This window comes from Gymnoscopelus microlampas (genome assembly GCF_963454915.1).
Source record: "Gymnoscopelus microlampas genome assembly, chromosome: 11".
Lineage (NCBI taxonomy): Eukaryota > Metazoa > Chordata > Actinopteri > Myctophiformes > Myctophidae > Gymnoscopelus > Gymnoscopelus microlampas.
In genome coordinates this window covers 50893520-51037698 of record NC_139948.1, presented here as the reverse complement: position 1 = coordinate 51037698, position 144179 = coordinate 50893520, and the positions used below count along the sequence as shown (strand labels likewise).

At 41.1% G+C, this 144179-nt stretch overlaps 5 protein-coding genes and 1 long non-coding RNA gene across 6 annotated transcripts; all 6 read right to left on the bottom strand.

Moving 5' to 3' along the window:
• Positions 1-31923: 31923 nt before the first annotated feature.
• On the bottom strand, positions 31924-45376 carry LOC311055089 (interferon-induced protein 44-like). The gene is made up of 16 exons (XM_084071185.1): positions 45354-45376; positions 44982-45016; positions 43802-43993; positions 43506-43702; positions 43155-43194; positions 42543-42585; positions 41530-41570; positions 40236-40275; positions 36621-36658; positions 36205-36232; positions 35875-36067; positions 35509-35643; positions 35241-35366; positions 34895-35054; positions 33057-33157; positions 31924-32970 (listed from the first exon to the last, which is right to left on the bottom strand). The coding sequence occupies exons 3-16, from the start codon at positions 43815-43817 to the stop codon at positions 32815-32817; spliced, it is 1314 nt and encodes a 437-aa protein (XP_083927311.1). The 5' UTR covers positions 43818-43993; positions 44982-45016; positions 45354-45376; the 3' UTR covers positions 31924-32814.
• Positions 45377-49069: 3693 nt separating this feature from the next.
• On the bottom strand, positions 49070-64868 carry LOC311054847 (uncharacterized protein; the record flags this gene model as incomplete). The annotated part of the gene is made up of 19 exons (XM_084070847.1): positions 64756-64868; positions 62823-62860; positions 62281-62311; positions 60744-60772; positions 60200-60230; positions 59823-59857; positions 58854-59033; positions 58558-58754; positions 58207-58246; positions 57592-57634; positions 55222-55259; positions 53991-54018; positions 53619-53653; positions 52474-52665; positions 52178-52374; positions 51827-51866; positions 51225-51267; positions 50292-50332; positions 49070-49101 (listed from the first exon to the last, which is right to left on the bottom strand). The coding sequence occupies exons 1-19, from the start codon at positions 64785-64787 to the stop codon at positions 49070-49072; spliced, it is 1302 nt and encodes a 433-aa protein (XP_083926973.1). The 5' UTR covers positions 64788-64868.
• Positions 64869-77913: 13045 nt separating this feature from the next.
• Positions 77914-81994, bottom strand: LOC311054845 (uncharacterized protein; the record flags this gene model as incomplete). The annotated part of the gene is made up of 3 exons (XM_084070845.1): positions 81668-81994; positions 79038-79185; positions 77914-78080 (listed from the first exon to the last, which is right to left on the bottom strand). Exons 2-3 carry the CDS (start codon positions 79183-79185, stop codon positions 77914-77916), a joined length of 315 nt encoding a protein of 104 aa, XP_083926971.1. The 5' UTR covers positions 81668-81994.
• A 29124-nt stretch (positions 81995-111118) lies between these two features.
• Positions 111119-114716, bottom strand: LOC311055162. The gene is made up of 3 exons (XR_014601764.1): positions 114589-114716; positions 112194-112243; positions 111119-111207 (listed from the first exon to the last, which is right to left on the bottom strand). It is a non-coding gene; the product is annotated as an uncharacterized lncRNA (long non-coding RNA).
• A 22007-nt stretch (positions 114717-136723) lies between these two features.
• On the bottom strand, positions 136724-139136 carry LOC311054844 (exonuclease 3'-5' domain-containing protein 2-like; the record flags this gene model as incomplete). The annotated part of the gene is made up of 2 exons (XM_084070844.1): positions 136724-136780; positions 137124-139136. 2 exons carry the CDS (start codon positions 139134-139136, stop codon positions 136724-136726), a joined length of 2070 nt encoding a protein of 689 aa, XP_083926970.1.
• Positions 139137-143526: 4390 nt separating this feature from the next.
• LOC311055138 (histone H2B-like) lies at positions 143527-143901 on the bottom strand (the record flags this gene model as incomplete). Its single annotated transcript, XM_084071240.1, has 1 exon — positions 143527-143901. One exon carries the CDS (start codon positions 143899-143901, stop codon positions 143527-143529), a length of 375 nt encoding a protein of 124 aa, XP_083927366.1.
• Between the last annotated feature and the right edge of the window lie 278 nt (positions 143902-144179).

The following is a 144179-nucleotide window of genomic DNA, read 5'->3' as shown; positions in this document are numbered from 1 at the left end:
CTGATACCCCATCTGTGAATGTTATGACTGAACACTTTAACCATATACTAGAGTCAGCTCTCAATAAAGTGGCCCCCATGAAAACCAAAAAGAGACAAAATACCAAAATAACTCCCTGGATCAATGACCATATGCGCTCTCTAAAGAAAGAGTGTCGCAGAGCTGAGCGAGCTTGGAGAAAAAACAAACTTACCATCCACCTCGAGATTTTTAAGAAATCAACAGTTACCTACAACAAAGCCCTGCGCCTGGCAAGGCAGGCTTATTTTTCTGGCATTATTAATGAAAATAAAAACAATGCCAGAGTATTATTTTCCACCATTGAACGTCTCCTGAACCCCCCCCCCAGTCTTATAAGCAATCGCTCCCCGCTTCCAAAACCAAATGCAACGAGCTTGCATCATTCTTTGATAATAAAATCCTCAACATTCGAGCCGGTATCATGAACAGCGCTGCCAGCACAAATTCTCCAACCACGAATGCGGCTAATGCTCCCAGATGCACTAGTGAAAATCTTAGCAGGGGTAGCCTGAACTCATTCAGTGAAATCGGGGCTGTGGAACTCCGCAAAACCATATCCCAGATGACCTCATCCTCATGTTCTCTGGATGTAATCCCCACCCCCTTTCTCAAAGAAGTTTTAGACAGTGTAATTGGGGACATCTTAAAAATCGTTAACAGCTCTTTACGTTCGGGTATCTTTCCAGACTCACTCAAAACAGCTATAGTTAGGCCGTTGCTGAAGAAGCACAACCTCGACCCCTCGGTGCTGGGTAACTACAGACCCATATCAAATCTGCCCTTCTTGGGCAAGGTCCTAGAAAAAACAATATTCCATCAGCTAGAAGTATATCTACAGAATAACAGAAAACATAACACATTTCAATCTGGTTTCAGGAAAGGGCATAGCACGGAAACTGCACTTGTGAAAGTAGTCAACGATCTCAGGGTGTCCGCCGACAATAAAAATGTATCCGTCCTCCTGCTCCTCGCCCTGACGGCTGCGTTTGATACGATCGATCATGCCATCCTGGTTCAACGTTTGGAGTACTGGATAGGTTTGTCAGGCACAGCCTTGTCATGGTTCATTTCCTACCTACAGTATCAGGCAGAAGCTATTTTGTCAACCTAGATGAATTTGATTCAGACAAACATGACATCTGTTCTGGCATCCCACAGGGTTCTATTCTTGGTCCGCTATTATTCTCACTTTACATACTGCCGCTGGGCGAACTCATCACCAGACACGGAGTGAATTTTCACTTCTATGCCGACGATACCCAGCTCTACCTTTCTGTAGCTCCAGATGACCCCTGTGCTCTTGACCCGTTGGTGAACTGTCTGGCCAGCATCAAATGCTGGATGAGTGAAAACGTTCTCAAGTTAAATGAGGATAAGACAGAAGTTCTTATAATCGGCTCTAGTGATTATGAGCAGAAAGAATCTATAACAAGCAGGCTCGGTAACTTAACGGTAGGAAGTGACTCCACAGTCAAAAACCTGGGGTTTTTTATTGACTCCGAACTGAATTTTAACACACATATTCGTCATGTTACCAAGATTGCCTTTTTCCATATGAGAAATATTGCGCGAATCAGAGCCTTTCTGTCATTGTGTGGCCGGGTGGGGGTAATGTGGGCGTGGCTCTGGCATCAGCGTGTATTTCAGCCTGGCCGGATGGCGGCTGGAGAAAACACTTCCTAGTAGGGAGCGGGCGACGGCAGCAGCAAACATTTCCCCACGCATGGTTCCCTGTTACACGACGAGAGAGAGTGGGGCGTTTATGTGTTCGTGTAATAAAGTGTCCTGGTGAGTAACTTAAATGTAGTATAAAACAAAGCTTGCAAGTATTATCGTGTCGCTAGGTTTATGTGCACTGTTTAGTTGTTTATACCGTGTATGGTCTTCCATAGGGAACGACAGGCAGTGAAGAGGCGAAGCGTTGTGCTTACGTCTGAAGCGTTGTGTTTACGTCTGGCGATACAAAGGTATTGCTCGCTTCTTTTGTTAAGGTTTTCTTTTGTTGTTGTTTCTTTTGTTTTATGTATAAGTAGTAATACAGACGACCTGTCCTGATTTCCCTCAGGTTGGGGAAATAGCCGTACCATTGCGGTCCGGGTGTGTGCTGTGTGTGTGGCGTTTGCTACGCCGGGTGATTCATTCATTCAGTTAATCTGTAAGTCTAGCTCTCTCTCGTTCGTTTTGATTACCGTGCATTTCTGTATATTATATCATTATGTGACTGTGTGTTTTAGGATAGATATGGCGAAGCTAAATGCTAACTATAAATGTTTGTCTTATAGTGTGCAACAGTCAGTATTGTGTGTGTGGACTCACGTCTGTCCAGAGACTAGGGGCAAACAGTCTGGTGTCTGCGGTGAGTCTTTAGGCTCATATATATAGGCTATGCACGTTGGTAATATAATAAGGTTCATGAACTGCTGTTGTTATGCTTTGATATTCATTGTTTCATTTCCATGTCATAACAGGTGGTGATCAACAGGTGGTCACTGCTTTAGCCTACTTTTATGATAGGGGTTCAGTTGGTTAGGGTGAGCATCTATATGAACTTCAGTCTGTCTCTCTTTTTATTATATCAAATTGTGATCAGTGTATTTGTAATAAAGACAATCTATTTTTATACTTCGATCATATATTGTGATCGATGTATTTGTAATAAAGACAATCTATTTTTATACTGAAATAGTAAATAAAGATTATATATTTTAAATATAATTATTTTTGTCCGTCTATTATGTACCTCAAGCCTCATGGTTACAGTTTGGCGCTGTGAACAGGGTATTAAGTTAATTTTTTGTGACCGAGGCTTCGGGTATTTATAGCGGTACATAGAGAGACAGGTTGGATTTACATACAGGGTGAGAAGTTAGGGACAGAGAGGCTAAAAGCAGTGACCACACAGCGTCCAAGAAGAAAGGCCGGGGAGTCAGGCAACAGGAGTCTGCCATCACAACAGTTTCCTGACAGGCCGGGTGGACAAGAGGACCGTTGGTGAAGCGACGGGACACGGCTGTTTAAGGTGGATTTGTGAAACACAAAAATGAGTGTGGAGGACTTACAAAGTGAACTGGCGGCTCTGAAAGCCAGAGTACAGTCTGATAAAGAGGCCATGAGCCAGTTAAAAAATGAAAATGAGTCTTTAGTACAGAGGTTGGACGTGAAGCAAGCTCCCTTGTCTAATCAGCCCTCTGGTAATCAGGGGCCGGGGGGGGGGTGGGCATTTGGGGGGTGAGAGTCTTAGTGTTGGTCCCAGGGAACGTATTGTATACCTGCCAAAAGAGAAAAAATGTACAGTGTTCACTGGGGGGTCAAGCGCAAATTTTTATGAATGGTTGGATGAAATTAATGCCACTTTGGTCTACCGCTCCTACACTGGAGCTGAAAAAGCAGCTTACATTTATGAGCATCTTGGGGGGGAAGCAAGACAAGAGATAAAGTATCGCACACAGGCTGAACGATCAAATCCAGTACAGGTGTTAGACATTCTCCAAGAAATATATGGACAACCCGAGTCACTAACTAAGTTACAAAAACAGTTCTTTGATAGAAGACAGCGGGATGGGGAATCAGTGAGAGAATATTCACATGCATTAATGGCTATCATGGAGGAGATTAATCACTGTAAAGTGAAGGAGGCATGGTGCGGTGATTTTGCCTTGCGGGACCAATTTGCGGAAAATGTATTGGATATCAGTCTCCGCCGAGAGTTAAAAAAAACTACTCGGCAGCAACCAACCATGTCATTTTTTGCGCTCCATAAAGAAGCTCTTCAGTGGGGGGAGGAAGCAGAGTGTGGGGTAGAGCGTCGAAGGCGGGTGGTGGGTTCATGTGAGAAAATGGAGGCCAGGCCAGTGGAGACAAGTGTAGTTACTGCTGCTATGGAGGTGAAGCCTGAACCCATGCTGACTAAAGTTTTAGACATGTTACAAAAACAACAAGTGTTAATTGACAATTTATCACAAAAATTGTCCACTAATTTGCAGACCACAGGGTCCAGGAGAACAGATACTCGTAAATGGCAGCCGCGATACGATGCCGCAGGGCAGCCTATTTGTTTTAAGTGCCAGAAAGCTGGCCATATTGCACGTTTCTGTGTGGCCCCACGGCCTAGTCATAGTCCAGACCAGTTGTCTTCTGCGTTGCCTGATTTGCCTGGGAGTGATGGGGCAGCGCAGATTTCGGAGCAGCAGGGAAACTGTCCCCCCCTGTGGTGAAGAGCCAAACCACAGGTGGAGTACAGCCAGGCTCAGTAACAGCACCCTATATTGATCCACATGTGTATGAGTGTTTGGTAGGGGAGTGTGACACTGTGGAAGTTTCTATGGGGGGGGTTAAGTTCCAGTGTTTGATCGATTCCGGGTCAAATGTTTCAACAGTTACTGAAGGTTTTTTCTTTGAACATCTACTGCCAAGATGGGGTGGGAATTTGGCTGATTGTGGGTGGCTGACACTGAGTGGGGCCCACGGTTTGAATATTCCATACCTGGGCTACTTCACAGTTGATGTGGAGGCGGTGGCGTTGGATAGGACTATACCGCAGAGGGGTATATTAGTGGTGAGAGATCCAATTGGACAAGCGGCAAAAGAGCGTAAACAAGCAGTGCCGGGTTTGCTCGGGATGAATGTCATACATTTTTGTTACCAGCTGTTATGTCCTGCACAGGGTCCTAGTCCACCGCCGCCCCTCCTGGATACCCCAGGTTGGCAGACTGCTTTTGCAGCTTGTCAAAATGAACAAACTGTGATATTGGAAAGGAACATGTTTGCTGCTGCCGTCTCCCCGTTCACGGTCCCTGCAGGATCCGTGTGTTTTGTTCCAGCGGCCGGACCCGACAGTCTATGCCTGTCTAGGGCATCGGTACTCGTAGAGCCGTTGGGGTTGGAAGAGGGAAATTTGCCTGGGGGGTTGGTGGTCTCTAGTACATATGTAGAGACTAACAATGGCCATTTGACTATTCCGGTGATTAATGTGGGTTCCTCAGATGTTAGTTTAAAACCCCAGACACGCCTCGCATCGCTACATCTGGCTGAGGTAGTGGCCGGGGAGGGCGTTTCGGTTCATTTTAAGCGGGTGGGTCCACAGGAAGAGCAGGTTATGATTAGGGAGCAGCATGGGTCACAAGGAGATAGAGAGCTGTCCCCCGAGATCGCTGCACTGCGCTTCCCGGGGTTCTCGGAGGAGCAGGCAAGACAAGCCAGACAACTGTTGTACAAATTTTCTCATGTATTTGCATCCTCAGATAGTGATTTAGGTTGCACAAATCTAATTTACCATGAAATCCCAGTTGTTGATGATGCCCCGGTGAGTCAGAGGTACCGAAGGATCCCGCCCAGTCAGTATGAGGAAGTGAAAACCCACATCAAGAAGTTGTTGGAACAGAAAGTGATTAGGGAGAGCAGTAGCCCGTACTCTTCCCCCTTGGTGATCGTGAGAAAGAAAGACTGTTCGATTAGGCTGTGCGTGGATTATAGGCGGTTGAATGCCAAAACACGTAAAGATGCGTTTCCATTGCCTCGCATTGAAGAATCGTTGGACTCTCTTAGTGGTGCAAAATGGTTCTCGACACTGGACTTAGCGAGCGGTTATAATCAGGTAGAGATGCTTGAGAGAGATCGACCGAAGACGGCCTTTTGCACACCATTTGGGCTGTATGAGTTCAACCGGATGCCGTTTGGGTTGTGCAATGCACCAGGGACATTTCAAAGGCTTATGGAGCGCATCCTGGGTGACCAGCGATTCCAAGCATTGTTGCTCTATCTTGACGATGTCGTGGTCTTCTCTTCCACCTTTGAAGAACACCTACGTCGGTTGGAGGTGGTCTTGTTACGGTTCGAACAGTGTAACTTGAAAGTGAAGTTCAGTAAGTGCTCGTTCTTCAGATCGGAGGTGTCATATCTTGGTCACGTTATCTCTGCACAAGGGGTGTCGACCGATCCAGCGAAGATACGTGCGGTAGCGGAGTGGAGAAGCCCCCGGAATGGGGCAGAGTTGTTATCCTTTCTAGGTTTCGCCTCCTTCTATCGTAGGTTTGTGAAGAACTTTGCCAGTCTGGCAGCACCTCTTCATGCTCTCTCGGCACTTGGTGGCTCAAAGAAGGAGAGGCGTCCTCTTTCGTCGCACCAGTTCCATCAACATTGGAGTCCGGCATGTGAGGAGGCGTTTCAGGGCCTGAAGCAGAGGTTGGTTTCGGCCCCGGTGTTGGCATACGCGGACTTCACCAAGACCTTCACGGTGGAGATTGATGCCAGTCACCAGGGTCTGGGAGCTGTGCTGTCTCAGGAGGTTGAGGGGCGGAGAAGACCGGTGGCGTATGCCAGCAGGGGATTGAGGTCCTCGGAGCGGAATATGGAGAACTATAGTTGCTGGGCCTTAAATGGGCAGTGACAGATACATTTCGGGAATATTTAATCGCTAACAAGTTCACTGTACTGACGGACAACAACCCGTTGAGCCATTTACAAACCGCAAGATTAGGGGCTGTGGAACAGCGGTGGGTGTCGGAGTTAGCCCGGTTTGATTACGAGATTGTTTATCGACCAGGTCGGCAGAATGCAGCTGCAGATGCTTTATCAAGGCAGTACTCTATCTTGGACTTGAAACCAGCACCTGCAATAACCCGCCCGGGTTTACATCCAACGGACGACACCGCCAGGCCGGGGGGTTGGCAGGAGGTGTGGAGTGAAGAGCAGGCAGGGGTGGCCTCTCCAGCCAAGGTCTCTACTACTACCTTTCCGTCTTACAGTTCGGAGTCTTTGTCCCTATTACAACAGGCCGATCCAGAGGTTGCATCTTTCCTTAAGTATTGGCGGCGAGGGGAGAGGCCAAGCCGAGAGGAGAGACGAGCAGAGTCCACTAAGGCATTAGAGCTGTTGCGGCAGTGGGAAAGGGTGGTAGAACGGGAGGGGGTGCTGTATCGAAAGCGAGAGAGCCCAAGGGAGGGTCAGCAGGAGCAGGTAATCATGCCTAGGGCATTGCAAAAAGAAGTCTTGGTTCAGATGCATGGAGGGCATGGTCATCAAGGTATTGAGCGGACCTTTAAGCTGGTGAGTGGTCGAGGGTATTGGCCCGGGATGTATCGTGATGTGGAGGATTTTTGTAAGTCCTGTGAGCGGTGCATTGTGTCAAAAGCTCCACAGCCAAGAGTAGTGACTGCTATGGGGAGTGTGTTGGCATCTAGACCACTGGAAGTAGTGGCCATGGATTTTACAGTATTGGAGTCTTCATCAGACGGGAGAGAGAATGTTTTAGTTTTAACCGATGTGTTTACGAAGTTTACCGTTGCAGTCCCGACTCGGAACCAACAGGCTACCACGGTTGCCAGGTGCTTGGTTAAGCACTGGATCCAGCCTTATGGCGTGCCAGCTCGGCTGCATTCAGATCAAGGCAGGTGCTTTGAGGGCGAAGTGGTGCGGTCGCTCTGTAAGTTGTATGGGATGAAGAAAAGTAGGACGAGCCCGTACCATCCGCAAGGTAACGGGCAGTGCGAACGGTTTAATCGAACACTCCATGACTTGCTCCGTGCTCTTCCTCCAGCGAAGAAGAGGAGGTGGGCCGAGTATTTGCCAGAGGTGGTATACGCCTATAATACGACAGAACATCAGAGCACGGGCTATTCCCCATATTTTCTCCTGTTTGGCCGAGCCCCTTGCACACCTCTAGACCTCATGCTGGGTGGAGGCGACGAAGAGGTTGGAGGTGTGGGAGAGTGGGTACAGAGACATCAAGAGCGGCTACAGGTGGCCTACGAGCAGGCTAGTGGTCAAATGCAGAAAGCAGTGGAGTCTCGGCGTCGGTATTGGGGCCCGGCATCCAAGGATGCAGACTTGCAGCCAGGGGAACTGGTTTATGTGCGGAATCGGAAGGTAATTGGTAGGAATAAGATTCAGGATTTATGGCTTTCCATTCCTCATCGGGTCGTCAAGCGGTTGGGTCCTGAAAAGCCTGTGTATACCGTGGTGCCGGTAGATGCGGCGGGACCGCTCAGGAATGTTCACCGCTCTGAGGTCCGGCGTTGTGGTACCGGGGTGCTGGGGGAAAGAGAAGAGATTAGGGGGGTGCAAGGACAGGAGAGTAGAAGCGAGGAAAGCGAAGATGATAGTATGATTGGGATTGGGGTTTGTAGTGAAGGCTGGGGGGCGGATCCCAAGGAGATGGGGCCGGAACAAAGCGAGCATGGTAGGTCGGATGACTCTGAGGAGGAACAGTCCCAGCATCGAGATCAGGGAGCACGATCTGAACCGGTGAAACCGTGTCCACCCAGAGAACGGAGGGCACCGGAGGAGAAAGTCAGGCTCCCGGTGCAGGTGCGTCGGTCACAACGTAGCAATGCTGGTGTGAATTCTAATCCCTTTAATCTGCCGCAATCGGCCATCCGTCATCTAGGTGGGAAGAGTACGGTGCTAGGGGTTAGGGCGTCGCAACTCGAACATTGGCATACGGGGGCGGGGTCCTTCGGTGCCAAAGACAAACTTGGAGATCAGTGGGACACTGATTAGTTTTCTAGGGGGGTGAGTGTGGCCGGGTGGGGGTAATGTGGGCGTGGCTCTGGCATCAGCGTGTATTTCAGCCTGGCCGGATGGCGGCTGGAGAAAACACTTCCTAGTAGGGAGCGGGCGACGGCAGCAGCAAACATTTCCCCACGCATGGTTCCCTGTTACACGACGAGAGAGAGTGGGGCGTTTATGTGTTCGTGTAATAAAGTGTCCTGGTGAGTAACTTAAATGTAGTATAAAACAAAGCTTGCAAGTATTATCGTGTCGCTAGGTTTATGTGCACTGTTTAGTTGTTTATACCGTGTATGGTCTTCCATAGGGAACGACAGGCAGTGAAGAGGCGAAGCGTTGTGCTTACGTCTGAAGCGTTGTGTTTACGTCTGGCGATACAAAGGTATTGCTCGCTTCTTTTGTTAAGGTTTTCTTTTGTTGTTGTTTCTTTTGTTTTATGTATAAGTAGTAATACAGACGACCTGTCCTGATTTCCCTCAGGTTGGGGAAATAGCCGTACCATTGCGGTCCGGGTGTGTGCTGTGTGTGTGGCGTTTGCTACGCCGGGTGATTCATTCATTCAGTTAATCTGTAAATCTAGCTCTCTCTCGTTCGTTTTGATTACCGTGCATTTCTGTATATTATATCATTATGTGACTGTGTGTTTTAGGATAGATATGGCGAAGCTAAATGCTAACTATAAATGTTTGTCTTATAGTGTGCAACAGTCGGCATTGTGTGTGTGGACTCACGTCTGTCCAGAGACTAGGGGCAAACAGTCTGGTGTCTGCGGTGAGTCTTTAGGCTCATATATATAGGCTATGCACGTTGGTAATATAATAAGGTTCATGAACTGCTGTTGTTATGCTTTGATATTCATTGTTTCATTTCCATGTCATAACAGGTGGTGATCAACAGGTGGTCACTGCTTTAGCCTACTTTTATGATAGGGGTTCAGTTGGTTAGGGTGAGCATCTATATGAACTTCAGTCTGTCTCTCTTTTTATTATATCAAATTGTGATCAGTGTATTTGTAATAAAGACAATCTATTTTTATACTTCGATCATATATTGTGATCGATGTATTTGTAATAAAGACAATCTATTTTTATACTGAAATAGTAAATAAAGATTATATATTTTATATATAATTATTTTTGTCCGTCTATTATGTACCTCAAGCCTCATGGTTACAATTGGACGATGCAAAAACATTGATCCACGCGTTTGTTTTCTCTCGCTTAGATTATTGCAATGCACTTTTTTCTGGCCTGCCAAAGAAAACAACCGACAGACTACAGCTTGTTCAAAATGCGGCAGCCAGAATTTTAACTAAAACTAAGATGAGAGAACATATTACCCCTGTTTTAGCATCACTTCATTGGCTCCCGGTCGTTTTTAGGATCGATTTTAAAATTATTTTACTTGTTTATAAGGCTCTTAATGGTCTGGCACCCTCCTACCTGTATGACCTCCTCCCTAAATATGTTCCAATCCGCCCCCTCAGCGAACAGCTAAAAGCCCAAAAACGCATTAATCACGTTTCCATTGTAAAAAAAAAAAAACTATTACAAACTGTACACATAGGACAACCGACTTAACACACTAAGCACACAGGAGTGAGCCATATTATGTAGGAGCAGTCTAGTCAGGGGATTATTTATTTATCTAAATTCAATATTTAAGTGAAGCAATCAAGCTAAGTATTAGAACATTTATCCGACAATTTCAAATTATATTAATTACATTGAGTATGGTCTTATTGTGGTAGTAGGCTATAATCCGGATTTCACAGTCGAACCGAATACAATTTAGCGCCATTTTTTGTTTTCTATTTCTGTAATAATTTCTGTAATATTTTTTTAATGTAGGCCCATGTGTGTTGTGCCTAAAAAAAATCTGAATAAATTAATAGTTGGTCCTGGTGTGTGCACAGCATTGGTCTCAGAATATATAACACTAGCCATAATATTAACCAGAAATGGTTTTGCGCTCATCACTAGAATTAGTTTACTAATTTAAAATAGTGTTTAAAGGAAAGCTCTTTGACCAAATTTGTGGTTGGCTCTTAAAAATACATTTGTGAGGTAAACAGGCTGAGATCATGGACCGAGGAGGATCATTTATTGGGGAAACTTTAAGTTCATTAGTAATACTAGACCATACCCGGCCGACGCATCCGTGGGGGGATATGCGCACATGATCTGGCAACCCGGGAGGCGACATTCTTTCACACATAAACGCTAATAAGAAGCTGAGATTTGATGAAATTGAAAAACGGGCTTCACAGTTAAGTTCAGATGGTAATGGTCAATGGCTGTGTGCAAAATCAGAGCAATTGCTCCAGCCACTGAGGAGAACGCCACTGAGGAGAACCGGCTTCACCACTACAGACAGTCACCACTACAGACAGTCACCACTACAGACAGAGGTTACTAGAATTATAGTAGGATGATGCATATAATATTTACAGTGCTAATAATAAAATGTGTGCAGCAGAATACTGAACACTTGTGTTTTCTCTAAAACTAAACGTCAAATAAAATACAGACGGAGAAATGGATTTAAGTCAAAATAACACATGGAGCGTATAGCGGACTAGTTTCACTTCATTATCAAATCATGTGATGCGCTCAGGGGTCCTGCGTTTCGTTTGTAGACATTTAAAACCTCACATATTCACCGTTATGTGGAGAGTTGCTCGCAAACTTTCCTCTGTGATTTGTCTCTTAAAACTAATTTAAAGTACATTACTCTGACCAATAGGTTCCGCACAGTAAGCTGAGATGTCTGGCGGTGGAATAAAAGTAAAACAAGTCATCTTTTGTCAGGCTTTTTGTTTTAAAACCACAACTTTGCAGCGTCTGCAAACACACTGGTTTCAAAGCAGTGGTTTCTGTCAGCCTGTGACATAGTGACTTAGGAGAGGACGCTGTGGTCATTTATTTGGTACTGCTACGCTCTTGTTTTGGGATTAATTATAAGTAACTAGACATGTTTCACTTCATTTCACATCTCACATCAATTTCACAACATCTGAGACCAAGCTCTCCATACAGGATACATAAAGTATATAATATGGCACAAGAGTGTTTCTTTTCTTGTTCCTCACAGGGATAAACAAAAAAAGAAGCCTGTTGTATTATTAGCCCCCTAAAAGCAAAGGACTAATAGTTATTTGCTCATTGTCTATCATGTTGATGTGTATTTAATTCTATAATGGACACTCACCCAAGAAGCTCTTTTCCAGAGCCACTTACAATAAACACGGCAAATGATACATAGATAAATCTGTCTAAATAACACACATCTAAATTACATTCTTAACATGTGTTGTAAAATAATAATAATAATCTTAATGGTAAGTAACACATTGTTCATAAAATATTGTTGACAGGTAAACGCAGCCAAAGTTAATAATGTTACTTGTGGGTTTGCTTCATTTAGACCTTTCTGTGTGACAGCATGAAGTTAACAGTAGTAGTCAGTGTCCATTTTGGCACTTAAATGAAATATGACCACAATGCCATTACCTTCAGCATATACCTAAGTTTGACAGCTAGATGTTTGGAATGAAAACAGATTAAGCAAAATAATACTGTACTGCAGCTATAATCTTTATCTCCCTTTTCACTGTGCATTCTAATTGTTTGTTTTGGTCTGCTTAAAATGTGACTTACGGTGCTAAAAAAATGTTCAAAACTTGTCGATCAACAGGCTTACAATGTATCACATTGTGACTTTTAGATTGGCCTTTTTTTTGTTCAAATTTTTCTTAATGACATACAGTATCCAAAAGCAGGGATGCCAGGACTAATGTGATTTACACGGTGACTGCAAAACAGCTGTAAACATTCTTCAACTAACAGGTTGTGTCTTTCTAAAGGTCTGTGAGCTACTGAGTGTGTCTGGTGAGAGAGAGGAGGGAGGCTCTGCCTCTATGATCAACCCAAAGCTGGCCTGGGTGCCTGTGGTGCAATTGCCTAGAGCATGACCGGTCCTGGAAGTCTGGGCATCGTTATTGTAATTAATTTTAGAGACAGGGCACCAGAGCATGTGAGCGGAGCGGTGAGCGGAGCGACGCGATTTTGACGTGAGCGCGGAGCTGGTTATAAAAAGGTTGGAGCGCTACTCAGAGCGAGGACCGCCTCCCGCTCCAGGCCGCCCTCGCGGGGGCCGCGCACCGAATGTTTGAGCATGCCCGGTCTTACGGACTCAGAGACACACAGACATCCGCAATGCACAGTGCACCGAGATGTCATTAGAATTTCTACTTTCTTTTTCTTTTCTTTTTTTTTTTACTGTTGAGCGACCCGGTTTGAGCGGAGCGTGGAGCGAGATTTGCGCAAATCAACGTGAGCGAGGAGCGACGGGGAGCGGAGCGCGGGGGGGTTTAACATGAGCGAATAGCGAGCGGCATTTCAGCCCCCTGGAGCGCGGAGCGGCATTTTCACCCGCTCCGCTCCGCTCACATGCTCTGCAGGGCACCTTCTCCGATTAATAAGTTGTAACACTCACAAAGCCAAGAACCTTGGTGTATTTGCACTCAATTATAAAGTCAGCCGACTCTCATCGTGAGTATATATCACAGATTAAAGAACCTGTCTATTTAGAAAAAAAACAAAGAAATGTCCATGCATTCATATTCAGTAGACTTGCGTGATAAATACAGGATCCGAAAAAGGTTAAATTAATGCAAATTAATTGCAGAAAATAAACGCACACACAATGTGTGTTGGTGCATCGCCTGCTTTTGTCGTGTATTTGAGGCATTAAACTGCGTGTTAGTAGGCTGGTTTGAGATATTAAAGTGGAGGAGAAGAGACGACGTCAGGACCAGGTTTCCATGTTCATTTGTTTATTCAGCATAGAACCACAGTATCAGAGCTTCCAGGGGCAGAGCCCCTGTCCACCCAGGCAGCCTCACGGCGTGTGAGACTGTACTAGTACTGAGCTACATTTTTGTCCACCTTTTAAACTGTAGGTTCACATTTGAATAAAGGCAAGTGGGGTGGGGGGTCAATGAGAGCCCCCACACCTATTGATCAAGGAATATCTGTTGATTTGATTTGCAAGTGCCTGAAGGAAGGGAGTGGAGACAATGGCCCAGACCCTGTGTCTTTCAGGTTGTCAAAAGAATGTAAATTTCAGACTTCACAGCTATCTGAGTCCCTTGATTACCTATGCAAACACCTAGTTCACAACACTTTCATGATTCTTACTTTAGCAAGATTATATTTCTTTAGTATCGTTTCTATATGTTTTTTACTTGCATACTGTTTATAACTATAAGCCATAAGGGCTATATACCACACTTTCTGTTCCCAAAATCAGAACCAACCATGGAGACGCAACGTTATATTTCTGCACCAACAGGTCAGGCCAGCACCTCATATCTAGAACAAGCTCCCAGAAAACACCATGTCTGCTATCAACCAAATAAACCAGTGGTTCTCATTTTCATGTCAAGGACCCAAATGTATTTTGCACCGGACAATCATTCAAAGATAAAATAACGCACATCCTCTGTTTCTTGGTGCTGATCCAAACTGTAAAAACGGAATCATCCCACAATACAATCAGAGAGCTGCGCGCCTTTGGAACCTCAACCTCTTAGGAACAACTCACGGCCAAAGCACTGCTCCACTTCTCTCCCAACTTGCTACAAAAATCGCTCATGCAAAAGTATATAAGTACTTCTATTTTATTTTCAACCTTCACATGTGTCTCCTTTTCTAATAATCATAAAGTGTTACAGATGTGCCATTTCAAAACTTCAAATGTCCTGCCATCGCCAAGACAGTACATTTTCAGGGGATTCCCAGGGCAATAAGAGGGACAAAGAAGGGCATTTAAAATGCTGAAATATTTTGATGATCACTGCTTTTATGATGCTAATTAATTTGAGCAACTGGTCAAGGACCTCTTCAAATCACCTTTCGCCTCACAATGAGTCTGACACCTTCTGCAACACACATTCTTTTGTTCTCATGTATATAGATGTCTGTTGAAGGGAAAAACGGGGGTGTGTAGTGACAACTTCTTTTCAGGGGCAAAACAGTGCCTTTTTAAGGGCAGAACAGGGAGGAAAAAATGCATTTTCAGTGCCCTTTCAGGGAAAGAACAGTAACGTGTGAAGTTTTGAAGTGGCACATCTGTATATATTTCTGCTCGCAATTTACTTCCGGATGGTCCGTGTCAACAGCCAATCATCTGCGACACAGTGAGCACCCTTTGATGTTGCCCTGACACCTTCTTTGACGTTGCCTCATCCGTGAAACGGGCAACAAACAAGCGCTGCCGTGGTCTATGCAAACAAGCCCAAAAGCGCGCTCAAATAAGGCCAAAATCGCTTACACAAAAGGCAGACCTGGCAACGCAGGCTACGCCAATCATGTGAGAGAGATCTACAAGCTATGGGGCAGAGGCGCTATTGTGCCATACACCGTATCTTAGCAACAACAAAAGCACTCACTGTCATTGGTCGTGTCATTCTGAGAGCAGTTTCCAGACAGTGGCAGAGAGCTTGCTGTCGCCATCACAGTCAGATGCAGCAACGACAGGGCGCTGTGATAGTTGTGCGAGCTGAGCTGGATAGCACAATCACCGTCATTTCTCTAATAAATCAGACTTTCACTGTTAGCATGTAGCTAACGCTAACGTGGTTGTCATGCCTGCAGCGGCTGTGCAATCACTTTGTCAACAATGCACGTCTGTGTGGTGAATGTTATTATTGCTGCTCAGTTAGTCCATTGTAGATGATGTATGTTGTGGGCTTGTGTGTCTTGTGGAGAACTGTGTAGCTCCACAGCAACTCCAGTAACTAACACAATGGCAGGACCGCCCCGTGCAACACACGTTTAGGCTGCATTATGGTAATGTAGTAATTTCAGATAATTTCGGTCCGATTAGGGCAGTGGTTCTCAACCTTTTCAGGCCGCACCCCCCCAAAATAATCATATTTGAACTGGGGACCCCCCCATTTTGTTTGACTCCGTTCCACAAGTCAATATTGTGAAAATAGCAGATCTACAAGCTCACAACGCCTCACGTTGCGAGGCGTTGTAAACTTGTAGATCGGCTATTTTCAACATGTTTGCCTCTTTCTTATATAATTTGACAATTTGGCCAATGTTTTATAGTATAGTTTGTTGACTACTTTTGTTGCAGTAATGGCACCTTCTTTGACGTTGCCTCATCCGTGAAACGGGCAACAAACAAGCGCTGGTGTGGTCTATGCAAACAAGCCCAAAAGCGCGCCCAAATAAGGCCAAAATCGATTACACAAAAGGCAGACCTGGCAACGCAGGCTACGCCAATCATGTGAGAGAGATCTACAAGCTATGGGGCAGAGGCGCCATGTGCCATACACCGTATCTTAGCAACAACGAAAGCGCTCACTCTCATTGGTCGTGTCATTCTGAGAGCAGTTTCCAGACAGTGGCAGAGAGCTTGCTGTCGCCACACAGTCAGATGCAGCAACGACAGGGCGCTGTGATAGTTGTGCGAGCTGAGCTGGATAGCACAATCACCGTCATTTCTCTAATAAATCGCCCTGTCATTCATATTGTCAAGACTTTTAGGTCACTGCAGCCTGCTACTAATGTAACCAATGTTTATGTCCACTGTGATAGCGTTCGTTGTATTTGAATGATTAGTGCCCCAGGGGTGCTTAACATGAGCCCTTAGCATGCGGCTAACGCTAACAGACTTTCACTGGCGACTCCCGCGAACAGTCTTTTTACCCCCGGTCTCGTTAGCCCCGCCCTGCTTCTTTCGCTCTACATTAGAAGAGCTGGGAACGTTGGGGGTTGTCACATTCTAATTCAGCCCAAATACCCAGTCTCAGCACCGGCCTCAGTGGCGCACCTCGCTAGTCATTAAACTCCCAGTCCATTAGCATTGGGAGTCTGGGTTCGACTCCAGCTTGAGATAATACTTTTTCAAACAACCGTGGACTACTTTTTTTCCGCCGATAAAGTATAGTTTTGGACCATGACGGAGGCGCGCCGACTCAGCAGACCTTGAGGCTGAGGAGTCGCGCCCTAGCGAGTGCCCGCGACGACCAGCCGATGGTCTGCTAGTCGAATCAGCGCCGTCCGAGTTATGTACCAATAGGGACAGAATCGTAAATATTTTTGGTGGGGACTGCGTTTGCCCCAAATCGTTTCACTCAACTCGCCTGTCTCTCCCCCCGGTACTGAGACCACTGTTAGCATGTAGCTAACGCTAACGTGGTTGTCATGCCTGCAGCGGCTGTGCAATCACTTTGTCAACAATGCACGTTTGTGTGGTGAATGTTATTATTGCTACTCAGTTAGTCCATTGTAGATGATGTATGTTGTGGGCTTGTGTGTCTTGTGGAGAACTGTGTAGCTCCACAGCAACTCCAGTAACTAACACAATGGCAGGACCGCCCCGTGCAACACACGTTTAGGCTGCATTATGGTAATGTAGTAATTTCAGATAATTTCGGTCCGATTAGGGCAGTGGTTCTCAACCTTTTCAGGCCGCACCCCCCCAAAATAATCATATTTGAACTGGGGACCCCCCCATTTTGTTTGACTCCGTTCCACAAGTCAATATTGTGAAAATAGCAGATCTACAAGCTCACAACGCCTCACGTTGCGAAGCGTTGTAAGCTTGTAGATCGGCTATTTTCAACATGTTTGCCTCTTTCTTATATTATTTGACAATTTGGCCAATGTTTTATAGTATAGTTTGTTGACTACTTTTGTTGCAGTAATGGTCTTTTCCTTTACTTGCGTTTTTTATATTGTCTCCGCCAGGCCGAAAGGCATGGCCCGAGAGTAGCCTATGTTTTACCCCCTGTCCGTCCGTCCGTCTGTGGATAGCTAATCTCTCGCATCGTTGGCTTGATCGCAGCGAAACTGTGCACACACACTGCCAATGCCAAATGCCAATTCAGAACCTCTGCCCCATTTTTTTCACATGGCCCTGTTATAGCGCCACCAGGAGGCCACTTTTTGCTAAACACATTTTTTCACAGTACTCCTATATATTTTTTCCAAACATCACGCAAATCGGTACACAGTATCTCTATAGTCATTAAACAAAACTGGTCTTTCAGATTTATCATATTCCATCCTGATTGGCTAAAAATGGCTTCCAAAGTTTGCAGGACTGCTCCGTTTTGACCAAAATGCCTCAAATTATGAACACAGCATGCACTTTCCGTGAAACTTTGCACGCACATTCCCACTATGCCGAGGAAGAAATTCCACTTGAGATTTTTCTAATCAGCCTCATGGTGGTGCTATAACAGCCAGATTTGTGTTTTTACCTATAACTGCACCAATCTGTGTAAAACTTTGTATGTGCACTCTCTAGAGGTCAAGGAAAAACCTTTGCCCTGCATTTTTCACATCTACCTTTTATAGCGCCACCAGGAGGCCGACTTATGTAAAACATATTTCTTCTATACTCCTTCCGATTTTATCTAAATTTCACGCAAATCGGTACACATGATCTCTATAGTCATGTGCTCAAGACGGATCTGTTTAATTTTTCATATTCCATCCCGATTGGCTAAGATTCACATCTAAAGTTTGCAGGAGTGGCCCGTTTACATTAAAATGCCGCAAATCCTGAATGTAGCGTCCAATTGCGGTCAACTTTGCACGCACATTCACACTATGTTGAGGAACAAGTGCTACAATTTTAACATTGGCCTGTGGGGGGTCCCCACCGACAGGTTGAGAACCACTGTATTGGGGAGAGTCAGTGAGAGCTGGATAAACGAGGTAAAATGTGTCAAATGGAGTCTGTACGGCTGTCGATAAATGAACACATGACGTCGGTGGGAGAGGAGATATTGTGTCTTTTGGACAAACAGCGGCGTGGTGCTGATGTTTGTTGTGTGAAGCAGCTTAATGTCAGAGTGTTTGTGTTGGAGCGCCTCAGTGCGGCTGCAGAGTTCATGTGCAACCTCTTCCAGAGAGAGATAGAGACACTAGAAACTCTGCTGGAGAAACAAAATACACTGCTGCTGGACATTGACTTTCATATGGACATTGATCTACACACTGCAGGTATGTCTGTTACACACAACATCAAACTATACACTACAGGTATGATGCAGCGTTTGCATTCCAGCCAGCACGCCAGCGTAGTTCCCATATGGTTTCAAGGTGGGCTAAACCATATGGACCCCATGTCGGCAATATCAGCGGGATCCACTTCAGTCCCAACTGGGATGCCCTTGTGGGACATACGTGTGTTCTACCTGGGCCTTAGGTGGGCCCCACCTAGGCAATTCTATGTGGGGCCGAGGTGGGTCTTAACTGCGATGCCCATGCGGGCTATAAGTAGCTTCTACCTGGCCCTTAGGCGGGCCCCAACTAGCCACGTTTATGTGGGACCGAGGCGGCTCCTAACTGGGTTTGCCCATGCAGGCTTTAAGTGGGTTCTACCTGGGCCTAGGTGTACCCTAACCAACCAGAGTGCAGTGCCCATCGCTCCAAATGTTGTGACGTCAGGGCTCTCAATATTGCACATTGGTGGAGGAGGAGGGGCCGCAGGGCGCCCGCACACATCGCTGAACCAATGGTAGCCCACGCCCCTCTATGCCACATATCAGCCGCGCTACAGGGTCTTCACTGACCGAGCCACGGCCCCACTGGCCCACTGGCCAAGTGGCCGCGGGCACTATGTGGGCGTGGAAACGAGCTTGGGCCCAGCTTCTAGTGAAGAACAAAGCGGGTGCTTGCAACTCACTTTTCCCCCTTTTTAATTTTTTTTGTTTTGGCTCTTTCTGCCTTTATTGATAGTATACAGTTTTCTGACAGGAAATGGGGAAAGAGAGATGGGGAGTGACACACAGCAAAGGTTGTTGGGATCGGGATACAAACCTGTGACACGCTGTCAGGATGCATTAGCAGCCTAGGTGCCCTGACCACTACACCAGCCGCCCGGGCCGCAACTCACTTTTGAATGCTCCAAAAACTTGTATTTGCAACAAACAGCAGATATGAAGTTTAGACCCTTTCAGTCTTTTTCAAGTATAAACAAGAAACATGAAATGACACCTTTATACAAAAATGTGTGGATAAATAAAAATCTGCCCCACCTGGTGATCAGCGGTGGTACCAAGACTTATACATGATTTCTTTACAAACATTTATACATGATTTCATAAGAAAAAAATGAATCTATATTTGTTTGCATTTAAAAAATCACACCCTGTGTGAAGGTAGCGGCGCCTTTGATACATTATGTCATCGATATGTGTTTATAATGTGTTTATAGCCATGTGTCACGTGAAGCTTGACCAATCACTTTGTTGACGGGTCTGACCAATCTGAACGTTGACTGGTCTGACCGATCAGAACGTTGACGGGTCTGACCAATCAGAACGTTGACGGGTCTGACCAATCAGAAAGTTGACGGGTCTGACCGATCAGAACGTTGACGGGTCTGACCAATCAGAACGTTGACGGGTCTGACCAATCAGAACGTTGACGGGTCTGACCAATCAGAACGTTGACGGTGAACACGGACAAAGTCAGGTATAGAGCAGGATCCGCTCTATAAGCGCTGCTAAAAATATAGATGAATGGACCCTTCGCTAAGCCCCACCCACTCCACTCTGTAACTGGTGGTGCGAAGTTAGTCACACCCAGGCCTGGCAGCGCCTGGCAATCTCTGCTTCTCACCCATTGACTTGCATGTTAAATGATGGCTTTTCCCCTTAAAAATAATCGATCATTTCAGGAGCAAGAGCTTCAAAATCTCTTCTAAATCTAGTCAACAAGGCCTGCAGTAGGCTATGCACTGGACAAATATGCATGACATTATTTCAATAAACTAAAAACATAGGAAATGTTAGAGGGAGTAATAGCCATGGATACACGACGGTCAACTGTCACGACCGTCATGGATGAACTTCAACCTGGTGTTTGCACTTTCTCCATTTATGCCCGTACATCTACATAAACGTTCATATTTCAAATATAAAGTGCTTATCCTATGGCCATGGATGTTAAATTTATGTACGGGCTCTCAGAAGTACCCGTATCATCCGTATTGTTCAATAAAAAGCATTTTAATCTGATTGGTGGCCATTTTCTCCACGCTTTCAACTGAGCGACCCTATCGGTTGGTAGGTGTATTGCACTCTAATACATTATGAAAAAATGGCCACTGATCGGATTAAAATGCTTTTTATTGAACAATACAGAATATACAGGTACTTTTGAGAGTCCCGTGCATAATTGTAACATCCGTTGCCATGGGGTAAGCACTTTATATTTGAAATCTGAACCTTTATATAGATGTACGGACCGTAAATGGAGAAAGTGAAAACACCAGGTTGAAGTTGATCCATGACTGTAAGAGGAGTTTTCATGTACCGCATGGTAAGACTTCAGTAGCGGTTAATAAATAGACGAACAAATGAATTAATATACTTTAACGTGCGGAATCCGAAACAGGCAGCGCTGTGATTCTGAATTTTGTTACGATTACCGTGATTAGTAGCCTATTATTGACACCACCTGGGCGTGTGAGTCGTGTAACTTTCCTGACGTTAAGCTGCATATGTGTTCAACAACACAGCCATTCAGCCTTGCAGTTTAAGTGCAGATTTCATCTTGGGAAAAGCGCAGCCTCCAACGGGTTTGGGACGGGTGCGTGGTTCATAGTCACACCATTGCGTTATCGTGGTATTCCTATTCTTGCCAATGCCATTATGTTGCAAATGATTGTGTGTGTGTGCGGGCGAAATAACATTGACAGCTATGGCAGGTGACGAAAGCTTGCCCGACCTATGCCAGGCTAACAACGGTTGCTAAGCTGGCATTGGACAATCGCTTTTGGGGTGGGGTTTAGCGAAGGGTCCATTGTTGTCTCCGCCAGGCCAAAAGGCATGGCGAGAGAGTATGTTTTACCCCCTGTCCGTCCGTCCGTCCGTCCGTCCGTCCGTGTCCGTGTGTCCTGTCCGTCCGTTACCAGCTAATCTCCAGCACCGTTGGCCCGGTTGCTCCGAAACTGTGCACACACTCCCTGGATGCCAATTCAGAACCTCTGCCCCAAATGTTCACATTGGCCTGTTATAGCACCACCAGGAGGCGGATTTGTGCACTTTTCTTTTATTATATCACTCAGATTTTATCCAAACGTCATGTAAATCGGTACACAGTATCTCTATAGTCATGTGATCAACACAGATCTGTCCGATTTCCCATATTCCATACTCATTGGCTAAGGTTGGCTTCCAAAGTTTGCAGGATTGGTCCATTTTGAGCAAAATGCCTCAAATTATGCACACAGCTTGCAATTTCCGTGAAATCTCACACGCACATTCCCACTAGGCCAAGGAAGAAATGCCACCCTTTTCACAATGGCTTGTTATAGCGCCACCAGCAGGTTTAATTTAGCAAAACACATTTTTGGAACAAAATGCCTCAAATCATGAATGCAGTGTCCGATTGCCGTGAAAGGCCTAGGAATAAATGGCACCCTTTTCACATTGGCCTATTATAGCGCCACCAGGAGGCCACAATAACGTACCTGACCTGACAGACACCTGTGCTCCGAGGAGCACTTTTTCTAGTTCTGTATTTGTGGACATAGTAGAAACTCACAATGACAATGACTTTCTCTGGCCACCAGGCAGAAGCATTGTGCAGCAGTAGGCTAAGCAGACAGGAGACCGAAATTATCTTTACACATGACAATTTCCCAGCCTAATATCACCAAAATGCAAATGAAATATGGTTTTTTTACTCATATTCATAACAAAAAGAAATACTAGGCCTACTTTTTTCAACCTTACCTGAGGTTGAGAAACAATGTTGTAAAACAGGGACCTTCAACTTTTTTCAACAACAACCAAGTGGTTCAAGTGGTTAATGTAAAAAAAAAAAAAAAAAATAATAATAATAATAATCACACAACGATTTGGTCACAATCAAGGTCAAAGTCCGAATTAGCCTGGACAATTTGTCAAAATTCTGAATTTTGATTTAGGCTTCCCACTCTTCTTGACACCGCTGAAGTACATTCAGTTTGGCATCAGAAATAACAATAAGATAAGTTCAAGCTGGTGGAAAAAATCTATTATGCTTGTTTGTAAATTATCTGGCAAAGATCTTGTTGAGGTTGTATTGTGTGATGCATCGGGGGGTTGCCCTTGAGTAAGCAAACTGGCTAACCCACTAATCTAGACCCCATGTAGCTTTGTCTATGATTAGGGGAGCTCAGGTGGTGCAGTGGTTATTGGTGAAGTGCCTGCCCACCAGGCTGAGGGTTCAAATCCACCGCGTTGCATCAGGCTTTGTCGAGCGTCAATACGAACACAAACAAGACCATTACTGCATCAAAAGTAATCAACAAACTATACTATAAATCTAGCCAAACATTGGCTAAATTGTCAAATAATACGTATAAGAAAGAGGCAACATTTTTGTAAATAGACGATGTACAAGCTTGTATATGCTGCATTAGTATATGCTGTTTTGTTATAGCTGTTATAATTTGTGTTTAATTTACGGAGGCAAATGACAACTGTTGTTATGTGGAAAGAGAAGGAAACTGGCACAGATAAATAAGTCACAGTCTGAGGGGAACAAGATGTGAAGGTATGAGGAAGACCAATGATGGTGGAGGTTGTTGCGTGACAAGGAAACATACATTTACATACACACAAGGAAATACATTTGCAGAAAAAGAAATCCCCTCTCTTGTTCCATCTCTGAAGTTAAATATCTAGTCTGGGCGTTCACGCTCTCATTGTTGGTTGATGAAGTCATGCTGTTGTAGAAAACCTGCATGTCTGGCTGGGTTGGATAGACATACAACACTCAGGTGCATGCGTGCCGGCACTGGCTCAGGTGGTAGAGCGGCTCGGAATGTTCCCTTGTTGGAAGTGTCCTTGAGCAAGACACTGAACCCCTAACTGCCCCCAATGAGCAAGTTGGTGTCTTGCATGGTTTCCTCCACCGCCGGAGTGTGAATGAGTGAATATATTGTGAAGCAATGCCCCACCAAACCAGCTTTCTAAAATTCCCAAATCTTAAAAAAAACTCCAAACTGCTACATGTTTTATTCCAAAATTAAGATAAATATGTCTGTTTGTCTATCAGTCCCACACTTGTGAGGCCTTATCTGTTTGGAGGCAGTCCAAAACGTTGCTTCTTATTATTGCGACATGTTGTGAGCGGGTAGATTATTGTCTCCGCCAGGTCGAAAGGCATGGCCGAGACTATGTTTTGCATCCTGTCTGTCCGTCCGTGTGAGTGTGTGTCCGTCGCGCCCTCCGTCTGTGATCAGCTAATCTCCGGCACTGTTGGCTTGATCGCAATGAAACTGTGCACACACACACCCTGGATGCCAATTCAGAACCTCTGCCCACATTTTTTATATGGGCCTGTTATAGCGCCACCAGGAGGCCGCTTTTTGCTAAAAGCTTTTTTTGACAGTACTCCTACAGATTGTATCCAAACATCACGCAAATCAGTACACAGTATATCTATAGTCATTACACAAAACTGGTCTTTCAGATTTTGCATATTCCATCCTGATTGACTAAGAATTCCAAAATGTGCAGCAATGCACCGTTTTGAATAAAGTGCCTCAAATCATGAACACAGCATGCAATTGACGTGAAATTGTGCACGCACATTCTCACTAGGCAGAGGAAGAAATGTCACTTGAACATTTTCAAATCAGCCTCATGGTGGCGCTATAACAGGCTGATTCATGTTTTACCTATAACTGCACCACATGACAATTTCCCAGCCTAATATCACCAAAATGCAAATGAAATATCTTTTTTTACACATATTCATACCAAAAATAAATACTAGGCCTACTTTTTTCAACCTTACCTGATTTGAAGTGTGCGCTAGAAACCTGTTCATTTTTGGTGATCGACTTGCCTTGGCTCTTCAATTGCAATATTGTAATGATTACATAAGGTTTAAACCTGAGGCAGAGACATGGCTTTATTATCCAACTGATTGTTCTGAAACATATTGATAACAACTGAGTCTGATTCTGCGCCTTAGAGAGCACGGCAACATCAGCAAGCAGTGTCTGCCTGCTTCGCTTCACTCTGCTGACTGCTGTTGTTGCAGCAGACTGGGGCCGGACGGCCGGGGAGTTACTTTTTCGGGGACAGAAGCAGCAGCAAATATGTCTTTTATTGTAAAACATGTGGCATCTTCAACTATTAAAACAAAAAAATCTCCCTCTGCTTTTTAGCACCCCCCTTACGTTTTTTTGGTGGCATTGTGTCTTGACTCTTGCCTCTCTGCATTCATGACCGTCTGACTGAGATTTGAGTTTGAATGAAACGGAGCAAGCCAAGCCACTGAAATCAGCGCCCTGCGTGCAGTGAAAACACACAGGTAGGGGAGGGGTGGGGGCCGTTCCTCCTGTGTTGAGCAAGTGATGTGATTGGAATATCACGCAACCTCTCCCCGGCCCTCCCCACCCTCTTCCCACCCTGGGCAAGACCTGGGATGTTGGTTGTCTAGGAAGTTGACAACCGGAAATGGTTGAATTTGGCGGAAGTACCGCCCAAGGAAATGACGTTGATGCTTTACAAATCTGTTAACATTCTCCGTGAATGAAACGAGTGTTGTGATTGGTCAAAAAATATCGTTTCCGGGGGAAACGGAAATCTGTCCACTCAGGACTTCCTAGACACTCGCTGCTTTAGGTTGTGACCAGGCTCTTCTCTTCGCAGATGAGTGAGGCTGGGACCGAGGTTACCCTCTTCCCCCTCTTTTCAATTCCCCCCTCTGCTTCTGGAGTGTCAGTGGCCGCATGGTCCTAGTGCGGAATGCAAGAGCGCTTATTTTCGTAAAATAAATAATATAAAAAATAAAAATGGCTCGAGGCCCTCCAAGTGCGAGGCCCTGTGCGACTGCACTGTTCCCACTAGTACTACCCTAGCTGTGGCTCTGCCTCTGCCTCCGTCAAATAAAACAAAATGATGTCTGTTGTTACATAACTGGTGGAAAAGAGCAGGAAACTGGCAACGATAATTAAGTCACAGCTCTGATGGGAACAAACAGTGAAGGTATGAGGAAGAAAACCAAACTGTGATGGAGTAGGACGCGTGACAAGGAAACAAATACATTTGCATAAAGTTTTCCCTCTCTCTCTCTCTCTCTCTCTATCTCTGTATCTTGTTCCATCTGTGAACATCAAGTTGAATATCTAGTTTTGGATAGACCTAAGTATAACACTCACGTGTTATACGTGCAGATGCACAGCACACACACAACACATGCACTCATAAGCATCATAACAACACTGATTTACAGCGTTACACTGGTCAGTGTTCTTTGAGTCTTCAATAGTGATTCTCAACAGGTTTTGAATGGACCCACATTTTTGGTGTTGACCAAGAAGTCAAGACCCAATATATTAGGGTCCTGTGCTACTTTTGGGTGCCGACCCACTGGTTGAGAAACAGTGACGCAGAGCAGGGGCATTCAATCTTTTTTTTTGTTTGTTTTTTGTGACGTTTTTCATCCCACTGGCGAACAGTTTGCTGTGCTGACCACAGAGGAGCGCAGAGGGGGGGAATAGTACATTTTTTGTTGTTTGAATTTTATTCAATTATGCATTTTATGTATTGTTGAATGATAATAAAGCTATCTATCTGATCTACAGTATAACCCATGTGGGGCAGTGTCATAGCAGAGAGGATGGCCGTCAGCTCCTGAGACCACGCCCCCACCCGGAGTCTCACCCTACCTTCCAAACAGCTTAAACAATCAAAACTTTCATCTTTACTCGCAGATTTACACGCACGCACTCACACACACACACACACACACACACACACACACACACACACACACACACACACACACACACACACACACACACACACACACACACACACACACACACACAAAGACACATACACACACACATTTAATAATGTATGTATGTCCACATAAGAAATACAATGCAATGACACAAATATTACAAGGTGCTGTAAAAAATGTACAGTTACCAAATCATGGACATATACCCCCCCACCTTTCAGGGGTACAAATAACAGCGTCTTCGCCATATTTGGCGTCTACCAATAGTAGAAGAGATTCCACATAATTTTGCAAGCCATTTAGCTGCTTTTTTTGGCATCCCAAGTTGTTGGAAGGCTCTTACAACCAACCTATGTACATGTCCTAGGCTGCCAAAGATAACCACAAATAGATTGCAACAGATGAAACGCCAAGTCTGATTCTGCGCCTTAGAGAGCAGGATGCATTAGCAGCCTATAGGTGCCCTGACCACTACACCAGCCGCCCGGGCCGCAACTCACTTTTGAATGCTCCAAAAACTTGTATTTGCAACAAACAGCAGATATGAAGTTTAGACCCTTTCAGTCTTTTTCAAGTATAAACAAGAAACAGGAAATGACATCTTTATACAAAAATGTGTGGATAAATAAAAATCTGCCCCACCTGGTGATCAGGGGTGGTACCAAGACTTATACATGATTTCTTTACAAACATTTATACATGATTTCATAAGAAAAAATGAATCTATATTATATTTGTTTGCATTTAAAAAATATAGATTAATTGTTGTCTCCGCCAGGCCAAAAGGCATGGCGAGAGAGTATGTTTTACCCACTGTCCGTCCGTCCGTGTCCATGTGTCCTGTCCGTCCGTTACCAGCTAATCTCCGGCATGTTGGCCCGGTTGCTCCGAAACTGTGCACACACACTCCCTGGATGCCAATTCAGAACCTCTGCCCCAAATTTTCACATTGGCCTGTTATAGCGCCACCAGGAGGCGGATTTGTGCACTTTTTTCTTAAATATATCACTCCTACAGATTTTATCCAAACGTCATGCAAATCGGTACACAGTATCTCTATAGTCATGTGATCAACACGGATCTGTCCGATTTCCCATATTCCATCCTCATTGGCTAAGGTTGGCTTCCAAAGTTTGCAGGATTGGTCCATTTTGAACAAAATGCCTCAAATTATGCACACAGCTTGCGATTTCCGTAAAATTTCACACGCACTTTCCCACTAGGCCAAGGAAGAAATGCCACCCTTTTCACAATGGCTTGTTATAGCAAAACACATTTTTGGAACAAAATGCCTCAAATCATGAATGCAGTGTCCGATTGCCGTGAAAGGCCTAAGAATAAATGACACCCTTTTCACATTGGCCTATTATAGCGCCACCAGGAGGCCACAATAACGTACCTGACCTGGCAGACACCTCTGCTCCGAGGAGCACTTTTTCTAGTTCTGTATTTGTGGACATAGTAGAAACTCACAATGACAATGACTTTCTCTGGCCACCAGGCGGAAGCATTGTGCAGCAGTAGGCTAAGCAGACAGCAGACCGAAATTATCTTTACACATGACAATTTCCCAGCCTAATATCACCAAAATGCAAATGAAATATGTATTTTTTACTCATATTCATAACAAAAAGAAATACTAGGCCTACTTTTTTCAACCTTACCTGAGGTTGAGAAACAATGTTGTAAAACAGGGACCTTCAACTTTTTTCAACAACAACCAAGTGGTTCAAGTGGTTAATGTAAAAAAAGAAGAATAGTAAAAATAAATATAGCTGCAAGCAGCAATAATACGGGGCCAGTGAATGGAGAGAGAGAGAGAGAGAGAGAGAGAGAGAGAGAGAGAGAGAGAGAGAGAGAGAGAGAGAGGCAGAGAGAGAGAGAGAGAGAGAGAGAGAGAGAGAGAGAGAGAGAGAGAGAGAGAGAGAGAGAGAGAGAGATGGAAACTGGAGAGAGAGAGAGAGATGGAAACTGGAGAGAGAGAGAGAGAGAGAGAGAGAGAGAGAGAGAGAGAGAGAGAGAGAGAGAGAGAGAGAGACAGACAGACAGACATGGAAACTGGAGAGAGAGAGAGAGAGAGAGAGAGAGAGAGAGAGACATGGAAACGGAATAGATTGAAGAGATAGAGAGTGACATGGAAACAATAGATTGATGAGAGAGAGAGATGGAAACAGAATGGTTTGATTGGACATCTCAACCTATTGCGATTAACAGGATTCGAACTCTCAACCTTCGGACTAATAGGCCGCAACACTACCTATAGTGCTATAGCTTTGTCCAGGCTGATATTGTCTGTTTAAGATCATAAACTCTTGCCTTCTGTCATGAACCAAGCCCCTGTTTCACTAACACGAAGATCACTCGTTCACAAACCATTTACCAATGAAGAAATTGTACATCTCCTCAAAAACTACTGAAAGTAGCCGATCTACAAGCTCACAAACCATGAAAAGTTGTGAGATTGTAGATCAGCTATTTTCAGAATGAAGTATGTCATACATTGAAAAAACGTACTCTCAAATAAGCATTTCAGGTTATCTTTACCATTTGCACATGTATTCATTGATACAGTCATGTTGTTTGCAATTCAACTTAAATTAAGTCTGCATCAAGTGAGGCTTGAACTGGCGACCTTGAGATTGTGAGGCATTAATTTAAGGGAGACGCCATTGGACCAACAGACAAGTAACTGTGAAAAAGGAGATCACACAGATGATACAGTTTCACGCAAATAGCTGAAAAATCCTGGGTTTAAGTGTTTTTCAAACTGCTCAAAATTGGGGACAATCTAAGGGCGGAGCTTACTGGTCAAAGCGATAGATGTGTTCCTCATGAGTCAAGGCACAAGTGTAAGCAAGTTTCACAACTTTCGGCCAAACGAGGCATGACTTTTGCCTGTTTAAAGTTTGCATTTTCAAAAAATTGCTATAGCGCCCCCTTTGGCCAATTGGAGTGAGATTGGTTTCAGTGATATTTGGAATGACTCTCTACATTACTGCAACGTTTCAAAGAAATGTGAGTCTTGCATGTATGTGTTAGGGGCAGATGAATACTTTTCATAAAACTGCAATAGTTAAAATCTATCTCCTCCTGGGATTTTTGAGTACTTTGCACAAAATTCTTTACACATGAACTTTGGACCTCTGCCCACATAATGATGCGAGCGGATTTTTTCTAAGTGAAAAAATGCAGAAGTTAGGAGCCAATGACTGTTTTTCATATAATTCAAAATGGTGGGAGATCTAAAGGTCAGAGGTCAAAAGTCAGAGGGTGAAAGTTGTTCAACATGAGGAGACCCATACAGTATGTGTATCCAAGTTTCATGGCTGTAGGTCAAACAGGGCATGAGTTGTACCTGTTCAAAGTTGGCATTTTCAATTGAGTGCTATAGCGCCACCTTTTGACGAATGAGTGTGAGAATTATTTCTTGATCGTTTTTCATGACCATCTACCATATGGCCGAGTTTCGTAAAAAGCGACTGCACGGTTCAGTCAGAACTGCGAAAAGTGGCAGAAGAAGTGACAGAATACTGCCAATAACAAAACAGGTCCAGAGCTGAGCTCTGGCCCCGTAATAATAATAATCACACAACGATTTGGTCACAATCAAGGTCAAAGTCCGAATTAGCCTGGACAATTTGTCAAAATTCTGAATTTTGATTTAGGCTTCCCACTCTTCTTTACACCGCTGAAGTACATTCAGTTTGGCATCAGAAATAACAATAAGATAAGTTCAAGCTGGTGTAAAAAATCTATTATGCTTGTTTGTAAATGATCTGGCAAAGATCTTGTTGATGTTGTATTGTGTGATGCATTGGGGGGGTTGCCCTTGAGCAAGCAAACTGGCTAACCCACTAATCTAGACCCCATGTAGCTTTGTCTATGATTAGGGGAGCTCAGGTGGTGCAGTGGTTATTGGTGAAGTGCCTGCCCACCAGGCTGAGGGTTCGAATCCACAGCGTTGCATCAGGCTTTGTCGAGCGTCAATACGAACACAAACAAGACCATTACTGCATCAAAAGTAATCAACAAACTATAGTATAAATCTAGCCAAACATTTGTCAAATAATACGTATAGACCCCTTAACAGACGACGTCACACTGATAAGAACCAGTATGCGTGCAACCAGTATGCGTGCAATGAAACCCATTCTATCAGGTCTCGCTAGGACGCGCCTCACTAGCCAACACACAAGAGGGGGTTGGGGTGTGCTGAAACCAGCGCAGCCCGAAATAACAGGTTGGGAATTGATTGCGTGAAACAATCACCTGTGCGTCCAGTCTCAATGTTAGGAAACAAATAATTGGTCTATAAGAAAGAGGCAACATTTTTGTAAATAGACGATGTACAAGCTTGTATATGCTGCATTAGTATATGCTGTTTTGTTATAGCTGTTATAATTTGTGTTTAATTTATGGAGGCAAATGACAACTGTTGTTATGTGGAAAGAGAAGGAAACTGGCACAGATAAATAAGTCACAGTCTGAGGGGAACAAGAGGTGAAGGTATGAGGAAGACCAATGATGGTGAAGGTTGTAGCGTGACAAGGAAACATATCAACACGTGTTTTAACCACATTGAGTTGGAGGCGACTGCAGTCCCACTGTGGGGAAAACTGTCTGGAGGTCTAATGAACCTGTGTTGTCATTCAGTGTGTTTATCTTAGCATATTTAATGGATTCCTTGGTTGAAACTCCCATGGTGGCAACTTTCCAATAAACCTGGTACACTAGGTCCTGCCAGTCAGGTAGGAGGAGAACCACTGTAGTGCCTCCCCAGCATGGCAAGGTCAGCAAGGGTGTATAGAGGAACAGCTGGTGGTTTATTGTGTCAAATGCTGCTAATAGGTATAGAAGAAGCAGGGCTGCATTGGCCAGCATGGAGTGTTTCTGTGACTGCAAGGAGTGTAGTTTTTCTCTCAAGGCTTATGTCGAGTACAGTTCAAACATTGGGTATAAAAAAAAAGTTTGATTAGGCATCAAACAGTATGGGCATAAAACAATAACATAAAACGGGTCTGACTCTGAAACGGCTGCATTTTACTGGTACTGGAGTCAGTAGTCGTGCAAGCATTATTTCAGTGTACTGTTTAACTGTAAAATGACAGTGTGTGTTTGTTTACATTGCTGCCTTGCTGAATACGGCAAAAAGCAAACACTGCAAAATTGATTGATTTAATTAATTAGTTGATTCTGGTGCATTGCCTGCCGCGGTCTATGATTGACAGTTAGTGGTCATATAAAAAAAATACAGACCACTGAATTTAGTGATTGATTGTTTGATATATGTAGATAATTACACAATATAAATAGCAGAAAGAAAATAAGAGAAAGAAGGCAAGAGTGAAAATAAATAAATAGAAATCAATGAGAGAATGAGTGAAATACAAAAGGATAGAACGATAATGAAGGAAGGAAATTGTACATTTTTTGGAAGAACTGAGAAAAAATGAGGGATGAATTGAAAGTGGTTGCTAAGTTGGTTATAGTTTGTAATGTGAGAGTGATATACTGTATCACTGAAAAAGGTTTCCGAGGCTACTGCCAGGGTAGGTGGCCAAGCTGTGGACACTTAATTCAATGATGACAACCTGGAATATGCTTCAAAGTTAAGATATAGCTTTAATTACAGTTAGAAACAATATGCAGTGGTGTCAACTAATTAAAACATTTTCTTTTTTTAGCACATTTTTAGCACATTTTCAAAATAAAGCAAATACACATACAGTAATTAAAGTGATCTCTATAAGACATTGTTTGAGTTAAATAATCCATGGTGAGAGTATTTAAACCAGCACTGGGAGTTTTCCAACATAAAAAGGCTAGTTAACATTCTCAAAGCATGCTGAGATAGAGTAGTAGTTTCCAAGAAGGGCAATGCTTCTTTTTTATGTTTTGTTATTAATTATTAAAGCAATTATTTGGATTATGTGTTTATTTTCTATTTGTTTTAAATGTTTTATTACCTATGAAATTTAAATTATGTTGCCACCTCAGCGTATATATGTGCAGTTTATATTATATACGCCATCAGCTTGTGTGCAGGGCTCATTTTTACTTATTTGATGTACTTTTTGGGGCTTTTGGATTCCTTGCACAACAGAAGAGAGTAAAACAGTTGGTGTGCATGTTGTTCTTATAAGGTTACTACACAACCCAAACAGAACCCAAACATATACCAAAGTGTCAGTGTCATTTATAGATCCTAAAGCAATACAACCATGCATCATTGAATCATATATACTGGATTTGTCCAACTGTGTCATTCACAAGTTATACAAGTGGCTCATCTTATTTTACATTGGCACCCTGCTGATTTATATCTAAGCACATCTTATGTCATCCATTTCTGACCGTCTGATCTCACTGTCCCACAGTAATAGTCAAATCTTTGTATTAATTTAACTTAGAAGAGTGTACAAATGGAACCAAATGGACACCTGTTAATGTTGTTCCATTTGTACGCTGTTAGTTGTTAAACTCACATTGGAACAGACTCCATCTAGTTGATGAAGTCTTTTCCAAGGGCAATCATGTGTTGCAGTGCAGTCAGTACCAGCACATCAATGTCTACATCCAGGTCAGTTTCTTCATGGTAGTTCTTCACAGGAAAGATGCGGTTCACTGGAATATCCACTTTGGCACTGAATTTCTGCATCTGTATTGAGAGTAAATTGCAGTTAACATTCAACAGGGATTAATATGTGGTTGAATAATCTTGTTTAAAACGTCCAATATTTTCACCTTTTCCTGCAGGTTCTTGCTTTTGTAGACATTCTTTACATCTTCCTTCACCAAAGAACTGGCCTCATCAATTTTGGTGAGAATGCAGATCTGTGGAATACCTGTCAAAAGTGCATAAACATACTCAGCCCAACAAGTTTCCATCTTTCCATCTTTCTTTCTTGCTTTCTTGCTTTCTTTCTTTCTTTCTTTCTACAATGATGCCCTGAGGATACTACTAAATGTCTCTAGATGGCAAAGTGCCAGTCATTTGTTTGTAACATGTGGAATCCACACGTGTGAGGCTCTCTTAAGACACTCTGTATGGATTCATGTCACGCCTGGATGAGTCCAGGAACAGTATTATTGAGGATATAGTCAATCCTGGGAAAAGCTGTCTCCGCTGTGTAAACACTAGAGAGTCAGCCTCTATGTATGATTTCATGTTTTTGGGTGGTGCAACCGCCCCTATATGTGAGGTTTGGACATCGACCCAATTGCACCCCCCCAACCCTGCGCTGTGATTGGCCACCATTGTAACCCCCTAACCCTGCACCGTGATTGGCCACCATGACTCTATTCAGGACTGTGATTGGCTAGAAACGCATGACACATGTGCATAGTCCTATTTATAGGGCTATGCACATAAAAAAAACACTTTTATGTTTTTTCTAAGTGAATCACTTCCATCACTGTCAGGGGCGCCGATATTTATAAGCTCTAGCGGGTGCCCAACAAGGCACACATGCACGCGCGCGCAGCGCGCGTGCATGTGCGCCTCGTTCGCGCCCGCGCGAAGCTTTTTTTTTTTTTTTTTTTTGACCAGCACCCAGTGGGTGCTCCTCACCCATAGTGGGTGCTTGTGCCCCCGGGCACCCACGTTATCGGCGCCCTTGATCACTGTGATGACCACTGTGACCACACCGCCCACTTCACACTGGGTGTGATTTTTGGGGCGGTGTAGCCGCCCCCTATAAGTGAGTTTTGGACACCGACCAAAAAATTTGTGTACCCCCTAACCCTTCCATTGTTAATGCAAATCGATACTTTTTTCATATCAGCCAATCACATTACAGCTAGTGTCATCACCACTAACTGTAATGTGATTGGCTGACTTTGCAAATTCAGGACTGTGATTGGCTAGCGAAACACATGACACATGTGCAGCCCTATGAATAGCAGTATGGACTTTAAAAAAAGTAATTTATCCTTTTTTTAAAGTGAGTCATGTTGTGATGACCACACACCGCCCACTTCACACTGGGTGTGATTTTTTTTATAATGTCTTGTTATTTATTCCATGCCATCTTTCCATCTTTCTTTCTTGCTTTCTCTCTTTCTTTCTACAATGATGCCCTGAGGATACTACTAAATGTCTCTAGATGGCAAAGTGCCAGTCATTTGTTTGTAACATGTGGAATCCACACGTGTGAGGCTCTCTTAAGACACTCTGTATGGATTCATGTCACGCCTGGATGAGTCCAGGAACAGTATTATTGAGGATATAGTCAATCCTGGGAAAAGCTGTCTCCGCTGTGTAAACACTAGAGAGTCAGCCTCTATGTATGATTTCATTTTTTTTTTATAATGTCTTGTTATTTATTTGTTGTGTGATATTTGTATGTACAGTACTATATGGACCCCTGTGTGTCTGGAATAAAGTTTGAATTTCTTTCTTTCTTTCTTTCTTTGTGACAATAGCACTGATGCATAATCATTCTTATATACTGTAGTTCTTAACCACACTAATCATTTGTTGTTGTTGTTGTTGTTGTTTTTGTTTTAGAAAGACAACAATAAGTTCACAATAATCTTTAGAGAACAAATCATCAAGCTAAAATGTTAGATGCAAAAAATACCCATGTTGTCTGCAATGTCTTTAATCTTCTTCATGGAATCTAGGGAAGTGGTCATTTGGTCAGCAGGAATGACCAGAACCAGAACATGGGTTGTGTCCTCTGGAGTGGGGTTAGGGTTGTAGAGAGGATCCTTATCTGACATCGCTGATACAGGATCGAACTGTACAAGAATAAAAAAAAAGAAAAAGAAAAGAAAAGGTTCAAAACAATAATAATACATTGGCATGGAAAATTATTTCGTTTTTTATAAAATATGTTTTTTGAATTCTTAATTTGGGTTAATGATGACATGTTATCATTAACACAAAATAATGAATCATGAGTGTGGTTCATGCAGTCATTTTACCGTGTAACCATCCTTGACATGACCTTCCATTGCCAATTTAATGTCATGAACCCCTGTCTCTTCTGGGTTGGGGTGATGGTTCAAGTGGTGAGGATCCAAATCTGAAAAAGCGGGTCCAGGATTGAGCTGTATAGAAATGAAAAATATATATGTTTTTATGGTAAACATTATGACATCGGGGTAGAAATATGTCATGAAATATTGTTTGAATGGTTAATTTGCATTAATGATTACAATGACCAGGATGTGAGACATGCGGTCATTTCACCTTGTTACCATCCTTGACAAGACCTTTCAGAGCCATGTCTTCATGAACTCCTGTCTCACTCCCAAGGCCCATGATGTCATTGAACACGAAGGGGAAGTTTTGTTTTTTCCCACTTTTGATTTTATAGGTTTGATACTGTAAAAGCATGGACAGATCTGTATCAGACAGTGCTTGTAGCCAAGGCAGCATATTCATCCAGCATTGTTTGTAATCAGTTTATAGTATTGCTGCAGGTGGCTTTGTACAGTGTTACTGTGTATACACTAAAGTTGTATGATACAGTATACTAAACAGAGCATGTATATATTAAGTACATTACTAATTACTTTCACTCGTAGATATACTGAAACAAAATATGTTACATACTTTAGCGGTACCACCAGCAATAGTATCCACATGTGCACCCAGGGTCATTTTCCCCCGTAAGATGCTGCTGACAGAGTTGATGAAGCTGGACTTGCCAGATCCTACTGGTCCAAGGAGCAAAATCCTCACGTGTTTGATGTTCTCATTTTCAGGGTGGAATTCCTTCACACTATTAAGCAGTGTGTCTTTGTTTCTGAAGAAATAATAATAATACAATTAAATAATTGTAATCTTTTAGCAGATAACCTAAGCAAGTAGTGTATTGATGTTTACCAGGAAGGCATTGATAAACTTTAAGTACAATGTTGTCTTATTTTAGAATGTTCTTACCTAAAGTCAACATCTCTCCATAGATCAACTGAAAACAGAAAACAGGTCTAAGACAACACTCTACAAAAATAGCTTAAAATGACTATATTATAAATCTCATATTATTTAAAGCTGCACTACTATTTTCTGTTCTACCCCGCATTTGAACGTCGGTCTCCTGCACAATTTCTGACATTTTTACCACTGTTTGCTCTGGAGTTAAAATTACAATTTAACCTTCAGGTCAGAAACAGGATTGTGTAAAAGGTGTCCAACCTAGACACAGGATCTAAATGTTATAATATATGTTATATCAAAAGTTATACTGTATTAACATACGCTACCATACATATTGGACAGAATAAATTTGTATTCACAAAAAAAAAGAAAATGAGTTTTAACGTTGACAATTCTGCAATTTTATCAACAAATCTTACTCTTAGTGTCATGTTCTAGCATCTTCTTCTCTGGTTTGCTGAGGATTGAGAAACAGAGAATTACATCAGATGAAATGACCACCATCAAGAATGAACCTGTTAACAATCCTGTATAATTTGCAAACAATGCCTATACACAGCCTACCCAAAGTAAATTGATTGTTGTTTTTGAAGCATTTGTACGGAGCCCCTGAAGGGACATTACTAGGTAGATTGTTTTAAGGGTAGGTACATTTTTTTTAAGGGTCACTTTATTTTTAAAAGCTGGCGGTTTATGTGTTGTGGTATGGGGAAACAAATCATATTTTGGATGAGGCTATAAAAACAAATGTTTTAGGGGGTGACATTTTTTTAAAAGGGGTAGGATTTTTTGGGGGGCTTAACATTTTTTTTTATAGTTGCTTTATTATTAAAGGGTGCATAAAATAATCTTTTTAGAGAATGACATTTTTGTAGAGAGGGAGGACTTTCAAAGTCGTGCGCACGACTTTGAAAGTCGTGCGCACAACTTTGAAAAGGAAGAAAACATTTTTTTTTTCAAAGAATTCTTTTTTTTTTTCAACGGTCCACGGGGGTTCCCCGTGGCGGCCGGTGCTCAGCTGCCCGACCCGTCCGAAGGGCCACCCTTCCTGGATACCAGATGGGACGAGTCCCCTCCCTGCCCTGGAGGTGCGCCTCGGAGCTTCGGGCGGCCCATGGACCGTCTCTACCCGGCGAGCGTGGGGTCCCCTCTTCCCCCTCTGCTGAGTTGCTCCGGGGTTCGGGCAGGGACAACGGGGGAAGCAACTATAAAAAAAACTATAAAACTAAAAAATACAATTCCTTCCCCTTTTAAAAAAATGTCACCCCCTAAATTTTTTTTTTTATAGCCTCCTCTTTTTTTCTGCCAACATATGATTTTTTCCCCCATACCACAAAACATAAACCGCCAGCCTAGTAATGTCCCTTCAGGGGCTCCGTACATTTGTAATAAATGCATGGGCATGGTCTCATTTTGAAGGTAACACTTTGAAGTTTTTCCCCAGCAAAATTAATCAATTCTATGTGCAACTGACATTGAGTAATACAAGTTTGAACTTACTGGAATAGAAGGTTTTTAATTTTCGCCTAAATATTTTCTATAGATGCCTTTATAACACTTCTATAATCATATATGGGCTGGAAAACACAATGGCCCTCATTTATCAACGTGGTGCAGCCCGAATAATGAGCGTACGGCGTAATCACCGCAATTTTCGGCATTTATCAATATATCCTGACGTGGGCTTTATCCTACGGTACGCTGAGATCTCACGTCTGGTCGAGACCAGTTGTTGACGTTGGCTGCACCCGTTTATTCCATTCTAGACCTGCGGAGCACCATTGTCTGACTGTCTGACAAGCATCTGGACACATAATCCACTCCTAAATGTGTATATCTACACTAATAAATAATGGCTGTGAAAATATATCATTTTATAAAGTAATTTAAACAAACTGCTTTAACAGTCATTCAGATAAGATTGTAGATCTGTCTGTATTGAAAATAGCAGATCTATAAGCTCACAAGCCAGCGTTGCATCGCGACGCGTTGTGAGCTTGTAGATCTGCTATTTTCAAAAATATACGAGCGCTTTTGCGCCGGGAGTCCCGGCCACCTTTTCATGGACAGTGAGGTCTACAAACTTACAGTAGCTTGTCCTATGTTATGGAGTTATGTCATAGAGAGTTATGTAGGCTACACAACCTGGCTGGGTTAAGGATATAAACCCGACGCTCCAATATTAACGTGGCAGCACGGAATCACTGCATTCCGCCCGAGTCTCATGTACCGCTACGCTACGGAAAGACGAAGTTGGGCGGGCGCGTGTGTGTGTGTGTGTGTGTGTGTGTGTGTGTGTGTGTGTGTGTGTGAGAGAGAGAGAGCGAGCGAGAGAGAGGCGTGTGCGTGTGCGTGTGTGCGAGGCGAGCAGGGCAAACCGTTTCTTATTGGCTTTTCATGTCTTTGGTCGTATTCTGGTTCGTCTTCATGTCGTAAAATCGGGGCGTTTTGAGAAAATTTAAGGGCGTGTTATTGAAATGACGCTCGGTTTCAGCCGTCACATTTATCAACGCTGGGACCAAGTGTACGCTCGGATCAGCTGTGTAGGATGCGTTGATAAATGTGACTTCGACGTTGGTGTACGGCCGAATATATGGAAAAATATATGGCGGTTTATACGCTGCGTTGATAAATGAGGGCCAATATGCCCACATTATGAAGCCTTACCTCGCCCATGACCATAAAACATTTGATTCTGTGAAAAACTAAATTAAAAAAAAGTTGAATATGATATACTATATTTGATAATAAAACATGTTATTTTGCGGTTTTCAAAATTAGTTTTTCACAGAATCAAAGGTGTTATGGTCATGATTCACCAGTAGACTGGATGGCTTGATTCTAGGCTGAAAATAATTGATATAAATATTTTTGTAAATCTCTATGGGAAAAATGAATGGCCTTTTTTTGAGTGAATATATACATTAAGTGTACTATATATAGGAGTATGTTCATTATAATTAAAAACGCTTTTCTTTCAGTTCAGCACTTGGCAAAACTGAGTTGCATTAGTATTACACATGTGGTGTATTCAAGACTGAAACAGTAAAATATGAAATGACTATGATATTAATATCTTATAAACACAAACTTGTCAGAACGGGACCAACAGGAGGAGGCTAAAGTCATTAAAACAGGCTTGGGGGATTTTAGCGGAGTGCCCCGATCATTTGCATTGAGTTACTCAGCTGAAACAATACCTAGGGTTTTATGGCCTCTGCCCTAGGTGTCATGAAGCGGGTGGTGGCTGTGAATCTAAATATGGGATCCGGCCGAGATCTTTTGTTCCCACAGAGCGCATATGCAAGAGCCAGTGCCTGTTGACACTAGAACAGTTGCCCTTTTCAGTCAAGCCAGCCGAGATAAGTAAAACCAACAGGATTCATAATAAAATGCTTACTAGGCTCTTCTAAATTTACAGATAGATAGGACTAAGTTTTAGTAAAATAAAGCCGAGGGAAAACCCTTTAGTGGGTAAATATGATCACTCTGTGTCTAAGTCCGAGGTTAATGACGATATCATTGACAAAGGGATTTTGACGCTCTCTCCAGAGGGGAGGGGCTGAGTTCTAACAGCTGCAGAAGAGCGCATTTCTTTTAAGTAACTTTAACTATAAAGATCATTCATACAACGGCAGACATGTTAATGTCTAGACTTATTTCGAAGCTAATAAAATGTTGTATAATAATGTCATAATGTGAGCATATGGGAAAGTACGGTTTTATAGATAGGGATAAAGAAATATTTCCTGTGTTAGAGTGAAGGAGGCATTAATTCAATGCATGAGAAGGGGCTGGCCCAAGCCTATTGAATGTAAGGATTGCTAAAGAACTCTGACAATGAATTGAATTGTTGAGAAAGGAAAACTCCGGTCTCTGAGCGCTGACTGTTTATTCCCCGCCTCTGGATATGGACCTTATTCCTGCCGGTTCCTTAGGGCCAGATACGACACACCTCCTCCTTCCAAATACTAATACAATTTAATAAGAAAGACTCGAGAGGTCAACCAAGTACAGTATGATAGAAACATTACCTGGTGCTAGGTGTCTCTTGTACGGGAGTTATGGTAGAAGCTAAGAGAGGGAGAGAGAGAGAGAGAGAGAGAGAGAGAGAGAGAGAGAGAGAGAGAGAGAGAGAGAGAGAGAGAGAGAGAGAGAGAGAGAGATGTCAGGTCCTTATGAACATACACGTGCCACTTTTGCAGGGTTGTCTCTCTAATATACTGTGGCTGCCCGTTGGAAAGGTGCCAATACATGCATAAATTGGCACACTCAGTGATGTTACAGATGATTGTATGGGATAAGATTTAACTAGCAATGCTCCATATATACCTTTATGGATAAACTGCCTTAATTTCTCTATTGATCAGACACCAGTGTGCCCTTGAAGAATTGCGTTCAAAATGGCCTTATACACAATGTATATGCAATATGTATATCTATCTTTATTTCATATTTTGATTGTCTGATTATTTTGAGACAACACATCTTATGGATGTAGCTAAATGTATAGAATAACACCAAGACACTGTATGCAATTGTGCCAAACATGACAACCCTGGTTGGCATGGAGCGCCACTGAAGCTCTGATTGGCACAGAATTCATGCCAAAAGTCTTTCTATAAAGTGTGTGTTGTCTGTAGCAGGAGTGTTGCATTGAATTTGCATTCATACTATTTCTGTTAACAAATGTTATATTAAATCTATATCCACAAGTACAACATATGTTTACAAGTTCATCTTGCAAAGTACAAGCACAAACCATAAGTTACAAATACAAGTTTTTAAAAAAAAAAAATTTATAGTAAAACACAGTATAGTAATACTTTTGGCATTAATTTAAGCCCATATTTGTCATAAACCGAACCCAAAGAAAGGTTCCCCATGGGTCATTTAGGAATTATTGTAAATTAAGGAAATCATTTTTTTTTGTTTTTTGTTCTTTTGTATTTTGTATTACCAAAGTTTGAATGTTGAAGAACATTCTCATTATAACCATTTTAGGATCAGTACATATTTAACATTTGTCTTTTAAAAAAAGGCTCATGTTTTTTTGTGAGTTTCCTTTATTTTTTTTCTTTAGGGTAGCCAGTTATTATTCTTTTACCCCCGTTTTCTCCCTAATTTTAGTCGTTGTGCCAATTAATTCCTCTCCACACACATTGTGTGGAGAGGAACACTGACAGGTGCCGCCCCAACTCGTAGGAGTACGTGTAATTACAATTATCACCCTCCCTGGCCCGAACACGGGCCAATATTTTTTGCAAAGCCGGATGCACCACGGTGAATTCGAACCCACAACCTCTGTAATTCTGGGCAGGGACTTACCACTGTGCCAACCGCGCGCCTTTTGTGAGTTTTCAAGACTCCTATGGGGGCAGACACAAACATTTGCATGTGAAATCATACATTTACATGTGTGGTGTAATTGGTTATCATTCTCAAGTTTTGACCAAAGTGTACCTCCCTCTCTATTCAACATGGCAGTTTGTCTTGGTTAGAGGAGTGGTGAGGGGTAGAGTTAACCAACTATTGTTTACACCATTGCCTGGCAAAGAGGTTTTAAAAACTTCACAAAGTTTGAGGACCAATTCCTCAGCTTCTAGATTTCAGGTTTAACCTCATTCAAACAAGTATATATTCTGCAAATATCTATATATATCTATATATATATATATATATATATATATATATATATATATATATATATATATATATATATATATATATATTATATATATATATCTTTTTTCTTTTTTTTATTTAATGACCAGGGCCTATATGGGGTCAAAACTGATGTATTTGGACACATATTGTAATATTGCAAAACATGTTTTAAGTGCACATGTATTTTCAATGTGAATATATTGGTTACTTTGTTCAGCAGTGTAATGGCTGTAGGTAAAAGCTGTCAATGAACCTGACAGTGTGACTATACAGACTTGTTCATATGGGAGGCCAGCTGAATGGGTAGAGACACAGTATGAGATACAGAAGGTACCCAGTTCTTCCTAGCTCTGGCTATGTGTCAAAGTGTCCCTGAGGAAGACACTTAACCCCTACCTGCCTGCCCCGAGCACTAATCATGGCCATCTGAACTGCCATCAGCTGGGTGAAGCTGAAACTATATTTCTATGGGGTTAACAAAGGTCTCCTTTTCTCCTGTATCTCCTACCAGAAGACAGAAGTGAGTGGGCTTGACTTCCTCAGTCATACACCACACAACAAACACAGCTTGACACAATGCATCCACATTATGAGCTACTAATGTATGTTGGCAACTTAATATTCAAATCTGACATTAGAATATGTTTTCTCTTTAAGTTTGTAATGCAACTTACAAGCTGTTCTTGTAAAGGTCTTCCTGGTGGATTTCAGAGTGGGCTGGAAAGAAAGGAAAAAAAGGCATGTTATCAAAATGTTTCGAAAATAGCCAATCTACAAGCTCAAAATGGGCAGTAATGGGACGCGTTGTGAGCTTGTAGATCGGCTATTTTCAAACAAAGTATAAAATAGGGTTAAAAGTAGTTAAACTGTTCCTTGTTTTGTTGTGGACCCCATGGAACTCCCTCAAGAACCCCTGGGGGTCCCCAGACCACACTTTGGGAACCACTGCTCTAAAGATATGATACAAATATTATTGTAATTTAAATCCTATATTTTGTAATAGTAGAAAAACGGATAAACAGTTCATTTGCACAACATATCGGCACTCAAATGTGCCTAAGAGTGCTCTTCAGTGTGCTTAGATTCTGTTCTTACCTAAGAACAGATCACAGCTAAGAAAACATCGGTGTATGCCAAAATATTCTTAAAAACTTCCTAGGTGGGTCTAAGAAGAAATTTCCTCTTAAGAACGGTTGGTGAATGAGGCCCAATGTGTTCAAAATGGTCTGACATTTCACATCTGACATTAGAATATGGTTTCTCTTGATGTTTGTAATGCAACTTACGAGCCAATCCTGAAATCCCCCAGGTGGATTTCTTGGTGTTCTGGAAAGTTTAAAAAGCATGTTATCAGACAGCGAGCACAACAGCTTGTGTAGTTCCCAATGTGACATCATTACTATATTCATACTGATGTATTATATACTGGTAAAGTATATTTAGTTATTTAGCGGATGTCCTTATCCAGTATAACAATTGATAAGGGCATTTGGGTTTAAGTCCTGTCTGTCCTGTCGACGTGTCCTTAAGCAAGACACTGGATCGATAACAAGCTCCAACCTGACCCTGTACTCAGACCTCTGAGAAAAAAAGCAATATATTGCAAAATAATATTCATGTGTAAATAAAATGTGTACCAAAGAATGATGAACATCATCCAGGACTTTATTGAAGGCTTTCTCATTGCGGCTGCAGGTCAGGAATTCACCTTCCCAGAACAGAGTGTCGACAGTGAGGATGATATCTTTTCTGCTCACATATCTACTGCTGTCACCTAGAGGAGCTTCAGCATCACATCTGTGATGCATCACCACCAGAATAACTGGTTTACCACCTTTTAAGAGAGAGAAAATTAATAAATAAAATACATTGACCTGGATGGATGATTTATACATTAATTGAACCAAACAACTCTTATCAGAGGATTTCTCACTTGGAATCTGTCCCATTGCCGCCTGGACATCAGTTCCAATTCGTGAGGGGATTGGACAGAAAGCCAGGATGTAGTCACTTTCTGCCACAGATTTCTGCTGAATCTGTGTTCTCTCTTCAAGTTGTCTAATGAATGTTTCATGGGCACCACGGGTCTCTCCAGTCACAACAATGTGGAAATTGAAGACCTGTCCTGGTGTCAAGATGGAGAGAAGATAAGGCTGGAGATCTTACTGAGGAAACAGTCAAGCTGAATGTGTAACTGTACCCGGATTTGAACGACATTCTCCTGTGCAATTGCTGACGATTTTACCACTGAGCTAATAGAGCCTGCATATTTTTTCTGGGGAAAATTACATTTTGACCTTCAGGTCACAATTTGTGTCAAACCACAAACAGGATTGTGTAAAAGGTTTTGTCCAACTTTGACACCGGATCTACGTCTCAATAGAAGAGCAAGGCGACCAAATACAACCACCTCAAATGTACAAGTTATATTGTATCAACATACTCTACAATAGAGCACCGTCTGACGTCACTGCGACTAGAGGGCGCTGTTCCACGGGTTTGTGGCTTAATTTTTGTGTTGAAATCCCCATTTGGGAATCTTAGATCACGTCATATAAGAACTGTGTTCCAAACATAAACACACCACCTTGGCGTTTTTGTCAGAGGGGTGGCTCTGCATTGTTTATGATATTCATTCATATTTGATACAGCCTGTTTCTGGCAAAAATGGAATTAATTCTGCCTTAAAAGTCTTAAGAACTACTACTTCCGGGTCTGAAATCACTGTCACCACAGCAGCCGCGTTCATGGGAAATGTAGTCTTTGGGTTGTTTGACTTGTTTCTAGTGTTTATATTGTGTTACTCGTTGGGTAAATGTGTACATTTCCACCTTCAGTCGATGCTTCATATCCATATGAGTAAAAACACCAGGGTGGTGTGTTTATTTTTGGAACACAGTTCTTATATGAAGCAATCTAAGATTCCCCAATGAGGATACCAATACAAAGAGTAAAGCCATGAACCTGCGGAAAGCGCCCTCTACTGGCAGTGACGTCAGGACTTCGGTGCTCTATACAGATTGGACAACATAAAATGTATTTATAAAAAAGTAAAGAAAAACATAATAGAGTTTTAACTTGGAAGATTCTGCAATTTTATCAACAACTCTTACTCTGAGTTTCCTGTTTAATCTTCTTCTCTGATGGGCTGAGGATTGACAAGCAGAGAATTAACATCAGATAAAAAGACCACCATCAAGAACAGACACTAAAATAGGACAATCATAGTCTTCAAAGTACAACCATATTACCATGTAACAAGTGTCTTCATTAATGAGTATCAGAATATACAGTAAGTATACTGTATAGGAGTATGTTAAATGAAAATTTAAAAAATGGTTTTCTTTCAGGTCATCACTTAAAGCTCAGTCACATTGGTAATACATCTCCTCAGAAAATATGTAAGATCTTTCAAAAACAAATGAAATACAATTTAATGAGAGAGACTCAAGAGACTAAAGTACAGTAAGAGTGAAATATATTACCTGGTGCTGGTGGGAGGTACGGGAGAGACTGAGAGAGAGAGAGAGAGAGAGAGAGAGAGAGAGAGAGAGAGAGAGAGGTGTCAGGTCCTTATGAACATACAACGTGTCACTTTTGCAGGGTTGTCTCTCTAATATACTATGGCTGCCCCTTGGAAAGGTGCCAAGACATGCATAAATTCGCACACACACTCAGTGATGTTACAGATGATTGTATGGGATAAGATTTAACTAGCAATGCTCCACATATACCTTTGTGGATAAACTGCCTTAATTTCTCTATACAGACACCAGTGTGCCCTTGAAGAATTGCGTTCAAAATGGCCTTATACACAATGTATATGCATATATGTATATCTATCTTTATTTCATATTTTGATTGTCTGATTATTTTGAGACAACACATCTTATGGATGTAGCTAAATGTATAGAATAACACCAAGACACTGTATGTAATTGTGCCAAACATGACAACCCTGGTTGGCATGGAGCGCCACTGAAGCTCTGATTGGCACAGAATTCATGCCAAAAGTCTTTCTATAAAGTGTGTGTTGTCTGTAGCAGGAGTGTTGCATTGAATTTGCATTCATACTATTTCTGTTCACAAATGTTATATTAAATCTACATACACAAGTACAACATATGTTTACAAGTTCATCTTGCAAAGTACAAGCACAAACCATAAGTTACAAATACAAGTTTTTTTAAACATTTTTTTTATAGTATAACACAGTATAGTAATACTTTTGGCATTCATTTAAGCCCATATTTGTCATAAACCGAACCCAAAGAAAGGTTCCCCATGGGTCATTTAGGAATTATTGTAAATTAAGGAAATCGTTATTTATTTATTTTTGTCCTTTTGTATTTTGTATTACCAAAGTTTGAATGTTGAAGAACATTCTCATTATAACCATTTTAGGATCAGTACATATTTAACATTTGTCTTTTAAAAAAAGGCTTATGTTTTTTTGTGAGTTTCCTTTATTTTTTTTCTTTAGGGTAGTCAGTTATTATTCTTTGCGTGTAACGTGTAATTACAATTATCACCCTCCCTGGCCCGAACACGGGCCAATTGTATTCGCAAAGCCGGATGCACCACGGTGGATTCGAACCCACAACCTCTGTAATTCTGGGCAGGGACTTACCACTTTGCCAACCGCGCGCCTTTTGTGAGTTTTCAAGACTCCTTTGGGGGCAGAGACAAACATTTGCATGTGAAATCATACATTTACATGTGTGGTGTAATTGGTTATCATTCTCAAGTTTTGACCAAAGTGTACCTCCCTCTCTATTCAACATGGCAGTTTGTTTTGGTTAGAGGAGTGGTGAGGGGTAGAGTTAACCAACTATTGTTTACACCATTACCTGGCAAAGAGGTTTTAAAAACTTCACAAAGTTTGAGAGCCAATTCCTCAGCTTCTAGATTTCAGGTTTAACCTCATTCAAACAAGTATATCTTCTGCAAATATTTATATATATATATATATATATATTTATATATTTTTTTCTTTTTTTTTTTAATGACCAGGGCCTATATGGGGTCAAAACTGATGTATTTGGACACATATTGTAATATAGGACACTAAAATAGGACAATCATAGTCTTCAAAGTACAACCATATTACCATGTAACAAGTGTCTTCATTAATGAGTATCAGAATATACACTAAGTATACTGTATAGGAGTATGTTAAATGAAAATTTTAAAAATGGTTTTCTTTCAGGTCATCACTTAATGCTCAGTCACATTGGTAATACATCTCAGAAAATATGTAAGATCTTTCAAAAACAAATGAAATACAATTTAATGAGAGAGACTCAAGAGACTAAAGTACAGTAAGAGTGAAATATATTACCTGGTGCTGGTGGGAGGTATGGGAGACGCTGAGAGAGAGAGAGAGAGAGAGAGAGAGAGAGAGAGAGAGAGAGAGAGAGAGAGAAAGAGAGAGAGAGAGAGAGAGAGAGAGAGAGAGAGAGAGAGAGAGAGAGAGAGAGAGAGAGAGAGGTGTCAGGTCCTTATGAACATACATGTGCCACTTTTGCAGGGTTGTCTCTCTAATATACTGTGGCTGCCCGTTGGAAAGGTGCCAAGACATACATACATTTGCACACACACTCAGTGATGTTACAGATGATTGTATGGGACCAGATTTAACTAGCAATGCTCCATATATACCTTTGTGGATAAACTGCCTTAATTTCTCTATTGATCAGACACCAGTGTGCCCTTGAAGAATTGCGTTCAAAATGGCCTTATACACAATGTATATGCAATATGTATATCTATCTTTATTTCATATTTTGATTGTCTGATTATTTTGAGACAACACATCTTATGGATGTAGCTAAATGTATAGAATAACACCAAGACACTGTATGTAATTGTGCCAAACATGACAACCCTGGTTGGCATGGAGCGCCACTGAAGCTCTGATTGGCACAGAATTCATGCCAAAAGTCTTTCTATAAAGTGTGTGTTGTCTGTAGCAGGAGTGTTGCATTGAATTTGCATTCAAACTATTTCTGTTCACAAATGTTATATTAAATCTACATACACAAGTACAACATATGTTTACAAGTTCATCTTGCAAAGTACAAGCACAAACCATAAGTTACAAATTTAAGCCCATATTTGTCATAAACCGGACCCAAAGAAAGGTTCCCCATGGGTCATTTAGGAATTATTGTAAATTAAGGAAATCGTTTTTTTTTGTTTTTTGTCCTTTTGTATTTTGTATTACCAAAGTTTGAATGTTGAAGAACATTCTCATTATAACCATTTTAGGATCAGTACATATTTAACATTTGTCTTTTAAAAAAAGGCTTATGTTTTTTTGTGAGTTTCCTTTATTTTTTTTCTTTAGGGTAGTCAGCTATTATTCTTTAAGTGTAACGTGTAATTACAATTATCACCCTCCCTGGCCCGAACACGGGCCAATTGTATTCGCAAAGCCGGATGCACCACGGTGGATTCGAACCCACAACCTCTGTAATTCTGGGCAGGGACTTACCACTTTGCCAACCGCGCGCCTTTTGTGAGTTTTCAAGACTCCTATGGGGGCAGAGACAAACATTTGCATGTGAAATCATACATTTACATGTGTGGTGTAATTGGTTATCATTCTCAAGTTTTGACCAAAGTGTACCTCCCTCTCTATTCAACATGGCAGTTTGTTTTGGTTAGAGGAGTGGTGAGGGGTAGAGTTAACCAACTATTGTTTACACCATTACCTGGCAAAGAGGTTTTAAAAACTTCACAAAGTTTGAGAGCCAATTCCTCAGCTTCTAGATTTCAGGTTTAACCTCATTCAAACAAGTATATCTTCTGCAAATATTTATATATATATATATATATATTTATATATTTTTTTCTTTTTTTTTTTAATGACCAGGGCCTATATGGGGTCAAAACTGATGTATTTGGACACATATTGTAATATAGGACACTAAAATAGGACAATCATAGTCTTCAAAGTACAACCATATTACCATGTAACAAGTGTCTTCATTAATGAGTATCAGAATATACACTAAGTATACTGTATAGGAGTATGTTAAATGAAAATTTTAAAAATGGTTTTCTTTCAGGTCATCACTTAATGCTCAGTCACATTGGTAATACATCTCAGAAAATATGTAAGATCTTTCAAAAACAAATGAAATACAATTTAATGAGAGAGACTCAAGAGACTAAAGTACAGTAAGAGTGAAATATATTACCTGGTGCTGGTGGGAGGTATGGGAGACGCTGAGAGAGAGAGAGAGAGAGAGAGAGAGAGAGAGAGAGAGAGAGAGAGAGAGAGAGAGAAAGAGAGAGAGAGAGAGAGAGAGAGAGAGAGAGAGAGAGAGAGAGAGAGAGAGAGAGAGGTGTCAGGTCCTTATGAACATACATGTGCCACTTTTGCAGGGTTGTCTCTCTAATATACTGTGGCTGCCCGTTGGAAAGGTGCCAAGACATACATAAATTTGCACACACACTCAGTGATGTTACAGATGATTGTATGGGACCAGATTTAACTAGCAATGCTCCATATATACCTTTGTGGATAAACTGCCTTAATTTCTCTATTGATCAGACACCAGTGTGCCCTTGAAGAATTGCGTTCAAAATGGCCTTATACACAATGTATATGCAATATGTATATCTATCTTTATTTCATATTTTGATTGTCTGATTATTTTGAGACAACACATCTTATGGATGTAGCTAAATGTATAGAATAACACCAAGACACTGTATGTAATTGTGCCAAACATGACAACCCTGGTTGGCATGGAGCGCCACTGAAGCTCTGATTGGCACAGAATTCATGCCAAAAGTCTTTCTATAAAGTGTGTGTTGTCTGTAGCAGGAGTGTTGCATTGAATTTGCATTCAAACTATTTCTGTTCACAAATGTTATATTAAATCTACATACACAAGTACAACATATGTTTACAAGTTCATCTTGCAAAGTACAAGCACAAACCATAAGTTACAAATACAAGTTTTTTAAAACATTTTTTTTTATAGTAAAACACAGTATAGTAATACTTTTGGCATTAATTTAAGCCCATATTTGTCATAAACCGGACCCAAAGAAAGGTTCCCCATGGGTCATTTAGGAATTATTGTAAATTAAGGAAATCGTTTTTTTTTTGTTTTTTGTCCTTTTGTATTTTGTATTACCAAAGTTTGAATGTTGAAGAACATTCTCATTATAACCATTTTAGGATCAGTACATATTTAACATTTGTCTTTTAAAAAAAGGCTTATGTTTTTTTGTGAGTTTCCTTTATTTTTTTTCTTTAGGGTAGTCAGCTATTATTCTTTAAGTGTAACGTGTAATTACAATTATCACCCTCCCTGGCCCGAACACGGGCCAATTGTATTCGCAAAGCCGGATGCACCACGGTGGATTCGAACCCACAACCTCTGTAATTCTGGGCAGGGACTTACCACTTTGCCAACCGCGCGCCTTTTGTGAGTTTTCAAGACTCCTATGGGGGCAGAGACAAACATTTGCATGTGAAATCATACATTTACATGTGTGGTGTAATTGGTTATCATTCTCAAGTTTTGACCAAAGTGTACCTCCCTCTCTATTCAACATGGCAGTTTGTTTTGGTTAGAGGAGTGGTGAGGGGTAGAGTTAACCAACTATTGTTTACATTACCTGGCAAAGAGGTTTTAAAAACTTCACAAAGTTTGAGAGCCAATTCCTCAGCTTCTAGATTTCAGGTTTAACCTCATTCAAACAAGTATATCTTCTGCAAATATTTTTATATATATATTTTTTTTTCTTCTTTTTGTTTTAATGACCAGGGCCTATATGGGGTCAAAACTGATGTATTTGGACACATATTGTAATATTGCAAAACATGTTTTAAGTGCACATGTATTTTCAATGTGAATATATTGGTTGCTTTGTTCAGCAGTGTAAGGGCTGTAGGTAAAAGCTGTCAATGAACCTGACAGTGTGACTATACAGACTTGTTCATATGGGAGGCCAGCTGAATGGGTAGAGACACAGTATGAGATACAGAAGGTACCCAGTTCTTCCTAGCTCTGGCTATGTGTCAAAGTGTCCCTGAGGAAGACACTTAACCCCTACCTGCCTGCCCCGAGCGCTAATCATGGCCATCTGAACTGCCATCAGCTGGGTGAAGCTGAAACTATATTTCTATGGGGTTAACAAAGGTTTCCTTTTCTCCTGTATCTCCGACCAGAAGACAGAAGTGAGTGGGCTTGACTTCCTCAGTCATACACCACACAACAAACACAGCTTGACACAATGCATCCACATTATGAGCTACTAATGTATGTTGGCAACTTAATATTCAAATCTGACATTAGAATATGTTTTCTCTTTAAGTTTGTAATGCAACTTACAAGCTGTTCTTGTAAAGGTCTTCCTGGTGGATTTCAGAGTGGGCTGGAAAGAAAGGAAAAAAAGGCATATTTTAAAATGTTTCGAAAATAGAAAATCTACAAGCTCAAAATGGACAGTAATGGGACGCGTTGTGAGCTTGTAGATCGGCTATTTTCAAACAAAGTATAAAATAGGGTTAAAAGTAGTTAAACTGTTCCTTGTTTTGTTGTGGACCCCCTGGAACTCCCTCAAGAACCCCTGGGGGTCCCCAGACCACACTTTGGGAACCACTGCTCTAAAGATATGATACAAATATTATTGTAATTTAAATCCTATATTTTGCAAAAGTAGAAAAACGAATAAACAGTTAATTTGCACAACATATCGGCACTCAAATGTGCCTAAGAGTGCTCTTCAGTTTGCTTAGATTCTGTTCTTACCTAAGAACAGATCACAACATTGGTGTATGCCAAAATATTCTTAAAAACTTCCTAGGTGGGTCTAAGAAGAAATTTCCTCTTAAGAACGGTTGGTGAATGAGGCCCAATGTGTTCAAAATGGTCTGACATTTCACATCTGACATTAGAATATGGTTTCTCTTGATGTTTGTAATGCAACTTACGAGCCAATCCTGAAATCCCCCAGGTGGATTTCTTGGTGTTCTGGAAAGTTTAAAAAGCATGTTATCAGACAGCGAGCACAACAGCTTGTGTAGTTCCCAATGTGACATCATTACTATATTCATACTGATGTGTTATATACTGGTAAAGTATATTTAGTTATTTAGCGGATGTCCTTATCCAGTATAACAATTGATAAGGGTATTTGGGTTTAAGTCCTGTCTGTCCTGTCGACGTGTCCTTAAGCAAGACACTGGATCGATAACAAGCTCCAACCTGACCCTGTACTCAGACCTCTGAGAAAAAAAGCAATATATTGCAAAATAATATTCATGTGTAAATAAAATGTGTACCAAAGAATGATGAACAGCATCCAGGACTTTTTTGAAGGCTTTCTCATTGTGGCTGCAGGTCAGGAATTCACCTTCCCAGAACAGAGTGTCGACAGTGAGGATGACATCTTTTCTGCTCACATATTTACTGCTGTCACCTAGAGGAGCTTCAGCATCCCATGTGTGATTCATCACCACCAGAATCACTGGTTTACCACCTTTTAAGAGAGAGACAATTAATAAATAAAATACATTGACCTGGATGGATGATTTATACATTAATTTAACCAAAAAACTCTTATCAGAGGATTTCTTACTTGGAATCTTTTCCATTGCCGCCTGGACATCAGTTCCAATTCGTGAGGGGATTGGACAGAAAGCCAGGATGTAGTCACTTTCTGCCACAGATTTCTGCTGAATCTGTGTTCTCTCTTCAAGTTGTCTAATGAATGTTTCATGGGCACCACGGGTCTCTCCAGTCACAACAATGTGGACATTGAAGACCTGTCCTGGTGTCAAGATGGAGAGAACATAAGGCTGGAGATCTTACTGAGGAAACAGTCAAGCTGAATGTGTAACTGTACCCCGGATTTGAACGACATTCTCCTGTGCAATTGCTGACGATTTTACCACTGAGCTAATAGAGCCTGCATATTTGCTCTGGGGAAAATAACATTTTGTGTCAAACCACAAACAGGATTGTGTAAAAGGCTTTGTCCAACTTTTACACTGTATCTAAATGTCTCAATAGAAGAGCAGGGAGACCAAAAACAAACACCTCAAATGTACAAGTTATATTGTATCAACATACTCGTCACGTCACTGCGACTAGATGGCGCTGTTCCACGGGTTTGTGGCTTTATTTTTTTGTGTTGAAATCCCCATTTGGGAATCTTAGATCACGTCATATAAGAACTGTGTTCCAAACATAAACACACCACCTTGGCGTTTTTGTCAGGGGGGTGGCTCTGCATCGTTTATGATATTCATTCATATTTGATACAGCCTGTTTCTGGAAAAAATGGAATTCATTCTGCCTTAAAAGTCTTAAGAACTACTACTTCCGGGTCTGAAACCACTGTCACCACAGCAGCCGCGTTCATGGGAAATGTAGTCTTTGGGTTGTTTGACTCTTTTCTAGTGTTTATATTGTGTTACTCTTTGGGTAAATGTGTACATTTACACCTTGATGCTTCATATCCATATGAGTAAAAAAAACAGGGTGGTGTGTTTATTTTTGGAACACAGTTCTTATATGAAGCGATCTAAGATTCCCCAATGAGGATACCAATACAAAGAGTAAAGCCATGAACCTGCGGAAAGCGCCCTCTACTGGCAGTGACGTCAGGACTTCGGTGCTCCATACAGATTGGACAACATAAAATGTATTTATAAAAAAGTAAAGAAAAACATAATAGAGTTTTAACTTGGAAGATTCTGCAATTTTATCAACAACTCTTACTCTGAGTTTCCTGTTTAATCTTCTTCTCTGATGGGCTGAGGATTGACAAGCAGAGAATTAATATCAGATAAAAAGACCACCATCAAGAACAGACACTAAAATAGGACAATCATAGTCTTCAAAGTACAACCATATTACCATGTAACAAGTGTCTTCATTAATGAGTATCAGAATATACAGTAAGTATACTGTATAGGAGTATGTTAAATGAAAATTTAAAAAATGGTTTTCTTTCAGGTCATCACTTAAAGCTCAGTCACATTGGTAATACATCTCCTCAGAAAATATGTAAGATCTTTCAAAAACAAATGAAATACAATTTAATGAGAGAGACTCAAGAGACTAAAGTACAGTAAGAGTGAAATATATTACCTGGTGCTGGTGGGAGGTACGGGAGAGGCTGAGAGAGAGAGAGAGAGAGAGAGAGAGAGAGAGAGAGAGAGAGAGAGAGAGAGAGAGAGAGAGAGAGAGAGAGAGAGAGAGGTGTCAGATCCTTATGAACATACAATGTGTCACTTTTGCAGGGTTGTGTCTCTAATATACTGTGGCTGCCCGTTGGAAAGGTGCCAAGACATGCATACATTTGCACACACACTCAGTGATGTTACAGATGATTGTATGGGACAAGATTTAACTAGCAATGCTCCATATATACCTTTGTGGATAAACTGCCTTATTTTCTCTATTGATCAGACACCAGTGTGCCCTTGAAGAATTGCGTTCAAAATGGCCTTATACACAATGTATATGCATATATGTATATCTATCTTTATTTCATATTTTGATTGTCTGATTATTTTGAGACAACACATCTTATGGATGTAGCTAAATGTATAGAATAACACCAAGACACTGTATGTAATTGTGCAAAACATGACAACCCTGGTTGGCATGGAGCGCTATAAAGTGTGTGTTGTCTGTAGCAGGAGTGTTGCATTTAATTTGCATTCATACTATTTCTGTTCACAAATGTTATATTAAATCTATAGTACAACATATGTTTACAAGTTCATCTTGCAAAGTACAAGCACAAACCATAAGTTACAAAATAAGTTTTTTTAAACATTTTTTTTATAGTAAAACACAGTATAGTAATACTTTTGGCATTCATTTATGCCCATATTTGTCATAAACCGAACCCAAAGAAAGGTTCCCCATGGGTCATTTAGGAATTATTGTAAATTAAGAAAATTGTTTTTTTTTTTGTTTTTTTTTGTCCTTTTGTATTTTGTATTACCAAAGTTTGAATGTTGAAGAACATTCTCATTATAACCATTTTAGGATCAGTACATATTTAACATTTGTCAATTAAAAAAAGGCTTATGTTTTTTTGTGAGTTTCCTTTATTTATTTTTTTAGGGTAGCCAATTATTATTTTTTCCCCCCGTTTTCTCCCCAATTTTAGTCGTTGTGCCAATGAATTCCTCTCCACACACATTCTGTGGAGAGGAACACTGACAGGTGCCGCCCCAACTCGTAGGAGTACGTGTAATTACAATTATCACCCTCCCTGGCCCGAACACGGGCCAATTGTATTCGCAAAGCCGGATGCACCACGGTGGATTCGAACCCACAACCTCTGTAATTCTGGGCAGGGACTTACCACTGTGCCGACCACACGCCTTTTGTGAGTCAAGACTCCTTTGGGGGCAGAGACAAACATTTGCATGTGAAATCATACATTTACATGTGTGGTGTAATTGGTTATCATTCTCAAGTTTTGACCAAAGTGTACCATTACCTGGCAGAGAGGTTTTAAAAACTTGAGAGACAATTCCTCAGGATTTCAGGTTTAACCTCATTCAAACAAGTATATCTTCTGCAAATATTTTCATATATATATATATATATATATATTAGGGCTGGGACTCGATAAAAAAATTAATCTAATTAATTAGAGGCTTTGTAATTAATTAATCGCAATTAATCGCATTTTAATCGCATATCAATATTTGACCTGAGAACAGTGAAAAGCAATTTTTTCAAATGGATTTTGGCATATGTCTTTAACTCCTGTACTTAAGTATAATTTCAAGGCGTTTGCACTTGACTCGAGTATTTCCAATTTCTAATACGTTTACTTCTACTCCACTACATCTCAGAGGCAGTGGTGAGCTGTGGATTTTTGAACTAAGGGTACTGTATTTTATGACGTCACGTGCGCGCGCACGTGCGCAGGCATGTGCACATAGCCACTTACTAATACTGTATTCAACATGTGATTATTAATGTATTTATATTTCTTATTATTTTGTTGCATTGTTAATTTGTTGTTTTTATTTTTGTTTCAATTAATCAATTATTTTATTTTCCTTTTAGTTTTATATAAAATCCCTTTACATAGACTCACCCACACATAAGCAGTTAAAATAATCAGACACCTTGTCTTTGTCTTGTCTCAGAGAACTGGGTGCTCTGCTAAGCAATCCCCCTCACACTCTGCAGTGCACATTCAATTCAAGTCCATGGCTTTTCTCCAGTAGCCTAATGTTATGCAAAGCAGCCAGGTAGACGCTATTGAGAATGTCTCGCCACTGACGGCGCGAACCTTCAGAGGCTATTGTTTAAACTTTAAGGTGTTAACGACCGCCGCTGACGGTGAGTGCATGTGGAGCACGCGCGAGCCCCCAGCCCCCACAGTCTCAGAACTAAGGGTACGCCGTACCCGCCCGTACCCCCTAGAGCTCAACCCTGCTCAGAGGCAAATATTGTACTTTTACTCCACTACAATTATTTGAAAACTTTAGTTACTAGTTACATTGTAGATTTTGATTATTATTACAAAACATACAGTAACCACTTATGCCCTATATTGGCCATTTGAAAATAGCAGATCAACAAGCGCAATGCATTGTTAGGTTGTAGATAGTAGGCCTATAGTAGTTTAATTAATTATTAATAAAAATCGCGCGCATGTGACCCGCACCACATCGTGCACCCCCCCCCAAACGGGACAAACGGGGTGGGGGGGAGCACGCGCGCGCGTAGAGGGGGGGCATCCATTACAGATTCTGATTTGCCCAGCCAACATTATCAAGCAGGCTATGCGGTCGCGTCTCCTTTCATGTTAGTGCACCGTGCTGACTGCAGCAATTGTTGTTGTGTGAGAAGCACGTTGGGGCTGGTGCGCTGTTATAATAGGTCCGTCTGAAACTCGTCCAGCGAGAAACGTTCCGCGGTGCAAAAATAGGTGCGATTAAAATGCGTTAATTTTTTTAACGCGATATTTTTTCTGTAATTAATTGATCGAAATTAACGCGATAAAGTCCCGGCCCTAATACATATATATATATATATATATATATATATATATATATATATATATATATATATATATATATATATATATATATATATATATATATATATATATATATATATATAAAATTTATTTTTTAATGACCAGGGCCTACATGGGGCCATAACTGCTGTACTCTGACACATATTGTAATATTGCAAAACATGTTTTAAGTGCACATGTATTCTCAATGTGAATATATTGGTTGCTTTGTTCAGCAGTGTAATGGCCGCAGGTAAAAGCTGTCAATGAACCTGACAGTGTGACTAAGACTTGTTCATATGGGAGGCCAGCTGAATGGGTAGAGACACAGTATGAGATACAGAAGGTACCCAGTTCTTCCTAGCTCTGGCTATGTGTCAAAGTGTCCCTGAGGAAGACACTTAACCCCTACCTGCCTGCCCCGAGCGCTAATCATGGCCATCTGAACTGCCATCAGCTGGGTGAAGCTGAAACTATATTTCTATGGGGTTAACAAAGGTTTCCTTTTCCTTTTCTCCTGTATCTCCGACCAGAAGACAGAAGTGAGTGGGCTTGACTTCCTCAGTCATACACCACACAACAAACACAGCTTGACACAATGCATCCACATTATGAATATCTACTAATGTATGTTGGCAACTTAATATTCAAATCTGACATTAGAATATGTTTTAAGTTTGTAATGCAACTTACAAGCTGTTCTTGTAAAGGTCTTCCTGGTGGATTTCAGAGTGGGCTGGAAAGAAAGGAAAAAAAGACATGTTATCAAAATTATTCGAAAATAACCAATCTACAAGCTCAAAATGGGCAGTAATGGGACGCGTTGTGAGCTTGTAGATCGGCTATTTTCAAACAAAGTATAAAATAGGGTTAAGGTAGTTCAACTGTTCCTTGTTTTGCTGTGGACCCCCTGGAACTCCCTCAAGGACCCCTGGGGGTCCCCAGACCACACTTTGGGAACCACTGCTCTAAAGATATGATACAAATATTGTAATTTAAATCCTATATTTTTCAATAGTAGAATTGAGAAAAACGGATAAACAGTTAATTTGCACAAAATATCAGCACTCAAATGTGCCTAAGCGTGCTCTTCAGTGTGCTTAGATTCTGTTCTTACCTAAGAACAGATCACAGCTAAGAAAACATTGGTGTATGCCAAAATCTTCTTAAAAACTTCCTAGGTGGGTCTAAGAAGAAATTTCCTCTTAAGAACGGTTGGTGAATGAGGCCCAATGTGTTCAAAATGGTCTGACATCTCACATCTGACATTAGAATATGTTTTCTCTTGATGTTTGTAATGCAACTTACGAGCCAATCCTGAAATCCCCCAGGTGGATTTCTTGGTGTTCTGGAAAGTTTAAAAAGCATGTTATCAGACAGCGAGCACAACAGCTTGTGTAGTTCCCAGTGTGACATCATTACTATATTCATACTGATGTGTTATATACTGGTAAAGTATATTTAGTTATTTAGCGGATGTCCTTATCCAGTATAACAATTGATAAGGGCATTTGGGTTTAAGTCCTGTCTGTCCTGTCGACGTGTCCTTAAGCAAGACACTGGATCGATAACAAGCTCCAACCTGACCCTGTACTCAGACCTCTGAGAAAAAAAGCAATATATTGCAAAATAATATTCATGTGTAAATAAAATGTGTACCAAAGAATGATGAACAGCATCCAGGACTTTATTGAAGGCTTTCTCGTTGTGGCTGCAGGTCAGGAATTCACCTTCCCAGAACAGAGTGTCGACAGTGAGGATGATATCTTTTCTGCTCACATGTTTACTGCTGTCACCTAGAGGAGCTTCAGCATCCCATGTGTGATGCATCACCACCAGAATCACTGGTTTACCACCTTTTAAGAGAGAGACAATTAATAAATAAAATACATTGACCTGGATGGATGATTTATACATTAATTTAACCAAAAAACTCTTATCAGAGGATTTCTCACTTGGAATCTTTTCCATTGCCGCCTGGACATCAGTTCCAATTCGTGAGGGGATTGGACAGAAAGCCAGGATGTAGTCACTTTCTGCCACAGATTTTTGCTGAATCTGGCTTTGTCTAATGAATGATTCATGGGCACCACCAGTCTTTCCAGTCACAACAATGTGGACATTGAAGACCTTCCCTGGTGTCAAGATAGAGAGAACATAAGGCTGGAGATTTTACTGAGGAAACAGTCAAGCTGAATATGTAACTGTTCTACCCCAGATTTGAACGACATTCTCCTGTGCAATTGCTGACATTTTTACCACTGAGCTAATAGAGCCTGCATATTTGCTCTGGGGAAAATAACATTTTGACCTTCAGGTCACAATTTGTGTCAAACCACAAACAGGATTGTGTAAAAGGTCATGTCCAACTTTGACGCAGGATCTAAAAGTCTCAATAGAAGAGCAGGTACAAGTTATATTGTATTAACATACTCTACAACAGTGGTTCTCAAACTTTTTCATGCCAAGGACCCCCAAATTGATATTTATTTGGCCACGGACCCCCCATCTGAAATTACTTTTTTTGTGCCAGGGACCCCTCAGAAGTAAAGATCTGAGTTAAAAATGTTAACAATAAAAAATATATATGTTCAAAGATTTGCACACATTTTCAATATTTTTCAAAAATAGCAGATCTAGAAGCTCATAGCTGCGCTAAGCTGTGTATATCTGATATTTTTGAATAGCCAAGGTATAAAATAATGGTTTAAGTGGTTAAAATGATTGTGACGCTATATTAACAAATTTAGCTGGGGACCCCCTGGTACCCCCTCAAGGACCCCTGGGGGTCCCCGAACCCCACTTTGAGAACCAATGCTCTACAATACAGATTGGACAACCTAAAATGTATTCATAAAAAAGTAAAGAAAAACATAATAGAGTTTTAACTTGGAAGATTCTGCAATGTTATCAACAGTTCTTACTCTCAGAGTCCTGTTTTATCTTCTTCTGTGATGGGCTGAGGATTGACAAACAGAGAATTAACATCAGATAAAATGACCACCTGCAAGAACAGACACTAAAATAGGACAATCATGGTCTTCAAAGTACAACCCACATTACCATGTAACAAGTGTCTTAATTAATGAGTATCAGAATATACAGTAAGTATACTGTATAGGAGTATGTTAAATGAAAAATTTTAAAAATGGTTTTCTTTCAGTTCATCACGTGGTAAAACTCAGTCACATTGGTAATACACCTCCTCAGAACATATGTAAGATCTTACAAAAACAAATGTAATACAATTTAATGACAGAGACGCAAGAGACCAAAGTACAGTGAGAGTGAAATATATTACCTGGTGCTGTATGGTTCCTTTGGGCAATGGGCTGAGAGAGAGAGAGAGAGAGAGAGAGAGAGAGAGAGAGAGAGAGAGAGAGAGAGAGAGAGAGAGAGAGAGAGAGAGAGAGAGAGATCAGGTAATCATGAACATACAATGTGTCACTTTTGCAAATTTGTGCCTCTAAATACTGCCTGTTGGAAAGGTGCCAACACATGCATACAAACAGACAAACAAACAGGCAATTTTACGACAGCTGAATGGACAGCTCTGCCTGACAGAGATCACAATTTTGACTGGAAGTTTTACTCAAAAGCAATTTGCAACCATAGAAAAGGCCACCTTTAGGCACCCACATTACATACAACCAATAGTAAAGGCAATAATGAATAGGCTAAGTATTATAAAATAAATTACTAATTAGTTACCATACCTAGCTGCATTAATCTCTTCTGTCTCCAAACCAGTTGTAGCATTGTGAAACTTCTGCTAGAATGTGTTTATAAATGTCTAATTCAACTTTATTGAATTAGTAAAAGTTTAGCACATATTATGTTCTTACCATGATCCTCTGGTCTGTTCTTCTTTGGTCTGAGGAACACACAATAAACAGAAAATAGCATGAGATGAAATGACCACCAGCAAGCAGGTCACTAAAATAGGACAGAGAGAAAGCACTTCAAAGCAGAAATCCAGCAACACTGAATTATACAAACAATCTCAAAGAGCACGGCCCGACAATATAACGAGAAAAAAAAAAAAAAAAAACAGCCAGCACTCCATGAATGTCCTTTTCACATCACATGTATTGTCCGTTGCTCTGTCTGGGTGATTACCATGTGACAGGGGTCTTAAATAATGAGTATCAGAATAATGCTGTTTGTTTTTCTAATGGTCATCAAAGTCCTGCAGTGTCTTAAAGGAGTAGTTCACCCAAAAAAACACTTATTTTCTATCAATTACACACCCCATGAAGCCTTGAATGAAGCCATGGCTCAATTTTGGGGCTCTGGCTCATGGACTAAATATGATGTCATTACATTCCATCAGAGTGCCAATCAGAGCTCAATGAATTGCTGCATATTCGGGAAAAAGGATCTTTCCGTATCCGGGTGAGTTACAGTGAAAGTGGTCACTGTGGGTGATAAAGAACAGTACGATCTTTTATAAAAATCATTTTTTTTAAAAAACGTTTATCGCGCCCGTTAGAGAATTGCTAATTGGAAAAAAATATGTTTTGTAGTCCGTGGCAGTGAATGAGTTAATTAATGAGTATTAGAATATATAGTAAGTATACTGTATAGAAGTATGTGAAATGTCAAACTAAAAAAATGGTTGTCTTTCAGGTCAGGTCATCACTTGGTAAAACTCAGTCACATTGGTAATACACCTCCTCAGAACATATTTAAAGGGATGTTTCACTTTCAAATAAACTTTGGGTAATTTTATCGTCTACTCAGGCTTTTGTGAGCCCTCCAGACCGTTTTTAAGTTGCTTGATTAAGTATTTAGATATTTGATATTATTGTTTTCAGACACGCCCCCTTCCTATACAACCCATTGTAACTTCAAACTCCATTTTTAACATGTTAGATTCATCAAAAACACCCGTCCTTAGTTCTGGTGACTCACCCTGCCCTCCTAATACGCGAGGGGGGCGTTTTTTTCTATTACTTTTTTCATTTATTTTATTTTATTGTATTTAATTTTTTTCATTTTCCGAAGAAAATATTAAAAATAAATGAAAAAAGTAATAGAAAAAACACGGCCCCCTCACGTATTAGGAGGGCAGGGTGAGTCACCAGAACCAAGGACGGGTGTTTCTGATGAATCTAACATGCAAACAATGGAGTTTGAAGTTACAATGGGTTTGTATAGGAAGAGGGCGTGTCTGATAAAATGAATATCAAATATCTAATTACTGAATCAAGCAACTTAAAAACTGTCTGGAGGGCTCACAAAAGCCTGAGTAGACGATAAAATGACCCAGAGTGTTTTTGAAAGTGAAATATTCCTTTAAGATCTTACAAAAACAAATGTAATACAATTTAATGACAGAGACTCAAGAGACCAAAATACAATAAGAGTGAAATATATTACCTGGTGCTGTTTGGTTCCTCTGGGGGAGGGGCTGAGAGAGAGAGAGAGAGAGAGAGAGAGAGAGAGAGAGAGAGAGAGAGAGAGAGAGAGAGAGACATCAGGTCATCATGAACATACAATGTGTCACTTTTGCACATTTGTGCCTCTAAATACTGCCTGTTGGAAAGGTGCCAACACATGCATACAAACAGACAAACAAACAGGCAATTTTACGACAGCTGAATGGACAGCTCTGCCTGACAGAGATCACAATATTGACTGGAAGTTTTACTCAAAAGCAATTTGCAACCATAGAAAAGGCCACCTTTAGGCACCCACATTACATACAACCAATAGTAAAGGCAATAATGAATAGGCTAAGAATTAGAAATAATATTATGAAATAAATGACTAATTAGTTACCATGCCTAGCTGCATTAATCTGTGTGTCCATCTCCAAACCAGTTACAGTGACATTGTGAAACTATACCTGCTATATTTGTTTCTAAAGGTCTTGTAACTTTATTTAATTAGTAAAAGTGTAGCCCATATTATGTTCTTACCATGAACCTGTAGTTTGTTAGGTTGTGATGTGAATAATCTGAGGAACAGACAATAAACAGAAAATAACATGAGATGAAATGACCCCCAGCAAGTGGGTGACTAAAAATAGGACAGAGAGAAAATACTGAAAAGCAGAAAGACAGCAACACTGAATTATAAAAAAATATCTCAAAGTGCACGGCCCGACATAACAAAAAAACAGCCAGCACTCCATGAATGTCCTTTTCACATACAGTAGATGTACTGAGCACTCAAAGAAGGCCCATTTCACATAGATCGTCTGGGTGAGACACAGTAAATCTATGTGAAATGGACCTTCATTGAGTGCAGGCAGTTTTCTTGTTTTCAGTAAACATAGGACAGGCATGGACATCACAGTACAGCCTGTACATTACACATTACCATGTGACAAGGGTCTTAAATAATGAGTATCAGAATAATGTTGTTTGTTTTTCTAATGGTCATCAAAGGCCTGCAGTGTCTTAAAGGAGTAGTTCACCCAAAAAATCACTTATTTTCTATTAATTACTCACCCAATGAAGCCTTGAATTCATGGAGATTTTAGTTTTTGTCACATTCCTAATCCTAAACCAATAATTTGATGACCGCGTCGTCAGTGTCAAAGAGTCTCCTATACTCTTTAAGTCTCCTACAAGGGACTCTGCCGCTCATAAAATGATTGGCTTAGGAATGCAACAAAAACATTGACCATGAATTTAAGGCTTCATGCGGTGTGTAATTGATATAAAATAAGTAATTTTGGGGTGAACTACTCCTTTAACATGTAATGTAAAAGGAGTCATTACTTTCTGTCAGAGTGCCAATCAGAGCTCAATGAGGTGCTGCAAGTTCAGCTAAAAAGATCCATGTCCCGGCACAGTTGAAGTGTCCGTGAGCAAAACACTTATCCCCTAACTGCTCCGAGTGCTCTACTATAGCACTCGTGCTGCTCCTGATATATAGTCCATGAGCCAGACAAGATTTCATTATCGAAAGAGTGGGAAAAACCATACCTATATTAAATAGTTTATAGGGTCAATATAAGTAAATAAATATATAATAACCCTTCCACAGGAGCAGCTTTTTCATATTTATCACACATTTTGTTATTTTCCCCATACATACATGACAGGTGAAAAAGAAAAAAAAAATGCCCGAATTTGCATAACTTTCCAGAATCAACATTGGAACATACTTATTTCATTTTGTTAAGATGTTGGAGTCAAAGGTTTTTAACGAGGGAATATTCAATATCTGGCTCAATTTTGGGGCTCTGGCTCATGGACTAAATGCCTAATTTGCATATTTAAATATACAATTTCAGAAAACTTACGATGATACAATACGATGAATCATTGTCTTCATGTAAGTAATCAACTGGGGAAGTTTCATTATGATAACTATTTTTTAAATTTTGTCATTTTTTCACCTGTCATGTACGTATGGGGAAAATAACAAAATGTGTGATAAATATGAAAAAGCTGCTCCTGTGGATAGGTTATCATATATTTATTTACTTATATTGACCCTATAAACAATTCAATATAGGTATGGTTTTGCCCACTCTTTTGATAATCATTGCTCAATTTTAGGGCTCTGGCTCATGGACTAATCGTTGGGTAAATGCAGAGGACACGTATAATATACAAAGTGACAAAAACACCCCAAACAAGTGGGTCCAAATTATTATTGCTTTATTATATTGATATTATAGCATTTCAAAGAGAAGTGATTCTTCATGAATTGAACACATAGGACCACGATGGAAACAATAAGCCCTCAGGGCTTTTTATGTTTTAGCATCATTGTATAATTGTACCGCTGCAGTTTTTGCAAACTATTAATAAAGTGTTCAATCAATCAACCAAAAGTGATGCCGTTTCCTAGGTGAAAATGGGAAAATCTACTTAAAAAAGCATGAGTTTCACTCACCTAATCACCAATGCAGCAATAACATTCCCCATCTCAATCGATTATTGTCTGACAAAGGTTTGGGCAACAACTTTTTCTTTGTCCGATAGACCTATGTACCACTTCACCTGCAGTCAAAAGTAAGAACTGATTCTTTCACAATGCTTCTAGTCCAATCTGCAAGGCCACTCCCTACTGCTCTGACTCACTCTGATCTCACTGCCACCATGATTCTGTAGAAGGATGCCCGCTGGAAGTCAGTGTGGAATTTGCATAAGAAATAATGTGATGCCAACAAAACCAGATAACCTTAGTTTTAAAGTTATACATGGATGTATCTAAAGCAGGTGCTTTCAATATTTAAAAAACCATGCTGATGTAAAGTGTGTCTTTACAATATTAAAAATTTGACCGTTATTTACTTGACCTGAATGTAAAATTATTTTGGTTTGATAGAATATTTCTTTAAGACATTGACTGGTTAAACTATTCATTTAGTTTTAAGATAAACCGATTGTTAAATATTGTTTATATTGAAACTTTACATTTTGCTTGGAGCATTTAAATCATAAGTAGGCCTAACAAATTCACAAATACAAGAACAAGGAAACCACACATAAAACAGTTCAACCTAGAAGTCTTACTTTTGGAACATTACATGGACACAAGGAAATGCAAGCGAAGAAAACACAATGAAAACAATCCAAATTAGTTAAACCCTAAATATGTTTCCTCAATAACCGACCATGATACTTGTTTATTATGATACCCCTATGTACTGTATATCTTTGTAATGTCCTGTGTTTTTATTGATATGTATACTTTCATATTTTTACTCCCAGGAAATAAATAGGGACTTTCACTGGTTGTTATTTTTTCAGCAGGAAGAGGGTGATTCAAATTTGAGGAATTTGAATGATGATTTAGTTCAGAGAAGGTCACAGCAAGGCATACATAGCAGCACTTTGTATTCATAAATTGGCATCTAGTGGCATCTTGTGGTAATTTTTAGCAACATCAACCACATGACTGAATGAAACAAGCTTGAGTCAGACTTTTGAGTGACAGTCAGGTAGATTGAACATACTATTGGAGCAAATGGAGGGCAATTCATTCATTCTGCAGACCTTTTAAAAAACACATGAAGAGTAGGCTACTAAAACAAAATGGGCATTGAGAATAGTGGGCACCAAAACAGAGTAGACCCCTGAGAAGTCTGGTCTACTTAGTACGTGAAGTCTATGTATTCATGAGAACATCCACACACCGCAAACATTACATGGCTAAAGCTATAGAAACATTATTATTATTATAACATTTTTATTCAGAACAAGGTCTGTTCTGAGTGTCAACTATTTTCACCAGATATTTTCACATTGTTCATTCGTCGGCCACCGTTGTGTAAAGACCTTGCTAGTCCCAAATTGCGCTGATATTAATTGTTCTAATTGTACAATTTCAAATATTGTTAATCATCTTCATCAGTGGGTCCTGTGCTGTGACTGAGGAAGGAGGAATCACATTCACTTCTCTCTTCATCTACTGTCATTGCATGGTGGAACATCTCACACAACCTGCTTTGTTCACCTTCCTTCATGTGGGAAAATGTGAGAAACTGACTTACCGTTATATTAAGTTATTATATTTTATAATGAATATTCTCTCTCCTTGTTGTCAGGTGTAACAGGAGAACAGCTCCTGTCAGGTGAACATGAGCAGTGTGACTGCTGGTAGAAAAACATGTAAAGAACCTTTATACATGGAGACTTGGTTCAAATGCCTGCCATGAGGTCAAAGTTAAACACAGAGAGATCCTTTACCAACAGTCTACAGTTACACTACATTTGTAGGGTTGTCAACGTTTAAATCAATTCAGATATTCATCAGAAGATATACGTATAGTAGTATATGTCCTGATGAAGATCTGATTTTTTTTATGCATTTGCTTATTGTAGCACTTTGAGATTTTTACAAATATATAGTGCATTATTATTATTATTATTGTTATTATTACTATTATTATTCTGTTAGAGTATGTTAATATAACCTGTACATGTGCAGAGGTTGGAGGTGGTTTCCCTACTCTTCCACTGAGATATTTAGATCTTGGTGCCAGGTAGAAAAGCGACTGGTTGATAAGTAGTACTGCCTGAAGCTCATACATGCAATATCAACTCTCTCTCTATGAGCAGCAGATGTTATGGTCATGCGGGAGACCGGGGTTCAAATCCAGAGTAGGACAATTACATTTTATTTAATTGTATCTATTCATTCATTCCCAATATAAAATGCACTCTGGTAGGTTAAGTGATATTTACGGGGCCAGGCTTCCAGCATGGACCCGTATTGTTATTCTGATTATTCCGTTTCTTCTGCCACTTTTGGCAGTTCTGGCTGAACCGTGCAGTCGCTTTTTATGAAACTCGGCCATATGATAGATGGTCATGAAAAACGATCAAGAAATAATTCTCACAATCTTTCGTCAAAAGGTGGCGCTATAGCACTCAATTGAAAAATGCCAACTTTGAACAGGTACAACTCATGCCCTGTTTCACCTACAGCCATGAAACTTCGATGCACACATGCGTCTCCTCATGGCTCATGCTGAACAACTTTCACACTCTGACTTTTGACCTCTGACCTTTAGATCTCCCACCATTTTGAATTATATGAAAAACAGTTAAAACCTATCTCCTCCTGTTGGGGGGCGCTGGGGGAAGCTCTGGAGGGAGACACTAGTCTCTCTCTCTGCTGTGATGAGATCTACAATAAAGTATGGAGTTTGATTGCTGACATCGCAGTCCTGCATCTTCCTGATCTGTTTAACTTACTTAGAGTAACATCTAAAAGCTGCCATTACAAAAGGTCAAGGAGAAAAGGGTTACTGTGTCAGGCACCCGGAAGCAGTGGTGGAAAAAGTACTCAAATTAAGTAAAAGTATCAATACTGCAATGTAGAAGTACTCTGTTACAAGTAAAAGTCCGGAATTCAAAATTTACTTGAGTAAAAGTACAAAAGTATTGGCATCAAAATGTACTTAGTAAAAGTACTAAAATGTTTGAAAATAGCAGATCTACAAGCTCATCGCAACGCGTTGTGAGCTTGTAGATCCACTATTTTCAAATGGGAGGCATGCGTTAATCCGACAGACCTTTTCTCCGACTATGTGGCATCCGCGTGCGGTTAGGGTGCGGGTTTGGTTCGGGTTTACTGTTTAATGTCGGAGCACTGCGCTGTCGGAGGAATGCGCTGTCGGACTAACGTATTGCACCCTTTTCAAATAGCCTATGTATAAAATAGGGCTAAAGTGGTTAATGTGTGTTTTATAATAATGTATCTGCAAAGTAACTAGAAACTAAAGTGTTCAAATAATTGTAGTGGAGTAAAAGTACAATATTTAACTCTGAGATGTAGTGGAGTAGAAGTAAAAGTATAGACAATTGGAAATACGCCAGTAAAGTAAAAGTGCCTAAAAATCTGACTTAAGTACAGTACTTGAGTAAATGTACTTAGTTACTTTACACCACTGCCCGGAAGTGGTGTAAAGCAAACTGACACTGTGGGAGCCAACCCAAGGTACAGCTATGAGGAGAAAGAGGTGCAGCACCACCCACGTAGACACAATGCAGTGAGACAACACTGATGAGATCAGGACCCTGAAGCTGATAGGAGGGAGAGGAGGACGGTGATCCAGGACTCCCCAGGTGGTGTCAGCTACACTGCATCCTGCATCACATATCTTAAGAATGTGGCAACAGCAAGAATAATAATGACACCAGACACAACATACAAACACTGTAACAACAAATAAATACATACATAAATATAAGTAAATACAAACAAAAAAGGAGAAAAAAAAAGGGGGGGGGGGGGGAAAAAAATATGAACATTTCATTTCAAGGTCAAATATGTGCATTAAATAGGTTATTTATAGAGGTATTTCAGGGAAAATATTTGATTATTTAATATATCCTGAAAAGGGCTGCCAAATGTTATTAATCCTGAGTTAGGGAGCCTCGTAAAGTATGCTTAATTTTCTCCAGCTGCATAAAGTGTAAAACTCCCAAAGAGAGTTAGTGGGAACCGACTAAACACATATAAACCTCCTTCAATGAATGTACACTTACATGTGGGTCACACAACAAGACATGCAGGTGACGTGTGATTAATTACCCCACACCAACTAATTCTAATTTGCCAAAATGGACGCATATATATCATATCTGTCCATTTAGCTCAAGGGACAAGGCTTGGATATTTACGATGAGGCCAACACGGAAGCTTATGAATGGCCAGAGTGGCGCTGTTTTACCCTGCGCCGACCTGAAGTGTCAGAAAGAATTTATTTTAGCGCAAGTGAATGGGTTTTTGACAAACTTTAGACTAGATTTTCTTACCGTAATAAAAATTGTCATAAATTCTATATGCTTCCAGTCGCTAGTTTAAAGTCTCCTTTCAATCATCATGATATGCGTTTTGCTAAATTATGGTCCCATTTATTCTAAAATTGACGATAAAGTAGGCTATGCTCCAGGAGGGGCGGGATGATTTGATTGACAACCTACACAACCAATAGCATTCATTCCCCGCCCCCGCTCTTGATTGACAAGCTACCCAACCAATAGCATTTTTGGGGGTGTTTTCCGGTTCGCTGGTCACGTGTCTGGTCTCAATCAATAGCGTTTGAGTTCCGGCGTGGCCAACTGTATATATTAACGATGGAGGAATGCATGTTCCTGAACTATCGGCTTCATTTTCGTTCTGTAGAAAGCAGGGGAGTGGCTTTGTCCATTATTTTTTACAGTCTATGATTTAGCTATGTGTCCTTGTATGTGTTGATTGAAAGAAGTTTGCATGTGTTTAGTGCTGCTGTGAGAGAGTAGTATGTGTGAATGTCATAGAAAAGTGGAGCTATTTGACTAAATACTCGTTTTCTGCCACAACTTTCAAATTGATATGAAAGGCCATGACAAGAGCTGACCCAGAGGCACAGCAATTCGTTATTGGATGAGGGCACAAGGAGCGCTACAAATTAGAATGTTGCAAGATGAATCCCTGAGAATGTGTTTTATGGCTGTGTTGTGTGCTGCAATGTAATCCCTAACAAGATCTTCACCTGACCCTGTACTCAGACCTCAATGTAGGGAGATAGAGGCCTCTGAGATGAATGGGCCTCTTTCAGCAACGGTACTTAAGGACATTTCTTCTTAAACCCACTTAAGAAGTTTTTAAGAAGATTTTGGTATCCTCCAATGTTTTCTTAGCTGTGATCTGTTCTTAGGTAAGAACAGAATCTACGCACACTTTCTTAAGAGGTTTTTTTTTTTCTTAGACCCATTTAAGATGTTTTTAAGAAGATTTTGGTATCCTCCAATGTTTTCTTAGCTGTGATCTGTTCTCAGTTAAGAACAGAATCTACACACACTGATGAGCACTCTTAGGCTGGCCTTTGAGTTCTTAAGTGTGACATATTTGTGCAAAAATAATTAATTCTCGAAGTTTCTTCAATTCTACAGTTGTATAATATAGGATTTAAATTACAATAATATTTTTATCATATCTTTAGAGCAGTGGTTCTCAAAGTGTGGTCTGGGGACCCCCAGGGGTCCTTCAGGGAGTTTCAGGGGGTCCACAGCAAACGAAGAACAGTTTAATCACTTTAACCCTATTTTATACTTTGTTTGAAAATAGCCGATCTACAAGCTCACAACACGTCCCATTACTGGCCATTTTGAGCTTGTAGATCGGCTATTTTCGAGACATTTTGATAAATCTTGAAACATTTTCCCTGGCAGAAATATTTTCAGGTGGGGGTCTGCAGCCAAATGCCAATTTGGGGGTCCTTGACATGAAAATGTTTGAGACGGGTCAGAAATTACAATCTAACCCAAACGGACCCGGTTGAGTTGAAGCCCAAGCCCCATACCTACCCCATAACCCCCCACCCAACCCCCCCTTATCACCCCCCATACCCCAACATTCGCCACACCCCCATTTTCCAGTCCCCTTCCTACCTGAAAGCCCCCCTATACCCACCCGTCATACCCATACCCATACCCCCCACATAGCCCCCTACACCCCTCCTTGCACCACCATATCACCCACCACACCCCTATTTCCACCTCATTACATACCAAGCAGCTGCTACCTTAAAGACCCTCCATATCCACCCACCAGCTTTCAGTAATAAAATGTTATATATCTACTACTAACACTACTCCTGAACATGAAATATGGATAACATTTTAACAGCTAATTTCAGCAAATGTACATTGATGTCTAGTGGTGATATGTTGATTAATGTGAGAGAAATAATAAAATACATTCATTAATTAAATAAAATAATTTGCTGTTCACTTCAGAAGTACCTCCACAGAACTATTAATTACATTATTTTTATGTTTGGAGTCTGGTGTTCCACCATCTGTAGACTTATAGTTTAGGTATTCTTTACTTCAGGTGTGACTGCAGGCAGAGCCATGCAGTCATGCCTTATATGGGGATTGGTGGGGCGGCTCCCTATGGTAATTTGGATGAACTGGCACAACCCTTCAAGTTACGAGGATTGGGATTCATCATCATCAAGAACATAGTTACGAACAATTCTGCCTTTTAAGAACGTTTCATGAATCTGACTCAACTTCTCTTAGGAATTCACTTAGGAAGAAATGTAAGAGGAAACATTAGGAACTTATTGCTGCATGAGGCCCAATGTTACCCTAAAGCGATCAATTAAATAAGAAGAAAATAATGAATATTAACCACAGGCGAAGGATGTCCAACTTTTTGCTGGACTTTACTGAAGGCGTCCTCATTGTGGCTGCACTTCAGGAATTCACCTTCCCAGAACAGAGTGTCGACAGTGAGGATGACATCTTCTCTGCTCACATGTCTACTGCTGTCACCTAGGCGAGCTTCAACATCATGTCTGTGATGCATCACCACCAGAATCACTGGTTTACCACCTTTCAAGAGAGAGACAATGAATGAATTCATTAATCTAAAGGATGATTTATACATCAATTCATCCTACAACTCTTATAAGAGGGTTTCTCACTTGGAATCTTTTCCATTGCTTCCTTGACATCAGTTCCAGCTCGTGAGGGAAGTGGACAGAAAGCCAGGATGTAGTCACTTTCTTCCACAGATTTCTTCTGAATCTGTCCCTTGAGTTCAAGTTTTCTAATGAAATCTTCATGGGCTCCACAGGTCTCTCCAGTCACGATGACGAAGAAATTGAATATCTGCCCTGGTGTCAAGAGATAACTGTATTACAAAGGCTGGATATCTTATGAGGACACAGTCAAGCTGAATTTATAAATGTATTCACAGAATTAACATGAAATATTATCACATTGTTTAGAGTGTGTGTGTGTGTGTGTGTGTGTGTGTGTGTGTGTGTGTGTGTGTGTGTGTGTGTGTGTGTGTGTGTGTCTGTCAATTTACATTCTTCAAACACATGCGCTATTTCTCTATTTCTCGTCTGTCTCCAGACTGGTTATTCCATTTAGACCTGAGGCCGATTCTAAAAACGCCGTCTAAATCCTGAAGTTTTCTTAAAAACGTCAAATATTTATTCAAAAATTAAAAAATATATGTTGCTATATACTGTACATAGCAACAACGACCCCAAAAAGGGTTCCCGGATTGAAAGAAAGGTATAGTTACAAATAGGGGTTCCTGCCCTAAATGGGTGACATTGTGAAACTTGCTAGATTATTATATATGTTTTCTAAATGTCTTTATTGATTTATAAACTTTACTGAATTAGTCAAAGTGTTGTGAACATACTGATCTTACCATACCACTGTGTTGTGTTTTGATCCGGTGTGATTCTAAGGAACAGAACATAACACCAGATGAATAAATGGCCACCGGCAAGCGAGTAACTAAACATTAGTACAACCATGGACATATCAAAGTAAAAACATTACCGGGCTGTATCAAGGGTTTTAAATATTTCAGAATAAGGTTGATGTTGTTTGTATAATGTTCATCCCACCCTATTCTGTCAGCTCAATGAGTTGGTGCATGTTTGGCTAAAAAACACCCAACAGCCTTGAGGGCGTCCACAGCTGAGTGGGTAGAGAGTAGACGAATCTACCACAGCAACAAACAAAAAAAAGAAGCCCTGGGCAGATTGGTCTGACACTACTCAATTTGAATTACATTTTGCTCACCCCAGTTGTGGGTGACCAATCAGAGCCCACTATTCAAAGTGGGACATTTTTGCTGTGACGTTTGAATCCGTTTGTAACCGCCCCATGGAAATGAATCTTCAACGCCAAAGTTCCAGACTAATATCTATACCCAGTGATATGAGTACAGAAGGTTTGTGTCCTGGCCCTGGTCTATGTGTCAAAGTGTCCCTGCATGCAGAGCAAGACACTTTAACCCCTAAATGCTCCCCAAGCATTGTACTGATAGTGCTCACTGCTCCTGATATAGATATAGGATGGGTAAATTAAGAGGACACATTTCACATAGGCCTATGTACAAATGCACAGCGACAGAAAAACACCTCAAAGGAGTGGGGACCTTGATCATATTATAATGTAACATAATTTCAAAGGTTTCCTAGATCAAAATGGCTCGGAACATGTGCTTTCAAATCAGAAGTCTATTTGCCAAAGGCCTGTTGATTTTCACTCACCTGGTCGGCTCATTCTCTGTTGTTGTACCTCCACTGCGACGCTTCATTGTCTGACAAAGTTGGTTTTTTTTGCTAATAGTAATGAATACAATGTGTTTGACCAAATAGTTTGTGTGTCTGATAGGCTGCCTATGTATAGTTCACATGCTTCCAGTCCAATCTGCAAGGCCCCTCCCTGTTGCTGCTCTGCTCTCACTGCCATTTTGGATATTTTTTTTAGAAATATTGTTACCAACACACCAGACTACCTTAGTTTAAAAATTAGACATTTAGATGATCCTGTAGGCTAAACCAGGTGCTTTTAAGATGTAAAGACCATGCTGGTGGAAAGTGTGTGTTTACAACATGAAAATGAGACTGTTATTTACTTTATGAAGGACCTGAACATCCTGGGGATGTTGGAGACTCCCTGTGCTAAACTAACCAAAGGACTTCCACTGGTAGTTAGGAAAACACTGACTCAATACTGTGTTGTCAATACAGTGTCAGAATGGCAAACTATTGTGTCTTAGTTCATGTAAGGTCACTGCAAGGCATACATAGCAGCACTTGGTATTAATAAATTGGCCTATAGTGGCATCTAGTGGCCACTTTTAGCAATGTCAACCAAATGACAGAATGAAGCAGAAGAAACACTGATATACAGGCAGTGTGATATACAGGCAGTGTGATAGACAGGCAGTGTGATATACAGGCAGTGTGATAGACAGGCAGTGTGATAGACAGGCAGTCTGATAAGACAGACAGTGTGATAGACAGGCAGTGTGACAGACAAGCAGTGTGACAGACAAGCAGTGTGACAGACAGGCAGTGTGACAGACAGGCAGCTACACTGAACATATGGAGTAAATGTGAGACAGACGATTCATTTAATCTGAAGATTACAAACACCTTCAACGAACGCATGAAGAGTGGCTATCAAAACAGAGTGGGCACTTGGTAAGTCTGGGCACCAAAACATTGGGCACTGGAAATACTGGGCACCAAAACGCTGTGGACATCGGTAATACTTTATACGTGAAGTCTATTATATTCTTTGGATGGTTTGTGTCATGAGAACATCCACACACTGCAAATGTTTTGTTGTCAACTATTCTCACCGGAGATTTTGACATCCTTCATTCGTCACACCCGGTTGTGTAAAGAGCTTGGGTGATAGTCCCAAATTACGCTGGCATTAATTGTTCTAATCTGCCGCATACACCCTCGATACCCTGCATATGGTGCTAACAGTACAGAGGACACCATCAACCCCGTCCTTCACTCCACTCTCTCCCACCTGGAGGAGGAGGATGTGAGGATGCTGTTGGTGGATTACAGCTCTGTGTTCAATACCATAGTATCCTCCAGGCTGGTCAGGAGGCTGTGGGAGTCAGGGCCTGAATGCAAGCCCAGTGTATCAGTGGTTACCAATCAAGAAGAAACACTAAAGACACTGCATAGCTGACTGACTGGTAATGAATTGATATTATTTCTCCATGTTACGGTATATAGTGCGTGCCAAAAATCCTGAAGGGGCGTCAACAAGTGTCATTTGGTAGCGGCGGACATCTTTGTGGGGTATAAACAGGTTGACTTAACATTGACCCCCACCAGTATGTCTGCAGCTACTATGTTACTATATTAGGGCAGTTTTGAAAGTGAGTAGGGTTTGACACTCCTTTACTCCTTTTGGTAGGGCATTCCACATTTTTGATGAATAGCATGAGAACGAGTTGATTCCCTTTGTTGAGCCAAATCTGTGTTGAACATGATTCGTGGAGCTGCCTCTGGTGTTATGATCGTGGACTTCATTAACGTTTTGGAAGTATTTTGACAAATACAGGGGGATCCCAATGTTGTGGTGTATCTTATACACCTATAGCAAGTTGCTGTACTCTGTCCTCAACCCTAAGCCATCCAATCCTAGCAAAGTGAGCAGGGGTTAGATGGGTTTTGTGATTGAGGCCAAGAAGTAGCCTTACTCGTAATAACCTTGTATGAGGGCCCCTGCAAGAATCTTCAGAGTATTCTTACTGACTAGACGTCCGATCCTATACAAAAAGCGTATTCTTTGGTGGACCTTTTTGATCACTCTTTCGGCGTTTTTGTTACCGGAGAGGTTTGCCTCCAAGATGGAACCCAGGTAGGTAATTTCCTCCTTTCTTGAGATAACATCATCACCCACTTTGATGGTGAAACTCGTGAAATGATCGCTTTAATAATTATGCATCACCTATTTAGAAATAGCCGATCCACAAGCTCACAACGTGTCTTGATGTGAGCTTGTAAAAACCTGCTCACTGGTAGGCAGGTTTCTGAACTGGCCACACCTGTCTAAAACACAAGAGTAATTAGACAAAAATGTATCTTATGATGAGCATTAGTGAGGAACAACTATATTAGGATAGGTTGAAAATGGGCAAAGTGGTCCTTAATTCTACAAAAAAATGTACCAGTGGTTTTACATGTAAAAGGCCATATATAAAATGTCATAAAAAGCTGTTTTGCTCCCGCCAGAAAGTGCTTGCAGCTCCTAAACTGAAAGCTTGGTTCTACCTCAAAATGACTTGACTTCATTGTTGAGGGGTATATTTCAAACATTATAGCCCATTCAGACCAATTTACCAGTGGTTATACAACTCTAAATGACTAACTAATATTACTAAATATAACAATTGTGTTATATAGCCTGCAGCAAACAGAATGGTGTTTTAAAAGGCAATCTAAAAGAACTGACTGACTAATATTACTAAATATAATAATTGCGTTGCGCGGTCGCTATAGATAGATATATAGCCTGCTCTCATAGCAACAGAACAGTGTGGGGCGTGTTTGTGTGGACTCGCTGCCACTCAAGACGACCATGGGGGCGTGTTTGGTTTCAAGGGGCGCGGCCTCCCGAGCGAGTGCGGTGTGATTCGGAAGCACGCCTGTGTGTGTGAGAGAGAGAGACTCACTGCCTGTATCAGTGTGGTTGTTGTCCTCACAGGTGAAGGTGGGAGGAGCCATTGGATGGTCTGGAATCAGGGCAGCTGAGTCGTAGGAATGCATGTGGTGCTGAGGCAACATGCTGTGACTGGATAGATGGTCATCACCTGTAGACATCTGCTTTACACACACACACACACACACACACACACACAGCTATATTATAATTGAAATAAAATAAACAGTGAAGATGAAAAAACTACGTTCAACTGGCATCGCAATTTTGGGCATATCAAACATTTTAGAAAACTTGAGAATGTGTTGAAAATAGCAGATCTACAACCTAAGTGTATGTAGGTGGCCTATTTTCATTCACAGCTCTTTGTGGAATAGTAACTGTTGTATGTTGTATTGATCTGTGGTGTCTTAACCCATTAAGACCGGGAACGCATCTGTGTCGTTTTAAGATTTCAAGAATAGCAGAAATCAAAAAAAAGTTGTAGATCTGCTATGTTTGAAAAAACGCGAACATTTTAGCAGATTTTTAAAATATATATATATTTTCAAAGAATTTTTTTTTTACTCAAATCTTTGCTTCTTTAAGTTCTTATCGTGTGAGCTTTCATGTGTATCTTCAGAGAACATTTACAAAATGTCAAAGCAAAGGGATTTACGCCTTTTGAATCCTTGTGTGAGTTTTCAAAGTTTGATTTCCTTTAAAGCTTTTGTTACATTGTACAAGCAAAGGGCTTTTTGCCTGAGTGAATACTCATGTGTGTTTTCAGATAATCATTTGTGTTAAAGCTTTTGTTACAAACTGTACAAGCAAAGGGTCTTTCGCCAGTATGAATCCTCATGTGTGCGTTCAGTTTTTGATTTGCTTTAAAGCTTTTGTTACAAACTGTACAAGCAAAGGGCTTTTCGCTTGTATGAATCCTCTTGTGTTTCCAGATGCTGATTTTGTTTAAAGCTTTTGTTACAAATTGTACAAGCAAAGGGCTTTTCGCCTGTATGAATCCTCATGTGTTTTCAGATGATTTTGTTTAAAGCTTTTGTTACAAACTGTACAAGCAAATGGCTTTTCGCCTGTATGAATCCTCATGTGTTCTTTCAAAACGCTCTTGCGACCAAAGACTTTTCCACACTCTGTACAACTTAAGCTTTTCTTTCCTGTCTGACTCCTCATGTATGGCTTTTGTTTAAATAATTTCAGGTTCTTGGACAGCTTGCTAAAAGAAAATGTCTGTCATTCCACATGTTGTGTCTTGTATGATTTCAGTGTGTTTAAAACTGACTCATCATCCCTGGTCTCCCAGTCATCACTGTCATCAGTATCAGATTCAGAACAGTGTGAAGACAGGAGCTGCTCATCACTAGTTGGTTGTGATGATCCACAGTCCTCTACACCAGCTTGTGTTTTCATGTGTTCAGATGAGGTGCTGGCTAGAGGCTCTGTCTTTCTGTTATCATCATCTTCACTTTTCACTGCTAGTAATGTCACCGATGACCCGGCAGCCTCCTCTGGTCTTAGAAGTACTTCTGACTGTTCCTCCTTAATCTGTGGAGTTTCTAGTTTCACCTGAACCAGACTGGAACTACTTTCCTCCTGTTCCTCTTTAATCTGTGGAAGTTTCAATGTTCACCTGGACCAGACTGGGGCTGCTCTCCTCCTGTTCCTCTTTAATCTGTGGAGGTTCTAGTTTCACCTGGACCAGAGCACAGCTGCTCTCCTGGTGTTCAGGGGAAGAGTCCTCTTTACACACATCAGGAAGGAATTGGAGATCTAGAACGAGGAGAGAGGAGCTAACGTCAGCAGAGAGCAACTCAATGGCACACATTTAAGAATGTAGGAAAACAAACTAGGAAATACACACACAAGGGTGACTTTGAGGTATTATTATTATTGCCAATACAAGTGCTGCTGGAAGGAGCCAGGCTGGAGTGAGCGAGGCGAGCGCGTCAATAAACAAACTTTTAGTGAGTCCAAACGCCACCGTGACTGAACTGAAGGCGGCATTGGGCCAAATGTAGTTCAATCACTACATCATGGGTTTAAAAATACTATTGGTACATTGACCCAACTTATAACTGTACATTTCAGATAGGCTATGTGCCCTCTGTGAAGCTCAATGTATACCTCGGTGCACAATGGTGTTGACCAGTGAAAATTACGAATCTATAAGCTCAGTTGTAGATCAATTCGGTAATTTGAAAAGAATCGTGGTGGAGATTCTTCCTTGGCCTACTAGGAGTATGCGTGAAAATTTTCCCGCCAATCGGTTCAGTGGTGCTTGTAGCATGTGGTGCAATCAATCGGAAATAGGATCTAAAAAATCTGACAGATACATCCAGCGATTTATCAGACCATTCATTAGTTGTCATCAGGACATACTGACCTACCGATGGAGATGACTTATATAAAGTTACGTTTCGGTCTCGGTTTAGAGGTGCGCAGTCTTAAGCGAACTGGAGCCACGAGAGGGAGCACCGACGGAGCGAAAGCGAGCTAGTTGCCGTCACGAACGTTGCGTCTTTTGCTTGAGCCTACTCAGCGCCGTACGAGTCATGTACCGATAGGCACAGAATCGTAAATCTTGTTTCTTGTATCTGATCTGTGCCTGATTACGCCCAATAAATGGTCTGATAAATGGCGGGTAGGTCATTATGTCTCGTGTGTGTGTGTGTGTGTGTGTGTGTGTGTGTGTGTGTGTGTGTGTGTGTGTGTGTGTGTGACACTCACTGCCTGTATCAGTGTGGTTGTTGTCCTCACAGGTGAAGGTGGGAGGAGCCATTGGATGGTCTGGACTCAGGGCTGCTGAGTCGTAGGAATGCATGTGGTGCTGAGACAACATGCTGTGACTGGATAGATGGTCATCACTTGTAGACATCTGCTTCACACACACACACACACACACACACACACACACACACACACACACACACACACACACACAGTGAAGATGAAAAAACAACGTTCAACTGGCATCCCAATTTTGGGCATATCAAACACTTTCGAAAACTAAAGAAAAACTTCCAGAATTACACAAACTTGAGAATGTGTTGAAAATAGCAGATCTACAACCTAAGTGTATGTAGGTGGTGTTCATTCACATCGTACGGTGAAGTATAACATAGGTTTGAAGTGGTGAAACAGTTCAGAATGAGGCAGTTCTTTGACCAGACTCACTCGGCAACAAGCCAGCTGTTTGTGGAATAGTAACTGTTGTATGTTGTATCGATCAGTGGTGGAAGAAGTATTCACAAATAACTTAAGAAAAGTATCAATTCCACAATGTAGAAAATATAAATTCTCTGTTACAAGTAAAAGTCCTGTGTTCAAAATTTTACTTGAGATTATGCAGAAAGTCATTTTGCTAGTTTTCAAAATGTATGAAACATCTTATACAATAGGGCTGAAGTAGTTCATGTGTGTTTAGAAATAACCTAAATGTACAAAGTTACTACTAGTTACTAAAGTCATATCATTTTGGTGGTGTAAATGTACAATATTTGCCTCTGAGATGTAGTGGAGTAGAAGTAAAACTACTGAAAATTGCAAATACTCCAGTAAAGTAGAAAACGCCTCAAATCTTTACTCAAGTACAGTACATGAGTAAATGTACCACTGGTACTGAGAGCACCGCAGTCTGTTGATGGTTTTAAGAGACGACTTAAAAAGGAGTAGTTCACCCAAAAAAAAATACTTATTTTCTATCAATTACACACCCCATGGCGCCTTGAATTCATGGATCTCTTTTTGTTTTTTGTCACATTCTTAAGCCAATAATTAGATTACCGGCAGAAAGATGCTAATGTATCCGGTAGGAGACACAAAGTAGACTCTTTATGTCTCCTACTGGAAATACACCCGGTCATCCAATTATTGGCTTAGGAATGCGACAAAAATTAGAAGAAATCGGGCGGTGTAATTGATAGAAAATAAGTATTTATTTGGGTGAACTAACCCTTTTATGATGTACCTTCTTAACAAAGCATTTTAGCTAGACTGGTTTTACCTCTAGGCTTTGTGCCCTGCTGTGTTTTTAATGATTGGTTTTTAAAGATATATATTTTTTGTTAAAAGCTGTGTGATCTTTGTATGCAAATGTCTATTGTATCACTTTGAGATTTGTTCAAATGTAACGTGCATTATAAATACAATTCATTATTATTATTAACCTATTATAATACATATTAAATCCAAATGACTCCTGTCACCTTTGGAGTGATAACGTCAAGTAATTCTCAATTATGTAGTGAATGAATGAATTGTGCAAACACAAATAAAATAATAAAATAAACATTCACTTCAATATGAAATGTCCCTCTTCTTTTAGTAAACACTCTTAACACAATATCCCAAAACAATATATACTGTACTTTCTCAAAGGAATTATTCAAGTGAAAACCACAATTTATCACTTCATTTGTGGGACCGACCAGACACAAACACTTTTTTTGTTGCATATTATTGTTAGTCTTTAAATGTCTCTACGACCTGAATACACATCTTAATGGTAACAAGCCAGCAGTATCTGAGGGCATATCTGGGTTATCCTTTTAGCATTCATTTGTTTAAATCTGTACCACCGTGCCTTATTTTTGGCAAACTGTTAATAATAGAAAAAAATCCGTCGACTGGATCTGTAGAGGGCGGAGCGGAGTAACTAAATAATGTTTTCTTTCCGGTGGATTATGTTACATTTTGGCCAAAACCTGGGGGGGGGGGGGCTCAGAGTGTTCCCACTTAGTAGAGTAGGCTTTCAACTCCATAAAACAGTCTTTGTGAGTAGCCAAAGAGTATTTTTTATTTTTTACTGCAGACGAGAGGCTATGCAGCCTGTGGTGCGAGCATAAAGAGAACTTCTTCAAGGCTATGAATCAGAGCTAAGGGTGCCCCAAATGTTAACTAACAGTCTGGCATGTTTGTGTAATGTATTAGTCCATATTTTACAATAAAGAAGTGTTTTAGTCCCGTCTGTGGCCGAACGCCATTTCCCCCCTCGTTTACTTCTAGTTTACATTGAGTGTAATTCCGACTTTCACCAGATGCGCCCCGTCCCTACCGCCCATTGAGAACTTCCGACAGAAAAGGCCACAGACAGGATTAAAACACTTCTTTATTGAAAAATACGGACTAATACATTACACAAACACTCCGGACCGCTAGTTAACATTTGGTGAAAACGGGTAAACACCTTATAATTTGTGTTTGTAAATGTACGGAGAAGTACGGGTTTTACTGGTGAAAGTCCAGGTCACTCTGGGGGGGGGGGGGGGGGGGGTCCACTAAGACTCTCGTCGTAGATATTAACATCGATCAAATACATCTACCAGTACCATAGTGTTGATCAAGGGCTAGTGTTGTACCTTAATGTTCCTGGATCCTCCCAACAGTCACAGAGCAGGTATTGTAGCAGGTTAACAAGGTATCTCAGTCCACTCACTGTCTTTTCATCCCACTAGGCCAGAAGAACTAACTACCTGGATTGTCCTCTTTGTGTCTTCAGGTGTAAAACAGCAGAGCATCCCTCAAAACGTCCAACTGGGGAAGTTCAACTTGTTCAACGTTCTGCTCACGTGTAATGTACTGACCCTAGACTGGAAGCTAGCTTAGCATTAGCGTTAGAGACAACACAACAGTCTCTGAACGAACCCCGTGTAGAAATGTGCAGATTGACTCTCTTTACACAGACTGTCGTGTGAAAACAATGTTAAGACACAGGTTACACACAGCAGGGTTGTGCACTGCAGTGCAAACTTATTATATAGTGTTATAACACACAATCAAGATGCTTTGTTGTTGTTCTGTCCGCTCGTCTCTCGTGATACGGGCTGAAACCATAGGCTGAAACACAACGCTACTAGTGTTGCCAGATTGTGGGAGAGAAACAAGCCACCAGGTCTATAAAAACGAGGGCAAAAGAAGCAACTTGGCTACATGACCGCTTTGCATCAGCTATTTAAAAATAGACGATCCACAAGCTCACAACGCGTCGCGATGTGAGCTTGTAGATCTGCTATTCATTTATCATCATTTATAACTAATCTTGAAAAGATATGGAATGCTTTTTAAACAATTTAAATACATACCACACATTGTATCTGGGGGTCGCTGTCACAAACTATTTTCAGATGGGGGTCCGCGGAAAAATACATAATATTTTGGGGGTCCTTGATATGAAATTGCTGAGAACCACTGGTTTAAACAACATTAGGAAACAATTAAGCCCAAATAAGCAACTACACTACTCGCTTATAATAAGCAGACATGGCAACACTGACTGCTACTGCGCGTGCCCACAGAATGTTAACCCCATAAATGCTGGTTTAGATATTAACAGGGTTCTTGCAATAATACAAAATGAAATAAAAAAGATTTGTGTTCTTGTTTGAAATGATAAAACCTGCTCACCGATAGGCAGGTTTCTGAACTGGCCACACCTGTCTAAAGCACAGGAGTAATTAGGCAACAATGTATCTTATGATGACGAGCATTAGTGAGGACCAACTATATTAAGATAGGTTGAAAATGGGCAAAGTGGTCCTTTAATTCTACAAAAAATGTACCAGTGGTTATACATGTAAAAGGCCAACAATATGTCATAAAAATCTGTTTTGCTCCTGCCAGAAAGAAATTGCAGCTCCTAAACTGAAAGCTTGGTTCTGCCTCAAAATGACTTGACTTCATTGTTGAGGGGTATATTCCAAACATTATAGCCCATTCAGACCAATTTACCAGTGGTTATACAGCATCAAAGAATTAATACAAAGCATAAGCAAAAAGTATAATATTTCCCAGACCGGGGAGTAAAGCTGGTGTGTATGATATGTGATAATCATAATGTTAAAACATATAACATTACAACCTTAAAGGAGCTACACCATGAATTTAAAAAATAATAATAATATTTGATATCATATTGTTTATGTCCCTCAAACGTTTTTCAAAAGGTTTGAGCCTAAATCAAGCCTCAGATATACTCATTCCAACTAACTTCTCTCTGGCTTATAAAGCACTTTCACCTGCAATACCACATTGTCCTGTTTGGCACGGGGCGCTATTGAGCCAGTTTGTATGCATGTCATGTCCTGGTTCTGTGTGGAAAAAGATTTTTTTTTTGTGGTTAGAACTGAAAAACGGGAGGAATTGTTCCCAGACGTGACGTAGGGTGGGGGAACAAATCTGACGGACTGTTTTCAGACCAATTTACATGAAAACCACAGATAGCCTATGAAAGCCTGCATGCTCGAAGTCGGGTATTTGTTGGAACAGAAGAGAGGTGGGGGAGACCAAAAACACACAAAAATGAAGAAAAAGTTAAAATTCATGGTGTAGACCCTTTAAACCATACTGTACCTTTGGATATACAGTACCATATTACAACATGTTTATTTAACTACAGAGCAATATCAATAGTCTTTTGTTGGCAGTAGCCACTCTTAGAAAACAAAAACAATGCAGCCCTTTCATACCTTTTATGCACTTGTATGCACTGTTTTGATTATATTTACCCCCATGGACCCCCGGCCGCCACAAGGACCCCGTGGACCCCTAGCCGCCATAAGACCATTTTTTTCCGAGCTTGTAGATCTTCGATTTTTGCATAAGAATTGAATAAGTGTGGAAAAACTCATGTGTTTACGATTGGACTGAGTCATTGGAGTAACAGCTATTTCACAAAACTTGAAGAACAAGGCACTGGATTAATAAAGCTTGGCTGTTAGCCAGGTCCGGACCAGGCTAACTTCACAGCTAAATTGCCATGGTAACTATGGCAGGATTGAGAGGAGAGAGAGATGAAGCACTGACCCCTTAGCTGAGAGAGAGATGAAGCAGGCACTGTTCTGTTTTCCCCTCTAAACACCAAAACATGTTTGCCAAAACTAGCCGATCTACAAGTCCATGAATGTGGGTTTGAATCCAGTGATAGATGGTGGTCTTTACGGACGGTGAACCAAAGTTATAGTTTTATACACAGAGGCATTGAAACTCACAATCCCAGTTTGTGTCTCTAGATCACTGCTTCCCTAACTGTTTAGCTCAAGACCCACAAGAGAAAACAGATGTTTGCCCGGGTCCCAAACTAGTGACAATAGCAGATCTGCAAGCTCACAACACGCCACTTCGCACCGCGTTGTGAGCTTGCAGATCTGCCATTTTCACTGCTTCTTAAACATGTTTTCTAATTTAGGGAATTTCTTTGATCATTTTTATTTTATTCATGAACATTTTGAAAAATGTTTAAATTTGTTTTTGTCTGAAAATGTGTGCATTTGTGTGGAAATCTTCTATATTCAGATAGTGATTGCTGCTATAGAGTGTCTGCTCTGTCTCTCCAGCTCTTTAATAAACAAAAAATATATTTAGCCAATTTCAGCTTCAATTATAGTGTTCCAGTTTTGTCCCAAATGAAATTCATCTCTAACAATTTCATTTGTTTATCCTGTATCCTGTGACTGAACAAACACTCTACAGCAGCAGCAATGAGTAAAACCAGAACACAGTGGTTTGATTTGACATCAGCTTTGATTTCAAAGAACGTGATACAGATGAGCCAGGAGGAGTTAGGGTTAGGTACAGTTAAAGCCAGACCTTTGAACATTCAAAATTAATTTTAATGTTATCTCACTTCATGTGTTTTACACTAGCATTCTTGTGAGATATTTCATTCTTGTGAGCATCATTTGAGACAAAGACTGTGTGTCCCTAGAGATGTGCCACCACAAGTCCTGTTAAAGGTTTCATGACATTCAGTTTTACAACAAGTCTTTGTCCTTCAAACATGTATAAAACGTTTTAACTGAAAATTCCACTCCAGTGAGCCATTGCAGGTGTTTTTCTCTCACATCTCTAAAGCCTTTTCAACTGCAATGTCAAAAGTAATCTTTGCCTGCAGGTGTCGCTGTTGAGAGATTTTGCCTTTCAATCATCGCCCCTGCTCCCTGCTTTGATATGGACATCACAATTACATTGGACAAAACCAGATGCATTGTTTACAGTAAAATACAGTATAAAACATCAGTGTTTAACTAAATCTACCATGTATGGTTATTTTTGCCTGGTACCAATCACTTATATAACATGTATTAATCAGACGGTTTCAGATATATTTTGTATTGTTAATTAAACAGGAATCAGGTTTCAAGCTAAACAGCAGAATGATAAAGTTGGTTGTGTATGACATATCAAGTGACAGCTCACATTACTGTTGTTACTGTTCAACACATTTTTTTTTGACCAAAGCATATAAAAATATGTACAACTCAACTTTTTTCATGTGAGCTTTCATGTGTATCTTCAGGGAACATTTTTTTTTATCAAACTGTACAAGCAAATGTCTTTTAGCCTGTATGGATCCTCATGTGATTTTTCAGAGTATGATTTCGTTTAAAGCTTTTGTTACAAACTGTGCAAGCAAAGGGCTTTTCACCTGTATGAATCCTCATGTGTGTTTTCAGATTGTTATTTTCTCTAAAGCCTTTGTTACAAACTGTACAAGTAAAGGGCTTTTCGCCTGTATGCGTACTCATATGATTTTTCAGATCTTGATTTTGGCAAAAGCTTTTGTTACACACTGTACAAGTAAAGGGCTTTTCGCCTGTATGAATCCTCATGTGTCTTTTCAGATCTTTATTTTGGCTAAAGCTTTTGTTACACACTGTACAAGTAAAGGGTTTTTCGCCTGTATGAATCCTCATGTGTGTTTTTAGATATTGATTTTGCTGAAAGCTTTTGTTACAAACTGTACAAGCAAAGGGCTTTTCGCCTGTATGAATCCTCATGTGTGTTTTTAGATATTGATTTTGGTTAAAGCTTTTGTTACAAACTGTACAAGCAAAGGGCTTTTCGCCTGTATGAATCCTCATGTGTGTTTTCAGATCTTGATTTAGCCTAAAGCTTTTGTTACAAACTGTACAAGCAAAGGGCTTTTCACCTGTATGAATCCCCATGTGTTTCTTCAGAGCACTTTTGCAACCACAGACTTTGCCACACTCTGTACAACTAAAGCTTGTCTTGCCCGTTTGACTCCTCATAGATGGCTTTTGTTTAAATGATTTCAGGTTCTGTGACAGCTTGCTAAAATACATTTTTTGTCCTTCCACATGTTGTGTCTTGTATGATTTCAGTGTGTTTAAAACTGAATCATCCCTGGTCTCCCAGTCATCACTGTCATCAGTATCAGATTCAGAACAGTGTGAAGACATGAGCTGCTCATCACTAGTTGGTTGTGATGTTCCACAGTCCTCTACACCAGCTTGTGTTTTCATGTGTTCAGTTGAGGTGCTTGCTAGAGGCTCTGTCTTTCTGTCGTCATTATCTTCACTTTTCACTGCTAGTAATGTCACCGATGACCCTGCAGCCTCCTCTGGTCTTAGAAGTACTTCTGACTGTTCCTCCTTAATCTGTGGAGTTTCTATTTTCACCTGGACCAGACTGGAACTACTTTCCTCCTGTTCCTCTTTAATCTGTTGAGGTTCTATTTTCACCTGGACCAGACTGGAACTACTTTCCTCCTGTTCCTCTTTAATCTGTGGAGGTTCTAGTTCCACCTGGACCAGACTGGAACTACTCTCCTCCTGTTCCTCTTTAATCTGTGGAGGTTCTAGTTTCACCTGGACCAGACTGGAACTACTCTCCTCCTGTTCCTCTTTAATCTGTTGAGGTTCTATTTTCACCTGGACCAGACTGGAACTACTTTCCTCCTGTTCCTCTTTAATCTGTGGAGGTTCTAGTTCCACCTGGACCAGACTGGAACTACTCTCTTCCTGTTCCTCTTTAATCTGTGGAGGTTCTAGTTTCACCTGGACCAGACTAGGGCTGCTCTCCTGGTGTTCAGGGGAAGACTCCTCTTTAAACACATCAGGAAGGAATAGGAGATCTAGAACGAGGAGAGAGGAGCTAACGTCAGCAAAGAGCAACTCAATAGGCCTCATGCAAGGCAAGGCCATTTAATTTGTATGGCATATTTCAACAACAAGGCAATTCAATGTGCTTTACACAAAACATCAAGCAAAGGAAACACATACAATTACATTATGAAGAGGCAGGAAGCGATATAAGAACAGATTATATTTTTGTTTTAATCAGCATTTTTTGTCATAGTGTTCCTACCTGGGATCTGGGTTTCTTATTTTTCTTTTGAAAAATATATTGTTTTAACACATTGACCGCCAGAGTTTAATCTCATAATGTACTCACAGTGCCAACGTTTTATTGTTGTTTTTTGTTTTCTTCACGTCGACATAGACCTTGTTAAAATCCTTAAAATTGAGCCGTGCACTGTTTGTAAACATCGCAGACATCTGCCTGCTTCTACCACTGAAGAACGCGTGTCAAACGGTGCCTCCATGTTGTAGTTAGAACGGTTTATGTTAAACAGTGATCGACGAGGAGAAGAAAAGAACAAGGAGTAAATTAAGTTTCACTTTCGTCATTATAACGAGGGCTGACGCCATCGGCAAAACCGGAATCCCTAATAAGGGCTTTCCGGTGGTGTTACAATGAAACGGTCCGTGTAGAAAATTGAAAAAAGTTGTTTTTTTTCGAAAAAAAGGAAAAAGCACCACGGCCCGTAGGCTACGGGATCGGCGCTTTACAGTTGGATTTATCGGCCCGTAGGCTACGGGCCCGGCGGGTAGAGTGTTAAAGAGTGGTCAAGAGCACTCTAACTGAGATAAGAGAAAACACAGCCAACACATTTTGTTTGTCCAAGGCTGGACAATTTGAGAAATATAGAAAACGCGTAATTTAATAACAGGATTCAATTCATGGATTTAAAAATGCTATTTGTCCATTGACAACAATTATAACTGTACATTTCAGTTAGGCTATGTGCCCTCTGTGGGCGCGTTTCACTGTTTTAACCCAGCAACCCTATGTAAATTATGCCACTGCTGTAAAGCATCCCAGCCCAAACATTAAAGTAACTAATAATTGGGCCGCGCGACCCGGAAATGACCGTAACAATCACAACAAAAGGAGCAAAAATATTAGAAAAATAAATAATAATAAAAGGCCCCTCCAGCAAACTATGAAAGCCAATCTTAGTCAATCGGAATAGAATCAAAAAATTCTGACAGACACATCTTGATCACATGACTACAGAGATACAGTGTACTAATTTGGGTACCCGTGTGTGTGTGTGTGTGTGTGTGTGTGTGTGTGTGTGTGTGTGTGTGTGTGTGTGTGTGTGTGTGTGTGTGTGTGTGTGTGTGTGTGGCGTGCGGGAGGCCGCTACCCTTGAACTCAAACACGCCCCCACGGCCATCTTGAGTGACACTGTTTACTGTAACTGTACATATTTTTAATTTTCGATTTATACTGGTTTATTTGCATAGTGTTTTATCCCAATGGAAACAAGCCATAGTGCTTTCTTGGGTTTTAAATCCTCTTAGCAGACCTTGAATTGAACTGTACTTTTCTGTGCTTGACTTTGATATCAATATTCAATCAATAAATTGTAAGATAATAATAAGTAGGTCTATATTCCACCCAACTTGAACTTAATAATATAATGGAGTATGGAGTAGCCTATATTTAATGATATCTAATAAAATACAATAGCTGCAATAAAAAGATGATTAACACATTGACCGCCAGAGGTTAATCTCATAATGTACTCACCAGTGCCAACGTTTTATTGTTGTTTTTTGTTTTTTTCACGTCGCCATAGACCTTGTTAAAATCCTTAAAATTGAGCTCTGCACTGTTTGTAAACATCGCGGAGATCTGCCTGGTTCGACCAGTGAAAAACACGTGTCAAACGGGGCATCCATGTTGTAGTTAGAACGGTTTATGTTAAACAGTGATCACCGAGGAGAAAAAACTACAAGGAGAAAATGGAGTTTCAGTTTCGTCATTATTCCGTTTCCGGTGGTGTTACAATGAAATGTGCCACATCAAAAATTGAAAAAAGCTTTTTTTTTTGAAAAAAAGGAAAAAGCACCAGTTGGCGCATAGCTCGTAGGCTACGGGATCGGCGCTTTACGGTTGGACTTATCGGCCCGTAGGCTACGGGCCTGGCGGTCAATGTGTTAATGGAACGGAAACAACTGTTAAAAGCAGCAACAAACATAATTGTGTTTTAAAAGGTGACCTAAAAGAACTAACTAATATTATTAAAAATAATAATTGCGTCATATAGCCTGCAGCAAACAGAATGGTGTTTTAAAAGGGGATCTGAAAGAACTACCTAATATTATTAAATATAATAATTGCGTGGCGCGATCGCTATAGATAGATATTTAGCCTGCTCTCATAGCAACAGAACCGTGTGGGGCGTGTTTGTGTGGACTCGCTGCCACTCAAGACGGCCATGGGGGCGTGTTTGGTTTCAAGGGGCTCGGCCTCCCGAGCAAGTGCGGTGTGATTCGGAAGCACGCCCCCGTGTGTGTGTGTGTGTGTGTGTGTGACTCACTGCCTGTATCAGTGTGGTTGTTGTCCTCACAGGTGAAGGTGGGAGGAGCCATTGGATGGTCTGGACTCAGGGCTGCTGAGTCGTAGGAATGCATGTGGTGCTGAGGCAACATGCTGTGACTGGATAGATGGTCATCACCTGTAGACATCTGCTTCACACACACACACACACACACACACACACACACACACACACACACACACACACACACACACACACACACACACACACACACACACACACACACACACACACACACACACACACACACAATTTGTCCAAAATGTGTGAGAAGAGAATGTGTTGAAAATAGCAGATCTACAACCTACATGTATGTAGGTGGGCTATTTTCACTGACTTACAGTGAAGTATAAAATAGGTTTCAAGTGGTGAAGCAGTTCAGAATGAGGCAGTTCTTTGACCAGACTCTGCAACAAGCCAGCTGTTTGTGGAATAGTAACTGGTGCATGTTGTACTGATGCACATTGGGACATCCCCCCCCGCCCCCCCGACTATGGATGGGCAAAAAATAGAAACCAAAACATAGATTTTTTTCCTTAAAAAATAAAAAATTGAGCGGACAATAATATTACCAGAAACACATAAAGAGCTAACCCTGAATGACCAAAACAGGTCTGTAACTACAAATGTGTACACTCTCAGAGTTATGGGGATCCTTGAAAATAAAACACTTGAGAAACACTAGTACTAGTGGACTCCTAATGTGCCATAGTGACAAAGTAAATGTTTCCGCTAGGGATTTTTTGGGCCGGCCACCATGGCCGGCAGGATTATATTTTACCGGCCAAAGAATAAATTTACCGGCCATATTATAATTAACGTCACATGCGTGTTTGCACTGCATACATGCACCCAACTGATCATTACACCTCGTTATGTTAGAGTGACGAATACCAAAACGCTCGCCCCAAAACACAGTCGCCCCGGGGAAAATCCGGCGGTATTCGCCTGGTATTCCTAAACATATCAGTAAACTATGCCTAACCCTAACCTTATTCCTAATCTTAACCTCAGTAAAACCACACCTAATCCTAAACCTATTTCTACCCTTATCCTCAGTAAAACAAATACAGGAATACAAGAACCGCTGGTCCGACTGAAAAATGGGGGCGAGGGTGTTTTGGGGCGAGTCCTAATTACCCTGCGCCACAGCCTTTCCCTGCGCAACACCGTCGCACAGTATAAACAAATTAATATATATTTTGGGCTTTACATCGATTCTCATTCAACCTTGATATGCAAAAGTAGGTTTTGTTTTGTTTTGTTAACGTTAATTATATATGTCATGATATATGTGGCCTTGCGCGAGGTTTATTACTTGCCTCTATAGTTGCTTTCACCAACTTTCACCACTTTATCCATTGCAGACAGACAGTCACTGTGCTTGCATAATATCCACGACCCACACGTGTTCGGGACGGGTCCCTTTATCGACAATTGGGTCCGGTTTGGTTCAGATTCTATCACCTCGGAAAATCCCGGTTCTGTTTATCAACACCCGAACGCGCCACCCTACTCAGCGCTGATTAGGAGGAGACACGGCTGTGTCTCTCAGCTGTGTTGTGGCTTATAAAAAATAGCAGACCTACAAGCTCACAACACGGCGCGTTGCGACGTGCTGTGAGATTGTAGCTCTGATATTTTCGACGCGCGACACCATCGTACAACAAATAGGCTATTCTATAACTGCAGCGCACAGCAGCAGCCGAGCAGGCTGTCAGAATTAAACCACACAGTCAGATCATGATATAAACTTTAAATGATTATGATTGTAATGGTTGTAGCCAACTACTTTATGCAAATAATAATATTAATAATAGGCTTAAATTATAAAATAGCCTAATAACAGCATTTTCCCAACCGGCCACGGTGGCCGGTGGTGTTAATAATTACCGGCCAAATTCCTATATAGATGAGTTGTATGTTTAAGGCCAAGAAGTAGCCTTATCAGTTTGTTTTGGGATGTCTGGAACCTTGTTTTCAAGGCCTTAGTGGTGTTGTGGTACAATGAGGAGCATGCATAGTCGAAATGACCGTGAATGAGGGCTCATGTTAGAATCCTCAAAGTATTCTTAATGACTAGAGAGGAAATCTAAATACAAAAAAACGTGTTCTTTGGTTGACCTATGGACATGTACAAATGCAAAATGTGCCCCAAATGTCAACTAGCGGTCCGGCATGTTTGTGCAATGGATTAGTCCACATGTTAGGGCAGGTACACATTGCAAGACATTAGGTCCGATATTGCTGTCGCCGACATTTTTTGGCGCTCGCCGACAAAACCTCCCGACCTGACGCAGATCGGCCTTTGATCGGCGAGATAATACTCTGTGTGTGTGAAAGGCTCTGCGACCCGATGTGGCCGCGATTCTCCGCTCTGCGACGGCTTTCCGACCGTTTTCAGATATCTAAATTGTTAGATATTCATCTCTGTCTGGGACAAGACAACAGACAATATCATACATTATGAACGGGGCTGCGAGCACCTTGCCAGGAGATGCACGCTACAGCCAATGAGAGCACATTACAGCCACCGTGGCTATAGGGGAGCGTCGCTGGACCTGACCACAACAAACAGTCCCTACCGCAATATTACCGTCCAGTCCTGTAATAAAACAAAATGAGAAAGTGAGCGAGCCTGGTGGGCTGTTTATTTTAGAGGAATTGTACTGAGAGAGAGAGAGAGACAGAGACCGAGAGCTCTCTGTCTCTGTGTGTGTGTGTGTGTGTGTGTGTCGTTGTCTATGTTGCCAGATTTTGCGAGAGAAATAAGCAACTAGGTTTGTGAAAACAAGCCCAACAAAAGCGACTATGAGCACTTTAAGCCTATATACAAATACATTGGATACTTGAAAATAGACGATCTACAAGCTGACGTTGTAGATAGGCTATTTTTAAAGAAGACATTTTTGGGGGGGGGGGGGGGGGGGGGTGGAATATTTACAAAATCCACACAGATCTTGAATGGGGGTCTATGGCACAACATGTTTTCAGAAGGGGGAGGTCTGCGCCTCTGTGGACAATTAATTATTATTATTCATTTGGGGGTCCTCCTTGCCATGAAAATGTTTGAGAACAACTGGTTCAAACAACATTAGGAAACAAGGCCAAAAAAACAACTACACTTTCAAGCAACTTTACAGAAATACAATCCCAAAGTCGCTTATAATAAGCAGACATGGCACTGACTGCTTCTGCGCTCTTGACGAGTGAGCGAGAGAGAGAGCGAGAGAGGGGGGAGAGAGAGAGGGCCCGGGGGGAGAGGGAGAGGGAGAGAGGCATATCACGGGATACGTCGATTAAAATGAATTGGAATAAACGCAAATGTATGTATTGGGTCTGACTCTGGAGATAGCATCCTAGTGAACTATCCTACAGTGTGTCAGCCCTTGTCGGGGATCAATCGTGTTGGGAAGACCACAACGATATTATGACAGCCGATTTCAAGAAATAAACTCCTGCAGTGTGTTATGCTTAACGATCAGATGACCCCCCGACAACTTTAAGGTCCTGCAGTGTGTACCTGCCCTTACACTAAAAAAAAGTGTTTTAATCCCGTCTGTGGTCGAACGCCATTTCCCCCCTAGTTTACACGGAGTGTAATTCCGGCTTTCACCAGATGCGCCCCGGCCGTCACTACCGCCCATTGAGAACTTCCGACAGAATCGGCCACAGACGGGATTAAAACACTTCTTTATTGAAAAATACGGACTAATACATTACACAAGCACTCCGGACCGCTAGTTAACATTTGGTGCAAACGGGTAAGCACCTTATATTTACTCTTTGTAAATGTACGGAGAAGTACGGGTTTTACTGGTGAAAGTCCAGGGCACTCTGTAGTCTAGGACCTGGCTAACATATGTATGCACTTAATTTAGGAGAGATTATCTCAACTGTTCTTGGCTAATATGACCCCAAGGAACAATTTAGGAACTATGAGAAATTCTCTATCCGGGGCGAAATACTCGGAAATGACCACGCCCCTTTTAAAATGACTGCTACTTCAAACATGGCTCTATCTTCTAAACCGTTGGAGCTACAGATTATCTGAGGTGCTCAAAATGTTCACAATACTCATGTTTAGTGAAAAGAAATGTGTCCCAGATATAACCTAGGGCAAGTAGGGCATACTCTGATGATGTAGCAAGGGTGCCAGAGCCAGCAACTTCGGAATCATCATAGTGGCCAAATCCAATATGGCCGCCACCTGAAAAAGGTTCTGGCTATGTTTGAACCAGATGAGCTACAAATGCAAACTTGGTGTCTAAATCATGTTTTTTGACAATTAGAAACATGTTGGAATGCTTATCTTAATGATGTAATCTATCTAGAGGACTCTAATGTGCATATCACATGTATGGCCACTATGTTATGAAACAACCAATGTATACTTACAGATGTCATTTTATTGAAACAATAGAAACAATGTTTTAGAGTACAACTCATTCCTAATTATACAGCTAGTACAGTATGTGCAACAATGCACCGCATAAATGTAATCCTATCATAGGATGTATAGAATTTGAACAATATGTATTATTGTACATTGTACATAATTGTCTTGGTGTTACAACGGCAACAGAACTGATACATACATTCAGCATGTCAAAAGGCCATTACATCCCAGATTTTAGTACGTTGGGCTGGTATTGGGACTCCATGACTAAGACTTGGGAACCTTACTGGACCCGTCTTGCAGATGCCAATAAAGCTTGCGCCATCCTCCTCCACCCATGGCTTCAAAAGTCATGTAGTGGACAAATTATGCGAAGCTGGAGCCCGTTGGATATCCTCGATATAGAAGTTGTATGATTAGAACAAAAAAATATGTGATTCTAATTTAAACATAATATTGTTAAAATTCTATACACCTTTGACTAGTATGATATTATTCAATTTATACTGAGCATTGATCTGCATATACTGTACTGGCTGTTGCTGTATAATTTGTGTTCAACTCATATTCTATTGTTTCAACATCTGAACACAGGTTGTTTCTTTTCTTCAGTTTTGATCTTAACTCATTCCAACAACTCATTCCAACAACTCTGAATGAAACTTTATGTTACATAACATTTTTGATATAGGCCATATTTGTAATAAGCAAACCCGAGTGCTCTAGATGGCTTCAATCAATAATATGAGCATTCTAATGTGTTTTTAATGTTCAAAAAGTATAAAATAGACACCAAGTTTGCAAAAATGAAGAAGATTAAGGGAAGTAAAACTAATTGTCAGATAGTCGCCATCTTTGAAAAAAGATAAGCATTCCAACATGTTTCTAATTGTCAAAAAACATGATTTAGACACCAAGTTTGCATTCATAGCTCATCTGGTTCAAAAGTTATAGACAAAACCTTTTTCAGGTGGCAGCCATATTGGATTTGGCCACTATGATGACCTGTAGGGTTGCTGGCTCGGGCACGGGTTTCAAACATGAGTATTCTTAACATTTTGAGCACCTCAGAAAATCTGTAGCTCCAACGGTTTAGAAGATAGCGCCATGTTGGAAGTGTGGTCATTTTAAAAAGGGCGTGGTCATTTCCGGGTATTTCGCCCCGGATAGAGAATTTCTCATAGTTCGTAAGTTGTTCCCTGGGGTCATATTAGCCTAAAACAGTTGAGATATTCTCTCCTAAATTAAGTGCATACATATCTTAGCCAGGTCCTCTACTACTGGGGGGGAGGTCACTAAGACTCTTGTCGTAGATATAAACATTGATAAAATACATCTACTATAGTCTTGATCCTAGAGCAGGGGTCTTCAACAGGGGGTCCGGGACCCCTAGGGGGTCCTCAGAGGTACTACAGGGGGTCCGCCAAATCTTTGTGTGATAGGATTTTTTTTTTACATGAACCACTTGAACCCTAGCATCCCTTTTCTGAGGAGAACTTTAGCCAAAAATAGCAGATCTACAAGCTCACAACGCCTCGTGTTGCGAGCTTGTAGATCTGCTATTTCTGGCAAAGAGTTATTATAGGTGTAAAGGGAAAAAAGAGCAGAAAAAGTTTATCTGAATCACAATTTCATACAATATTGAGGGGGCTTCATCTCTCTCTCAGCTAGGGGGTCCTTGGCCTGAAAACGTTGAAGACCCCTGTCCTAGAGCAGTGGTTCTCAAACGTTTCCACGTCAAGGACCCCCAAATTGACACTTATTAGCCCGCGGACCCCCATTTCAAAAGATATGCAAGGGACCCCCCCATAAGAGAAGATTTTTTACGGCTCTAGCAATGATTCTCAACCATTTTAATTTCAATGACCCCCAGTTTGACATGCATTAGGGGCTATGGACCCCCATTTAATGGCATTTTTTTTAATCTCTGGGGCAATTCATATTGTAAAATCAATGTTAATTTAACTCTGAGAGTGTACAAATGGAACCAAATCTGGACCCGTTGGGGTCCATTTGGTTCCATTTGTAGGCTACACTCTCAGAGTTACAGACCCATAAGGGTCCATTTGGTTCCTGTCCATCATTTAGCTGGGGACTCCCTGGAACCCCCTCAAGTACCCCTGGGGGTCCCCAGGCCCCACTTTGAGAACCACTGTCCTAGAGAACTCAACGTTCTGGACCAGAGCTACAACCCAACATAATGAGTTGATCTTTACCTGCTGTGTTTCAGTGGTTGAGCTGCTAACAAACGTCCTCCTGCTGCTTAACGACGACGCTGTTTAGAAACGACACGTTTTACTTTTCTTTGTGTTTTACTTGTATATAAATCTACGGTATTTTAAAGTGTCAACAAACAGTCAGTGGACGACACGCCATGTTGTTTTCACTACTGCATTGTGGGTATGTTGTTCTTCTTCTGACGACCACTCTGTCTAGACGCCAGTTGGTGCATTGATGCCCCCTGCTGTTGGTCTCGGGTACTGTCCATTGTTTATATACAGTAACAGTACTATAATTATGACCTTCCAGACCTGTAGACAAGAGAAAATCCATCTAGGAGTAAAGCAGTTCATCCAACTAATCAATTCAAATTATTAACACATAATTGTTGATCATTAATTTGATAAATTAACCGATTAATAACCAAAAACCAAAAATATTGAAAATAGCAGATCTACAAGCTCTCGACACGTCACATTGCGATGCGTTTTGAACTTGTAGATCAGCTATTTTCACAGCATGTAACTATATCAATATGTCTATAATACATTCAGACTGTATGGTATATTCAGACTGTGACACAGTAAGATTATCACAAGTTATCTCAAAGCAATGTATGTTCCAAATAGTTATGAGTTTGGTTATTGTACCAGAATGTTCTGGGAAACAGGAAACGGTTCCGTAAGATACATTGATTGTAATGGATGAATTGCACTGGGTCAGGCTGACCTAAAATGGTGTAACTAAGCATGAGATTTCATATTATTGTGTGCCAAAATCTAGGACCAGAAAAAGGTATAAAAACACACCCACCATCCTCCTGTCCTGCAGATACGGCTCTGTTGGTTTGTTAAAGGCATTGTAGGGAACATTAAGCCTAAATTTAAAAAATATATTCTTTTTTGCATTTTTCCCCCTCTATCAGCCACTATATAATGATGCTGGGGTGTTTTCCTGCATTGAAACACAGGCCTCTTTCTGAAAACCCTATTTTCCCTATTGTTGTTGTTACGGGGCCAGAGCTCTGCTCTGGAACCGTATTGTTATTGGCAGTATTCTGTCACTTCTTCTTCTTCTTCTTCTGCCACTTTTCGCAGTTCTGGCTGAACCGTGCAGTCGCTTTTTACGAAACTCGGCCATATGGTAGATGGTCATGAAAAACAATCAAGAAATAATTCTCACAATCTTTCGTCCAAAGGTGGCGCTATAGCACTCAATTGAAAATGGCAACTTTGAACAGGTACAACTCATGCCCTGTTTGACCTACAGCCATGAAACTTGGATACACATATGCGTCTCCTCATGCTGAACAACTTCCACACTCTGACTTTTGACCTCTGACCTTTAGATCTCCCACCATTTTGAATTATATGAAAAACAGTCATTGGCTCCTAACTTCTGCATTTTTTCACTTATGGAAAATCCGTTGGAATTTTTTGTAGGCAGTGGTCCAAAGTTCAAGTGTTAAACGTTTCGTGCAGATTGCTCAAAAATCCCAGGAGGAGATAGATTTTAACTATTACAGTTTTATGAAAAGTATTCATCTGTGCCTAAAACATACATGCAGACTCACATTTCTTTGAAACTTTGCAGAAATGTACAGGGTCATTCCAAATATCACTGAAACCAATCTTACTCCAATTGGCCAAAAGGGGGCGCTATAGCAATTTTTTGAAAAGGCAGACTTTAAACAGGCATAAGTCATGCCTCGTTTGGCCGAAAGTCGTGAAACTTGCTTACACATGTGCCTTGACTCGTGAGGAACACACGTATCGATTTGACCATTAAGCTCCGCCCTTAGATTTTCCGCAATTTTGAGCAGTTTGAAAAATACTTGTTTTTGCCAGTTCTGGCTTAACCGTGCATACGCTTTTTACGAAACTCGGCCATATGGTAGATGCTCATGAAAAACTACCAAAAAATAATTCTCACACTCATTCGTCAAAGGGTGGCGCAATAGCACTCAATTGAAAGTGCCAACTTTGAACAGGTACAACTCATGCCCTGTTTGACCTACAACCATGAAACTTCAATACACACATGCGTCTCTTCATGCCCGACAACTTTCGTGGTCTGACTTTTGACCTCTGACCTTTAGATCGCCCACCATTTTGAATTATATGAAAAACAGTCATTGGCTCCTAACTTCTGCATTTTTTCACTTATGGAAAATCCGTTGGAAATTTTTGTAGGCAGTGGTCCAAAGTTCAAGTGTTAAACGTTTCGTGCAGATTGCTCAAAAATCCCAGGAGGAGATAGATTTTAACTATTGCAGTTTTATGAAAATTATTCATCTGCCCCTAACACATACATGCAAGACTCACATTTCTTTGAAACGTTGCAGTAATGTAGAGAGTCATTCCAAATATCACTGAAACCAATATCACTCCAATTGGCCAAAGGGGGGCGCTATAGCAATTTTTTGAAAATGCAAATTTTAAACAGGCAAAAGTCATGCCTCGTTTGGCCGAAAGTCGTGAAACTTGCTTACACTTGTGCCTTGACTCATGAGGAACACATCTATCGCTTTGACCAGTAAGCTCCGCCCTTAGATTGTCCGCAATTTTGAGCAGTTTGAAAAACACTTAAACCCAGGATTTTTCAGCTATTTGCGTGAAACTGTATCATCTATGTGATCTCCTTTTTCACAGTTATTTGTCTGTTGGGCCAATGGCGTCTCCCTTAAATGAATGCCTCACAATCTCAAGGTCGCCAGTTCAAGCCTCACTTGATGCAGACTTAATTTAAGTTGAATTGCAAACAACATGACTGTATCAATGAATACATGTGCAAATGGTAAAGATAACCTGAAATGCTTATTTGAGAGTACGTTTTTTCAACGTATGACATACTTCATTCTGAAAATAGCTGATCTACAATCTCACAACTTTTCATGGTTTGTGAGCTTGTAGATCGGCTACTTTCACTAGTTTTGGTTCTGAGGAGATGTACAATTTCTTCATTGGTAAATGGTTTGTGAACGAGTGATCTTAGTGTTAGTGAAACAGGGGCTTGGTTCATGAAAGAAGGCAAGAGTTTATGATCTTCTCTTTTTTTTTTTTTATAATTTTTGTCCCACGATTTTGTAACCCACATTTTTTCACCCAGTGCTAATTGCCTATGTAATCCTGGGCACTACCTACCCTCTGCCAGCCTAGGGAGAGCCCAAGCTGAAGCTCATGCCTCCTTCAATGCATGAGGAGCAAGCAGGCCGCTTCTTATCACCCGACAGGGGGGAGTTTCCCTGGTTGGACATAGCGCGTGGAAGGAACACGTTATTCCAACCAGTTCCCTTCTCCTCCATCAGGCGCCCCGGCTGACCAGGGGAGGCAGTATAGTGACCAGGATTACTACATGTTTTTGTGAGGGTATTAACTACCCTAGGAGACACGGGGAGAACATGCAAACTCCACACAGAAAGGCCCTTTCACCAACCCCACCTAGGGTATGGGCGCCGATGACGTGGAGGAGAGAACACGCCCCCAGCGCCCACAGCGTCCCTGGCGGGAATCGAACCCAGGACCTTGAGTTTATGATCTTCAACAGACAATATCAGCCTGGACAAAGCTATAGCACTATAGGTAGTGTTGCAGCCTATTAGTCTGAAGGTTGAGAGTTCGAATCCTGTTAATGGCAGTAGGTTGAGATGTCCAATCAAACCATTATGTTTCCATCTCTCTCTCTCATCAATCTATTGTTTCCATGTCACTCTCTCTCTCTCTTCAATCTATTCCGTTTCCATGTCTCTCTCTCTCTCTCTATTCACTGGCCCCGTATTATCGCTGCTTGCAGCTATATTTGTTTTTATGTTTGTCCGGGTGGTAAGGAAGTCTATGGAAGTCTATGGAGGCATCACCCCCTGGTGGCCGGGAAACGAACTGCACAAACAAACATTGTTTACAAACAATGCAGGGAAAATAGGGTTTTCAGAAAGAGTACTGTGTTTCAATGCAGGAAAACACCCCAGCATCATTATATAGTGGCTGATAGAGGGGAAAAAAAGCAAAAAATATATATATAAATATTTTTTAAATTTAGGCTTAATGTTCCCCACAATGCCTTTAACAAATGTTATATTAGGTTCACAAAACATCTATGCCAGTGGTTTTCAACCAGTGGTCCGGGGACCACCAGTGGTCCTTGAGGGGGTACCAGGGGGTCCCCAGCCAAATGAGTTAATAGCGTCACAATCATTTTTAACCACTTAGCTTTGGCTATTCAAAAATAGCAGAAATACAAGCTCATAGCGCGGCACCATGAGCTTGTAGATCTGCTATTTTTGGAAAAACCTTGAAAAAGTTTAAAGATTAAGTTGTTCTGGGCAGGAAGGGGTTGATATTAAAAAATGCATAAATATTAAATCTAATGCACTGTACACATCCACTTACATGGATACACACTGTAGAAACCAAATTTAAGCATTTAGATCAAGTATTTTGCATGAAATACCATAGAAGTCTATTTTGGGTGATTTTTTTGTGTTTTGGGCATTAAGGGGTTAATAATAAAAAATGCCCAAGGGATTTCACCGGGCACCCTCTTGAATCCTTAAGAGGGGACCCCCAGCAGCAAGAATCAGTTGAGAAAAAAACTTTAACCGACGAAACCACGTTAAGCCCCAGGACTCCCGGACTATGTCAGGACCAGGACCAGAACCATTCACATTTGAATACGAATAAATCACACCATGCCCGAGTACACAGTGGCACACCAACATCAATTCAGTCACTAGGCCTATTACCATGGTCTGGCTTTGTTGTCAAGGGACATACCTGGTAAACTGGTAACTGATGCTGATTAATAATATGACTTTTCTTAGTATTTGCTATAGCAGTTCCTTAATATAGGCTATAAATTATTCTCTCAACCTGCCTATTGAGTGTCAGTTTGGTTGAACTTCCAAGGTCCCTCAGGCAGTGCCTGCCACTTTGTTTATGTCTGATGGGCTCGATCTGGTATGTCAACAATATTAGATAGCAGGTTAATATCAGATTGTTTACAGTTTTGATGTCACAATGAACTTGGGTGCCAGGGAAACGAAGCAAGATGCATGGCCACAGCTGACGCTCACGTGATGACGGAAGGCATTAACCCACGTTATGTGTATAAATGTAACTCTGTTTAAAACTTCAGAATATATCTGGAACTATGCTTTTCCGACGCTTGTAAGATCTCTTCTCTGGAATAAACCCAAATCCTATTATAATTAGACGTTTACTCCGTTTATTGATATAATTAATGAATATACTGTCGGATAGATATGGGCCGGTATTCGCTAGGGAAAAATAAAGCTATCAAAGGCATTGATAAGGATGTGAAACATTTATTCCGCTAGGATTGGAAGAATCAGAAGATAACTTTCACTGGAATCATCTTCCACAAAACCCCTCAAATATTTAGATGATCGAATCACAAATTGTATATACAAAAAATTATATATAACATTTGTCATGGTCAAATAACAACCTCATATGTCCAAAACTGTTACTTTTCAGGATTCTAATTCAAAAGTAGCAAAAATAGCAGATCTACAAGCTCCAAACGTGTCGCTTTGCACTGCATTTCAAGCTTGCAGATCTGCTACTTTTGATACTTTTGTGACGCTGTAGTATGATCAAGTAGCGCATTAATTTACAAAAAAACATGAGGTTTCTGCCCAAGAGCAACAATATTTATATAATAATACATATGATTTATAACACACTTTTCTAGGCACTCAAAGTTGTTTTACAGAGAGAAGATAAAAACGACTTTATTAGGAAGAACTAGATAAAATTGATTAAAAAACTATAAAAGAAAAGTAAACAGAAGGGGGGGTTGGGATTTTATGTAAGGAATGAAAGTCTGAAAAGGTGGGTTTTGAGTGTGGTTTTAAACATGGTATATATATATAATTGTAGCGGCGACTGGGGAGTAAGCTGGTGTGTGATAATGATAATAAATGTATTATAACAATGTAACCTTATATGAATGACCATATGCATCACCAGAGGCCTTGTGGCTAGTGTTGGCCCTGAGACTGGGAGGTCGGGGGTTCCATAATGGCTAAATCTGCCTCCAGAGATCATCCGGAGTCTGAAGCTGTCTGAAGCTGTGAATGGACCAGCACCAGCTGTCTCCCACAGACGTCCTATACTCTCATCTCTGGATCGCTTTGTTCAGAGGCTGACTTTTACTCCACTACAGGGTAATATTTGACAGTTATAAATGTCTGCCTTAACACTAGTAAGGCCAGGCAAGTTTATTTGTCAAGCACACTTCAACAAGGCAATTCAAAGTGCTTCACACATAGCATTAAAAGTGTTATTAAAACAAAGTAAAGAAAAAGCACACATTATGAAGGAACCTTTACATACAATTACAAATAGTTACCAAACAGTTATGGGAATAGAACATTAAAAAAGAGCTAAAATACAATACAGAAAGTACGAGAAACCGGTTACGGTTCAGTGGCAAGAAATGAATGAGAAAACCTCATAAGGCAGCAGGAAACAGGAAGTCCTCAGCTTTGATTTCAAAGAACGTGATACAGATGTGTCAGGAGTTAGGGTTAGGTACAGTTACAGCCAGGCCTTTGGACACTCAAAATCATTGTAATGTTATCTCACTTCATGGTTTTTATTTACAAAAAACTGAAATGAAGGAAGACACCAGCATTCTTGTGAGCATCATTTGGGACAAAGACTGTGTGTCCCTAGAGATGTGACCTGTCCTGTTAAGTTCTGTTAAGGACAATAAATCAGGTTCTGGACAAAGTCTACTGCTAAACTATGAACTTCATTTTCTTCCTCAGAAAACACAGTAGTAGTAGTAGTAGTAGGTCGGGAGATGGCTTATTGTCGGTATCAGCTGAGTAACACGCAGGAGTCTGTCCCCGTTACAATGCGCTAGACCCCTGGGAGATTGATTATTGAGGTGGAGCGCCACACCTATCTTCAGGACCCCTTAGCTGAGAGAGAGATGAAGCAGGGACCCCTTAGCTGTGAGAGATGAAGCAGGGACCCCTTAGCTGAGAGAGATGAAGCAGGGACCCCTTAGCTGAGAGAGAGATGAAGCAGGGACTGTTCTGTTTTTCCCTCCACACACCAAAACATGTTTGCCAAAAATATCCGATCTACAAGTCCATGAATGTGGGTTTGGATCCAGTGATAGATGGCGGTCTTTACGGTGAACCAAACAAGGTTATAGTTTTATACACAGAGGCATTGAAACTCACACTCCCCGTCTGGTCTCTAGATCACTGCTTCCCTAACTGTTTAGCTTAAGACCCACAAGAGAAAACAGATGTTAATAGCAGATCTGCAAGCTCACAACGTGCCACTTCGCACCGCGTTGTGAGCTTGCGGATCTGCCATTTTCACTGCTTCTTAAACATGTTTTCTAATTTAGGGAATTTCTCTGATCATTTTTATTTTATTCATGAAATTATTTTTTGGAAAATGTTTAAATTTGTTTTTGTCTCATGAAAATGTGTGAATTTGTGTGGAAATCTTCTGTATTCAGATAGTGATTGCTACTATAGAGTGTCTGCTCTGTCTCTCCAGGTCTTTGATAAACAAAAATTATATTTAGCCAATTACCGCTTCAATTATAGTGTTCCAGTTTTGTCACAAATGAAATTCATCACTAATTTAATTTGTTTATCCTGTATCCTGTGACTGAACAAACACTACAGCAGCATTGAGTACAATCAGACTACAGTGCTATTTAACACTTATTTTAACAAAAGAAAATCACATACTGCACCTTTAAACACTTCTGAGGTCATCTTATTGTCTAGGCAAGGGGTCTTCAACAGGGGGTCCGGGACCCCTTGGGGATCCTCAGAGATACTACAGGGGGGCCGCCAAAACATTGTGTGAGAGGGACTTAATTTATTATTTTTAACATTACATCCAGACCAAGAGGCAGTCCACTCAGAGTGGGCTATGGTATGGAACCAGGCTACCACCATACAGTAGCTTAACATCATTGAAGTCCTTGTCATGAAGTCTGTATCAATTTCAGAGGATAAAAACAAATACATGCTTTACTTTATCCTCTTTACCCCGTAGAGGGGCACAGGGCATTCACCAGAGCTCTCCATCTCACTCTCTTCTAGGCCTGGGCTTTTTCTTCCTGCCAGTTCACTGCGATGTTCATTAGGTCTTCAGGAGTGTGGAACGTCTCCAGATGTTTATCCACCTACCCCGTTTCACTCAAATACAGTCTGCAGATCAATCTAAAAAACGATTGAATATCGTGGAAAATAGATTCTAGATTCATTGCGTATGAAGTGAAATACTTTTTTTTTATTATTTTTTTATTCTAGAGAATTATGGTATATAGCTCATGAAAATCTAAAATCTATATCTCAAAATATTAGAATATAACATAAGACCACTCAAAAAAAGAAATATAATACAGAAATGTCAAAAGTATTTTGATTTAGGCACTCAAAAACAACTCAATTCAGGTCAGGCCAGTTGGCTGGTCAGTCAAGCACAGTAATACCATGGTCATGGTCAGTACACCGGTTACAAGTAGTTTTGGCAGTGTGGGCAGGTGCCAAGTCCTGCTGGAAAGGAAAAACAAAGTGCTTTAAAATCTGCTGGTAGATGACCGTGTTGACTCTGGACCTTTCCACGTTATTCCGATACGTAAGTGTATTTGTACAGCACATTTTAACAAGGCAATGAAAAAAATGTTGAGAACAGAAAATAAAATAAAAACAAGAGAAAAAATGAATCAAAAACTTCAGTAAAAGGCAGCAGGAAACAGAAAGTCCTCAGCTTAAATGTCAAACAACGTGATACAGATGAGCCAGGAGGAGTTAGGGTTAGGTACAGTTACAGCCAGACCTTTGAACACTCAAAAGTCATTTTAATGTTATCTCACTTCATGGTTTTTACACTAGCATTCTTATGAGATATTTCATTTGTGTGAGCATCATTTGAGACATAGACTGTGTGTCCCTAGAGATGTGACACCAAAAGTCATGTAAAGGACAATACATCAGGTTCTGGACAAAGTCTACTGCTAAAGTATGCATTTCATTTTTCTTCTTCAGAATAAACAGTGGCTACCAATCATTTTTATGTATAACACATCAAAGCAAAGGGATTTATGCCTTATGCATCCTCATGTGATTTTTCAGAGTTCGATTTCGTTTAAAGCTTTTGTTACAAACTGTACAAGCAAAGGGTTTTTCGCCTGCATGAATCCTCATGTGTGTTTTCAGATCTCGATTTAGCCTAAAGCTTTTGTTACAAACTGTACACGTTAAGGACTTTTCGCCTGTATGAATCCTCATGTGTATTTTTAGATATTGACTTTGCTTAAAACTTTTGTTACACACTGTACAAGCAAAGGGCTTTTCGCCTGTATGAATCCTCATGTGTTTTTTCAGACGATTGTGTTTAAAGCTTTTGTTACAAACTGTACAAGCAAATGGCATTTCACCTGTATGAATCCTCATGTGTCTTTCAAGATTATAATTGAGGTTGAAGCTTTTGTTACAAACTGTACAAGCAAAAGGCTTTTCATCTGTATGAATCCTCATGTGTGTTTTCAGAGTTTGATTTAGTTTAAAGCTTTTGTTACAAACTGTACAAGGAAAGGGCTTTTTGCCTGTATGAATCATCAAATGTTCTCTCAGAGTTTTATTTTTGCTAAAGCTTTTGTTACACACAGTACAAGTAAAGGGTTTTTCGCCCGTATGAATCCTCATGTGTGTTTTCAGATCTCGATTTAGCCTAAAGCTTTTGTTACAAACTGTACAAGTAAAGGGTTTTTCGCCTGCATGAATCCTCATGTGTGTTTTCAGATCTCGATTTAGCCTAAAGCTTTTGTTACAAACTGTACAAGGAAAGGGCTTTTTGCCTGTATGAATCATCACGTGTTCTCTCAGAGTTTTAGTTTTGCTAAAGCTTTTGTTACACACTGTACAAGTAAAGGGTTTTTCGCCCGTATGAATCCTCATGTGTGTTTTTAGATATTGATTTTGGTTAAAGCTTTTGTTACAAACTGTACAAGCAAAGGGCTTTTCGCCTGTATGAATCCTCATGTGCTGTTTCAAAATGCTCTTCCAACCACAGACATAGCCACACTCTGTACAACTTAAGCTTTTCTTTCTTGTCTGACTCCTCATGGATGGCTTTTGTTTAAATGATTTCAGGATCTTGGAGAGCTTGCCAAGAGAAATGTTTTGCCCTTCCACATGTTGTGTCTTGTATGATTTCAGTGTGTTTAAAACTGACTCATCATCCCTGGTCTCCCAGTCATCACTGTCATCAGTATCAGATTCAGAACAGTGTGAAGACATGAGCTGCTCATCACTAGTTGGTTGTGATGTGCCACAGTCCTCTACATCAGCTTGTGTTTTCATGTGTTCAGTTGAGGTGCTGGCTAGAGGCTCTGTCTTTCTGTTGTCATCATCATCTTCACTTTTCACTGCTAGAAATGTCAACGATGACCCTGCAGCCTCCTCTGGTCTTAGAAGTACTTCTGACTGTTCCTCCTTAATCTGTGGAGGTTCTATTTTCACCTGGACCATACTGGAACTACTCTCTTCCTGTTCCTCTTTAATCTGTGGAGGTTCTAGTTTCACCTGGACTAGACTGGAACTACTCTCTTCCTGTTCCTCTTTAATCTGTGGAGGTTCTAGTTTCACCTGGACCAGACTGGAACTACTCTCTTCCTGTTCCTCTTTAATCTGTGGAGGTTCTAGTTTCACCTGGACTAGACTGGGGCAACTCTCCTCCTGTTCCTCTTTAATCTGTGGAGGTTCTAGTTTCACATGGACCAAACTGGAACTACTCTCCTCCTGTTCCTCTTTAATCTGTGGAGGTTCTAGTTTCACCTGGACCAGACCAGGGCTGCTATCCTGGTGTTCAGGGGAAGACTCCTCTTTACACACATCAGGAAGGAATTGGAGATCTAGAACGAGGAGAGAGGAGCTAACGTCAGCAGAGAGCAACTCAATGGGCCTCATGCAAGGCAAGGCCATTTACTTTGTATGGCACATTTCAACAACAAGGCAATTCAATGTGCTTTACACAAAACATCAAGCAGAGGAAACACATAAAATTACATTATGAAGAAGCAGGAAGCGATATAAGAACAGATAATATTTGTGTTTTAACCAGCATTTTTTATTATTGTGTTCCTACCTGGGATCTGGGTTTCTTATTTTTCTTTTGAAATATATATTTTTTAAAAGATTTTAAAAGATATTTTTGGTCAAGAGCACCCTTACTGAGATAAGAGAAGACACAGCCAACACATTTTGTTCGTCCAAGGCTGGACAATTTGAGAAATATAGAAAACGCATAATTTAATAACAGGATTCAATTCATGGGTTTAAAAATGCTATTGGTCCATTGACAACAACTATAACTGTACATTTCAGTTAGGCTATGTGCCCTCTGTGGTTTTAACCCGGCAACCATATGTAAATGATGCCACTGCTGTAAAGCATCCCATCTCAAACATTAACGTAACTAATAATTGGGCCGCCCGGAAATGACCGTAATAATCATAACACGGGAGCAAAAAAAAATATATATATATAAAAAAAGGCCCCTCTAGCAACACATCTAGCACATCTTGATCACATGACTACAGAGATACAGTGTACTAATTTGGGTACCCACCGTGTGTGTGTGTGTGTGTGTGTGTGTGTGTGTGTGTGTGTGTGTGTGTGTGTGTGGCGTGCTTCCGAATCAAACCGCACTCGCTCGGGAGGCCGCTCCCCTTGAACCCAAACACGCCCCCACGGCCGTCTTGAGTGACACTGTTTACTGTAACTGTACATATTTTAAATTTTCGATTTCTACTGATTTATTTGCATAGTGTTTTATCCCAATGGAAACAAGCCATAGTGCTTTCTTGGGTTTTAAATCCTCTTAGTAGACCTCGTATTGAACTGTACTTTTCTGTGCTTGACTTCGATATCAATATTCAATCATTAAATTGTAAGATAATAATAAGTTGGTCTATATGCCACCCAACTTGAACTTAATAATATAATGTCGTATGGAGTATATTCTAAAAGAACTGACTGACTAATATTACTAAATATAATAATTGCGTTGCGCGATCACTATAGATCAGGGGAGTCGAAGTGGCGGCCCGCGGGCATTTGGCGGCCCGCGGAAAGGTCCATGGCGGCCCGCGAAGTGATTTAAAAAAAACACCTTTTCATACTAGCTCTAATGGAAAAAAAACGAGAGAGAAAAAAAATACCAAAAAAAAACCGCTGCGCCGGCAGGCGGCAGTTATCCCCCCCAACCCCCCTTGCGAAGGTCTAATAGTGGCCAAACTTGTTCTGTGAGAACAATGGCCAAGTCATGTCATGTCTAAACAATCAAGACCAGAGGAGATCAAGAAATAAATCTAATCACCCACGCTGGCACATACATGTCAGTCTAAAAAAAACAAGGACAAGGAATTTTATTGGCTCACTATTGGATACATCATAACATTGCTTCTTTAAGGGGACCGTAAGGGTCCATTTGGTTCCATTTGTACGGGTGGTTGCGTCGTTGTGTTTACATGTGCGGTGGAATAACGGCCATTACGAGTGAAACGCTCAAAAGTTTCACTCGTCCTCTGTCTCCGTTGACAATTTTAATAATCCAAATGATAATAATCTGTTTAGGAAACTCTTAAAAACTCCCTGCGAATGAATGACTAGTGTCGCCTAGTGTGACATATTCAATGTGCACTGTCTTCTCAGTCTATCGTTGCCGAAAATGGCAGATCTACAAGCTCAAAATGTGGTGCAAACGCGAACAGCCTTCTCCCTGGTTGTTGAAGGAAAAAGGAGGCTTCCCCTATTGGGCGGGCGCGTGGGCGGGGACTTCTTTCCTCTACAATAGATGAGTTAGGACGTCACATTTTAATCCAGCCCGAATTTTAATCTCAGCACCGGCCTCATAGCGCACCTCGCTAATCATTGGACCACCGATCCACTACCTCTGGGAGTCTGGGTTCGACTCCCGCTTCGGACAATACTTTTTCAAACAACCGCGGACTATTTTTTCGCCGATAAAGTAAAGTTTTGGACCATGACGGAGGCGTGCCGACTCAGCAGACCTTGAGGCCGAGGAGTCGCGCCCGAACGCCTCCAGGCGCGAGTGCCCGTGACGGCCGATGGTCTGCTAGTCGACTAAGCGCCGTCCGAGTTACGTACCGATAGGCACAGAATCGTAAATGATGTTGTGGGGACTGCGTTTGCCCCAACTGCCACACTCACTCACTGCACTAACTTATATATATATATATATTTTGGCTAAAACAAAGACAAAAGAATAGAAAACATAAATATGCATTTTTTGTTTACAAAGAGCTGAAGAGACATAGAGATTTTATAGTAATTATTACAGTAGGCATACTATTCATAATATAAAGCTATTTAACACTTATCACTTATCACTAATACTTAATGATAGGCAAACATATATTTTCCTTTAGTCATCTTCATTTAATTTTAGATGATGGTCAGCCACAAAAAGTCACAACTGGCCAATAAAAAAAAGATACCGGTTCTGTTCAGAATTTGTCCTCTCACGTCTTTCCACAAATTAATAGAAAAAGATCAATAGTGGGCTCGATAAAAGCTCGGCTCAATAAGCAGGATCGATAAGGTGCTCATTATCATAATAAAACATAACAAGCTCCATCCCTAGTGATGAACTAGCCTGGGATCCAGCCTGCTTCGCTACGTTCGGCGGACTTTTTTTTCTCTCTTCGCTTCTCAGTCTGGAATGCCTCCGATTGACTCGTCTTGCAGAACTACACTGGAACTACATATGTTACGTTAGGCAACGTCGTTGCTGATTGGATGTTGCTCAAACGAATGACGAATCACAACGATCACACCGTTTTTTTTTGTCCCGCCCCGCACCACAGACCAATCAGAAGCCACGGTAGGTTTCGAACCTTGGCTGCTGTGTCCCGCCTCCTGGAGATAGGAGGCATTCCAGACTGATAAGCGAAGAGAGAAAAAAAGTCCGCCGAACGCAGCGAAGCAGGCTGGATCCCAGGCTAGTGATGAACATCAACAAATCCAAAATGTGCTCACAGTTGACACATGGACATCTAAATGACATTATGAAAGTTACTACTGCTCAGAACCTGGTCCCTAATGTTGACAGGTTAGTTAAAGCAAAGAGATGTCAGCTACATCTTTTTTTTGTAGAACAAAAAAAGGATGTTGTTTTGACCTGAGCTTTTACTGTTGGGTTATTTTTTTCTATTCTAAAACCGCAAAAAAAAAGCATTGAGTGTCATTATTTTGATTCTTTGACATTTTCTGAATTTTTGTTATTGTTCAATAAAAAAGACTGAACTGAGTTCATTGTCTGTGTTGCATTGCTGAAACCTCTTATCCGGAGCCGGGTCGCGGGGGCAACAGAACCCGAGGCATTCCCAGGCCAGTGTGGAGATGTAATCCCCCCATCTGGTCCTTGGTCTGCCCCGGGGTCACTTTTTGACCAATGCGGCCCAGACCCCAAAATGAGTTCGACAAGCCTGCTATAGATAGACATATAGCCTGCTCTCATAGCAACAGAACAGTGTGGGGCGTGTTTGTGTGGACGCACTGCCACTCAAGACGGCCGTGGGGGCTTGTTTGGTTTCAAGGGGCGCGGCCTCCCGAGCCAGTGCAGTGTGATTCGGAAACACGCCCGTGTGTGTGAGAGAGAGAGAGACTCACTGCCTGTATCAGTGTGGTTGTTGTTGTCCTCACAGGTGAAAGTGGGAGGAGCCATTGGATGGTCTGGACTCAGGGCTGCTGAGTCGTAGGAATGCATGTGGTGCTGAGGCAACATGCTGTGACTGGATAGATGGTCATCACCTGTAGACATCTGTTTCACACACACGCACACACACACACACACACACACACACACACACACACACACACACACACACACACACACACACACACACACACACACACACACACACACACACACACACACACACACACACACACACACACACACACACACACACACACACACACACACACAAAATGCGTGAGAAGAGAATGTGTTGAGAATAGCATATCTACAACCTAAGTGTATGTAGGTGGGCTATTTTCACTGACTTAGAGTGAAGTAAAAAATAGGTTTCAAGTTTTAAGTGGTGAAGCAGTTCAGAATGAGGCAGTTCTTTGACCAGACTCTGCAATAAGCCAGCTGTTTGTGGAATAGTAACTGGTGCATGTTGTACTGATGCACATTGGGACATTTGGGACACCTGGGACACCTGGGGACCCCCCCCCCCCCCAGACTATGGATGGGCAAAAAATAGAAACCAAAACATAGATTTATATATATATATATGTATACACACACACACACACACACACACACACACACACACACACACACACACACACACACACACACACACACACAAATAAAGATATATAAAATAAAATAAATCCCACGGACATACAAATTGACCGGACAATAATATTATAATATATTATCAATGACCATAACAGGTCTGCAACTACAAATGTGTACACTCTCAGAGTTATGGGGCACCTTGAAAATAAAACACTTGAGAAACACTAATACTAGTGGACTCCTAATGTGCCATAGTGACAAAGTAAATCAGTGTCATACATATTCTGAGGAAAACCTGGAGACTGACAATCATATATATATATATATATATATATATATATATATATATATATATATATATATATATATATATATATATATATACATTTTTTTAAACACATGTTTTTTTAATGGCATGTTCAAAAACGTTATAAACGTTAGTTTTCCAAAATAGCAAGTTCAAAATATAAACAATTTGATTGATTGATTGAAACCTTTATTTCAGGGAAATCCATTGAGACCAGGGTCTCTCTTCGATGGTGCCCTGTGTACAAAAAGAACATTTACAACAATGGTTTTACAGCTATGACAAGGACAACAAGGTACATATAAATAAATGCAAACATTGTCAAATGTTTTTCAAATGGGAGGGAACTGTGTGCAGTGTGTGGGTATCTTAATGTTGTGGTGTATCTTGTACATCAGGCCCATTGCAAGTTTCTGTACTCTGTCCCTGAGCCATCCAACCCTCGCAAAGTGAGCAGGGGTTAGATGAGTTGTATGTTTAAGGCCAAGAAGTAGTCTTATCAGTTTGTTTTGGGATGTCTGGAGGCTTGTTTTCAAGGCCTTAGTGGTGTTGTGGTACAATGAGGAGCATGCATAGTCGAAATGACCTTGGATGAGGGCTCCTGTTAGAATCCTCAAAGTATTCTTAATGACTAGAGAGGAAATCCTATACAAAAAACATGTTCTTTGGTTGACCTATGGACATGTACAAATGCAAAATTTGCCCCAAATGTTAAATAGCGGTCCGGCATGTTTGTGTAATGTATTACTCCACATGTTTCAATTTAAAAAAAAAGGTTTTAATCCCGTCTGTGGTCGAACACCATTTCCCCCCTCGTTTACACTGAGTGTAATTCCGGCTTTCACCAGATGCGCCCCGTCAGTCACTACCGCCCATTGAGAACTTCCGACAGAATCGGCCACAGACGGGATTAAAACACTTCTTTATTGAAAAATACGGACTAATACATTACACAAACACACCGGACCGCTAGTTAACATTTGGTGCAAACGGGGAAGCACCTTATATTTACTGTTTGTAAATGTACGGAGAAGTACGGGTTTTACTGGTGAAAGTCCAGGGCACTCTGGGGGGGGAGGTCACTAAGACTCTCGTCGTAGATATAAACATCGATAAAATACATCTACTATAGTCTTGATCCTAGAGCAGGGGTCTTCAACAGGGGGTCCGGGACCCCTAGGGGGTCCTCAGAGTTACTACAGGGGGTCCGCCAAATCTTTGTGTGATAGGATTTTTTTTTTACATGAACCACTTGAACCCTAGCATCCCTTTTCTGAAGGAGAACTTCAGCCAAAAATAGCAGATCTACAAGCTCACAACGCCTCGCGTTGCGAGGCGTTGTGAGCTTGTAGATTGGCTATTTTTGGCAAAGAGTTATTATAGGTGTAAAGGGAAAAAAGAGCAGAAAAAGTGTATCTGAATCACAATTTTATACAATATTGAGGGGGCTTCATCTCTCTCTCAGCTAGGGGGTCCTTGGCCTGAAAACGTTGAAGACCCCTGTAGAGCAGTGGTTCTCAAACTTTTTCACGTCAAGGACCCCCAAATTGACACTTATTAGCCCGCTGACCCCCATTTCAAAAGATATGCAAGGGACCCCCATAAGAAAATATTTTTACGGCTCTAGCAATGATTCTCAACCATTTTAATTTCAAGGACCCCCAGTTTGACATGCATTAGGGGCTACGGAACCCCAATTAATGGCATTTTTTTAATCTCTGGGACCGCAATTCATAATGTAAAATCAATGTTAATTTCACTCTCCCCCGTTAGGGGTCGTTTGGTTCCATTTGTACACTCTCAGCCCATAAGGGTCCATTCGGTTCCTATCCATCATTTAGCTGGGGACCCCCTGGAACCCCCTCAAGTACCCCTGGGGGTCCCCAGACCCCACTTTGAGAACCAATGTCCTAGGGAACTCAACGCTCTGGACCAGAGCTACAACATAGCTTCAATCGGAACCTCACCCTCCGCTATGTAGCTCCGAGATGAGGTTCCATATCGTTCTCTGCCGTTCGGCTGAAAAATGTCCGCACATTTTCCACTTTACATGTTTCTTACCCCTTTCTGCACATCGTATACAAAAAGTAAAGGTATTCTGAAATGATCACAGATGTTTGAAATTTTAACTCACCATAAAATCTAACAAACGAGTTGAAAAAAGCACTTTATTCGCCTCTCTCCTCCGCCGGTTACATGTTTTTAAGACATTGCGCAAGAGTTGCGCCCATAGAGATAACATTACTGATTCCCCTACTGGTCAAATGTTGAATTGCATCTTCTAATGCATAATATTATTGAACCGGCTGAGGAGAGAGGCGAATAAAGTGCTTTTTTCAACTCGTTTGTTAGATTTTATGGTGAGTTACAATTTCAAACATCTGTGATCATTTCAGAATACCTTTACTTTTTGGATACGATGTGCAGAAAGGGGTAAGAAACATGTAAAGTGGCAAATGTGCGGACATTTTTCAGCCGAACGGCAGAGAACGATATAGGACCTCATCTCGGAGCTACATAGCGGAGGGAGAGGTACTATATGGGGCTAAGCTACAACCCAACATGAATGAGTTGATCTTTACCTGCTGTGTTTCAGTGGTTGAGCTGCTAACAAACGTCCTCCTGCTGCTTAACGACGACGCTGTTTAGAAACGACACGTTTGACTTTTCTTTGTGTTTTACTTGTATATAAATCTATGGTATTTTAAAGTGTCAACAAACAGTCAGTCGACACGCCATGTTGTTTTCACTACTGCATTGTGGGTATGTTCTTCTTCTGACGACCACTCTGTCTAGACGCCAGTTGGTGCATTGATGCCCCCTGCTGTTGGTCTCGGGTACTGTCCATTGTTTTTATACAGTAACAGTACTATGTGACCTCTTCCAGACCTGTAGACAAGAGAACATCCATCTAGGAGTAAAGCAGTTCATCCAACTAATCAATTCAAATTATTAACACATAATTGTTGATCATTAATTTGATAAATTAACCGATTAATAACCAAAAACCAAAAGATCAAAAAAAGATCAAAAGATCAGCTATTTTCACAGCATGTAACTATATCAATATGTCTATAATAAATTCAGACTGTATGGTATATTCAGACTGTGACACAGTAAGATTATCACACGTTATTTCAAAGCAATGTATGTTCCAAATAGTTATGAGTTTGGTTATTGAACCAGAATGTTCTGGGAAACAGGAAACGGTTCCGTAAGATACATTGATTGTAATGGATGAATTGCACTGGGTCAGGCTGACCTATAATGGTGCAACTAAGCATGAGATTTCATATTATTGTGTGCCAAAATCTAGGGCCAGAAAAATATATAAAAACACACCCACCCCATCCTCCTGTCCTGCAGATACGGCTCTGTTGGTTTGTTAACAAATGTTATATAGGTTCACAAAACATCTATACCAGTGGTTTTCAACCAGTGGTCCGGGGACCACCAGTGGTCCTTGAGGGGGTACCAGGGGGTCCCCAGCCAAATGAGTTAATAGCGTCACAATCATTTTTAACCACTTAGCTCTGGCTATTCAAAAATAGCAGAAATACAAGCTCATAGCGCGGCACCATGAGCTTGTAGATCTGCTATTTTTGGAAAAACCTTGAAAAAGTGTGCATATCTTTGAATATTCACGTTTTTTTAAATAAAAAATGAACTGATATCTTTGCTTCTGGGGGTCCCTGGTACAAAACATTTTCAAATGGGGGTCCGCGATCAAATGTACGTCAATTTAGGGGTCCTTGGCATGAAAAAGGTTGAAAACCACTGATCTATTATTGATGCACAAACTTGGACACACCATCAGCGTTGTTTCCTGGGTCACTGGGTGTTTCGGGTCTTGCAACAAGCACCCTCCTCCAGGCGTCTCAACCGAGGCTGATCAGGACCCGGCCTGTGTCCAAGTGGCATGCTACTGCCCCCACTGCCTCTCGGGGGCTTAGGGTAGCAGGCGTTAGCGACACTATGGAGGCTCTGGGCACTGTGGGTTGCCTCCAGGCCTTGATGGGTTTTTTAAACCCTCTTGAATGTTACAGGTTTTACCTCGGTATGTAGCTTGCTTTGGGTTCTTCCCCTCAGAAGAAGTGGTTAGGGCCTGCCAACCCTCTCCACCCCGGGCTGCCGTCTCTCCGGCCTCCTTTCCAGATGTCCAGGGACGTGCACAGATAGACTCTAGGTGGTGCTAGAGCACCTGCCCTTTGCCCTCTTGACCAGAAGTGCCATTTTGAAAAAAAGAGAAAAAAGCTTTTTTGTCTTTTTTTTCAGTTTACAGCAGGGGTCTTCAACAGGGGGTTCGGGACCCCTAGGGGGTCCTCAGAGTTACTACAGGGGGTCCACCAAATCTTTATGTGATATGATTTTTCTTTTCACCATGACCACTCGAAACCTAGCATCCATTTTCTGGGGAGAACTTGGCGTTGTGGGCTTGTAGATCTGCTATTTTTGGCAAAGAGGTATAGGTGTAGAGGGGAAAAAAGAGCAGACCAAGTAAACAAAAGAAAGTATAATTTACTTGAGCACCTGCCCCTCAAAATGTCTGTGGACGCCACTGCAGATGTCACCACACTAATCACTTCAGTTAACAAACATCTACTGATGCACACACTTGGACTCGTCATCAGTGTTGTTTCCTGGAGTCACTTGTCAGCAGTATACTTCTAGAGAAGCATACAGCTGTTCCTTCCCGTTTAGCCGTTACGTTTTTTTTTTCCCACTTCTATATTATTTCTCTATTTTAACTCTTCCTGTAACTCTAGATGTTGAGAGCTTGTAAAAAATAATCTCACACACTCTTTTACATCTGTAATCATGTGATGTGACACTAAAGTTGATTCTAAAGTGTTTCTGCAGACTAAATTCTTCCACACATCCCAAATAGTAATGTTAAGAGATCATAGCTTATATTTCACTTTCCTGATAATAATCCATTAGGCTTATTAGCGTAGTAATAAAACATCTTGCACATATGTGTGTGTTCTATAGGGATTTAATTTGCTATCACATCAGACTCTTAACCATGTAATACGACTTAATGATGCTATGCTCACACACACCTTTATATCTTACCCCAGGTACTGTGTGTAAATATGCAGATCATTTTTGTGTCTTTGATTGATCTCTCTACCCCCTTTCTTCTTCTTCCCTTACATTTTTTCTATGGAAATAAAAACAACAGAACTTGCACAAAACTTATTTTCACCCACTTTTTTATTTATTTCTGCAGTGTAAACCCGTAAATAAAACAATGAATAATAAAACAATAATTTGGAATACCTTTAAGTAAAGACCTTTAAGTAAAGAAAAAAGGTTACCGTAAACACTAAACTGATTGTAGTAATGTTTTAAAATAAGAAAAACAAAAGAGATGGAGAATGACTCCACAAGATGAGTCCTAATGGAAACTTTTACTGACAGGAGCATTATAAATCTCCAAGATATCTTGTCTATCCAACTCCCTGACAACATACAGCTGTTTAATTTGATCCTCCCAGTGAGCTGATTTATAGTGGAACGTTTTTTTCTCCCCCTTGGTGTGAATGCACTGATATCCTTTCAGATCACATAACTAACTGACTGAAACTCTTCTCACACTGTTGCCGAAGCCCGCCCCAGACAGCAGGTCCGCCCCGCTGTTCAGGAGGCCCGGCACATGGGAGGCGCGCAGCCAAGCCAGGCGTGACACGCTCCAGAGCGTCAGCTCGCGTGCCAGTTTGTCCAACACAAGGGAACCCAAGCCTCCTTGTTTGTTGACATAACACATCGTTGTGGTGTTGTCCGTTCTGACCAGGACATGACATCCCCGGATGCGGCTCTCGAAGTGCTTGAGAGTGAGGAAGACCGCCAGCAGCTCCAGGTGACAGAGAGTGTTCTCCAGCGTGGACACACTGGTGTGTCTTCAGTTGGCGTGACTCACGGAAACTCTTGTCACAATGTTTACACTGGAATTCTTTTTCTCCAGTGTGAATATGCTGGTGAGTCCCAAGATCACTTGACCAGCGGAATCTCTTGTCGCAAAGTTTACAGTGGAAAGGTTTTTCTCCTGTGTGGACACGCTGGTGTGCCTTCAGTCCAGGTGACTGAATGAAACTCTTGTCGCAAAGTTTACAGTGGAAAGGTTTTTCTCCAGTGTGGATACGCTGGTGTGCCTTCAGATTACAAGAGTGCATGAAACTCTTGTCACAATTGTCACAGTGGAAAGGTTTTTCTCCAGTGTGGACACGCTGGTGTGCCTTCAGTACAGATGACTGAATGAAACTCTTGTCGCAAAGTTTACAGTGGAAAGGTTTTTCTCCTGTGTGGATACGCTGGTGTGCCTTCAGATGACCAGACTGCATGAAACTCTTGTCACAATTGTCACAGTGGAAAGGTTTTTCTCCAGTGTGGACATGCTGGTGTATCTTTAGATCAGATGACTGAATGAAATTCTTGTCGCAAAGTTTACAGTGGTAAGGTTTTTCTCCTGTGTGGACCCGCTGGTGTGTCTTCAGATGACGAGACTGCATGAAACTCTTGTCGCAATTGTCACAGTGGAAACGTTTTTCTCCATCTTTGTAAGCCTTTAGTTCTTCTGGTTGAGTTAAAGCCTTGGCAAATTGTTGATGTCTATGAGATCTTGCTTGATCAGTGTCTCCTTGTTTCTGACTGGTTGTAGAGCTGTTGATTTGACTCTGCGAAGACTGGGACCTCACTACTGAGAGAGAAACAAAAGAGCAAGAGAGAGAAAGAAAAAAGAAAGAAACAAAGAAAAGAGAGAGAGAGAGAGAGAGAGAGAGAGAGAGGCAGGTTAGAAATGGTGAGTAACAAATACAACTTGAAAGCTTCCATTATCAAACGAGTCAATTGTTTAGGACAGGGGTCTTCAACGTTTTCAGGCCAAGGACCCCTTAGCTGAGAGAGAGATGAAGCAGGGACCCCCTATATTGTGTTTTAGATTCAACTTTTTTTGTTTACGTTTACTGTGCTTTTTTCCCTCTACACCTATAACACTTTGCCAAAAATAGGCGATCTACAAGCTCACAACGCCTTGCAGCGCGAGGCGTTGTGAGCTTGTAGATCTGCTATTTTTGTCTCCCTCAGAATAGGGATGCTAGGGTTCAAGTGGTTAAGGTAAAAAAAAATAATCCTATCACACAAGGATTTGGCGGACCACCTGTAGTAACTCTGAGGACCCCCTAGGGGTCCCGGACCCCCTGTTGAAGACCCCTGGTTTAGGAGCACTATTGTTAATATTTCCAATTTAGTCGTCATACCAACTCCCAGTTTTCCCACACATATAAGTCCTGTCCCTGTGTTTAACACTGACTGACCTCCACCGGTCTCCTCCCAATCATCACTGTCTTCAGTGTCAGATTCAAGCTTGACTTCAACTTCAGAGCAGTGTGAAGAGATGTCTACATCATCAACTTCACTTTTCACTGCTAGTAATGTCAACATTGACGCAACAGGCTCCTCAGGTCTTTGAAGTAGCTCCTCCTGTTCCTCTTTAATGTGAGGAGGCTCTGGTTCCTCCTGGAGCAGACTGGGGCTTCTCTCCTGTTCAGGAGAAACCTCCTCTTTACACACGACCATGTGCAGGATGTCTATGAGCAGAAACATAACATGTCAATACTAATACTTTTCTACAGCACAGCCACCAAGATATGGAATAGTCTAACCCCATCCCTCAAAAAATGCAGTTCGCTGGGCTCGTTCAAAACAGCCCTAAAAACTCATCTTTCTGGAGGCCTAAAGAGGAGCTAATACCAGTTTCCCTGTAGACAGACGACCCCCCCCCTCCCGTTTTTTTGTACATATTTTTTATTCCCTCATGCTTTTTTTGTACATAAAATGTATTTATTTTTGTTTGTTTTTTCCTTTTTTATTGTATATATTTTTTATTTTCTAATGCTTTTTTTGTACATAGTGGTATTTTTCTGTATTTTTTATGTTGATTTGAACTGTTTGGTTGCTACTTTATATGTCTATGAAATTAATTCAAGGACCCCAACGGAAACAAGTCCGCGAGGACTTGTTGGGCTGGACCTTTTAGACAAAAGCATTATAAATGTAACTGTGTTGTTTTACATTCTTTTGCCTAAAAAAAAATTCAATCAATCAATACTGGATTCCTAAAATGTACATCTATTTTTCTAGCGTCCATGTTCCCTGTACAAATTGAGCCATCAGCTACTAAACATTTACTAACTACAGGTTACTACAGGTGTTTCTGAAAATTCCGAAAAATCATGTTTTAGCAAGGTTTAGCAAAATAAATACATTTCAATTTAAATATTAGTTATTTAACCAAACAAGTGAATGTTGCTACAGCAAATTTGAATCATTAAATAATGAAACAATATTAAACCATAAAACGTCCCACGTCAGCTCGGATCTGGGTAAATTAGGCTATAGGTCAAGCCATATAGAACATGGTTCACCTGTACGTACAGTATGTACTGTATGTATTTCCCCTCAAAAGCCAGACCAATCACAGCTTATGCCTTTACCTGCATGACATCATGAAACAGAAACTTCTCCACCCATGAAGTTGGGTCATAGTTTAACCCAGTGGTTTTCAACCTTTTCCGTGTCAAGGACCCCCAAATTGACACATATTAGCCCACCGACCCCCATTTGAAAAGATATGCCAGGGACTCAACCAGTTTGATGTATTGGGGGTCTTAATCTACACTGTATCATAATCATTAGCGTTCATTTAACTCTGAGAGTGTACAAATGGAACCAAATGGACCCGTTAGGGTCCATTTGGTTCCATTTGTACACTCAGAGTTACAGACACATATAAGGGTCAATTTGGTTCCTAACTATTCATTTGGCTGGGGACTACCTGGAACCCCCTCAAGGACCACTGGTGGTCCCCGGACCACTGGTTGAAAACCACTGGTTTAACCCATTTTGGGCGGGTCCTTTTTGTAACTATACGGTCAGAATCGCTGTGTTGTAACTATACTTGAAGAATCGCTGTTCATTGTTAGGTTAGCAAGGTGACCGTCAGTACCAGAGGACTGGTGACACGGCGTAAGGTGAGATGTGGGGGTCACTTGCTCTTTGTAATCCTCAATGCTGCTAAGTGTACTAGAGCAGTGGTTCTCAAACTTTTTCATGTCAAGGACCCCCAAATTGACACTTATTAGCCCGCGGAACCCCCATTTGTAAAGATATGCCACGGACCCCCATAAGAGAAGATTTTTTTACGGCTCTAGCAGTGATTCTCAATCATTTGTAATTTAAGGATCCCCCCCAGTTTGACATGCATTAGGCTACGGACCCCCATTTAATGGCATTTCTATCTCTGGGACCCCAATTCATATTGTAAAATCAGTGTTAATTTAACTCTGAGAGTGTACAAATGGAACCAAATGGACCCTAACGGGTCCATTTGGTTCCATTTGTACACTCTCAGAGTTACAGACCCATACGGGTCCATTTGGTGCCTAATCTATCATTTAGCTGGGGACCCCCTGGAACTCCCTCAAGGACCCCTGGGGGTCCCCGGACCCCACTTTGAGAACCAATGATGTACAGTATATAGCAACATGATGTTTTTGTAATTTTTTAATAAATATTTTAAGTTTTTCAGAAAACTTTAGGTCAGGATTTAGAAGGCGTTTTTAGAATCGGCCTCAGGTCTAAATGGGTTAGAATCTAGAAATGGTTCTGTGAGTCTTTGACTGTGTGTTTGTCTGTGTGTTCGGGGCGAACTTGACAAACCGCTGTACCGATCAGCGCCAAATGTCTGCACAATGCCAGTAGGCCAAGGAAGTGTTTTTAACATCTTGACTTAAACCCTCTAAACCTAGTGAGTCCAGGACGCCTAGGGGGTCCTCAGAGTTACTACAGGGGGTCCGCCAATTCTTTGTGTGACATGTCTTTCTTTTACCGTAACCACTTGAACCCTAGCATCCCCTTTTTCTGAGGAGAACTTTAACCAAAAATAGCCGATCTACAAGCTCCCAACGCCTCGCGCTGCGAGGCGTTGAGAGCTTGTAGATCGGCTATTTTTGGCAAAGAGGCTTTAGATGTAGATGGAAAAAAGAGCAGACTAAGTAAAACACAATTTTACACAATATAGAGTAGGGGGTCCCTGCTTTATCTCTCTCTCTCAGCTAGGGGGTCCTTGGTCTGAAAAGGTTGAAGGCCCCTGCTCTATTGTTCCACACAGAAAAGAGATGCTAGAGTTCACGTGGTTGAACCTTAAATCAAGAAGCAGAGAAAAAGTCTGTCAAAGCTCTAAAGTTATATGCTGCCCTTTTTTTCTCTTTTCTTTTTTACATGGATTCACACCTAAGAGGATGTGCTTTTGGATGTTAAAGATATATATATATATATCTTTTTTTTGTGGTATCGTAATGATGGCTATACATATTGGGATATTAGCATGGTCAAGATGTTTTGTGCTATGACTATCGTATGGTGAAAATGAGACATTGTGGCAGCCCTACAACAGAACAGATATAAAAGAAGAAGAAACAAGAAAACGAAAAAAAGAGAGAGCACATGAAACTTACTGAGGTGTGGATGGTCTTCAGGTTCCTCCTGTTTCATAGAAATGTCCCTGGAGTCTGGAGAGTTCACCTTCACCTGCAGTCTGGACTCCACACACTGGTCTGAAATGAAGCAAGTGAATAATGACTTTAATAACTGGAGACCTAGTGGAGAAAAACAACAATATTTGCAGACGCCTAAGCCCAACCATCTAACATATGAACCTCGAATGCAAAGATAATGACATTGATTTGTTAGGGTAGAAATCTCGCCCAATTACATCCCCAAGCAACAACTTATGTTCATAAGTACGGATGAGCGATCCTTAAAACCCCAAACTCATGTTAGAGTTGTGCCAGTCTAAATGAGATTTGCCCACGGTAAGATGTGTTCCTCAGTGCAGTGGTTCTCAAACTTTTTCATGTCAAGGACCCCCAAATTGACACTTATTAGCCCACGGATCCCCCTTTGAAAAGATACGCCAGGGACCCCCATAAGAGAAGATTTTTACGGCTCTAGCAGTGATACTGAACCATTTTAATTTCAAGGACCCCCAGTTTGACATGCATTCAGGATACGGACCCCCATTTAATGGCATTTCTATCTCTGGGACCCCAATTTATGTTGTAAAATCAATGTTAATTTAACTCTGAGAGTGTCCAAATGGAACCAAATGGACCCGTTAGGGTTCATTTGGTTCCATTTGGAGACTCTCAGAGTTACAGACTCATAAAGGTCCATTTGGTTCCTATCCATCATTTAGCTGGGGACCCCCTGGAACCCCCTCAAGTACCCCTGGGGTCCCCGGACCCCACTTTGAGAATCAATGCCTCAGTGCACAATATTTTCAACAAGAGTTTGTATATTTACTGTGATACCGTGATGAATACTGGTTGTCCTAAACACCTACATGAAGTAGTGATGCTTTGTACATGTTTTCAATTAGTCATTTTGTCAAACCAAACGGTATATTGTTTACAACAAACTACTTTTGGTCACGTTGTTAATTCTGTTGAAGACGTGCTGAGGCTCGGGTTTTACACAAAAAGAAGTGACTGACCAGAGACTTTTTGTGTATTCTCACCAGAATAAACTGTCAATAAGAGAGAGAAGTGGTCTGGAACTTCAGATCCAGATCAAACGTTACATGTGCGCCACAAGACAATATGAACAATTTGTTACTACTATTACCTTTAAATCACATTTAATTTTGTCTGGTTCCACACTGTTGAAGCAGAATAATTTCCCTGCGAATAGTGCAGCTAGCAACTGTATATGACAATTAAAGACAAATGAAGCTGGAAAAGAGAGAGACTTACTGAGGTATGGCTGGTCTTCAGGTTCCTCCTGTTTCATTGAAACAGGTCTGGCTGGGTCTGGAGAGTTCATCTGCAGTCTGGACTCCACAGAGTCTGGAATGAAACAATTAAAATCCCAGAGGAGATTAGGATTAATTAAGAACAGAACGTCCTCTTATAATCAACTTCAACAAATAACAGACAATAGAGAAGGAGTAACTTATTGTGTTAATCACTTGTCAACTGGGCAAGTTACTTTTTTTCACAGAGCACTTTGATTATGAATAATAACCTTTTTCACATCAAGTTGCCCAGCAAGAATATTATGTGGACGTATTATGAATATAATGTAAATCTCTCTCTGAAAGAAAATGTTCCCTCTTAATCCTACATTTTCATGTTTTCCTTTTCCAGGTAAAACACTCCAGTTACACAATATTCTTATTGTACACACACACACACACACACACACACACACACACACACACACACACACACACACACACACACACACACACACACACACACACACACACACACACACACACACACACACACACACACACACACACACGCGCACACACACACACACACACACACACACACACACACACACACACACACACACTATTCAGCCATCCTCTTTGTTCAGATTCAACAGAGTAGCACTACCCTCTAGTATCTAGCATAGGCTAATGAATCAAAGATGTTTGAAAGACTACTTGACAAGTGCTTATTATATGTTAAAATTGGTTAGTACCCGCCGATTAGAAAAAACCCAGCTCAGTGGCATGGTTAGAGTGTTCGCCGTGAGATTGGGAGGTCCGGGGTTCAATACCCCGGCCGGCTCATACCAAAGACTATAAATACGACCCAATGTCTCCCCGCTTGACACTCAGCATCAAGGGTTGGATTGGGGTAAGTCTGTGTACATCATGGCTCACAGGGACGTGCACAGATAGACTCTAGGTGGTGCTAAAGCGCCTGCCCTTTGCCCTCTTGACCAGGAGTGCCCTTTTGAGTGCCATTTCTTTTTTCAGTTTACAGCAGGGGTCTTCAACAGGGGGTCCGGGACCCCTAGGGGGTCCTCAGAGTTACTACATGGGGTCCGCCAAATCTTTATGTGATATGATTTTTCTTTTTACCATAACCACTCGAAACCTAGCATCCCTTTTCTGAGGAGAACTTTAGCCAATAATAGCAGATCTACAAGCCCACAACGCTGCGAGGCGTTGTGGGCTTGTAGATCGGCTATTTTTGGCAAAGAGGTATAGGTGTAGAGTGAAAAAAGAGCAGACCAAGTAAACAAAAAAAAGTATAATTTACTTGAGCATCTGCCCCTCAAAATGTCTGTGCACGCCACTGATGGCTCAGGGATATGCTTGTACATCAAGCCACCTCACGCCACAGAAACAGGAGATGAGCTCCTGCCCTATGGGCCACATGGCTCGGGAATAATTGGTTCTCAAGGCTTACTTACCCGCTGATGTAATTTCATATTATGTTTTTGCTTGACAGGAAGTAATAAAGATTGGAAAAATGATGATGTACTGTATGTATTTATTCTTTGGCATCTATTGTCAACTATGTCCCCATTACGACCACGGATATTCTCTGAAAGAGTGCAAAACATGCTTAGTTAACTAATACTATTGTTGATCAGGGTCAACTCTGTACTTGGTCCTTTCTCTTTTCCCCTCTACACCAAATCTCTTAAGACACGTTGAGTTTGTAGATCAGCATTTTTTCAATTGCCCCCCCCCCCCCCCCCCCCCCAGCAAAGGGATGCTAGGGTTGAAGTGGTTTACACCTCAAATCAAGAAGCTTCTAAAAAGCTTGTCAAAGATCTGTTATCTCACACAGAGCAGACTAACAGAACCATTTCTAGACGTCTCACCCCCTACAGAGGCACGCCATAGTTTTCATAGTTTTAACCTACTACCAAACTTGTACCAGGCATGTCAGGCTGTCGTGTGCTTCTGTTTCATGACGTCATGCAATTATCGGCTTGAGCTGTGTGACAGACAAACCCTGTTCTAGATGCTTTGGTCTACGGCCACTCTGTAGAAAAATGTACAAGTTTTTCTTTTGTATTGCATTTGTGAAAAAGAGGACGTGCTTTTGGATATTGTAATGAGAGTTCATAGTGACAGAACACTATGCAAAAAAAAAACAAAAAAACAATCTAAGTCTCGCTAGATTTCAATCTCGTCTAGCGAGACTTCTGTTGTTTTTTTTTGGACAGTGTTCTGTCACTATGAACGTCAGATCTCACAAAAAAAAAGGCTATTAAAATATGTGATCTAACGCAAGGCCTATACGCGCACGTTTTAAGCTGTGGCGGACCCAGGATGGAGTTATGAAAATGTTCTACTGTACCATTTCATCCTAAGATATCATAACATCATAGAAAAGGTAAGAAAAGCTTAGTCCAAAATTCTCCTTTAATGATGGCTATGAATATCCGGATATCATAATGTTTCGCCAAGATTATCATATAGTGACAATACGTACTGAGGTGTGGATGGTCTTCAGGTTCCTCCTGTTTAATAGAAATGTCCCTGGCTGAGTCTGGAGAGTTCACCTTCACCTGCAGTCTGGACTCCAATGTCTTCACCTGCAGTCTGGACTCCACACACTGGTCTAAAATGCATGTAGTACAGTCAGAAGTTATTAAAGTCCCCATTCAATTGCTGCACTGTAGTAATAATCTTGTTAATAAAGTAATCAATCAATCAATAAAACTCTTCATTATTTAGCTGTAACTTTCTTTCTTTGTTCTAAAATAATAACAGAGGAAAAGAGACAAGTTATGTCTTTGTTAAAGGAAAGGTGTTATAAGTTTAAATACCTGTAAATAAAACACTTCATACCTATCCTGTACAACTTTACTACAGGTTGTAAATAAAACGCTTCATACCTATCCTGTACAACTTTACTACAGGTTGTAAATAAAACACTACATACCTATCCTGTACAACTTTACTACAGGTTGTAAATAAAACGCTTCATACCTATCCTGTACAACTTTACTACAGGTTGTAAATATAACGCTTCATACCTATCCTGTACAACTTTACTACAGGTTGTAAATATAACGCTTCATACCTATCCTGTACAACTTTACTACAGGTTGTAAATATAACGCTTCATACCTATCCTGTACAACTTTACTACAGGTTGTAAATAAAACGCTTCATACCTATCCTGTACAACTTTACTACAGGTTGTAAATAAAACGCTTCATACCTATCCTGTACAACTTTACTACAGGTTGTAAATATAACGCTTCATACCTATCCTGTACAACTTTACTACAGGTTGTAAATAAAACGCTTCATACCTATCCTGTACAACTTTACTACAGGTTGTAAATAAAACGCTTCATACCTATCCTGTACAACTTTACTACAGGTTGTAAATAAAACGCTTCATACCTATCCTGTACAACTTTACTACAGGTTGCAGCATCGCATCAAACAGTCCATGTCTCTGGTCCATCTCTCGCTGTTCCTCTGACCATGTTAATGATCTATTGGAGGCCATCTCTCTTGATAACGTAGATCTCTCCCTGTGGTGCTCTGTGGAAATCACCAATAGAATAAAACATTTAGTTATCAATTATCATTCATCAACCTCACATTTAATCAAATTAAACTATTGCAGAGTGCTGATATTTGGTGTAAAAGCTTTAATCCACTACCAGAGACATTTACAGTAAATGTGGTTTATTTCTTTTCTTTTCTTTATTACATTACAAGACCTTTAAAAGATTAAAGTCTGACACTCTCACACCACAAGACTTGAAGGTCAGAGACAAAATAACTTTTCTCTCTATTTTAAAAAACTATTTATCTATTTTTTCCCCATCATTTTATAGTGTACTGTTCTATTTGTTTAACAGTAGGCTACTATATTATTTTCTATAATTGTATAGTGTACTCTTTAGCTATGTTTTCTCTATCCTAAATAACATTGATCATTTCTATTTCTATCCTTAATTATTTCTGGTATTTTACCACTTTCCCAATTTGTTCCAATTGTTTGGGAACACACACACACACACACACACACACACACACACACACACACACACACACACACACACACACACACACACACACACACACAGAGCCCTGGTTGCTCAAAGCTCTATCTTAGCATTAGCATTAGCGTTAGCATTAGTCCATAAAACAAACAGTATTTGAACGTCGTGTGTAAATTCCTCCTGTTTTCACACCTTTACACAGACTGTCGTACAAAGACAATCTCAGACACTAGTTACACAAAAAGGTTTGCTCACTGCAAACGTATAATATAACAAACTTTCTGTGTCACGTTCACTCTCTTCTGTTTGTTTGGCTCTCTCGTTCACAACGGACGTGGTGGACGTATCAACCCGGAGTGGACCAGAGGCGAACAGCGTATTACTCTAATGTCGAAGCAAGGGGGCGGGAGCCTCGCCCCGAAGGGGCGAGGCGCCCCCGCCCTCTTTCTTCTACAATAGAAGAGTTAGGACGTCACATTCTAATACAACCAAAATACCCAATTTCGGCACCGGCCTCAGTGGCGCACCTCGCTAATCACTAGACTCCCAACCCACTACCACTGGTAGGCTGGATTCGACTCCCGCTTGGGGTGAAACTTTTTCAGTCATCCGCGGACTTCTTTTTTTCGCCGATAAAGTATATTTTTGGACCATGACGGAGGCGTGCCGACTCAGCAGACCTTGAGGCTGAGGAGTTGCGCCCGAGCGCCTCCAGGCGCGAGTGCCCGCAACGACCAGCCGAAGGTCTGCTAGTCGACTCAGCGCCGTCCGAGTTATGTACCGATAGGGACAGAATCGTAAATATTTTTGGTGGGGACTGCGTTTGACCCACTGACTGCGTTTGCCCCAACTGCCACTCAAAGTGACTACTGGCCAATCACAGTGCGTCTCAACTTCCGGGTACACCCGCACCCCCCGCCCCCTTGCTTCGACATTAGAGTAATGGACCGTTCGCGGACCAGAGAGGGACGAACACCGGATACGTGTCCGTCCCTCTCTCTCATCCGTGTTGCAACCAGTGTTGCCAGATTCCTCAGAATAGGGATGCTAGGGTTCAAGTGGTTAATGTGAAAAAATAAATCATATCACACAAAAAATTGGCGGACCCCCTGTAGTAACTCTGAGGACCCCCTAGGGGTCCCGGACCCCCTGTTGAAGACCCCTGGTGTATACGATCCCTCCTGCAGAATGTTGTTAACCCCATAAATGCTGGTTTAGATACAGGGATGTGCTGTGGATATTTGAGCTAGTGGAGAATGACGTCACGTGCAAGCGCACATGCATGCGCACGCATGTGCACATAGCCACCTCAGTGCTAGTTTAAATAGGGTATTCAACATATGTGATGGAAAACCATTTTTTTAATGTAATTATATTTCGTATGATTTAGTTGCATTGTTAATTTGCTGTTTTTATTTTTGTTTCAATTAATTCATTATTTTCCTTTTAGTTTTATATAAAATCCCTTTACATAGATTCACCCACACATACATAGGCTAGTCCAGGCCAGTCTATGACAGCAGTACTTTCAGTATATCTACTGCAATTCACGGTATTAAGATGTCAGGCCGAGGCAAGGGTGGTAATCTCTAAATCTCTAGTCCTGAGCTTTGACAGTTAATAAGGCCGCGGGCACCTGGTGTCTGCGGTCTCCATCCGATACCTCAGCTGAAAGGAAATGTTAGTTTGAGTTAAGGGAAGCCCTGGCTAAAGTCCAACATGACAGCAACTTTCGCCTCCCGGTTTGTCCATAACTGGGCAAGGTTGAAATATACCGGGGAGGAGAACCCCCCCACACGGGAGTACGTGGGCAAGGCGCTGCTCTTTAAGTCTAACCTTGTGAGTGCAAAGGACATATACTCTTTCATTGACTTGCCAAATAGGCGTGAGTTTGAGCTTTGCTTTTTCCTTGAAGCGACACTGCGTCGCTTCCTGGAGCAATATGCCTTTGACATGCAAGAGGATAAATGGAAGGACTGGTCCATTGAGTCCTCCGTCAGTATTGACACAGTCAATGTGGTGGTTAAGTTCTGGACCGGCCGAGTTTCAGACCACGATGTGGAGCTGTATCTGAAAAGGTACTGTAATATCCTTGGGCAGGCATATAAACCAGTTGATCAGTTTGGAATCTGGTATGGAGTCCGGAAGTACAAGGTGGAGATCAGGCGAGACGCGAACAACCAAAGGGTGTCTCTGCCCAGCTCTGTCTCCCTGGGCCCATACAACGGCCAGGTTACCTACCCGGGGCAGGAGGCGAGATGTTTCATCTGCAACAGCACGGAGCATCAAGTCAGAGCCTGTCAGAAGGTAAAATGCTGGAGATGTGGGAATCTGGGCCACAAGTCAAAGGACTGTCAGAACGATGCGGTGTGCACCCTCTGCGGAGAGCGAGGGCACTCCTTTTTCCAGTGCCCCAAATCCTACAGCAACAAGGCGAGAGAGCAGAGAAAGTCTCAAGCCCAGGAGCAGCAGAGGCAAGTCATTGATTTGCTGCGGAGCAGCAGGCAGACTACTCTACCAGACGGAGCCAGCACTCCACAGCCAGCAGACGGCGATGAGGAGAGCAGCATCCTGGCTACACCGAGAACATGCGGAGCCAGCACTCCACAGCCGGCGCACAGAGAGGAGGAGAGCAGCACCATGCAGCCGGAGCCAGTCCGTGCCACTCTGAGCGCAGAGGAGGAGCCAGGAGGAGATGCAGTAACACCTGAGGTGCCTGGCAGAGCCGAGCCTGCACAGGGGGTGAAATGGCAGCAGGTGCCTGGCAAAGGGCCTGGGAGAGGCCGTGGGAGAGGCAGATTCGCCGCAGCCCGCGTAATGGAAGCCGCATCCAGCTCTAGGGGGAACCAACAGCAACCCCGTCATCATCACCACCCAGAGGCTGCAGCCGCTGCGGAGACGGAGGAGGCTGTCAAACAACTGGAAAAGGCTGTCAAAGACATCCTGCCGCCCTGGTCGGATTCCTCTGGGGCGGGGGATGAGAGGAGAATCGACGAGCAACAGCATGAGGAACACGACGAGGAGTCAGAGTATGACTCGGCCAGCGAGGAGCCAAGCAACAGCAGCTCGAGCAGCAACGAGTTAGACTCCAGCGATGGGGAGGTGATCTCCCTTGCCGTGGCTGCAGAAGAGCTGCCAGGGAGGCAAATGCTGGAACCTGAGCCACAAGGCGAGGGGCAAGTGAGTGTTAACAATTACCAGAAGCGACGGCCGTCGCCTCTGGCAAATGTGGACAAAAAACATAGGAGAAAATGATTTTCTACATAGTACCAACTTTTTAACATGTCCAAGCTATCAATAATGACCTGTAACGTGAGAGATCTGAAATCTGCTTTGAACAGAAAAACGAAGATGAACATTCTTAATAACACTGAGTGTGACGTGTTATGTACGCAGGAGATGCGTCTCACTACTCAAAAGGACATTATTGACGTGTCTGGCATGTGGGACAGGGGAACTGCGGTAATATCTATAGGTAATGACATGGCTGATGGTGTCGGTATATTTTTTAAAGGAAAAGCTGAAATTATAAAAAAAAAACGAGAAATTATCCCAGGGGTCATTTTATTTTTGGACTGTATTTATAAAAATGTAAAAATGAGAATTGTAAATATATATACACCTCTGTGTAAAGCAATCAAAGTAAAAATGTTTAAAAAGCTATACAAATTATTATCTGTTGGGTTTCACACTATTCTTTGCGGGGATTTTAACGCATATACAGATGTCAAGGATAGAATTCCTGTTTTGCCTGTTGGTCACCGGCAAACCAGAGAAGGCTTGGCTTTAAGCAAAATGAGTGATTTCTGTGGGGTGAATGATGTCTTTAGGATGTTGCATCCGACAGCGGTGGGCTATACTCGTTTTGACAAGAAGGTCAAAACGAGGATAGACCGTATATATATATCTCTGAGGGTTTTACCCCTATAATGTATAAAACAAGGGCTTTGGTCAATTCCGATCACCTGGCAGTGGAAGTATCCCTGAGTAGCGGCAAAACGGAAAAAAAAGGGTTTTGGAAATTAAATATAAGTTGTTTAAAGAATAATGATGTAGTAGTGGAACTGAAAAAGGAAATTATAATAACTAAAAGTTTAAATGTCTTAACTAAATCATATATAGATTTATGGGAAGTAATGAAAGAGCGGTTGAGTTTCTTCTTTAAATATAAATCCAAACTATTAAATCAAGAGCAAAATGTAAAGTATAATAAGCTTATGGTTGATTTTGTAAATCTAAAAACAAAATAAAATAAAACGGAGGTAGAGAAAGAGAATTTATATATAATAGAATCGGAATTGACCAAACTAAATTACGTATCATATTGCCTTCGACTACAGGCAGGGATGGGTGACTCAGAAGGCCCGTGTGATATAATTAATCTATTTAGCATATATAAAAAGAAGCTCCAAAACAAACATATTAGTGTAATCTTAAATGATAAGGGACAAATGATAGAGGAGGAGAAGGAGAAATGAGAAACTATTAGAGATTTGTGTGAACAAATGTATCAGAAAATTGGAATCAATTAATCAAAACTGCACGCCTTTTTAGATTCCATTTCTTTGAGCGGGGCTGACCTTAAGTCTGAGGGTGGGGAAATAACTAAAAACGAGGTACGGGAAGCCATATCACAATTAGGTAAGGGTAAGTCTCCGGGCCCTGATGGTCTGTCTACCTAGTGAGCTATACCTCTCGTGTACTGAAGAGTTGGTGGACTTGTTAACCCAAGCTCTTAACGATGGAATCAAGGCAGGCAAAATTAATGCATCCTTTTATCATGGAATAATATATTCCATAATAATATAATATAATATATAAAAAAGGGTCATTACATAATCTAGATAATTGGAGACATGTTACACTTATGAATGTTGATTATAAAATACTCGCAAAAATAGTGGTGAACCGGATAAATAGCGACTTGGAGGGCATCATTGAAAAAGAACAAACTTGTGCCATTAAGGGAAGGCTGATGTGGGACAATTTGGGAATTTTAAGAGACATCACTGGTGATAATTCAAAGGATGAATTCTTCATTGTAGGTTTGGACCAAAAAAAAGCCTTTGATTTTATCTCTAGGGAGTATCTGTGGGAAGTTTTAAAAGTATACGGTTTTAGACAGGATTTTATTAACTTAATTAAAGTGTTGTATGCTGAGTCCACTGTGCAGGTTAATGTAAATGGGGTTTTAACTGAGGCTTTCGCAATTAAGAGGGGGGTCAAACAAGGGTGTCCTTTGTCGGCAGCCCTATATATTTTAGCGATAAACCCATTATTAAGAAGAATTAAAGATGACAAGAGATTAACAGGAACGCAAACTAGTGGTGGAGAGCGGGTGGTTGTCCTGGCTTATGCCGATGACATAACTATCATAATAAAAAAACAAAAATAATTAGATATAGTTAATGAGCACCTGTCACTTTACGAGGAAGTTTCAGGGTCAAAACTTAACCATGACAAAACGGAAGGGGTCTGGTTCGGAAGGAGGCAAGCTCGGCCTATAATTAACCTAAAAGATACAACCACAATGAAAGTTCTGGGTTTACATTTTAGTTATAAAAGTTCTTATGAGAAAAACTGGGAGAATAAGGACAAAGAAATAAAAGAAGATTTGGAGAAATGGGCAAACAAAAAATGTTGCTATCGAACAAAGATTTTAATCATAAAAACATGTATTGTGGCAAAGCTTTTTTTTTTGGCAACATTGTTTCCTCCTAAGGACCAGACATTAAAAACAATCAATAAAATCTCAGTTAATTGTATATGGGGAACCACCAGGGAGTTTACCCAAAGAAGCCTGATGTACAAAAGTAAAAAGGACGGAGGGCTCGGGAATGTGGACCTCGGACTTAAATTAAGAATAGCCTTTTGCAAAAATGTAGCTGCCAGTATCAAAAGAGGAGCCGTGTGGATAGGCGAGGCACTTAGCTGGAATAAAAAGAAAGGCCGGGCAAGGAGCTCTGTGCCCTATTTTAACAAAGTAGTGCATTTAAATATTGATTGGCCCGAAATGACCAGTAAGAATATCTATGTTAAAATCAGTGATGACCTCTATGGGGGCATTTTCCCATACAAAGGATTAAACGAGGCTCAAAAACAGATTTGCATTAAAAATATGTGGAATAAAAACATCACTGAAACAAAGAGAGACGTCATGTGGCTGATCTCAGTGAGGAGACTAGCAGTAAGGGCAGTGGTAAAATGGAGCTGCTTTGTAAAAACTGTAACTAGTGAAAATTGTAAGATGAATCTGTTGAACACCTTCTTTTAGATTGCCAGAGGTCACAATATGTTTGGGGGAAAATGGCACACATTGGTTATAATATTAATGTCACTTATAATGCTGTTATGTATGGAGTGTTTGATGAAAAAATGTCGGCCATGGACCAAGATTTCCATTGGAACGTGGTGTGTACTGTGGTTAACAAGCTATGGAAAACACGATGTGCCATGGTGTTACATCAAGAGTCCATATCTGGAGAGGTGGTCTGGAAACAGATCATAACTGAACTAAAAAGACAAAGAACTAGTGACTCCAGAGACAAAAAACTGAAGCCATGGCACTTATTGACATTGTGAAAAAAAAAAAAAAAAACGACGAAAAAGAAAAAGTACTATATATTTTGTAAATATGTATTGATGTATATTGCCTTGTATTTAAATGTTTATTGCCATGTTGTGTGGCCACGTATACCTTGTAAACCTGTCAAACTACAATAAAGTAAATTTAAAAAGACAGCAGTACTATGATGTCATATTGATTATATCAGGGAACTCCATATGTGGGAATTGTATCTTTTGTTCCTGTGTCTGTCTGTGTCCATTTCATGGCCATCTATGGAGACCTCTGTGTGTAATCTGATAATCACGTAAATGTCATGCCTGATTGTCTGACCCAGCAGGCAGGCAGGCAGTTAGTAGAAGGGCTAAATTGGGCGAGACAAATTGAAACAGTCAGCATCAGTTTGTAACAATCATGGGGCACGACACCCGACACAGTGTGCTGCAAGCTGATGTCTTTATTGTGTGTATAGTCAGTGTATTTGCTAGTGTTTGCTTTAACAATGTAGGCCTACTTTAAAGATTACAGAGGCTACTTTAGGTAAAAGGTTTTCATGCACACAATGTCACTACAGCAGCAAGTTTCGGTGAGCAGCAAAAAAATAAAAACTGATGTTATGAACTTGACAGGACAGAGGAAATTGCAGTGGTCAGACAGGCAGCTTTGGGGCTACTATACCATAAATGATCAATGGAATTACGCTGCTGTGCCAAGTGCGTAAATGCGCACAGCATCCCTCAATAAGGAGCGAGACACATCTATCATTATGCTTTTCATCTTCAGCTACTTCAGAAACAATCATTTAATTCACTGTGTCGCACAAATACCGGCAAAAGTGGATGTCTCAGTGGTGCATGAGTTGACAGCATGACAAATAGGCAGTGGTGAAAAAAGTACTCACATTTCTCACATGAGTAAAAGTACAAAAGTATTGGTATCAAAATGTACAAATAAAGTACCAAAAGTAGAATGTACTCATTATGCAGAATGTCCCATTTCAAAAGGTATACTATGTCTAAAATATTATTTGAAAATAGCAGATCTACATGCTCATGTGTCGCACATTGTGAGTTTGTAGATCGGCTATTTTCAAATGGCCGAAATGTATATAGGGGCCTAGGCTGAAGTGGGTAATGTATGTTTTGTAATAATAATCAAAATCTACAAAGTAACTAACTAAAGTTTTCAAGTAACTGAAATTTGGAAATACTCAAGTAAAGTAAAAATGCCTCAAAATTGTACTTAAGTACAGTACTTGAGTAAATGTAAATGTTCTTAGTTACTTTACACCACTGGAAATAGGATGCGTGGCTGAATTCAGCATAAAACCACTTCTTTCACACTTCTTAGTTTTTATTTTCCTGTCACCTCATTCAATGAGGTTTAAGCCTCTCTAACACTGAACTAATAACTGATTATACCGTAAATGGGGGGCTACAAAATATATTGTATAATTATGTATAAAATTGTGTTTCATATGTATAAACATACCATGTTATAGTGCATTCAATACTAAGCTATTAAAAATAATAGACTGATTAATATATTCATGCTTTTATTTTAAACATACAAGGTACAGAGTAGGGTGGCCGTGCCACTGCCATTTATAAACATACCTTATTAACGGAGAACCAATGTCAATACTATCAACACATATAACGTTTGATTCTGTGATGAGAAAAACGCAAAACAAAAGGTATTTATTATATCATTACACGGACTGGCCCCATCTTATATTTCGGACCTACTGCCCCCTAAGGACAATATGAGATCCCTCAGGTCTTCTGACAAAGGCCTTCTCAAAATACCTAAGTCCAACCTCAAAACAAAGGGTGACCGGGCTTTTGCAGTGGTCGCTCCCACACTGTGGAACGCCCTACCATTGGCCCTAAAAAATGCAGAGTCTGTTGAAGGTTTTAAGAGGATGTTAAAAACACATTTGTTCCGTAAGCATTTTTACCCATGAAGTTCTACCTGACTTTCATGGACAAATTGCTTTGTTTTAATCATTGTTGTATTGTTTTATTACTCTATTTATATACCTTTATACTCTGTTGTTATCGTGTTAATTTTGTTTAATCATGCTCCATTGTACAGCACTTTGTAACCTTGTTTTGAAATGTGCTTTATAAATAAAATTTACTTACTTACTTACTTACTATTAAATCTAGTATATCATATAATTAAATATTCAAAATGATGTTTTCACAGAATCAAATGTTACCTTCTTTTTGGCGGAGGTGGGGTTCCTCAGAAGCCTTTTGAGTCCAAGCTCAACTTTTGAATATAGGAAGCGGAGATAAACTGAACTCTCAAGACGCCTTCGTAAACCCAAATCCTGATCTCTTGTCATAAGACAGACTGAAACACTGGGGAGTTCACAGACTGAAACACTGGGGGAGTTCGCAGACTGAAACACCCGGGGAGTTCACAGACTGAAACTCTGGGGGAGTTCACAGACTGAAACTCTGGGGGAGTTCACAAACTGAATTAAATCAGTAGTGTAAAATAAAAGAAGACATTTTCTCTGTTTTCAAACATATATATATTTTAAATAGTTAGGGCCGCAAATCTGCATGGGGAACTATACATTCATTGTGGGAGAAATTCCAGAGCTGGCTGCAGCTAATTCTAAGATAATCGTATTCAATTAACCTTTAGATTGTTTCTTGTTCTTTTTTCCTTTTTACTTGTTTTCTTTACTTTGTGTACTTCCTGTGTGAGATGGATCGGGAGGTCCTCTCCGTACTTCAGCAGGTACTTGCTGTGGTTGTGGTCGACAGACCAAAGGGGGGGCAGGTGGCAGGGCTTCATGGTGGTGAGGAAATGTTGTCTCCATCGACGCTCCAGCTCCATCAGGCCTCGCAGGCCAGTCTCTGCGTTGGTACGCACCACCTTCAGCCCATGGGGCACATAGGTCTCGTTGAAAATCCTGCTCTCAAGGTCTGACGCCGTCCATAGCGCCTCTGGACTAAGCGGCGCCTCACTCTGCACACCTTCTGCCTCCGACACACCATCTCTATAAAAGCCTCTAATGACAGCCTCCAGCTCCTCGCGTACGTTCTCTGGCAGCCTGTCCCTGGCAGTGAGAAGGGCCCCGGCAGCATGCGCCACCGGTCCGTGCCGCCGGTTGTTCTCCAGCACGCACACTGTGTTGCCGCACTTATCAGCCAGCTGCTGCCTGAGCATGCGGTCATGGACGTGGGAGGCGGCATGGTGGGCGGTGCACAGCAGCAAGATGTCATAGGAGTTGTCGTGCTTCATCTCTTTGGGGAAATGACACCTGTACTCATGTGGCACAATGTTTTTCCTATTGTGCGAATCAGCTTTGCCACATACAACGCAGATATTCTCCTTGGCTGTGCGATCGTAATCCCGTCCCGAGGGTTCAAACAGCAACCGTACTGTGAAAGGGTCTTCACTCAGTAGCTCTCCTATTCCTTGGGACAGGTACCACGTGGCTTTTCTTTTGCTACAGTTACACAGGTGCTCGTTATCTGGGGCAAGAAGGGAGCAGTTGTCATACAGAGGAGATTTCATGGGAGGATAGCATACACCCAATGGCTTTCTCTTGTTTTTACGAGGGTCTGGGACTTGCTGATCTCCAGACTCTGGGCTATCACTTCTGGTTTTTCGGAGTCTCCGTCTCGTCTCTCCATCTGCGATGATCTCCTCTCCGTCTAAAACCATCCGGTGTCTGAAGGGCACATCCATCAGGCCCTGGCAGCGGGCAGCCAGCTCAGAGTAGGTTCTCCCGGTAGTTGTTGGGGAGCTGGCTTCAGGATGAAGGCCCAGGAGATGGAAGAACAGGGCGATGGAGACCTGGGCATCTCTGGCTGCATATGTCATCTGCTCCAGGGTCAGCTGGTCAGCCTCCCAGTCACTGCATCGCAACCTCAGGGATTTGTCCAGAGACACATTCAACACATCCGCAGCCAGCGACTGCAGACTGAGGCCATTATTCCATGTAACTTGCCCCTGTCTTAAGGCAAGGTAGCGCAGGTCGACCGTGCACCCCAAAGACATGCCGTAGTCCCGGGTCAGACGCTTCCCGTCTTCGTAGCAGCCCACGCCAACCTTCAGGATATGGGGGTCGCGGAGCACTTCAATCAGGCTGAGTGGGAAGGACTGCTGGCCACCACGAAAGGACACCAGCCTCACCAGTACACAAAGCCCCGAGTAGGTCGCAATCTGCAGCAGGGAGACTTCAGAGATTTTGTCATTTACTGAAACCCATTCACAGTCAAGGCCGAGGACAGGGAAGTGTGACAGTTCATGTTGCAGCAAGGGCCACAGCTGTTCCCACTGTTCTTCAGAGCTCACCATCACTGGCTTCACCCCCAGCAGCTGCTCAGGAGACGCCAGCCGAACAGAAGGGGACAGTTGTGCAGTTGCAGTCTGACAATTAACATCTTCAATCTCCTTTTCAAGGCAATGTAGTGTTTGCGTAGGCTGACACTCCAAGGCCTTAACTTCTTTTTTGATAGGACTTGATGGAGACACAGGTTGAACTACTTTTGTGCAGACTGACGCTCCACAAAATAAACTTCTTCTTTGGAAGGACACGACACAAGTTGAGCTACCTCCTGAACGGGAGGGAGCTTCTTTCTCTGCGTCCGAGACACCCGCCTTGATATGAGCCCTCCCAAAGAGGCCCCTGGCATTGTCGTTAGAATGGTGGTTAGGGATCCTCGTGGCGTCATCACAGCTTTTACTGGTATTCATCTTCTTGAGCAGGATGGAAAATTGCAAACCTTTTGCCTAGTGAATGGGTTCCTTTGTAATTCTGGTTCTTTGGCGTTTAAGCCTGCGGCACATGCACCGATCTCACGCACATGCACGTTAGTGTCTGTCTACCTGTCCTGTATGTATGTGTTTATGTTGTCACAGTGACGTGGCCGTGGTTCGTTTATGGCCGAGTCAGAATGACGTCAGAGGTCCGGCCGTCCCCGGTCCCCGTCCTGCAGGTGTCTTCTCTGCTTGCATATGGAGCTGAAGGCAGGTCAGAGAGCTGGCTATTGTACCCTGAGGACACACACACACACACACACACAGTTTGAGTACACTGTTTTTTTCCTACATTATACAGCATGCATAAACATGTGTTATTGGGACTGGTGCCGTTTGTGAGGACAGTACACACAAAACAAACACAAGCACTGTAATGAACTAGTTAACAGTTCATTTAGGCATAAAAAGGGACAAGGACTGACAGGTAGATATCTCCATATATGGGCATAAAATGGACAGGAACTGACATAAACGGATATCTCCATATATGGGCATAAAAGGGAAAAGAACGGACAGATACTGAGATCTCCATATATGGGCGTCTCTGTCACATGGGCGGTGTGCCTCTGACGTCACACTGACTGGGGAGGGGGTCTGGGAGATGGATGGGCTATTGCTCAAAGTTTAATTATCATTAGGCCACAATGTCCTGATATGGAAGAATATTTCAAAATAAGGTTGTTAAGTGGACAATCAAAATGTTAGAAATATTTTATTTGCATGTGGTGTCATGATTAAAATGAATGTTCATATTACGCCACACTGACTATCAAGAAAATAAAAACATGCCACTTCATGTCAAAACGGTTGCCCCTGCTATATACTCATGTCATCAGAGAACTCTGTATATGGGCTCTAAAGGAACAGAAATCTCCAAATATGTGCATATATAAAACATTGCATAACTGGGTGGGGCATGCATTTGTTATTTTCTTAGGGGCATGAGTGCTACCACAATACCACTTAAAAATGTCAACATATAACACTGTTTATAGCTTTTGATAATAAAAGCCTAGACAATAGAATTAGAAATATAGAGGAAGCAAAACCTGTAACTGCCATGCTTCCAGAAGTATTGAACCACTTATGCATTACTCCTACAACTTGTATCACATACCATTACAAAACCATAGGCATTAATATGTTGGTTACACTTTGGTTCTTTAACATTGGCCTTGATCTTGAGACAGCGCTCTTCTGTGTGTCTGTGGGATTTGTAGCCAATTCAACCAGAAGAGCATTTGTTAAGTCAGACAATCATGTTAAACAAGAGAGCCTGGTTCACAATCTCCTTTGTTTTTCATCCCAAAGTTGTTTGCTTGAATGAAATAATAGTGGCTACTTCAAATGGTCAAAATGTGAGGATAAAACAACCTCTGGCACACTCTGGGAGTGACCCTGTCTGTTAACTCATTCACTGCCAGACTTATTTCTGGCTGCGTTTTCCCACTGCCCGTGATTTTCGTTTTTCCTAACTGGTCACAGAATATTTATCCATGTATGATCGGTTTCTATTGTTACCCGGCTAATAAATGCAAGACGAACCAAAATGTAGGGTACAAAAATAGCAATTATTTTATTATTTAAAAGAAAAATGGAACCTGTATTTATTTGCATATAGAAAATGGTTTAAAATGTTAAGAGTGGTTAAACTAGCAGGAAAGACTGGTACAAAACAAATCAAAATAACAAAACAAATAAGGAAGGGAAAGGAACAGCGGTCCTATTAGGTGCCGCTTGTTCCACATGGACCTGCTACAACCAACGACAAAGCAGACATAGTTATGGATATGGCACAAAGCACGTAATATAATGTCACCGGTAATACCATAGGCAAACCAATACAAGGATTACCTTACCAGATAGCTCTTAATAAGTTTACACACAGGACGCCTCTCAATGGTTTCAACCAGCAGCACAAGCCCCCCTGTCTCCACCTGTTATAACAACTAGACCATACCCGGTCGGCGCAGCGCATCCGTGGGGGGGATATGCGCACATGATCTGGCAACCCGGGAGGCAGTTCGTCCCATAGCTGGGCAGGCCCGTAACCATGGCGACAGTGTTTGACACAAAAACGCTGATAAGAAGCTGAGATTTGATGAAATTGAAAAACGGGCTTCACAGTTAAGTTCAGATGGTAATGGTCAATGGCTGTGTGCAAAATCAGAGCAATTGGTCCAGCCACTGAGGAGAACCGGGTAGCTTCACCTACTCACTCACTCACTCACTCACCACTACAGACAGAGGTTACTAGAATTATAGTAGGATGACATCATACATGTAGGTTAAACACAATGTTACACAAAATCATATAAAAAACGACAGAACATATATAAACCCTTGTTGACCTTTGCACATACATAATATTCACATGTATTCAGTTTAAATGCCTACTTCACTGAAGATGCTACACCCATGCTATGCAACAAAAATGTGAAATGCCTTACCAAATGGAGTAAAGGAGTGTAAAACCCTAATCACTTTCAAAACTGCCCTTTAAAAAAAACACCTTCAGGAGGCTGCAATTCCAAATTGGCCCCTGTCAAAGTCTTAACCTCCCCCCTCCTTGAACTGTTTATTGTACATATTTCTTGTTTTTTCATACCAGTAACCTGTAAGCTGACTCTATGACGTTCTGCATAGTAGTGTATATCTGTCTGTTTTCTTAAATGTCATTATGATATGAGTGCGTGGGGATCTAATTTTAAATAAGACATTGTGCTTTTATGAGCGATCCAGTTTAGAGGACCTTGCATTGCGAATTATACTTCCATGTACTGTTTCCATGTATTTTCTAAATAAAGTATTCAATCAAACCCCAACACTAGTGGACAGGCACGACAACAACACCAAAAGTGGCACAGACCTGACAATATAAAAACATTTCTCATTGTAGACCATTCAAAACATTACAACAGTAAAAGGGAGGATACCATTACAAAACAATCAAAAGGCTTACCGATTAACAGGCAAGCTGCACCCAAACACTCCCTCTCACAACACACTATCGGTGTGCTGTGAGGACCCACAGTTTAGTGATCTGCCACCTGCCTGTTCAGAAAGTCCAGAAATGACTGTGTCACTTATGACCTCACACACACACACACACACACACACACACACACACACACACACACACACACACACACACACACACACACACACACACACACACACACACACACACACACACAGTATTCAATTGTATTCATCATTTGACTGCATTACACCCATTTCACCAGCAGATGTCAATCACGTTGCATTTAACTCTACAGTGATCATTTCCGTGATAGAAATGGGACAGAACAATTTGATTTCACAAGCCTTGAGTAAGACAATATTATTACAACTATTTCCCCATAGTTTACTTGATTGGGAACAGTTAAAAGCCCCAAAACACATTCATCACGTTTCCATTGTAAAATTATATACATATATATATATATATATATATATATATATATATATATATATATATATATATATATATATATATATATATATATATATATACACACACACACACATATATATATATATATATATATATATATATATATATATATATATATATATATATATATATATATATATATATATATATATATATATATATATATATATATAACTGTACACATAGGACAACCGATTTAACACAGGCACACAGAAGGAGTGAGCCATATGTAGGAACAGTCTAGTCAGGGGATTATTCATTTATCTAAATTAAATTCATATTTAAGTGAAGCCATGAAGTGTAATTTAGAATATTAATCCAGTCACCACTGACCCCTAAATGAAATATGTCAATTAATGCCATATTTCATTCAAAATGACTGCTGACTGTGAAGGGGGTCTGCCTGCTAGTAGCCCTGCACTAAATACTTTTAGTTTGACAGCTAGATTGTTTTTGAATTAAAATGTATGAAGAGAAATAATGCTGCCATCATCTCCATCTTCCTTCTGACTCTGTTTGACTGTAGGCTTTGCATGTGCAATAAGATGGCTGAGTAAATTGATATCCAGCAGCCAACATTAATAATCTGTGAACTCTGGCATATAGATGAATTGAGTCAGGGGCTCACAAATACGTGTTAAACAGAAGCTATTCAAATACACCACAGTTCAATAGCTTTATGAACACTCATCTGTAAGTTAAGTATACAGCGTTTAACTAACGTGAGAGTTGCTACTGTACTGTTCCGTTTCAACTTCTAATGCACTTGTAATCCAAATAGTTTCATATTAAATGCGGATCAACCCTTTCTTGATGAGATGAGTGGTCCTTAAAAGGACCTTTGTGTTTAAAGCAGATTAGAACAGTTTACTTGGAGCTGGTGTACTTGGTCACAGCCTTGGTGCCCTCAGACACGGCGTGCTTGGCCAGCTCACCGGGGAGCAGCAGGCGGACGGCGGTCTGAATCTCCCTGGATGAGATGGTGCGGCGCTTGTTGTAGTTAGCCAGTTTGGAGGCTTCACCGGCGATGCGCTCGAAGATGTCGTTGACAAAGGAGTTCATGATACCCATGGCCTTGGAGGAGATACCGGTATCAGGGTGGACCTGCTTCATCACCTTGTAGATGTAGATGGCATAGCTCTCCTTCCTGGACTTTCTGCGCTTCTTACCGCCCTTGGCAGCGGACTTAGTGACGGCTTTCTTGGAGCCCTTCTTGGGTGCTGGCTTGGCGGGTTCAGGCATGGTTCTTTCTACGAGGGATGTAGTGAAGAAGTGCCTCTGTAAGGGCGTCGCACCAGTATCTATACCAGGCCAATGCAAATGAAGTGTGCGACTCCCAGCACATGATTGGTGCCACTGCCTTCAGCCTATGTGACCCACAGAGGGAGGTGTCTTACAATGTCTTTGTCTCTGCATAATGTTTTACCGCCTGCATCTATTTGTCCCGCTAAAATATAGACTAGGGATAATAAACATTTAGGGTACATTTGTGTTTTAATTGGAATCAATAGTTCTAGTCC

Excerpts from the sequence above, each read along its gene's own strand:
- LOC311055089 (XM_084071185.1), bottom strand. Across the intron at positions 35,055-35,240 it reads ATGTCAAGGATGGTTACACG|TTCGATCCTGTATCAGCGAT; the intron begins GTAAAATGACTG and ends ATTCTTGTACAG. Across the intron at positions 32,971-33,056 it reads GCAAGAACCTGCAGGAAAAG|ATGCAGAAATTCAGTGCCAA; the intron begins GTGAAAATATTG and ends CTCTCAATACAG.